The sequence below is a fragment of the Ornithorhynchus anatinus genome, chromosome 4 (assembly GCF_004115215.2).
Source record: "Ornithorhynchus anatinus isolate Pmale09 chromosome 4, mOrnAna1.pri.v4, whole genome shotgun sequence".
Taxonomy (NCBI): Eukaryota; Metazoa; Chordata; class Mammalia; order Monotremata; family Ornithorhynchidae; genus Ornithorhynchus; species Ornithorhynchus anatinus.
The window spans coordinates 32945387-33084548 of NC_041731.1; the positions used below are offsets into that span (position 1 = coordinate 32945387).

Genomic DNA, 139162 nt, shown 5'->3' on the forward strand with positions numbered 1-139162 from the left:
TGTATGCGATTAGTATTTATTGAGCCCTTACTATGTGCAGAGCACTGTACTAAGCGCTTGGAAGGGGAACGTCGGGCACTGGAGCTTGTATGTGATTAGTATTTGAGCCCTTACTAGGTGCAGAGCGCTGTACTAAGCGCTTGGAAGGGGAAGGTCAGGCACTGGAGCTTGTATGCGATTTGCTTGTGTGCCCTCCAGCGCAGTGCCTAGCACAGAGTAAGCACTTAAGAAAGACCACAATTATTATCATTATTGGAGCTGGAAGAGAGCAACCGGTAACGGCCTGGGGTAATAATAATAATGATGACATTTGTTAAGCGCTTACTCTGTACAAAGCACTGTGCTAAGCGCTGGGGAGGATACAAGGTGATGGGGGGGAGGGGGTCCCACGTGGGGCTCCCGGTCTTCAAACCCATTTTACAGATGGGGTAACTGAGGCCCAGAGAAGTGACTGGCCCAAAGTCACCCAGCTGACAGGTGGCCGAGGCGGGATTCGCACCCAGGACCTGTGCCTCCCAAGCCCGGGCTCTCGCCACTGAACCACGCTGCTTCTGAGGGGAGAAGGGTAGGAGACGGTCCCCAAACCGAAGCTCCCACCAAACTAGAACCCGCCCCCCGCCTGCCAGACGATTGGTCGGTTCTGCCCCCCCGTCTTGCCGAGGTCTCCTTCTGATTGGCGGCGCCGTTGCCGAGGCGGGGGGCAACGACCCCCTGACGTCCTGATTGGCCAGCGCCCTCCCCGAGGCCGCTCCTGATTGGGCGGAAATCCCGTCAGTTTGCCGCCTCCACGACAGCGGCTCTCCCATTCGCCGCTTCGGCGAGCCCCCCCTTCTCGCACCCTGATTGGCTGCGCCGCCACCTGCAGCGGCCGCCTATTGGTCGGCGCCGGCCTCCCCGGCGTGATAGGCCGGGGCCGCGCCCCCCCTCGCCGCCGATTGGTTCCTCCACCAAGCCCGGTCTCCGGGTAAGATGGCAGCGGACGGAGAGTGCTCGCTCCCTGCTTCATGGCGGCCCGTCTCCCTGACTCACGTCGAATACCCCGCAGGTAAAAGGCGGGTCCCGCCGGCGGGGGAGGCTCCCCCGCCTTCCTTCCCGCCGGGATCGGCGGTTCCCACCCGGGAAGTCCAGGGGAGGGGGCGCCGGCGTGGGGGGGGGGGAGGGGGAAGGGGAGGCCGGGGCGGCAACTGCCAAATAATGAGCCATTGAGGAGCCGTTCCGGCCCCCCCCCTTCCCGCGCATGCGCACTGGCCGGCCGATGAGCCCCGCTGAAGTGCCTGCCCCGCGCATGCGCACTGGCCGGCCGGGGAGCCCCGCTAAGGCGCCTCCCCCGCGCATGCGCACTGGCCGGGCGAGGCGCTCTGCCCCAGTGCCTGCGCATGCGCGGCCCCCTCCCCGCCCCCCGTGAGGCGCGAAGTGGCGAAGGTGAAGGGGGCATAGGGCAATTATTAATAATAATAATAATGATGGTATTTGTTAAGCGCCTACTAGGTGCCAAGCACTGTCCTAAGCACTGGGGGAGGATACAAGGTCATCAGGTGGTCCCACGTGGGGCTCACAGTCTTCAGCCCCATTTTACAGATGAGGGAACTGAGGCCCAGAGAAGAAGAATAGTGATGATGACATTTGTTAAGCATTTACTAGGTGCAAAACACTGTTCTAAGCGTGGGGGGAGGATACACGGTGATCAGGTTGTCCCTCGTGGGGCTCACGGTCTTCATCCCCATTTTACAGGCGAGGGAACTGAGGCCCAGAGAATAATAATAATAATAATGGCATTTGTTAAGCACTTACTAGGTGCAAAGCACTGTTCTAAGCACTGGGGGAGGATACACGGTGATCAGATTGTCTCTTGTGGGGCTCACGGTCTTCATCCCCATTTTACAGGTGAGGGAACTGAGGCCCAGAGGAGAATAATAATAATAATAATGATGATATTTGTTAAGCACTTACTAGGTGCAAAGCCCTGTTCTAAGCACTGGGGAGGATACTAGGTGATCAGGTTGTCCCACGTGGGGCTCACAGTCTTCATCCCCATTTTCCAGATGAGGGAACTGAGGCACAGAGAAGTGAAGTGACTTGCCCAGAGTCACCCAGCTGACGAGCGGCTGAGCCGGGATTTGAACCCATGACCTCTGACTCCCGAGCCCGGGCTCTTTCCGCTGAGCCACGCTGCTTGCCCAAGATCTCCCAGCTGACAAGTGGCAGAGCGGGATTAGGACCCACGACCTCTGACTCCCAAGCCCGCGCTAGGGGTGGGTTCCACACGAGTGCTTTTTTCCACAAGGAACTGTGTGCGGTGCGTGGAGCTCCTCGGGCTAATAATAATAATAATGTTGGTATTTGTTAAGCGCTTACTATGTGCAGAGCACTGTTCTAAGCGCTGGGGTAAACACAGGGGAATCAGGTTGTCCCACGTGGGGCTCACAGTCTTCATCCCCATTTTACAGATGAGGGAACTGAGGCACAGAGAAGTTAAGTGACTTGCCCACAGTCACACAGCTGACAAGTGGCAGAGCTGGGATTCGAACTCATGAGCCCTGACTCCAAAGCCCGGGCTCTTTCCACTGCGCCACGCTGCTTCTCACGCTGCTAACCCGTGGTGGGCAGGGATCGTCTCTCTGTTGCTGAACTGTACTTTGCAAGCGCCTAGTACGGTGCCCTTGCATGCAACGAGCACTCAATAAATACAACTGCACGAAGGAATAATCGTAATTGTGCAACTTGTAAAACACTTACCGTGGCTTAGTGGAAAGGGCACGGGTTTAGGAGTCAGAGGTCGTGGGTTCTAATCCCGGCTCTGGCATTTTGTCAGCTGGGTGACTTTGGGCAAGTCACTTCACTTCAGTGGGCCTCAGTTACCTCATCTGTAAAATGTGTGTGAGCCCCACGTGGGACAACGTGATCACCCCGTATCTGCCCCAGCACTTAGAATAGTACACATAGTAAGTGCTTAATAAATACCAACACTATTATGTGCTGGGCAGCGTACTCAGCGCTGGGGTGGATATCGTCCCTGTCCTGCCTGGTGCTCACGGTCTCAATCCCCATTTTACAGATGAGGGAACTGAGCCTTAGGGAAGCGACTTGCCCAAGGTCATGCAGCAGGCAAGTCGCGCTTCCCGAAGAGGGATGGGCAGGACTGCCCAGGCGGCTTCTCTTACAGTCTGTTTACCTAAACCCTGGAGTGCCAGATCTCAGGGCGAAGTTCCCCCCGACTTCCTCCTCCCGTCCTTCCACCCGAGTCCCTGAACCTTGCTGGCAAATCTCTTTGGCCTGGGTATAGGCGGCGTCTAGTATTTGTTAAGCGCTTACTATGTTCCAGGCACTGTTCTAAACTCTGGAGTAGACAGAAGGTAGGTCCAAGAGCCTACCTAGGGCTCACAGTCTTCATCCCCATTTTACAGATGAGGGAACTGAGGCATTGAGAAGTGAAGTGACTTGCCCAGAGTTACCCAGCAGACAAGTGGTGGAGCCGGATTAGAACCCATGACCTTCCGACTCCCAGGCCTGTGCTCTGTGGGGGAGCGTGTCTCGAAACCCAGAGACCGGGTAATGTCTTTTGTTGGGTTTGGGCCCTTCCTGGTCTCTGGGATGGGGCATGGAAGTGAGCAAATAAATTTCCTCTTTCTCCCTCTGGGGAAGACGTTAGTGTTACTAGGGGTGGAGAGAGGCAAAACCTGGGGAGCATTTGCAAGACAAACCTGGTGGTGCAGTATTTGGAGTCCTGGGTACAATTAATTATATTTATTGAGCGCTTAATGTGCACAGAGCATCACACTATGCTCCTGGGAGATGATCGGATGGTCTTTTGCCCCGATTGCCTTCTGGTGGTTCTGTTCCGGCTTAGCGGCAACCACCCTCTGACACGGTCAGTGCCCTACCTGAGGTCGTTCACGATTGGAGGGAATGTGTCAACCAACCGTGTTGAACTCTCCCAAGCGCTTAGTACAGCGCCCGACACACAGTAAGCATTCAATAAATAGGATTGAACGTATGGGCCGCTTCTGCAGAGAAACCTGCAGAGGAACAAGGCATTCCTGAGTAGGGGAGAGGGAAGCAGCGTGGCCTAGTGGATAGAACAAGACTTGGGAGTCAGAAGGACTAGGTTCTAATCCCGGCTCTGCCCCTTGTCTGCGGTGTGACCTTGAGCAAGTCACTGCTCTGGGCCTCAGTTACCTCATCTGTAAAATGGGGATGAAGACGGAGCCTCATGTGGGACAGGGACGGTGTCCGACCTTGTTTCTACCTCAGCGCTTAGAGCAGTACCTGGCACATAAGCACGTAACGAATTCCATTAACCCGCCCCGGAAAACAGGATGCTGGATTCGTGGGCATGAGGTCGACTCTGCTGGCAGGTAGAGAATGCTGTTCCCGCCATAGTTGCTTGTAGGAGAGCACTCTGCCAAGATGGTGCCCTCTTAGCCTTTTCTCCTCCCTTGCTGCGCCTCAATCAACCAGTGGTATTTACTGAGCACTTACTATATGCAGAGCACTGTACTAAGCGCTTGAGAGAGTATAACAGAACTAACGGACACGTTCCCAGCCCCTAAGTGTGGCAGAGGGGCACAGAATCACACAACTTGCAGAGGTCTGGTGCCTGGTCATCAATCAATCATATTTATTGAGCGCTTCCAACGTGCGGAGCACTGTACTTAACGCCTTGGGAGTGGGCGACGCAGCAGAGTTGGGAATCATTCCCTAGCTCCCCGCCGGGATCCCTTGCTGCTATGTGGAATGAAGCCAGCCGGGCTTCCCCCTCTCTTCCAATCCGGGCGGCTGCTTCTTAGTTTTGAGCCTGGCTCACCTGGTCCCAGGTGTAGCACGCCCGAACTGGCTCGGCAGACCCAGGTGCAGCCTTCCTTTAGCAGTTCCAGAGCGCTCTCTGCCTGAGGCTGTTGCTTGGTGCTCTGCCATGTTGTTATCTCTTCTCTCAAGAGGCCTCTTTAAACTACAGCCGTGGGTGTGTTTCCTGGGTCTGTACCATTTGACTTCCTGGGCTTTGGGGTTGTGGAAGTAGTCGAGTTCTAAATCATTTGACGGTTTCTCTACCCAGCGTGCACAGTAAGTGCTCAATAAAAAATGATTGTTGGATTTCTCCTGCCGACACTCCCTGGCTCGACACCTCTCAGGGCAGGTGCCAAGAACTCCCTGTGGCTGCCAGCACCGCTGGCTCACCAGGGCTTGTGGTTCCCTTGTCTCAGCAGAGGTGTGAATTGCTGAATTGTACTTTCCAAGCGCTTAGTAAAGTGCTCTGCACACAGTAAGCGCTCAATAAATACAATTGAGAGAATGAATGAATGAGGGGATAACCCTGGGCTGAGTTGTGGGGTAAATGGAGTGGGTAGGATGGGGGTGAAAATGAGCGTAGTGGAACAGACTTTTTCAACCGCTTATTACAGTGCTTGGCACCCACTGGACATTCAATAAGGACTACTATTACTACTCACTGGGGACATTTCTCTCAGGGGCCCACGCATGGGATCCCCTCCCCTTGAGGTCTTGGCTGGGTTGGTTTAGAGGCACAGGATCCCAGAGAGATAGATGCTGGCTCTGGGGGCCTGACGGTAATTCCCGAATAGCCTGCAGGACGCTTCGGGAATCGTCCTTTCGGATGGGCAGAGACTGGGGCTTGGGCCTCAGCACAGTCTCCGAGGAAATGGTGCGGATCGCGGATCGAGTCTGTCTCGCTTCCAGCCTCACGCACAGCAGGGAGTGAGGCTGAGCTTCCATTCAGTTGTATTTATTGAGCTCTTACTGTATGCAGCACACTGTACGAAGCACTTGGGAAAGTACAGTACAACAATAAATAGTGACATTCCCTGCTCGCAACGAGCTCACGCTCTAGAGGACCGAGCTCACCGTCTACATGAGTGCTGGGGCTATGGGAGGGGGAAATGAATGAAGGGAGCAACTCAGGGTGACGCAGAAGGGAGTAGGAGAGGAGGAAAGAGGGGCTTTGTCAGGGAAGACCTCTTGGAGATGTGCCTTCAATAAGCCTTCGAAACGGGGGTGAGTAATTGGCTGATTTGAGGAGGGAGGGCATTCTAGGCCAGAGGCAGGATGTGGGCCAGGGGTAGGAGAGGCACAGTGAGAAAGTTAGCACCAGAGGCGTGAATATGCGGGCTGGGTTGTAGAAGGAGAGGAGCAGAGGTGAGGTAGGAGGGGACAAGGTGATGGAGTGCTTTAAAGCCAGTGGGGAAGAGTTTTTGTTTGATACTAAGGATATACAGTAAGTGCTCTGCTGTGTGGCCTTGAGTGGGTCACTTCTCTGTGCCTCTGTTACCTCATCTTTAAAATGGGGATTAAGGCTGGGAACCTTATGGGGGACAGGGACTGTGTCCATTCTGATCATTTATCTACCTCAGTGCCTGGCACAGAGTAACCACTTAACAAAGAAGCACTCAATAAATACGACTGAATGAATGAGTGAAATACTATAAAGAATGGTTACTCTGTGCCTGACACTGTACTAAGTGCTTGGGTAGATAGAAACTAATCAAGTTGGACACAGTCCCTGTCCCGCATAAGGCTCATAGTCTTAATCCCATTATTTAGGTGAGGTAGCTGAGGCTCAGAGAAGTGAAGTGACTTGCCCAGGGTTCCAAAGCAGACAAGTGGCAGAACCGGGATTAGACCGCAGGTTCCCCGACTCCCAGTCCCGTGCTCTATCCGCTAGACCGTACTGTTTTCTGAGGCAGTCCGATCCCTTTCCTAGACTAGTTCCGTAGAGTCGTCGTTCCGCAATTCCCTTTCCTGGAGCCGAGCGACCCGGGAAGCCTCCCCCCCTCCGGCCTCGGTGGCTCCTGCTTGAGGTGGGTTGCCCTGCCCAGGAAGCCAACCCCCCAGGAAGCCGGCTGGGTGGTTCGGGCCCCTTATCTTGCCAGCCTGGAGTGACGGCTCACACTCTGGACTTGTTTCTCAGGCGACCTCTCCGGCCAGCTCCTCGCCTACCTGAGCCTCAGCCCCGTCTTCGTCATCGTCGGCTTTGTGACGCTCATCATATTCAAGAGGGAGCTTCACACGGTGAGTCCACCGGCCGCCTCCAGGCCCTCCCGCTGGGCTCACCTCCGGCCGTGTCCGCGCTGGGGTTCCCTGCCCGTTGGCGTGATTCAGGGAGGGGGCAGCCCCACTCGGGGCACGGCGTGGGATGCGGGCACCTCGCACCTTTCTTAATCGCCCCAGAGAAAGCCGGAGTGCTTTCTCCCCGGATTGGGGCTGTGTGGCATGGTTTGTCTCGGAGCATCCCTTGATGAGAGACTTAGGCCTCCCTGAAATTGTCAGTTAACTCGCTGCATTCCTGGGGCCGGGCTCCAGAGGAGGCCCACCCAAGGGAGGAAAAGAAGGTGGGGGGTGTCAGGAGGGATAAGGTGACTGCAGTTCCTCTTCTCTTGCAGATTTCTTTCCTGGGAGGACTGGCATTGAACGAGGGAGTCAACTGGCTAATAAAGAACATCATCCGGGATCCCCGGCCCTGTGGAGGTAGGATGACGTTGCCTGGGAGAAGGGCGAGGGTGTGGGGGCTGAGCAGAGGGAGATCTGGGGTGGGCCGACCTTGTTATATGGCCCGAGCAGGGGCGGCTGGGAGATCGGGGAAGCCGCCGTGCTGTGTTCCGGCCGCCTCTTACGCCTGGCCTCTTCTTCCCTCTGCTAGGGGCCCACTTGACGGTGACCACCAAATACGGGATGCCCTCCAGCCATGCCCAGTTCATGTGGTTCTTCTCAGTGTACTCCTTCCTGTTCCTCTATTTAAGGTGACGTGCCTGTCTTGGTGGGGTGTGGCTGCTTCCCCTCCTGAGTTTTCCGGTCGGGTCACCTCTCACCTCCGAGTCGGGGCGCTGATCCCCCTGATCCGGCTCTCCTTGGATTGGCGGTGTCGGTCTCCGTCTCCAGCAGGCCCTCTGGGGGCGGAAGATCGGGATGGATCCGCCTGTTCCCTGCTACCCCCTTGACCTGTCCCCTCTGCCCTCCCTCCCCAGAATGCACCAAACGAACAACGCCAGGTTCCTAGACCTGTTGTGGAGACACGTGCTTTCCCTGTGCCTCGTGACCGTAGCCCTTCTTGTCTCTTACAGTAGGTATGGAGTAGCGCTTTCTTTTCCCCTCTCCCCAGTCCTGTCCCCTCAGCTCGGAGGCCCTTTGCCAGAACTGAACTGGGCCTGTGTTCCTGGGGACCCCTCCCCTCTTGCCACCCTGGCTTCCCACAGCTTGCCAGAACCTCTGGGCCTCCTTCACGTGACCCCAGAAAACCGGAGACCCTCAGCTCAAATTCGGCTTCTGGAGACACAGAGGCCCCCACTGGGGCTGGCGGGACCCCGTCTTGGGATCAGCAGGGAAGGAGGTTTGCGGGGCTTATGCTGAGGGTCCCGCTTCCCCTGCTTGGCGGGACGTGGAGGGGGGGGGCGGGTCCTGCTTGGCCTTGGAGGTCACTCTTTCCTTTCCCCCAGCCCAGAGTTAATGTCTGAGTGCTCCCGGCCGGTGCTCAGCTGGGATCCACCGGCATAGGCTCCCTCTCGCCCTCCTTCCTGAGTGCCAGGCTCAGACAAGCTCCCGTGAGTGCCAAGAACCCAGCTGGAGCCAACGTGGAGCTGCCCCTGCCCCACGTGGGTCAGAGAAACTTTGTCTGCCCAGAGGACCCCTTCCCGATCGGAGGCCGGGGTAGGGGTCAGCACCAGGCTCCCCGGAAGCTGCAGTGAGCCGCCCGGGAAATATGGGTTCCTATTTTCGCCCTAGTCTCTTTCCTTCGCTGTAAAATGGGGTTAGATCTGACAGCCCTGGTCCACTTGGGAGGTCAGGGCATGTCTGGTCCCTTTTTTGAAGTCTTGGGTCTTGATGGGAGCCTGTAAATGTACGTACTTATATACGTGTATGTCCTGCTCCTTTCCTTTTCTCTGCTGAAGGGTGTATCTGCTCTACCACACCTGGAGCCAGGTGCTATACGGAGGAATCGCAGGAAGCGTCATGGCTGTCGCCTGGTTTGCCTTCACCCAAGAGATCCTCACACCACTGTTCCCCAGGATAGCAGCCTGGTAATCCCCTGATTCTCTTCTCTTCTCCACCCGACCCATCATTCGATCAAGCGGTTGTATTTTTTTTTTTACGGTATTTAAGCTCTTACTGTGTTCCAGGCACTGTATTAAGTGCTGGAGTAGGCACGAGCTAATCAGATTGGACACAGTCAATGTCCCACGTGGGGCTCGCAGTCTTCATCCCCATTTTACAGACGAAGTGACTTGCTCGATGTCACCCAGCAGACAAACGGCAGAGTCGGGACTAGAACCTAGTCCTTCCGACTCCATTCTCTAGGCCCTGCTGCCTCTCTTACCAAGCACTCACTGGGTGCAGAGCACTGTACTAAGCACTTGGGAGAGTACAATATAACAGAATTGGTAGACATGGTCCCCGCCCGCTAAGAGCATGTCCTACAGCAGCCGAGGGCTGCTCCCTTCATCCATATGCTGTCCCGTGCAGTGGGGAGGGTAGGACGAGACCTGCTCTCTACCTCTGGGGTCTTTTTGGTCCCCTGAGAGTGGGCGAGTCTCCCAAAGTCCCCATTCTGGGGCAGAGCCAGGACTCTTGTTCTTATTCAGTTTCTCCCCACTCCCTAACCTCCCCCAGTGTCTAGCCTCCACCTATGCCAATAAACACTTACTGCTTGTTCCTGTGCTCTGGACTGCCCTGAAGCCCTTCCTTCCCCAGCCTCCCAAGTTGATCCCCAAACAAAAAGGATCTAGCTGCCCAGGTGTTTACTTTTAGAGCCTAGGTTGGAAGACCTTGTTCCCAACGCCCTCCCGCCCTCCTCGCAGACAACTGCCGGGGGTGGGAGGGCGGGCTTGGACTCAGTTGCCAGTTACTCAAGGTCCCGGCTGTCGTGGGGCAGAACCTTTGGATGAAGCACCATCCTCTGCAGGAAGCTCTGTTCCCGGGAAACAGGGGACGGGGTATCGAGAGAGACTTTAGGCTGACGTCAGCGGGAACCGCATGGTCACGGAAAGCGGTGCTGGGGGTCTTTGGGAATACGTGGGGTGGGGGAGCGAAAACTCATTCCACCTCTCACTGTGTCATATCCCTGTGTGTTCTGATTTTGCGGTCTCTCTAGGCCGATATCAGAGTTCTTCTTAATCCGGGACACCAGCCTCATCCCCAATGTCTTGTGGTTTGAGTACACAGTGACCAGAGCAGAGGCCAGGTGAGTTGCCGGGAGAGAAGGGGGATTAAGGTAGTGTCTTGACTCCCAGGAGAGCTCGCTGAACCCCAGCTGCCGTCCCCACCCCCGAGCCCAGGTGCTGCCCTAACATCCTGGTCACTCTCAAAGATCAAGCGCCTAGTACAGTGCTTTGCATACAGTAAGCGCCCAATAAATACAATTGAATGAATCTCCTCCCCACCGCCCCCTCAGGAAGGATAGTGACCTTTCCTCCAATTTCCAGCTGGGTCTGCTGATCCTCAAGCTCACTGACTCTGGATCCCCTTAGGCACCCTCTCGGTAGCCTCTCAAAGCTCTGGGAAGGGAGCAGTGTGTTCTCTCCGAGAACTGAGGCCCGGAGTGGCCCCGAGGCTAGGTCCCTCACCTGACTTCCTCTCGAGGTTGAGGGGAGCAGGCCCGAGTGAGGGTACAGCCTCCGTTGACGACGAGACACCCGTTAAGGCTGTTCCTCTGGGAGAGTTGTGGTCAGGGTGCTGTGCTTTGTCCGATCCCCTCATACCAGCGTCAGAAGGCCATCTCACTGAAGCACGAGATTGTTGGCAATTTCACTGCCCACCGGATGGTCATCGTGGAGCCTGGTACCCCAGGACGTGGTGCCGGTCAAAGATATCGGAAGGTTTAAGACAATTGGATCAGTTCAGTCAATCAAAAGTAGTTATTGAGCGCTTACTGTGTGTGGAGCACTGTAATAAGCGCTTGGGAAAGTACAATACAACTGAATTTAGGACACAGTCCCTGCCCATAACGAGCTTACAATTCAAAGTGAGAGGGGGAAGTATCAGAGGGGGAGTTGGAGGTGCTAAGATGGACGGTCCCTAACCGTGAGAATGGGGGTGACCAGGAAGGCAGCAGGCCCAGGGATCTTCGGAGTGGCCTGGAGCCCCCCCGGGGAGACGGAACACTAGACTCTGTGGGCCTTTGGTCTCCCCTAAGCTGTGTTGGTGGGAGGTGGCGATTGGCAGAAGCGAAGGCTTCACTCCCTTCCCTCTGAGGGAGAAGAGACCTGTGGGAGGAGGAGGTGACTGGAGGGAGGATGTTGAACGAGGAGGGTTGAGGCAGAACGTTGGAGGAGACGCTTTGACTTCCAGCGAAGGGATTCCGCACTCACAGACGGGAATTACAAAAGCAGATCGGAGAGGAAATCGGCTGTGCCGCGTGGGCTGGCGGCTGGCTCTGGAAGAGTGTCTGGTGCATCGTGGCCTAAATTATAACAACAAGCTAAACCGGTAAAGTCTGAGCTCTGTCAGAAAAGGGGATTTGAGGAGGTTTGAGCAAGCAAATCCCATTAGCCGTGGAAAAGACACAGCTGGCCAGGAGGGGAGGGTTCCAGACCAGCTTGGGTTGGGATTAATTTGGTAGGTGGAGGAAGTGGATTTGGTTTCTGAGAGAAGTGGCCACCCTGGCTGAGGATGGGCCCCGAGGGGCTCAGGGTCAAGGTTCACCCCCTCCTGCCTGGGCCTGGCCTGGCCGGAGCTGCCCCGGGCATGGGGTTGCGAGGGTGGTCCTGAGGGTCACCTTCCTCCACGTTTCATCCTGACTTCCCTGGACCTAATTGTAATAGTAGTAACATTATTAATAATAATTATGGTACTTAAGTGCTTACTATGTGACAAACGCTGTTCTGAGCGCTGGGGCGGATACAAGGTAATCGAGTTGGACGCGGTCCCCGTCCCTCATGGAGTTTACAATCTAGGAGGGAGATGGGTTTAATCCCCATTTTTTTACAGATGAGGAAATTGAGGCACAGAGAAGCGAAGTTACCGGCCCAGGGTCACACGGCAGACTAGCCGTAGAGCCAGGATTAGAACCAAGGCCCTCCGACGCCCAGGCCCGTGCTCTTTCCACTAAGCTTCTGTCGCCGACTGATTTCCCCTCCACTGCCCCACCGCTCCCCCACCCTCACCCGGTCCTTGGCCCTTTCCCGTTGCAGAAACAGACAGCGCAAACTGGGTACGAAGCTGCAGTGAGGCGTGGGCCAGGGCGGGGAAGACCACAAGGATGCAAACAGCACGATTTCACGGAGAAGGACCAGCAGAGACCTGTACAGACCTGGGAACCGAGCAGAGCCTTTTCAGCCGGATGGGCCCGAAGGCCCAGGCGGGGACCCTCACCCGGGAGCCCAGGGGCCCTGGCATTGGCTCCCGCCGCAGCCAAGGCGGCGGGCCGGTACCTCCTGCTGCGTGTGCGACCACGCGGGTCGCCGAGCCGAGCCTCGGTCACCCCCCAGCCCCGCACCTCGGTGGGCCCAGCGGCCCGTTTTAGCTGGGGAAGGGGGGGCGGGGGACAGACAGACTTCTTTGACCTGACAACTTGGGGACGGAGCGGAAGCCAAACAGCGACAGATACGTATTTGTGTGAAATCTAGGCAGCATGAAAATATACACACTATTTATTAATATTAATATTATTATTATTTTTAAAGTGGAACTCTTGCTGGGTGGGCGGCAGAGGGTCAGGTGCTTGGGTGGGAGGTCAGAAGAGGAAGTCAGGAGAGCTGTGAGGGAAATCTCAGGACCATTTGGGAGACGTCTATTGTGTTTCAGCTGCACTTTGTAAGGATTTAAAGAAACTTATAAAATATTCTCTACTTCAAACACTACGGCGCGGCCTGCCCCTCTTCCTCCCTCCCTCCCTGTTCCAGACACGGATCCAGAACTCGGGGGGGCATTCAGGAAGGGGGCTGGGAGAAGAGGAAAAGCTTCGTAACTTTCTGCCCTGACTCCCTCCCTCCCCCTAGCCCTGCTGCATAAACTACCTAGGTCCCCTCCCTCAGGACCCCATTTCTAAATCACACTTGCAAAATGTTATTCCTGTAATGAAGGGGATGGGAAGGCTGAGGCTTCCAGTTCCCCCTCCATCCTCTTGAACCAAACTGGACTGGTTGAGTATGACCCACGTTCAAATCACTGAACTGTTTTGTTTTTGTGTTTTTGTTTTTTTTTTAAACATACGTTTCCTGAGCTGCTGCTGAAGCACAACTTTGTGGTGCTTTTTTTTTTCTTATTTTATTTTTTAATAGAGGCAGTATCCAAAAGCCATTCTGGATGCCAGAAAATCTGGCTCTCTTCAGGAGAGAGAGGTTGCTCCTACTTTTTCCTTTTCCCACCCTCCCACCCCCTTTTATTTTTCTTTTCTGAGTTGAGCCAGGTGTGAGGTGGTTTTGATTTAAAAGAAAAAAAAAACCAACAGAAAAAAAGCAAAAACCAAACTTGTTTACTATTGTTTTAAAATAAAACCTCAAAAACACTGCCGGTGCAGGCTGGGACTGCATATGGTGTCTGTGCCTGGGGCTCCCGGTGGGGAGAGGAGCTGTGATGGGGGGTAGGTGGGGGCATCTGGGGAGGTTGGGAGGTGCTGATACAGGTCATGGGAGAGGAAGATTGTGGAATCGTCTCTGGAAACTTCGAGCAGTACAGGCCCACGCCTCTGGTGGGGTGAGATGAGGATGGAGGGGAGTGTGGGGCTTCTGAAACAGCTTTGCCCGAATGCGCCCCTCGGATGCCTAGCGTGGGTTCCCGGGGCTTGAGCTGCTGAGGGAATCCGGCCGTTCTGCTGGAGCGGAGGCCGAGAAGTGGCGTGGCGATACTCCCGTGGAGAGGGAGAGCTGGTCATTCCTGGTGGAACTTCTTCCTAGCAGCCCCTGGGACCATCCGACTTGGGGACCTGCCAGCGGAGTGGGATGCTGAGGGTCCCACCCCACTTCCTCTCCTGCTTTGTCTGGGCAGCAGGGCACAGTTTTCCCCCAGCCCCAGGCTGGGCCCGGAAGAAACAGGTTGGAGTTGAGAGTCGGGGGCTTGTGGATTACGGGGATTAGAGAAGAGTGAAGGGAAAGGAGGAGAATGGTGATGCAGATTTTTTAAAAAGGCCAACAGCATACCTCGGGCAGATGGGAAATGGGGGTTTTCCCCTGGGGCATCAACTCAGATTCAGACATCAGGAAATCCTGGACTTCTGGCTGTAGCGTGTGGCTGGTCTTCAGATTTCATTTAAATCCACTGCCTTTGGGCCCTGGCCACGGTTGAGGGAACTGTGTGTATCAGGGAAAACCGGTGGTATCTTTCTTCCCTGGGGGGAACGTCTGTTATGCCCTGTGTCTCTCGCAAACAGTACTTAATCGTGGTATTTACTTACTATGTGCCAGGCACTGTAATTGCTGGGGTGGATACAGGCAAATGGGGTTGGACATAGTCTCACACAGTCTTAAAACCCACGGGGACTGAGGCATAGAGAAGTGGAGTGACTTGCCCAAGCTCACACAGCTGGCAAATGGAGTCAGGATTAGAACCCAGGTCCTTCTGACTCTCAGGCCTGTGCTCTATCCACTAGGCCGTTTTGCTTCTCTGGCTTGGTACTTGGTTTGGAAGGATGGCCAACCTGTGCAAGTAGTGAAATTTCTTCCCTGTTCCAGTCGTCATTATCTTCTTAGGAGGCAGGGGGATGGACAGGTCGGCCCCTGGCGACCCTAAGCCGCTCAAGAGTGTGGGAGTGAGCCCAAGAGCGTGGGCTCAGCTTCGCCACCTCTCTGCAGGGTGATCCGTTCGGCCCCGGACCCAGAAGGGCGGACCCAGTAGCATGAGGACAGAGCGTGAACAGTGCAAATAATAACTGGTATTTTTTTAAGGGCTTATTATGTCAAGCACTGTTCTAAGCACTGCGGTAGATCATCAGGTCCCATGTGGGGCTCCCATTGAAATTAGGAGGAAGAACAGTTGAGTCCCCCATTTTACAGATGAGGAAACTAAGGCACAATGAAGTGAAGTGAATTGCCCAAGGTTACGGGGCAGCCAACTGACAGAGGCGGGATTAGAAGCCAGATCCTCTGGCTCCCAGGCCCGTGCTCTATCCACTAGGCCACGCTGCTTCATTGAGCTCCTGGCTTCTGCATCTCTCTTGACCAGATTTAACCAAACCCTTCAGCAGAGGAGAGCTACTCTAGAATCACAGGATTGTTGTCCAATTGTACATTCCAAGTGCTTAGTACAGTGCTGTGCACATAGTAAGTGCTCAGTAAATACTATTGAATGAATGAATGAAAGGGGCTTCCCACCCAGAAGAGATCTTCCCTTCCAATCCTCTGCCTCTGGGCCGGCGAATGCAAACACCATCCAGGAGCCATGTCTGTTTTCTTTATAAACATTCCCAAGAATGCCCTTGAGCGATCTGATCTGGGACACAATCACACTCTCCCTTCTACTGTTTCCACTTTCTTCTTCCCACTACATTCCAGGTCAGTCAATTGTATTTGAGTGCTAACGGTGTGCAGAGCACTCTATTAAGTGCTGGGGACAGTACAATAGAACAATAAACAGTCACAGTCCCCGCCCAAAACAAGCTTACAGTCTAAAGGGGGGGACAGACATTAATATCAATAAATTAGAGATGTCGGTAAAGGCCGTGGGGCTGGGAGCAAGTCAGGATGATACAGAAAGGAGTGGGAGAAAAGGAAATGAGGGCTTAGGCAGGGGAGGCCTCTTGAAGGAGATGTGCCTTCAATAAGGCTTTGAGTGGGGGGAGATAGGAGGAGGGAGGGTGTTCCGGCGAGACAGACGAGACTGAGGGACAGTGAGAAGGTTGGCATTAGAGGAGCAAAGTGTGTGGGCTGGGATGTAGTAGGAGAGTAACGAGTTTGGAGTGGGCAAGGTGACTGAGTGCTTTAAAGCCAACAGTAAGGAATTTGTGTTGGCGGAGGTCTGAGGGCAGGGCTCGCGTCTGCTATCATACTCTCCCATGCAAGTACAGTGCTCTGCACCCACAGAGCAGTTTGTAAATGCAACTGACTGTCAGTCAAAATGTTTCTCCTTCATGCCTGATGACTTCTGGAAAGTCCACAAGGTTTTCTGGAAAGGTCCCGGGTAAGGTCAGAGTGGTTAAGACCTATAAGGACAGGAGAAGTCAACCGGACAGGAACGAGTAAGTAACTCCAGGCCGTCGAGCAGGGGCAGTGCCTGCCTCGACCTGACTTCTTTTAGGTGTAGAAGTCCCGTCCTTATTTTGAGAGGATTGTGTATTCTGCCACAAGACATCAAATATCAGCGAGTGTGGGCAGGACAAATAAGATAGCTGGCTGGCTCTCGGGGCTTTTGGGTAGCCAAGGAGGCTGATAATAATAATTATAATGATAATGGCATTTGTTAAGCGCTTACTCTGTGGCAGCCACTGTACTAAGTGCTGGGGTAGATATAAGCAAATAGATATAAGCAAGCCCTTGTCCCACCTGGGGCTCACAATCTCGCTCCCCGTTGAGGGAACTGCCCAGAGAAGTAAAGTGACTTACCTAAGGTCACACGGCAGACAAGTGGCAAAGGCAGGATTAGAACCCACAGTCTTCTGACTCTCGGGCCCGTGCTCTATCCACTACATCACGCTGCCTGGCTCAGCCCTAGAGATAGGGCAGCGGAGTGGTGGTGGGGGTTATGGTTATGTTTTTTCAGTGAGCTGGGATGGGGGGGAATCTTTACTCCCAATTTCCTTTAAAGGAGGGCAGGATTCCGAGAGGAGGGAGTTTTTAGGTGAGCTCGGGAGGAAAGGGGTTGGGTGGAGGGGGAGCGAGAAATTAACCGGATAGTCCGAGCGGGGGCTGGGACCCAGGCATCCAGCCTTGCTTCCTCTTGGCTTGTAGCAGGACAGTAGTCAATCATTTGTATTTATCGAGCGCTTACTGTTTGCAGAGCACTGTACCAAGCACTAAATACAACACAACTCTTTAACAGGCACATGCCCTTTCCACAACGACAGGGACGGCCTGGAGAAGCAGCACGGCCCAGGGGATAGAGCATGGGCCTAGGAGTCAGAGGACCTGGGTTCTAATCCTAGCTCCGCCACTCATCTGCCGTGTGGCTTTGGGCGAGTCACTTAACATATCTGACGTTTTCTGTGCTTCGGTTACCTTATCTGTAAAATGGGGAGTAAGTGGGCCGTGGACTCTGTCTAACCTGATTAGCTTGTATCTACCCAGCGTTCAGTACGGTGCCTGGAACGTAGTAAGTGCTTAACAGATACCTTTTTTTTAAAAAAAAAAAAAAACAAACACTCTGGGCTGGGGCCTGGGAGTGAGAGGGGAGAAGGTGGTTGAATCTTTCTAGGGCCAATCCAGTCATTCTCCTGCTCCCCAGCTTGTCCTTCGCACTCTGACCCACTGCCACAGTTTTCTCCAGCAGATTTCCCTTTTATTAATTAATATTACTATACAATCATGAACATGAAGAAATCTCACTGACCGAGAGCCCAAGGCATCCAGGCCACAGATCACATTATCAAAAATAACATCTGAACCACCACGCGACATGAATGGTCAAAAATTCATGCAGGTGAGGGAGTTGGCTGATCTCCTCTGTGCTCCTCGGCGGGGTGGGGAGGGGACCGCTCCTCAGAAGAGACCCCAGGGGCCAGCACGTCTCTCGGCAAAGCCTCCGGAGACCCCGGGCGGTGAGACTGCAGCTTAAAGGTCAAGGGGGCTTCTGGTGAGGAGAGAGCGTGGGGGGCCGGGTCTCTTCTCTCTGGCCCGCCACCGGACGTCAGTGCCCCCTAGTCGGATGGCAGTTTTGAGCCCAACTGGACAATAAAGTGAATACTGTTTATCCTTCTAAATAGCGGGGGAGAGGTCCTCCCTGTAAACCAGAGTCCAGAAAAAACTCCGATCTGGTTGGCTGTGGGGCATTTCCCTTCCAGAGAGAGGTGGGCGGAAGGGGTGGTATTTCAGCATCTGGCCCTTGGGAGACTCAGGGACTCTGGTTTTGGCCAGAGCTAGCGGTGGAGGGGGCCCGATGCGGGGCCGGGAAGTTAGCCGGCAGCCCTGGAGCTAGAGGCCTAGTGTTACAGTGTCTCCTTAGGCCCTGACGGCTTCCCGGCTGGGAGGGGAGCCGAAAAGCTCTAACAGATTGGCGGGGAGAGCTGGTTAATAGCAGCTGGTGAAGGCACTTTCCCTGTCGTCTCTGGGCTTCTTCAGGCCCGGTTCTGGCTGCTCTCTAAGAGGATGACGGGGAAGACGGGGAGAGAAGCGGTTGCGTCGTGACCCCGGAATCTCTTTGAGTCCGGGAAAGAGAGTGGTATCCGGGTAGTGGGACTGGTCAACGCCCAGGCCACCCATCCCACCTGGGGCTGCAGAGAGTGGGAAGCCCGCCTAGGGGGAGGAGGGGCTGGGTCTTTCCTTCCACAGGGAGATCCAAGAAAGACCCTTCCTCCCGCCCCACCCTCAGCTGGGCAAAAATCAGACCGTTAGACACACCTGGGGTACAATCAGACCCACAGGGGAATAGAAGCCCAACCGGCTCCGGAGGCTCCGAACCATCCCGGGGCAGGACGGGGAGGCCGTGGGCTTGGAGAAGTAGGGGCGGGAGGCAACGGGCCGGATTGGGCTATTGTGCAAGAAGGGAAGAGAAGCTGGGGGGGATAAGGAGGGCCAGTCCCGGCAGGGAAAACTTAAGGGGACAACACCCCTTCTTGCCTGAGTAAGCTTATTTAGCGGGGCAGTCCCTTGTGACCCCAGGGCCACGTGGGAAGACCCAGCTAGGCGGGGGCGGGGGTGTCGGAGGGAGAGTTTGGGAGTTCCACAGGAAGGCCTGTGTAGAGGGGAGGCTGGGGGCTGGGGTCCCTTCTCCAAGAAAAAGGGCTGGGCCGTTAGGAGGCTGCTGCACTCTCTTTTGTTGGCAGAAAGGGAAGAGACTACCGCCTGCCTTCCCCCAGGGTGCAGCGAGGGGCCACTTGACAGAGGAGCTGGGACTGGGGCCGCCTGGCTGCTCCACCGCTCCCCCTGTGAACCCCCTCAACTTGTCTGGGTGTGGGGGCTGGGGGCTGGCCCCCGGGGCCTCACAGCTTAGACTTGGGGTGGGCCAGCAGCAGGGTCCGCAAGTCCAGCAGGGCCTTTTCCAGGTAGTGGGCCATACGCGCGGCATTGGTCTCCGCGCAGCTGTTGAAGGCCGACACGGCGAAGTTGACGTGATCCGCCATGGGGTTGTAGCAGACGCCGTAACCGTCTGGCACCACCGGTCCGAAGCACATCACGCAGTCCGTCTTGGCCGGGACCTGCGGAGGGGATGGGGCAATCCCGGAGCCAGGTGAGTTGGGGTGGGGAGGGTGGAGGGCCGGCCCGGTGGGCCCCCCACGGGCTCACGCCGGCCCTCCGGGAACCCGAATCCCCCCAAGAGAGCCCCAGCGCCAACGGGGAAGGGGGCGACGGGACGCGCGCGAAATCCGGACAGATAGAGGATGGAGCCGCTCTCTCGTCTCCACTCTGCTCTCGCCGGGAAGCGGGGCGGTAGATGGGGGGGGCGGATCCACCCTGAGGGCCACAGAGCCGCCGGGACTCTGCACTCCCCTGCCGGGGCCCCGAGGGTCACCTGGCTGGTGGACAGGTTGAAATGCATGGCGATGGCGTAAGACGTGTCCATGAAGATCTCGGGCATGCTGGCCAGGTCCTCTATGGCCTGCAGCTTCAGCCCCAGCAGGTGCCGGTCGATGGCCTCCCCTCGGATGGCCTGCCACGCGGGTCCAGGGAAGGAGGAACAGGGGGACAAAGAGGCCAAGTGAGCAAGGACAAGGCAGAGACAAGGGCAGCCTGGGCTGAGCCTCAGGGGGACCTTGGCGGTTCTGACTGGTCTAAGGAATCGGTGTGGGGGCAGGAGGGGGGCTGGGGAGGCCAGAGAACCTGGAGGGGGTTGGGATGGAGGAAGCCCAAGAAGCAGAGGGAAGGAGTGAGGCAACAGGGAACGGGGCCGGGTTTGGGTCGGGGCAGATCGGGGCCTAGGAGAGGAGACAGGGCACCTGGCTGCTTTCAGGCCTTTGGGTGAAAGTTTTTTGTTTTAACTGATATTTGTTCAGTACTTACAATGTGTCAAGCACCGTTCTAAGTACCGGGGTAGATCCAAATCAATCAGTCCCTGCCCTACAAGGGGCTCACAGTCTCAGTTGGAGGGAAAATTGGTATTGAATCCCCATTTTCCAGTTGAGGAAACTGAGGCACAGAGAAGTGAAGTGACTTGTCCAAGGTCACCAAGCAGGCAAGTGGAGGAGCCAGGATTAGGAACTCTGGTCCTCTGACTCCTAGGCCTGTGCTCTTTCCGCTAGGCCACGCTGTGGTCTAAAGGACCATTCTCTCCGGTGTTCAGACTGCAGGGTCTCTGGGAGTCGGGCCCAGGAACTGGGTCTGAAATGGGGATCGGGGCCCCCAGGGACAGCTACCCTGGCCAGCGCCTGCCCGTACACTCACCCTGTCTGCGTAGGATCTGTGGGACTGTACCGCCTTACGCAGCAGCTCCACCTTCTCGTGCTCCTGCGGGAACCATTAGTCAATGAGACGCCCTGCTTGCCGGTCCACCCATCCACCCACCCACCCGCCCCTCCCTGGCCCCATCCCCTGCACTGGCTCCTCTCTTGACGGATGTGTGTGGCTGGCTTGGAGAGCACTTTCTCCCCCTCCCTCCTGGGGCAGGGTGCAGTTGGAATGGGATGGGGCGGGGGCCTTGACGGGGAAGGGAAGTTCTGGATCTCGGTTTTTCCTGGGGACAGGAGGGGCCCTTAGGCCCTTGAGCTCCACGGGCTCCTGGCCCTGCAGGAGGGGGACCGGGCGGTCCCTCGGAGTCTCTCCCAGGGCCCCCTCACCGGCACGCTGGCGTCGTCCATGGCCTTGACGAAGGCAAGGGAGTGGACGGAGGCCGAGCGGATGGTGTCGGTCCGGCCCAGGTGGTACATGCGGAGGGAGGCGCTCTCGTAGGTGGAGCAGGACTGGCCGTAGATCCTGGCCGGGGGGAGAGGGACGGGAGAGCGAGGTCACGGCCCCGCAGTGACAGGCAGCGCTGAGGGTCTCGGCATCCTCCGCTGCAGGGGAGCCCAGGGGACTCGCAAAGCCCCCTACCGTGCCCATCTCCGCAGCTGCCTCCTCCGCCTCTTTCCTGCCCGCCCGCCTTCCTTGCGACACCCCGAGGAGAGGTGCCCAGGGGGAACCTGGCCCCACCTGAAGTATGCCAGCTGCAGGGCCATCTGGATGAAGGCATCGGGGCTCATCTTCTCCGACTTGGGGAAATTCTTCCCAAAGTGATGGAACACAAACACGGATATGTCCAGGTCCTGCACCATGCTGAGCCCGGCAGGAGGAGAGAAAGAAGACAGACGGATGAAGGGGGAGGGCGGAGTGAAGGTCAGGGCCGAGGGCCAGAAAGAGGCTCCCAGCCCGTGCCTGGCAGAGGAAGGTAATCGGGGCTGATTACCGCTTCATTTTTTGGGTCGGGGAGGGTCTTGGGGGGTGGGGGGGAGACCAGCTGGCTCTGAGACTCACATGTTAAGGTTTTGCTTGGCCTTCTCGATGTCGTTCTTGACCTCAGGGGTGATGTTGAATCGCAGTTTCTTGGGCATGGGCAGGGGGATCATGGGCGACCTCACCAGCTCCGGCTTCTTCCTGAACACAGACCCGAAACTCAGCCTCCAAGCCCGCACCCCAGCCCGGGAGGAGTTCCCCCTCAGCAGGACGGGGGCGGGGGGGGTGCTACCAGGGGAGAGGAAGGGGAAGGCAGCTGGGTCCCGTGGGAGAGGCAGCTGGGCACCGGGGAAACTCACGTGAACTCCACGATGTGGTCCAGCAGGGCCACGATGGGCGGGCCCTCCGAAGTGGCGTGTTCATACACCAGACCGCAGGAGCCGTCCTCCGCCACGATAAACTGGAAGGTTAGCAAGGACACCGGGGTGGATCTGTAGAGCGGCTGCAGGACCCCCTTTCTCCCTCCCTAGCCCCCTGTTCTCCCAGGTAAGTTGTGCGGGGGGGTGGTGACCTCATGGAGGAGGTGCTTCCCCCATCTCTGACCTCAGGGCCTGCTCCATCCCTTTCCCTAGCTCCGCCCCCACCTGGCCTCCAGCCAGGGCAGAGAGGAGTTGGCTGAGCACCCCCTCCCAAAGCGGGAAGTGGGGATTAGTGGAGCAGGCTAGACTCCACCTCAGCTCGTCGGCCTCCCCTGGCTGCCCGCGCAGTTAAACTCCCGTGCCCCTTAATGATAGGCTCATCATTTAGTAATTACAACACCACCAACCATAATCACCACTTGTGTCAATCCCGCTGCTTTCATCCCCGAAGCTCAAATCATTTTACGAACCGAACCCGGGATCCGGAAGACACTAGCCCTGGTTTGCCTGGGGCTCGGGCTCCAAACCAGATGGCGGGGGAACCCACATTTGGCGAGGAATTTATGAGGAGGCTGTGCTGGGGAGGTGTGGATTCAAGGCCAGGAGTGTTGCTGGTTGTGGGGAGGAGCAAACTCCAGGACCAGGAGGACCCAGGGCCACCTCCCCGGGTCCCCCTCCCCTTGAGCCTCTGAGTTTCTAGGCTTTGGAGCTCAGGTTGCCTCCCTCCCTTGAGGGGGCCAGGAGGCAGGCCCGGGGTAAGGGAGACCCCGCACAGCGGGTGTGGCGGGGAGGGTGTGGGGCTGGTTGCCGGGACACCTCCAGAAGCGGGTGCCGGCAGGGCCGGGGGCGGCTGGGCATCCTGGCCAGAGGAGGCTGAGCCTGGGAGGGCCGCGGTCTTTACCTGAAGGGTCTTGTCGAACCAACGGTTGCCGCTGTTGAGCCGGCTGCCCCCGCCGTGCAGCATCTGGGCGGCCACCCGGCTCTTGTAGATGTCTTCGGATACCCGGGGCATGGGGGCATCCAGGCACACGGTGAAAATGCTCTTCTGGATGGAGCGCACCGACGCCTTGTTGGTCTTGTCTGTGGCAGGAGAGGGAACCGACCGATCAATCGATCGGGGATATTTAGTGAGCGCTTACTGAGGGCAGAGCACTGGACAAAGCCTTTGGAAGCAGATGGGGAATGGGAGGAAGGAAGGAGGAGGCCGGGAGGGGCCAGTCCGGCAGCCTGGTGAAAGGCGGGCTCCGCGAGGGGCGGGGGCACAGGGTGTTGGCGGCGTGGGGACGACGAAGGGAATCTTTGGCCCTCCTTTCCCTGAGCTGTCCGGCTGGGAAGGGGAGACTGCTCTCCCGGTGCCCGCTCTTGCCACTGGATTTCGGATCCCGGCCTCCCCGCTTTAGTCCCCATCCCGGGTCAGGGTGGCGGGAGGTCACACAGACAGGGGGCCCGGGCCGCCCCCAGCTGTGACCGCTCGGACCTTTGATGAGGTTGTTGTAGGCCTTGGCCCAGCTGTTGCGGTGGTTGGTGGTGAGGATCCCGATGGGCTCCTTGTTGGCCTGCAGGGACGAGTTCCAGATCTTCTCCAGCTGGGTGAAGATCTGGTCGGAGGTGAAGGGCGTCCCGTCGCTGTGGTACACGTCCAGCTCGAAAAACTGAAGCGGGAGGGGGCGAGGCTTTGAGGACGGCTCCGAGGCCGGGATCCCTCCCGCCTCTGCGGTCCCACCTCCACCTGGGCGTCCTCTCCAGAGGATTTCTGGCCCCGGTGTCCATGGAGAGGCGGCCTAGCTGCAGCCCTTCCGGTGGAAGGGGCCGATCCCTGAGTGGGACCTGGCTACGGGGTGTTCTCGGTCAATCAACGGTATTTATTGAGTGCTTACCGTGCGCAGGGCACTGTACTAACTGCTTGGGAAAGTGCAATAGAGCAGAGTTGGGAGGCACGTTCCCTGCCCACAACGAGCAGCGGAGCTGGCTCTCCGGTGGGCCGCGGGGACCCCGGCTCTGAAACGGGCGGCCCTCCCCTCGGGTGAGCCACTGGCTGCTACTCACCTGGTAATTGTGAACCACGGTGATGTGCTCGGGTCGCTTCTTCCCCTTGTTGTAGCTGATGACCGAGTCGTGCTTGGGACCCGGGATGCGGCAGGACGAGAGGATCTGGTAGTACTGATTCATGCACAGGGGCTTCCCACCGAGGTGCTCCACCGGGAGGGTTTCGCTGGGTGGGGGGGAGGGCGGGGAGGGACCGTCAGGTCACTCGGGGTGGCGGGCCAACTGGGCCCCCTGACACGGTGAGGAACTAAGTGACCCCCCTGAAGTTTCCCACCAGTTTCGACGCGACGGCGGAGCTTGGATGACGATCCACAGCCCAAGAACGCCCCTGCCTTCTTGGGGAGCGGGGGCTCGGACCACACAACTCCCCAGATGACGTCACTTGCCCCTCTACAGATGGGAAAACCAGAGGGGTCAGGAAGGAGACAAGGGCCACCCTGAGCTGCCTGGGTTGTTAACCTGCCCTGGATCGCCTAACAAACCCAGCCACCTAACAATCTCCGGGTCCAGACGCTCCAGTAAGATCACAGTGTCGCAAAATGGTTTTTCACTGCCTGTGTTTCTGTGTTTGTGCTACTTTTCCAATTTGAGGTGCCTCCCTCCCCGCCGGCCCGCCCTGAGCCGCCGTGTCCCTTCACTCCTTCTCCCAACTGACTCTAGGTCCTTCATAGAGCAGCCCTGATTCACCCCCATCCAGGCAAGGCACTTATGGATAGCACGAAAATTCATGCCCTTGTTTCTCTATCCACTCTTATAGGTCACAAAGTATGTCCGTCATCTGTGTTCTTTGGGGTTTCTGTCTACCATTAGAATGGAAGCTCCCTCGTGTACCGGCTTGGTAACTGTCCCGGGACTCACTCCAGGGCTGTGCACACAGAGGGGGTGTTTGGTTAGCCCGGGAGGGGAGGGCCTGGGGAACGGGAAGTACCGGGGCCCACAGCTCAGTTTCAGGTTGGCTGGGAGGGAAGCACCCGATGGTTCCCGGGGCGGGGCAGAGCAGATGGGGTTTGGACATTGTTAATGGCATCGTGTGGGGTAATTGGGTTGGGACTTCCCCCCTCCCCCCGACACCTTTCACCTGCCCCCCTCCCCACCCACACCGGGCAGGGCCTGGAGTTAAGTACATGCTGTGTTCTGGGTCCTGCCTGTATGTGCCGGGGCTGTGATTACTGCCCCACTCCACCGTCCTAATCCCAGGAACACCTGGAAGCCGAAGGATGTGGGATCCTGGGGGCTCAGACAGAGGCTGGAGGCTGACTCGGCCCCCACTGGAGGATGGCAGGACCCCCGGGGGCAGGATCCCACATAGAAAGACAACAACTCACTTGTCAATCATAGCCTTGAAGTCCAGGACGCCTTCGATGAGTTTGGCGGCAAACCTGGAGGGATCAATTAGACGTAAAAATCAAAACAAACCGACCTGACGAGCCACCGACGAGGACCTGGCCGGCCCAGGTCTTGGCCTGCCTCGCTGCAGGGGCCCCAGCCAGGTTCACGGTGCTCCGGGGACAGGCAGACCTTTGGCTTCTGGGCCCCCTCTCTGGTGACGCCCGCCTGCAGCCTACAGGGTGGAACCCGCACCGGGGAGGAGGAATGGTTGCTGGGGGGCGCGGACTCCCTTTCCCAGGCTGGCTCGGGCCTGGGCCTGGGATAGACGGCTTTTTAAACGTAGGGGAATGTGAGACTGGTGGAGGCTGAGGGGGACTCTGAAGCTGCTCCCTTACTGAAGCCCGGAAAGCAGCGTGGCCTAGTGGATAGAGCACTGGGCCTGAGAGGGAGAAAGACCTGGCTCTGCCACTTGTCTACGGTGTGACCTTGGCCAAGTCACTTCCGCTCCTCTGTGCCTCAGTTATCTCAGCTGTAAGATGGGGGTTAAGACTGTGAGCCCCTCTAGACCGTGAGCTCGTTGTGGGCAGGGAATGTGTCTGTTTCTTGTTATATACTACTCTCCTAAGTGCTTAGCACAGTACTTTGTACACAAAAAGCACTCAATAAATACGATTGAATGAATGTGGGACAGGGATTGCGACCAGCCTGATTAACTCATATCTACTCCAGTGCTTAGGATAGTAGCTGGCACATAGTAAGCGCTCAACAGATACCATATAAAATGGGGAGGGGAAGGATCGGGGGTCCAGAGCCAGGGGCTGAGAGAAGGGAGTGCCGGGCTGGTGCCCACGGCATCGTGGCTGGATCCTTTGATGTGTCTGCTCCTCTGCACTGGGCTCGGGGCAGGGAAGTGCCCTCAAAGGCTCTTAGGAGTAGGAGGCTGCACGGAGACGCCCGGTGAGACCTGTCCCCGGGGACACGGGGGGACCTCTCAGACGGTTTCCCACTCCCAGTGGGTCCTCATTAGGGAGACTAATGCGGGAGGGGGCGGGAGTGGAAGGAGGCCCCCCAGTTTGGCCTCTCCTTCTCCCGCCCCTGGGTGTCAGCTTCCTATTCTCGAGGCCCAGACTCGCCTGGGTGACGGAAAGTATCCGGTCGGCTCTGGAAGTGGCCCACGGAGTGGCGACGCCCTCCTCTCTCCTGGGCGGTGGGCCGCCGAGTACCCGCTGCCCAATCGAAAAATCAGCCCCCGTGGCTTTAAGGGAAGGGGTGGGGGCGATCGGGAATAGGGGTGAGGGTAGGGGGAGCCTGTTGGCATGCCAGCAGGGTGGTATTTTTATCCAACCGGGGCAGACAACGGTTGAGGCCCAGAGCAGGTGACGAGAGAGAAGTATGGGAAAGGTAATCCTGTGTAAAGGTCATCCCCGGGGCTGGCCCAGCACAGGGATGGGATTTCAAGCAGAAGGAGCCCAAGACTCTGGCCCTCCCCGGGGCAGGGTTACGTTAATCGGGGCCGACTGCCTTCTCTCCCGTTGCCTTCTAAGAATGGCGGTAGCAGCGGAGAGGAGGTCTGGATCTGAGAATATTGGGGGCGAGGTGTGTGGGCGTCAGAGGGCGGGGCGCTCGCCGATGCCCACAGCCGTGGGCTTGGGCCCCGGGGGGGAAGACACTTGAATTGCACCACCGTTCCCGGGACCACAGATCCCAAACCCCGTGTCCCAATCTTCACAATTGGGAAACTTGTTGGGAGAGTTGGGGCCCCTCCCCGCCCAGCTATCCCCCGCAGCTCCTCTCTGTCCCTGCCCCTTTCCCTCCCTTCTCCCTTCTCTCCCCCCATCTCCCGGTTCCCGAACTGGTGGGGGTGTCCCCGTCGCTCACCGGAGCTGACCCTGCAAATCCACAAAGTCCTGCTTGGGCAAAACCAGTCCCGGGCTGGAGTGGATGACCACGGGCTGACGGTACTCGAGGTAGGCGGTCCGCAGCCACCATTCCGAGAGCTGGCGGAGAGGAGGGAGAAGGCCGGGGTGAGGTTCTGGAGGCGGCCGTCCCGGGCCTCCCCGTACCTCGGTGGGTCAGTCCACGGGGGCCAGAGCCCCTCGGGGAGTCAGGCAGGAGAACACGTGGCTACCGCCCTCGGAGAGGGCCGGCGGAGGCAGTCACGGGGAAGGGTGGAGGGGGGCCGGCAACGCCCTCCCGGGAAGGCGGCGAGGCTCAGGGGGCCAGGCAGCCCCTAGGAAATGGGGACAACCGTCTTCTAGTCCCATCTTGAGGAGAAATGCCCCGCGCGGTGGGGCAAGCCTATTCCTCGCTCCGCCCCGCCCCTCAAAACCAGGGGCCCCAAGCCCCTTCCCTGCCTTCCTGAGGCGGGGTAGGGAGGGACCTCGATCCATAGTCATCGAATTGCATCAATGGGGGGAGAAAAGCCCCGTGGCCAATAGGAAGTTGAGCGGGACTAACAGGAGCCGCTCTGCACCTGACTCTCGGGACCCCGGGCAGGGTGATGGGAACCGGTAGCCGCTGCCAAGAACTAGGGCAGGCTCTGCCAGAGTGCGCTTAGTCACCCATCTGCCCCTCCCGATTCAGAGAGGCTTTTGTTCCCCGGGGAGCTGCCCGGCTCGGCGGGGTGGGGACTCCGGGCCCCGCCGCTGGGAGGTGGAGGCGGGAGGAGGACGTGCGGCTCCGACTCTGCATCTGGGGCCCGGGGAGCGGACGGCGGGAGGGAGCGGCCCCCACCCCGGGACCCAGATCACCTAGCAGGGGAACCTCGCCTGGCCCAGCCGCCCGGTGGGGCTGCGCAGGCTGGAGCCCGCCCCCACGCTCGGGAGGACGGGCCCGGCTCGGGATTATAGCCGCGGCACGACTCGAGCGTCGTCGGGGGTGGGACTGGGGTGGGGGGAGGAGGAAGAGGCAGGAGGCTCTTGCCTCCGTCGGATGGAGGAACGGTATCCCGCATCCTGGACGGATCGGGATGAGGTGGGGGGAGGCGGGGCGGGATCTCCCCTTCCCTACCCGCCCCTCGACCCGACGTACCCAGTTTTCGGTCTTCCGGGCCCTCCGCTCCAGGCTCTTCTGCAGCCGGTCTCCGACGCCCCCCGAGCTGCGGAACTCGTCCACCAGCTTTTTGGTGTGGCTCCATTCCTCCTCGCTCACGATGGGCTGCAGCGCTGTCAGGTAGTGGTCCAGGGTCTGCTGCAGCGGGGGCACGGGCAGGCGAGGCAGGGAGTTCTGGTGCATCTGGAACCGGCCGGGAACCTTCCCTAGAGTCACGGGCTTAAGGAAGCCCAGGGGCTTGACCTGTAGGCAGCAAAACATCCCGGTGGGTGCCTGGGCCGCGCGGAGTCGCTGGCTCACTGGCTCGCTCTCCCCCGAACCCTAGAGCACCAGCCTGGTGCCCGTCCTCAGGAGATGCTCACGGACTTCCAAGTGGAAACGGTCGCCAGGTACTTATGTGCCCATCCCCTTGGTGACAAGAGGAAGTCTCATCGAAAGATCTGGCCCGGCCCCGCCTCGGGCTCCTGGCCCCAGCTTGTCTCCGCCTCCTGGGGGCCGGAAGGGCCCAGGTAGGAGGTGAGAGGGGGTGGGGAGGGCGTGGGCTCCGAGTGTGGGACGGGGGGTTGGACAGGCTGCCGCCGATCTTGGCACGGGGGACAGAGGCGACGACACCCGACGACAACCGGGCTCGCCGGCCCAGAGGCGTCCCCTGCCGCGGCGCCGGCGGGCCCTTGGGCTCCGTCACCCCGGGGCGGTCGAGCGGCCGGAGGAGGACCCCAAGGTGCAGCGTGAGTGAGACCGGAAGGCCCGGGAAATCAAAGCTCTCAGGCAGGAGGTGCTGATCGGGACTAGCGGCAAGCGGTCTAGCCCGCAGACCGCCCCGGCACCGGGGAGACCGGAGGCAGGCGGAGAGAGGCCGCTGCGGGCTGACCCCCGCCCTGTGCCCCGGGGAGGCAGAGAGCTCCAAGCTGGAAGAAGACGGAGGGTTCGGGGAAGCTTCAGAGGAGGAGGAGGCAGGTGAGGAGAGAGAGAGAGAGAGAAAGGCCAGTGAGATCCTGCTGCTGCCGATCTGTACTGTACCTTCTCTGCCTCCTGCTGCCTCCTATCCATCCCCGGAGCCAGACGCAGCCTTCAACCCGTCTGCCTCGGTCTCCGTCTCTAAGCTTAACCTGTCCTACCGCACGCGGGAGGAGCTGAGCAAGCAACCTCCCGCCTCCTCCTCTGTCGAGAGAGAGAGAGAGAGAGAGACAACAGTCGCGGATTAGGGACGGGAGCGGAGGAAGCGTGAGGGTGAGGTCAACCCTGCTGGTTCTCGCCATTTCTGAAACTGCTTCGGAGAAGCTCCGGGGGGCCGGAAGGAGAGGTTCTTCTCGCCTTCCCAGAATACTACTTCCCCCGGCGCCACTGAGGTGTTTGGGTCCCGGGCCAGGTGAAAAGATGGCCCAAAGAACAAACAGAAAAAGGCAACTCTGTGTACTTGTGTCTATTTGAGAGGGAAGCGCCTTGGGGGCAGAAACAGTAGTGCTGTGTTGGCACCGTCCGGCAGTCATAAAAACACAAAACGACACCGGGGGCCCGTGGAGAGCGAGAAAGGGACTGGGCGGACGAGCTTTAAGACACCTGTCGGCGGACTTGAGGGAACGATCTGATCTGAGGGAATTTCCCAAACCGGGATTCCCGTTATTGATGGTGCCCCCCGGGTCCTCGGGGTGACCGTCTCCCTGGTGTCTGGAGGGAAACGCAGGCTGGAACGAGGAATAAGAGTGAATGAGAAGCGAAACGAGGTTTGTGAAAACGATTCAGCTTCCATCCTCGGTGCCGCCGTTCTGAATGTAGAGCCGGGTTTTCTGAGGGAAGGGGGGCACGGAGGAGGTGTGCCCACCTGGGGCAGGGGAAGAAGCAGCAGGTCCCCTAAATCGGCCTCTTCAGAGATCTCTTACAATCCTCTAGGTCGCGGCGGGCAGGGAACGTGTCCAGCAACTCCGTTATCCTGCCGCACTTCCCCAAGGGCTTAGTAGAGTGCCCTGCGCAGAAAGGGAAGCAGCGTGGCTCAGTGGAAGGAGCCCGGGCTTGGGAGTCAGAGGTCATGGGTTCGAATGCCGGATCTGCCCCTTGGCAGCTGTGTGACCCTGGGCGAGTCACTTCACTTCTCTGGGCCTCAGTGACCTCATCTGGGAAATGGGGATGAAGACTGTGAGCCTCACGCGGGACAACCCGATGACCCTGTATCTCCGCCGGCGCTGAGGACGGTGCTCGGCACATAGTAAGAGCTTAACGAACACCAACATTATTATTACGATTAAGCGCTCAAAAAATACGATGGACTGATGGGTCTCGGCGGAGCCCCTCCGACTCCCTCCGCGGCAGGAGAGGGCAGGGATTTCTAGAGGCTCTCGACCGGGAGACCCGAGCCCCCCGCAAGACCCTGGGCCCCAAGGTGGGACGCGGACTGCGTCTCACCCGACTGTACGGTACCTACCCCAGCGCTTAGCAAGGTACCTGGCAGGTAGCAAGCCCTTAACAAGCACCACAATTATCGTGATTATAATCGTCCTTCTAATTAGCGCGACGGGGCGGTGCGTGGGGGGTGGGTAGGCCCTGCGGGTTTGTAGGGGAGACCCGACGAGGGGGAAATCCCGCCACGGCACACGCTCTTCGCCTTTCTCTCCAAGGGGAAAGAGAGGTCGGGCCGGGGGCCCTGCTGCCTTGGCAGGATCCCCGGCGGAGGAGATACAACACCGATACGGCGCCGGTAGGGAGAAAAACAAAGAAACCCGGAAAACCTCATTTCCCAAACCGCAAGGCCGGAGCCAAGCTGGCTTCGGCCCCCTTCTCCCCTCGGGCGGGACATGGCAAAAGGGGGAGACTTGGAGGGCGAAGGTCACCGGCCCTAAATTTCCTTAAGAACCTGGGAGGGGGAGAGGCAGCCAGGGGGCTGGTTGTCCTGAGGCTTCTGGGGCATCGGATAAAGCGGGACCGGGGAGGCGACGGTGGTGGCGGTGATTAGGGGGTGGGGAAGGAAGCGATGAGAAGAGGGAAAGCGGCGCGGCTCAGCGGAAAGAGCCCGGGCTTGGGAGTCAGAGGTGATGGGTTCGAATCCCGCCCCTGCCACTTGTCAGCGGGGTGACTGAAGGAAGGAAGCAAGTCCCTTCACTTCTCTGGGCCTCAGTGACCTCGTCTGTCAAATGGGGAAGAAGCCTGGGAGCCTCCCGGGGGACCACCCGATGCCCCTGTATCTCCCCCAGCGCTCAGAACAGGGCTCGGCACGTAGTAAGCGCTTAGCAAATAACATTCTTAAAGCGGCAGCCCCGGCTGGCCCGTGTCCAAGAGGGCCGGCTCTGGAGGGACCCTGGGTGTTGTCCCAGTGCATCCCCCACGCCTTTCCCGTTTTCTCTCTCCAGGAGCCAGCAGTCGAGGCCTGGTCCGGTGATCTGCCCGGCGGCGGGGGTCTCTCTCTCTCTGTCTGCCCCCTGAGCCGAGCCCGCTGCCCGCCCAGGGTCAAGCCGTCCCCGAGGCAGAGGCCTTCCCGTCCCCCCGGGGCCCTGCCCAGCACTCACCATGGTCCTGGCCGCCAAGGCCAACATCTCTGCAGCCGCGGGAAGGGCCGCTCCGCCCCAACGTGCTCCGGGCAAAGTCCAAAGGGGGCAGGGGGGCAGAAGCGGGGGGCAGGGGGCAGAAGCGGGGGGCAGGGGGCCAGCAGGACCGGACGCCTGGTCGCTCCGGACGCTGCCGCCGTCGGCCTGGAGGGGGCGCTCGAGAAGGCCGGCCGCGACGGGGGGGGGGGGCGGGTGGACAGCGACGGCCGCGATTGGCGGCGGGCCAAGGGGGCGGGGCCACGGGACGAAGGGGGCGGAGTCAAGGGATGGCAACGCTCGAGGGGGCGTGGCCACGGCCTGCGGGTTCAACCAATGGCGGGAAGGGGCGTGGCCACGGTCGGCAGGCGTGACCAATAAGAGGAGGGGGCGTGGCCACGGGGTAGTTAACGGAAGGCCGCCCGGGGGGGGGGGCCGGGTCGGTTGTCGATCCTCATTCATTCATCGAAGAGCAGTCATTCATTCAACAGTATTTACTGAGCGCTCACTCTGCGCAGAGCGCTTGGAACGGACGGTGCGGCGACAGATAAGAGAAGCAGCGTGGCTCAGTGGAAAGAGCACGGGCTTTGGAGTCAGAGGTCATGAGTTCGAATCCCAGCTCCGCCACTTGTCAGCTGGGTGACTGTGGGCCAGTCATTTCACTTCTCCGGGCCTCAGTTCCCTCATCTGTCAAATGGGGATGAAGACCGGGAGCCCCACGTGGGACCACCCGATTCCCCTGTGTCTCTCCCAGCGCTTAGAACAGTGCTCGGCACCCAGTAAGCGCTTCACAAATACCAACATTATTATTAGATAGAGACTGTCCCCGCCCAACGACGGGCTCACAGTCTGGAGAAGCAAAGGGGCGCAGTGGCCAGAGCTTGGGAGTCAGAGGTTATGGGTTCGAATCTCAACTGGGTGATTGTGGGCAAGTCACTTCACTTCTCTGGGCTTCCGTTCCCTCATCTGTACGATGGGGATGAAAACCGTGAGCCAGCCGGGTGACTTTGGGCAAGTCGATTCACTTCTCAGGGCCTCAGTTCCCTCATCTGTACAATGGGGATGAAAACGGTGAGCCAGCCGGGTGACTTTGAGCAAGCCTCTTCACTTCTCAGGGCCTCAGGGCTTAAAACAGTGCTTGGCACATAATAAGCGCTTAACAAATACCAAGATGATGATGATTATTCTCTGTGCCTCAGATCCCTCATCTGTATAATGGGAATGAAGACTTGGAGCCCCATGTGAGACAACCCGATGACCCTGTATCCCCCCCAGCGCTTAGAACAGTGCTTTGCACATAGTAAGCGCTTAACAAACCTGGTTACCCCCCAGCGCTTAGGACAGTGCTCTGCACATAGTAAGCGCTTAACAAATACCAACATTATTATTATTAAATGAAAAATAATAATGATGGCCTTTGTTAAGGGCTTACTGGGGGCAAAGCACCGTTCTAAGCCCCGGGGAGGATGCAAGGTCATTAGGTTGACCCACATGGGGCTCACATTCTTAATAACAATAATAATATAATAATAATAATGTTGGTATTTGTTAAGCGCTTACTATGTGCAGAGCACTGTTCTAAGCCCTGGGGGAGATACAGGGTAATCAGGTTGTCCCACATGAGGCTCACAGTCTTCATCCCCATTTTACAGATGAGATAATTGAGGCACAGAGAAGTTAAGTGACTTGCCCACAGTCACAGGGCTGATAAGTCGCAGGGTGGGGATTCGAACCCATGATCTCTGACTCCCAAGCCCGTGCCCTTTCCACTGAGTCACGCTGTCAGTGCGCGACTGGGGAGGATACAAGGTCATCAGGTTGTCCCACGTGGGGCTCACAGTCTTCAGCCCCATTCTACAGATGGGGTAACTGAGGCCCAGACGAGTTAAGTGACTTGCCCAAAGTCACACAGCTGACAAGGGGCAGAGCCAGAATTTGAAACCATGACCTCTGACTCCCAAGCCCGGGTTCTTTCCACTGAGCCACGCTGCTTCTCGGCTCGGAGCCACTCCCAGCTCTGCCACTTGTCAGCTGTGTGACTGTGGGCAAGTCACTTCACTTCTCTGGGCCTCAGTTCCCTCATCTGTAAAATGGGGATTAAGACCGTGAGCCCCACGTGGGACAACCTGATTCCCTTGTGTCTACCCCAGCGCTTAGAACAGTGCTCTGCACATAGTAAGCGCTTAACAAATACCAACATTATTATTATTATTATGGGCTCCTCTTCGTGGCTTGGGAGGGCCCCGGAGCCTGGGTCCTCGCTTGGTCCCCAGCTCCCGTGCCTGGAGTTTAATAATAACAATAATGACGGTATTTGTTAAGCGCTTACTATGTGACAAGCACTGTTCTAAGCGCTGGAGAGGATACAAGGTGAGGAGCCCGGGCTTGGGAGTCAGAGGTCGTGGGTTCTAATCCCGACTCCACCCCTTGTCAGCTGGGTGACCTTGGCTAAATCACTTAACTTCTCTGGGCCTCCGTTCCCTCATCTGTAAAATGGGGATGAAGACTGTGAGCCCCATGTGAGACAACCTGTTTACCTTGTCTCTCCCCCAGCGCTTAAAACAGTGCTTGGCACATAGTAAGTGCTTAACAAATACCAAGATGATGATGATTATTCTCTGTGCCTCAGATCCCTCATCTGTATAATGGGACTGAAGACTTGGAGCCCCATGTGAGACAACCCGATGACCTTGTATTCCCCCCCAGCGCTTAGAACAGTGTTTTGCACATAGTAAGCGCTTAACAAATGGCATTCTTCCCCTTGACTCTATTTATTGCCATTGTTCTCGTCTGTCCGTCTCCCCCGATTAGACTGTAAGTCCATTAAACGGCAGGGACTGTCTCCATCTGTTGCCGACTTGTTCATTCCAAGCGCTTAGTACAGTGCTCTGCACATAGTAAGCGCTCAATAAATACTATTGAATGAATATTTTTGGAGGGGTGGGGGGGCATCATCTCCGCCTTGGTTCACTGTTCCAAAGGGGGAATTCCCAAGCCCCATAGGAACATGGCTGCCTAGGGCCAGAAACAGAGAACCAGCGTGGCTCAGTGACAACAGCCTGGGCTGGGGAGTCAGAGGTCATGGGTTCTACTAACCCCGGCCCCGCCCCTTAATAATAATAATAATAATGTTGGTATTTGTTAAGCGCTTACTATGTGCAGAGCACTGTTCTAAGCGCTGGGGTAGACACAGGGGAATTGGTTGTCCCACGTGTATTTTTTGTTGGTATTTGTTAAGCGCTTACTATGTGCCGAGCACTGTTCTAAGCGCTGGGGTAGACATAGGGGAATCAGGTTGTCCCACGTGGGGCTCCCAGTCTTAATCCCCATTTTCCAGCTGAGGGAACTGAGGCCCAGAGAAGTGAAGTGACTTGCCCACAGTCACACAGCAGACCCTTGCCAGTTGGGTGACTTTGGGCAAGCCGCTTCACTTCTCAGGGCCTCAGTTCCCTCAGCTGGAAAATGGGGATGAAAACTGTGAGCCAGCTGGGTGACTTTGGGCAAGCCGCTTCACTTCTCAGGGCCTCAGTTCCCTCAGCTGGAAAACGGGGTTGAAAACTGTGAGCCAGCTGGGGGACTTTGGGCAAGCTGATTCACTTCTCAGGCCCTCAGTTCCCTCATCTGTAAAATGGGGATGAAGCCTGTGAGCCCCTCATGATGACCTGATGACCTTGTATCCCCCCCAGGTGCTTAGAACAGTGCTTGGCACATAGTAGGCGCTTCACAAATACCACAGTTATTATTCTTGTCTGTCTCCCCCAATTAGACTGTAAGCCCATCAAAGGGCAGGGACTGTCCCTATCTAATAATGTTAATAATGTTGGTATTTGTTAAGCGCTTACTATGTGCCCAGCACTGTTCTAAGCGCTGGGGAAGATATAGGGTGATCAGGTCATCAGCTTGTCCCACGTGAGGCTCACATTTAATCCCCATTTTACAGATGAGGTAACTGAGGCCCAGAGAAGTGAAGTGACTTTGCCCACAGTCACCCAGCTGCCAAGTGGCAGAGCCGGAAGTTGAACCCATGACTTCTGACTCTGAACCCAGGCTCTTTCCACTGAGACATGCTGCTTCTAAGCGCTTAGTACAGTGCTCTGCACATAGTAAGCGTTCAATAAATACTATTGAATGAATGAATATTATTATTAGGCGTGGCTCAGTGAAAGAGCACGGGCTTTGGAGTCAGAGGTCATGGATTCGAATCCCGGCTCGACCACTTGTCAGCTGGGTGACTTTGGGAGCGTCACTTCACTTCTTGGTGCCTCAGTGACCTCATCTGTCAAATGGGACTGAAGACTGTGAGCACCACGTGGGACAACCTGATTCCCCCGTGTCTCCCCCAGTGCTTAGAACAGTGCTGGGCACATAGTAAGCGCTTAACAAATACCAACATGATTATTATTGAGAAGCAGCGTGGCTCAGTGGAAAGAGCCCGGGCTTTAGAGTCAGAGGTCATGAGTTCGAATCCCAGCTAGTCACTTCACTTCTCTGGTCCTCAGTTACCTCATCTGTCAAATGGGGGTGAAGCCTGGGAGCCCCACGTGGGACCACCTGATTCCCCCGTGTCTCCCCCAGCGCTTAGAACAGTGCTGGGCACAGAGTAAGCGCTTAACAGCATGGCTCTGTGGAAAAAGCACGGGCTTTGGAGTCAGAGGTCATGAGTTCGAATCCCAACTCTGCCACTTGTCAGCTGTGTGACTGTGGGCAAGTCACTTGACTTCTCTGGGCCTCAGTTCCCTCATCCGTAAAATGGGGATTAAGACTGTGAGCCCCATGTGGGACCACCTGATTCCCCTGTGTCTCCCCCAGCGCTTAGCACAGTGCTCTGCACCTAGTAAGAGCTTAACAAATACCAACATTATTATTTATTAACTTCTCTGCGCCTCAGTTCCCTCATCTGTAAAATGGGGATTAAGACTGTGAGCCCCACCTGGGACAACCTGATTCCCCTGTGTCTCCCCCAGCGCTTAGCACAGTGCTCTGCACCTAGTAAGCGCTTAACAAATACCAACATTATCACTATTATTATTCTTAACACCCTCATGATCATTATTAGGGCTCTTGCCCTAATCCAAAATGGTCGCTGCCCTTCACCAAGATGGCCGCCCCGCAGCCTGGCGGCCTTTCCCAAGATGGCCGCCGCCCCGCACAAACATGGCGGCCGCCCGGGCCGTTGGGGGCCGTTGGGGCGCGCCCCGCACCAAGATGGAGGGTTTTCGGTGGTAAACGGCGGGCGGGTTGGATTCTTTTTCGCCTCAGAAGCTTCCCGCCGCTCCCGCGGAGGGGGGGAGGACGGACCGACAGGGGCGGGAGAGGGGAGAGGCCTGAACCGGCTGCGGGAGGAAGATGGCCGAGAGCGAGCGGTCGCCAGGTAACAGCGGGGACCGGCCAAGGCCTCGGAGGGGGGAGGGATGAGGGAAGCGGATAAGCTATTCCCCTCTTTATTTTATTCATAAACAGTCCATCCCTTTCATTCGATTATCGTCTCTTTTGGACCGTCTCCCCCCCGAGCAGGGAGGGGCTGTGGCCCAGTTGACCTTTCCAAGCGCTTAGTCCAGTCCTCAGCCACGGAGCGCTCAGTAAATACCCTTGAACGAATGAAGGAGTGGAGGACAGGGATGCTGTTCGGGAAGCGGCGGGGCTCAGTGGAAAGAGGCCCGGCTTGGGAGTCAGAGGTCATGGGTTCAGTTGATTAGACTGTAAGCCCGTCCAAGGGCAGGGACTGTCTCTATCTGTTGCCGACTTGTTCGTTCCAAGCGCTTAGTACAGTGCTCTGCACATAGGAAGCGCTCAATAAATACCATTGAATGAATGAATGGTTCGAAATCCAGGATCTGTCCCTTGTCAGCCGGGGGACTGGGGGCGAGTCGCTTCACTGGGCCTCAGTGACCTCGGCTGGAAAATGGGGATGAAGACTGGGAGCCTCCGATGGGACGAGGTGATTACCCTGTCTACCCCAGCGCTTAGACCATAGTAAGCGCTTAACAGATACCAATATTATTATTATCTGTCAGGTGGAGGGGGGGAGTTGCCCTCCCTGGGGCCTTTCCAGGTGGGCAAAGCCTGCGAGGGCGGCCGTGCCGAGGTGCCCAGGACCGTGTGTGGGTATAATCAATTATAATCTCTCTCCCAATTAGGCCATTATAATAATATTGTTGGTATTTGTTAAGCGCTGACTATGTGCAGAGCCCCGTTCTAAGCGCTGGGGGAGATACAGGGGAATCAGGTTGTCCCACGTGGGGCTCACAGTTTTAATCCCCATTTTACAGATGAGGGAACTGAGGCTCAGAGAAGTTAAGTGACTTGCCCACAGTCACACAGCTGACAAGTGACAGAGCTGGGATTCGAACCCCTGACCTCTGACTTCCACGCCCGGGCTCTTTCCACTGAGCCACGCTGCTTCTCCATTATCCCGCCACTGGACAGGGATGGTCTCTGTTGCCCAAGTGGACCTGCCCAGCGCTGAGTAATTCCTTTGGAACAGTCAACCAAGGCGGAGATGGTGCCCCCCCTCCCCTAATAATAATAAGGATGGCATTTGTGAAGCGCTTACTATGTTCTAAGCGCCGGGGAGGGGATATAAGGTCATCGGGTGGTCCCACGTGGGGCTCACAGCCTTCATTCCCATTATACAGGTGAGGCCACTGAGGCACAGAGACTCGGCGCTTGGCATGTCCCTGTACATTGTAAGCGCGCGATAAATATGATTGAATGAAGGAAGAGATAATAATAATGCGGGTGAAGCACTTCCTATGTGCCAAGCCCTGTTCTAAGCGCTGAGATAGATACGAGGTAGTCCCACGTAGGGCTCACAGTCTTCATTCCCATTATACAGGTGAGGGCACTGAGGCACAGAGACTCGGCGCTTGGCACGTGCCTGTACATTGTAAGCGTGCGATAAATATGATTGAATGAATGAAGAGATAATAATAATGCTGGTGAAGCGCTTCCTATGCGCCAAGCCCTGTTCTAAGCGCTGGAATAGATACGAGGTAGTCCCACGTGGGGCTCACAGTCTTCATCCCCATTTTACAGATGAGGGAACGGAGGCACAGAGAAGTTAAGTGACTTGCCCAAAGTCACACTGCTGACAAGGGGCAGAGCCGGGATTAGAACCCACGACCTCTGACTCCTAAACCCGTGCTTTTTCCACTAAACCGTGCTGTTTAAGGCGCGTCCACCGCGTGGGCATGATGGCCCGTGAGGCCTAAAAGAGGGCCTTTTAGACAGGGCCCCGCCACCGCCTGGCATCGTTTTCTGCCACCCTGCCGGGGCCGGGCCGCCCTCTCCCTTAAGCTACAGATGGGGAGCGTTCCTGGATTGGAGTTGCCCATTGCGTGAAAACGGCAGTTAGGAAAAAGGTGGATCGTGTCAGGGAGACCCGGTTGGGATCTCCCCCCGCCACTCCGCTCAGCAAACTTGCTGGTTCCAGCATGGCTAAAATAATGTGGCACCCCGCAGAGAAGGATGGTAGGTAAAATGGGTCTTAGAGAGAGCATTGATTTTTCCACCTCACCTCCTAATTCCTGTGGGGGATCTGGAGGTAGGGCCATAGCAGCCAGAGCAGGTGGATTATAATAATTATGTTGGCATCTGTTAAGCGCTTACTATGTGCAGAGCACCGTTCTAAGCGCTGGGGGAGATACAGGGTAATCGGGTTGTCCCACGTGAGGCTCACAGTTTTCATCCCCATTTTACAGATGAGGAAACCGAGGCACAGAGAAGTTAAGTGACTTGCCCACAGTCACACAGCTGACAAGGGGCAGAGTTGGAATTCGAACCTATGTCCTCTGACTCCCAAGCCCGGGCTCTTTCCACTAAGCCATGATTATCTCTCTTTGGTGCTGATTTGTACTTTCCAAGTGCTTAGTACAGTGCTCCGCACACAGTAAGCGCTCAGTAAATACGATTGAGTATGAGCAGCTGCCCTTTTTGCTGGCTCTGTCCGTTCCCCAGAAATTTGGGCCGGGAACGCAGCGAAAAGTAACCCCTCGGCTTCTGAGTATGGGGAGCCGATTACGGCTGCAAAGGGAGTGTTTTTCATCATCACCTGCTCCGGTTATTGCCTCTCTACTCTGCTCAGTTCCCTGTGAGTGTGAAGAGGGAGTATGTGGACGTGTGTCTGTCAGTGTGTAGCTGCACCTGTCTGGTTGGGGGAGTGGGGCCGGAGCTGAGGAAATAGTTCAGGTGAAATTCATTCATTCAGTAGTATTTATTGAACGCTTACTATGTGCAGAGCACTGGACTAAGTGCTTGGAATGTACAATTCGGCAATAGATAGACAATCCCTGCCTAATGACGGGCTCACAGTGAAATCTTCAGGTCGGGTACAATTACTAAAAAAAGGGTTTTGAAAATCCCAGTGACAGAGTTTCCTTACGAAAGACACACTCCCTAACCGTGAGGTGAGAAGTACTGGGAGTAATTTGAATGCTCTGTCTGGGGAGGAAATATCTCATGCTTTGCGCACAGAATGAACTCTGGGCCTTAAAGGGCCATTGAGAGTAAGATGGCCTGGTTTTCAGCCGGCCTGTCTCCCGTCTGGTATTTACGCAGCTCCAGAAGCCCTTTTGTCAGATGTTTTTATTTTAAAACGCCCAGCCGCCCTCTTCCGCGCCCCCCGCCCCCGAGTCTTGTCCAGCGGAAGCGGCGTGTGAGTTTCAAGGGGCCCGGAAGGGCAATCAATCGGAGGTATTTATTGAGCACTTACTGTGTGCAGAGCTAAGTACTTGGGGGAGAGTAATAATAATGTTGGTATTTAAGCGCTTACTATGTGCAGAGCACTGTTCTCAGCGCTGGGGGAGATACAGGGTCATCAGGTGGTCCCACGTGAGGCTCACAGTCTTAATCCCCATTTTACAGAGGAGGGAATTGAGGCCCAGAGAAGTGAAGTGACTTGCCCAAGGTCACACAGCTGCCAAGTGACAGAGCCGGGATTCGAACCCATGACCTCTGGCTCCCAAGCCCGGGCTCTTTCCACTGAGCCACGCTGCTTCCCGACACAGCGGAGTTGATAGACAAGTTTCCTGCCCACAGTGAGCTTACGATCTGAAGGGAAACTATGACTTTGGGGTCAAGATGGGGGTAGAGGCCCTCTTCCTCTTCCCCCCGCAAGAGACACACTTTAGGTTATATTGTGGAGTGTAGTATATTTCTGTACTTCTGGATCAACGAAGGGGAGGGCTGGGTTGGCAAGAGCCTTCATTTCATTCATTCAGTCGTATTTATTGGGCGCTTTCTATGTGCAGAGCACTTCAGTGGCGCCGTGCCCAAGAGAGAGGAAATTTTAAAGCTCAGATTCTGTGCCAAAGTCTGTCTCGCATACCTGGTGCTTCGTGTCTGGGGTCACGTTGGTCACACGACCTTGTGGTATTGTCCCTTGCTATCCTCACCAGGACTGCAGCTGAGGCGGGCCCTTTCCTATCGATCGAAGGATTCATTCATTCCGTCGTATTTATTGAGTGCTTCCTGCGTGCAAAGCACCGTACTAGGCGCTTGGGAGAGAACAATATAACCGATTCCCTCCCCACGTCGAGCTCACAGTATAGATGCCTGGGGGTGCCTTGGGAAAGGAAAGGAGTATCTCTTTTTCAATTCAGAGGAACTGATGGGAAGTGCGATGTGTCGGCATAAACTCTCATTTTGGGTTTGGGAGTAGGTTACCAACATTATTATTACCTCCCGTTTTGGGAGAGTGAGGTGGAGAGGTGGGTAGTGACGGAAAAGGAAGGGGTTGGGGGACAATTGTCCGGCTGCTGTGAAGGATGTTTACCGTTTCTTTCTCCTTGGCCAGACTCCTCTGAGGAGGCTCTTCCGGTCACTCAAAACTTCAAGATCCCAAAGAAGGAGATAAACATGGTTCCAGACATGGGGAAGTGGAAACGTTCTCAGGTATGTGACCAGCAGGCCAGGCTGTCTGCGCTTTAAGCGTTCCCTGCTTCCAGGGCTGGGGGGAGCCGGGAGCAGATCTTCTCACCTCTGCCCTCAGAGAGTCTGGGTTTTCCTTCAGAGAGGGGTGTGACCTAAACTGCAGAATTATTGCCACATAGAGATATGGCACGGTCTCCTCCTCGGCCCCTGAAGCTTCTGGGTCTCCGTCATGCCTGTGGAGTTGCAGATATCCACGCTTTAAGGAGGAAGCGAGTGAGTCCGCAGTTCCCATCTCTACGGCAAGCAGCCCTCGGTCACAGACAGATGTTCGCGTCCAACAGCCCCGTTGGATTTGAGCCAAAGGTGACTCTGCTGCCTCAGAACAAGAGCGGAGAGAAGCCCTCATTCTGCTGCACTCACTAGAGGACTGTGCCGTATTGAATTTTCTGATTAGGGATGATTAAGGGTCAGCCACTAAAAACCCAGTTGTAGTCCTTGACTCTCTCCGTGGCTTTTGGCGTTGAAGCAGAGGTGCCCCGAAACCGCAATCTGAGCCCAGGGCTGGAATTGGAACCCTGGCTAATAAGGCTTTCCAGGGGAAACATCCCAAAGCCTTCCTTTAAGGGAGCGTTCCCTAGCTGTCAGGCCTCGGAGCACCTGAAGGTCTCGGAAGAGCTGAGTGATAGACAGTAGGCGAGCTCAGTCCTTTCTCAACGTTTGTTTCATCCGGTTATTTAAGGATCGCTTGTTTGCGGGGGGGGAAAAACCGAATAAGAGAAGGGCGTTTATTGCTCAGAAGGAGAAATCTCCCCGGGTGTTGAAAACGATTCTTGCATCACCTGGCCCGATGTGCTTGAGCCTATGTTTATCGGAGCCTGTTTTCAGCTTACCCAATACTTTACTTCTCGGCACCTACCCAACCTGTCAGCTTTTCACTAGTCGAGGAGCCTGGTTGACGTGCCTCGGTCCTGCTGGCATGATTCAGATTGTCGGGGCTGACTCCGGGGCTGGTTCTTAAAAAACTGCTCGTCTCTTAGATTTGGAAAGACTCTGAAAGTCTGGGAAAGCAGAGGAGGAACTTATTTTTTAAAAAAATGGTACTTGCATGCTTTCTATGTGTCAAACACTCTTTTAAACGCTGGGCTAGATACAGTTAAGTAGGTTGGACACAGTCCCTGTCCTGCATGGGCTTGTAGTCTTAAGTAGGAGAACTGAGGGACAGAGAAGTTGCCCAGGTGACTTGTCCAAGTAATTGCGGAGCCGGGAATAGAACCCAGGTCCTTTGACTCCTAGGCTCTTTCCACTAGACCGTGCTGCTCCTCAGCAGTGGGTGGTTGGCCCTGGCCTTGTCCTTGTGTTTCTTTTCACTCTTAGTTCCCAGTCACCTTCTAGTCATCCCCGTGCTCTTTGCATGCTAAAGAGGATGCCCGGCCCAGGCCGGGAACTTTCCCGGGATCACTCCTGCCAGTCAGGGAGTGAGCTAGGATCCGAACTCGCCTTTCCTCCTGGGTGTAGGCCTCCCGGGTGGGTCTTTCTAGGGAAGGAGGCCGGAGTAGGTTGAAAAAAGCCGGCTGCCCAGATGCGACGCAACTTGCTTATTCTCCTTGGGGACTGTTGGAGCCGGTCAAGGGGGAGGATCCTGGCAGAGGAGCCCTCCGGCCGCCTCCAGGGGATCGAGGTTGTCAGTTCAGTCCCGAAGGGGCGGGAGCCAGGGCAGGGACGCGTGTGCCGAGAGGAGGGTCCTACAGGGTCTCGGGAATGAGAGCTGGGGGTGGTAAGGCGATAAGAAGAGATGCAAAGATTATCTTGAATGCCAGAGGCTCATTTACCCAACTCGGGGCCAGTTTGTGGGTTTGGACGGAGGATCGGGTTGCGGGACACACCCGACAGGCTGTGGGGGCGAGGGAAAAGGGGCCTGTGTTTTGCCAAATTTGCAGAGCCACTGGCTTTTAGTTTTTACCGGAGGGAATAAGCGCCCAGCAGAATAGGAAGGGTGCCCCGATGGTGGTGTCGGCGCAGTGCCCTCTCTCTCCTCCTCACCCACCGCGCTCCCTGGAGCGCTTCCTGCTCCCGCCTCCGGTTCTGCCCTTTGCCCCACTCTTTGCCCAGCCCACCCGCCACCATCCGCACTTGCAGCCGCTCTTCCAGCTCCAGTCTGGGGAAAGTTGAGGAAGAGCAGAAATGGCGGTGGCGGTTTGGGTGGCCATTTGGGTGGCCAGTCTAGGGCTTATGTGGCTCCAGACGCTTTTACTTTTCAGGGTTGTTGTTTCAAATGTCCAGCTTTCCCTCTGCCGTGGCTCCCGCTGCCAGGGAAGCACAATGGCTCCGGAGGGAGAAAGCAGCGAGGGTGGTGGGTGGCGAGGAAGGGGGTCAGGTCCTTCCCCCACGCAATACACATGTCACCTGTTACTTCCCAAGTAGCAATAATAATAATAATTATAACTGTGGTATTTATTAAGCGTTTACCATGTTCCAGGCACCACTCTAAATGCTGGGATAGATACAAGTTAATCGGGTTGGACACGGTCCCTGTCCCACATGGGGCTCCCAGTCTCCATCTCCCTTTTACAGATGAGGGAACTGAGACATAGAGAAGTGAAGTGACTTGCCCAAGCTCACACAGCAGACAAGTGGCAGAGCCAGGATTAGAACCTAGGTCCTTCTGACTCCCAGGTCCAGGCTTAATCCATTAGGCTGTGCTCCTTTTCTAATAAGCCTCACTGCTGTTTCTCTATTTGGGTCTATTCGAGTGCTGTCGGTGGCCAACCTAGAAAGGCTAGGAATAGTGGAGGAGGGGGAGGGTTGGTCTGAGGGGGGGATGGAAGAGTCCCCGGGTATTTTGGGTGAGGGGCAGGGTGAGTGCCGGGGAGGTGTGGGGTGCTGGGGGTCCAGACTCCTCTTCTTGAAGGGGACTGGCACTCTTGCCCCTGTGAAACTGAGGCTCATGCCCATTCGAGGAGTCTCCGATTTCCAGGTGTTTTTTTTTTAAATTGATATTTCTTAGGCGCTTACTGTGTGCCAGGTACTGTATTAAGTGCTGAGGTAGATACAAGATATTCAGGTTGGACACAGCCTGGGCCTCACAGTCTTAATCCCCATTTCCCAGATGAGGTAAGTGAGGCACAAGGAGGTGAAGTGACTTGGCCGAGGTCACGCAGCAGAAAGGGAGTGGAGCCGGGATCAGAAGCTTGGTCCTTCTGACTGTCGGGCTCAGACCCTACGCACCAGGCTCCGCTGCTTTTTGCCACCGAGTTCCAGGGTCATTAGAAACAGGTTTGAGGTCCCGTTTCACTGCCTCGCCTCCTCACTGCTGCTAAGGCCGGGAGCCTCCGGGTGCCGCGGATGCTTCCTGGGTAAAGTCTCTGCTGCCGGAGCTTTTCCCCGGAGCGACTGCTAGCAGCCAGGAAACAGGGAATGTGGTGCTGACTGGAACTGACTCCCTCTTCTTTTTCTGCTTGTTTGCAGGCCTACGCAGATTACATCGGCTTCATCCTCACCTTGAACGAAGGGGTGAAAGGGAAGAAGTTGACCTGTGACTACAAAGTCTCAGAGGTAGGCGAAGTCGCGTAAGCCCCCGCTTGGTCGCGAGCGCCTCCCGACCTGGTCTTTGAGTGCGTTTGGCTTTTTAGTCGCGGGGTAGAGTGGCTTCCGGATGACCCGTGGCTCACCCAGAGAGCTGGTGAACAGTGAGGGGTCCCCGCGGACCTGAGCTGCCCCCCCCCCCCCCGGAGACGGATTCCCCCCCGAGAAGGCCCGCCGTCGCGTCGGGCCCTCGGCGGCCTCTCTGGTCCCGATACCCCAGTTCACCTTCACCTGTAGGTGTCGGGCCTCTCGGGTTTTGGCAGCCGGGTCCGAGTTGAGGTTTGGACTAGCCGGCACCGCCCGACTCTGCGGCCAAGGCATTGGGCAAATCCCGCCCCTCCCCGTGGCCCAGTTTCTCGCCCCCCCGCCCCCCCCCCGCCTGTTCCCACAGACCGAACAATCGCCCCTTGCTGTGGGGAGGGGCGGCCTGGCCTGATTGCCCGGCAAACCTGCTAAACTCTGGCAACGTTGGCGGTCGGGGTGAGTCCGGGCTGGAGCGAGAAGGGCCGTACGGGCTGCTGGGTAGCCCACGTGGGCCCATCCTGCTACCCGCTTCCAGGGAGGGGCTGATGGTGGAGGGAGGAAGCCTTTTCCACCGACCCCGGCTCGGGAGCTGGGACCGCGGGCCCGGCGAGGGTCTGGAGGGGAAGGCCGGAAGAGGGTTTTTGTTCTCGGTGGGCCAGGGTGGCGGTGGGGACAGGGTTAATTAGAGGGGAGCTGTCTAATTATACCCGAGCCGGTCCTCGGTTACCGAAGCTCTTCCTGACTCTGTAATTGTCTCGGGAACTTCTGCGTTAGACGCTCCCGCCTACGAGGTGTTTTCTTACCTCAGTATGTCCCTGAGTCTTGGCGACGGGGGCCTCCTGAGCAGAGGGAGGTGACTTGCACCCTAACAAGTAGTCCCGCCCTCCATTCCTCTTCCAGGTACTTGCTCTTTAGCTTGGGGTCTTGGGAGCCCTAACCCCCTGTGCCCGGGATGGCCACGGGGGCTCCTTCCAGAGGGGCTGTCCTGGCGAAGGACTCCTTCCTGGGGGTGTCCGTTTCTCCCCGCCCCTCAAGATGGGAGGACCAACTGGCTCAGGTGCCTCAGGGTGAGCTGCTCTTTGCGGCATGGCATTGTCTAGGCATGTCACCGGGTAGTGTCCAGGCTTTAGAATCCAGCCCTAATGGGCAGGTGAGGAGTAACCCCCAACCTGTCACTCCAGTTCTCTTCCCAAGAGCTAATAATAATAATGACTGTGGTATTCGTTAAGTGTTTACTGTGTGTCAGGCACTGCACTAAGCGCTGGAGTAGTTACAAGGTAACGAAGTTGGACACAGAGCTCCCCACATCGTCTTACTTTTGGCCCCACGCATTCTCATAAAATGTCCTAATAATAATAACGTTGGCATTTGTTAAGCGCTTACTATGTGCAGAGCACTGTTCTGAGCGCTGGGGGAGATACAGGGTCATCAGGTTGTCCCACGTGGGGCTCACGGTCTTCATCCCCCTTTTACAGATGAGGGAACTGAGGCACAGAGAAGTGAAGTGACAAGCGGACAAGCGGCGGAGCCGGGATTAGAACCCGTGACCTCCGACTCCTAAGCCCGGGCTCTTTCCGCTGAGCCACGCCGCTTCTCGTAACTGAAGAGACGGGTTGGGTGGTGTGAGGCCATCGGGCAGAAGCCGCGCGCGGACTCGAAGGGCCAGGGCCCTCAGTGACACGCTAGCCTTGGGGGGCTGGTCTGCCGACCGCTTCCTCTCTGCTCTCTGTCCCTTCTTCGTCACAGTCCATCGACAAGCTGATGGCGCTTCTGAACACTCTGGACCAGTGGATCGACGAGACCCCTCCGATGGACCAACCTTCCCGGTTTGGCAACAAGGCCTTCAGGACCTGGTATGCCAAGCTAGACCAGGTGAGGGGGCCCCGGGGGTCTCGCTCAGGCCCAGTGGACGGGGTCTGCTCGGCTCTGGGGGCCGGTGGCCGAAGTCGTCCGGGAAGCCACAAGCGACAGAGGACCTGGGTTCTGATCCTGGCTCGGCCACTTGCCGGCTGTGGGACCTTAGTTAAGTCACTTCTCTGGGCCTCAGTTTCCTCATCTGTAAAATGGAGATTCAGTTCCAGGTCTTCTTACTCAGACTGGGAACCCCACGTGGGCTAAGGACTGTGCCCGATCCGATGATCTTGTATCTGTCTCAGTGCTCAGGACCCGGTTCGGCACAGAGTAAAGCGCTTCAGAGAAGCATCACGGCCTCGTGGCAAGAGCACGAGCCTGGGAGTCAGAGGATGTGGGTTCCAATCCCGGCTCCGCCACTTGTCTGCTTTATGGCTTTGGGCAAGTCACTTTAACTTCTCTGTGCCTCGTTTACCTCATCTGTAAAATGGGGATAAAGCCCGGGAGCCCCACGTGGGACCACCTGATTTCCTCGTATCTACTCCAGTGCTTAGAATAGTGCTTAGCACATAGTAAGCCCTAAATGAATACCGTAATTATTATTTTTGCTTAAATTCCTTCGTACCTTTAGTGAACGCTTACTGTGTGCAAAGCACTGTACTAAGCACATACTATTACTGTTATAATTATTACTAATTGTGATAATCATAATAGTGATAATTTAAATAATAAGGATTGCCCCTCCTGCATGGGACACTGAAGGGAAACAAGACGGGGACGGCAGCAGTCAACAACTCTGGATGAGACCAGAACTAGCCAGTCAAGCTTAAGTCTTTGACCCTTCTAGGAAAGTAAGGGATAATGTTTTTCCCTCACTGCTCGATCTGAGCCCCCTTTCCCTCTCCTCCTCCCCCTCAGGACTGTGCTCATTTGTATATATTATTTATTACCCTATTCATTTAGTTAATGAGGTATACATCCCCTTGATTCTAAGCAGCGTGGCTCAGTGGAAAGAGCACGGGCTTGGGAGTCAGAGGTCATGGGTTTGAATCCCGGCTCTGCCACTTGTCAGCTGTGTGACTGTGGGCAAGTCACTTCACGTCTCCGTGCCGCAGTTCCCTCATCTGTCAAATGGCGATGAAGACTGTGAGCCTCACGTGGGACCAGCTGATTCCCCTGTATCTCCCTCAGCGCTTAGAACGGTGCTCTGCACATAGTAAGCGCTTAACAAATACCAACATTATTCTTATTATTTATGGCGATAATGTCTTGTTTTTGTCTCGTTCCGTTTGGCTCTGCCGTCCGATTAGACGGTGAGCCCGTCGTTGGGCAGGAACGGTCTCTCTCTGGTGCCCAAGTGTCCATTCCAAGCGCTCAGTCCAGTGCTCTGCACATAGTAAGCGCCCAATAAATACGACGGAATGAATATTGAATGGACGATGCTACAATTCCCCCTCAAATCCTTCCCTCCTGTCAGTGTCCCGTGGATCCGCGGGAGGAGGGGAATGGAATCCATGGCAGGTCTCTGCTGCCCCCTCCCGGTCAGCACCAGCCTCTGGCTTTTGAATTGGGGTAATAATAATAATAATAATGATAATAATAGTAATGATGGTATTTGTTAAGCGCGTACTCTGTGCCAAGCACTGTTCGAAGCATCGGGATAGATACAAGGTCATCAGGTTGTCCCACGTGGGGCTGACGGTCTTCATCCCCATTTTACAGCTGAGGTAACTGCCTTGCCCCATGCCATCAGTGGGGTTTGGGCCTTCCAGTTAATCAGGGGTATTTATTGAGCGCTTATGGTGTGCAGAGCACTGTACTAAGTGCTTGGAAGTATAGCAGATCTGGTAGACGAGTTCCCTGCCCACAACAACCGTACAGTCCATTTACTCATTCGGTCGTATTTATCGAGTGCTTACTACTACTACTAATAATGTTGGCATTTGTTAAGTGTTTACTATGTGCCAAGCACTGTTCTAAGCACTGGTAATCCATGGATCCATGGATTACCTGGATACAAGGTAATCAGGTTGTCCCCCACAGGGCTCACAGTCTTCATCCCCATATTACAGATGAGGTAACTGAGGCACAGAGAAGCATCTTGCCCAAGGTCACCCAGCTGAGAAGTGGTGGAACCGGGATTAGAACCCGTGACCTCTGACTCCCAAGCCCGGGCTCTTGCCACTAAGCCATGCCGTGGGCAAAGCGCTATACGGAACAGTTGAGTTGGTTGACACTCTCTCTGCCCTCAAGATGCTTAGAATCTAGTGGGAATTCAATCCCCATTTTACAGATGAGGAAACCGAGACACACAGAAGTTAGGTGACTTGCCCAAGATCACACAGCAGGCAAGTGACACCTCCCCATCTGTAATTTATGGTAATGTCCATTTCCTCCCCTAGGTTATGAGCCCTTTGAGGGCAAGACTCATGTCTTCTAACTTGGTTGTACTCTCCCAAGTGCTCAGTGCAGTGATCTGAACAGAGTAAACACCCAGTAAATACAATTATTGGGTTGGTAATTATGGAATTTATTAAGCGCTCCTTAGGTGTGAAGCACTGGGGTGGACACAAAAAAGTTAGATTGGACCAGGTCCACGACCCACATGACGCCCAGCTTCCAGCCGTGGTCTGTCAGGGCAAAGGATGGGGTGAAGATGAAATTCTGGGCAGGGGTAGGGAATTGAGAAGGGCATGTGTCATTCCTCCTTCCCCTGATCTGGGCTCTCCATCTCCCACAACGCTCACTGTGTGTAGAGCACTGTACTGAACACTTGGGAGAGTATAGTACAACGGAGTTGATAGACATGTTCCCTTCCCACAACGAGTTTAACAGCACCTGTGTGAATCATGCGGAAGAAGGACCGTGTAGTGAAATTTCCTAGTTCTTCCGGGTGGCGAAAATCCCTGCAGATGGTGATGAGACTATAAGACCATCATAAAGCTGACTTCATGGGTTGGAAAACGGCAGGCAAGCTTCAGTGTGAGAAGGGCCAAAAAAATTCACTTAAAGAAAACTATTCCAGATCACGTCTCCGTAATGATGGGCTCGGAGATATCAGATCCATCTCGGGAAGGACATTTCGGAGACATTTTTGACTTTTAAATCATTGGTCCGATACGCGACAGAATGCCAGGTACATCACGAAGGGAATAGAAAACCGAGCAGAAGGCAGACGAGTTTCACCACTATATAAAACCACTGTTCTCCTGCACCCAGGGTACTGCGTGTCCGACTGCTCACTTAAAAAACAAATTAATTATGGTATTGTTTACCGTGTCAAATAATGTTCTAAGTGCTGGGGCAGGTACAAGTTCATTCGGTCCAGCACGGTCCCTGACCCTCATGGGGCTCACAGTTTGAGTAGAAGGGAGAACAGGTATTCCCATTTTGCAATTGAGGAAACTGAGGCGAAGTGAAGTGACTTGCCCAAGGTCACCCAGCAGACAAGTGGCAGAGCCAGGGTTAGAACCCAGGTCTTCTGACTCTCAGGCCTGGACTCTTTCCAGTAGGCCACAGTGCTTCTCTGAGGAAGGGCAGAAAATGAAGGGACCAGTTCCCACATAAAGAGGCTCCAGAGAAGGGCAGCTCAGAGATCGGAAAAGCTTCTTGACGAGGGTAAAGCGGAAGAACAGGAGACTGGAAAGACACGGGCTGGGAGCGAGGGATGAGATCGAAGTCTACAGGATCAAGAAGGGGGAGGATGGGGTGAGCGTGGGATCATTCTTCACCGAACCCCACAGAGCCAGAAAGAGGGAACGGATGCCCTTTGAAACTTGTCAAAGGGATAACTGCCAAGCCAGCGAAGAAAAAGGAAACGTTTAAAGGAAGCATTTCCGTACACAACGGTGGAAGGCCAGTGGGCAGATGCACATTGAAAACAGCTGACCCAAGAAGGGTTTGGATGGATGAACAGTCCGGGATGGGTCACCGGAGGGAACGTGAAGGATGTAGAGGGGAGAGTTGGGGGTGTTAACTCTAGGGTTCGGGTGGGTTCTGGTTATTTTTATTCATGTCTGTCTTCCCCTCTAGACTGTAAGCTTGTTATGGGCAGGGAATGTATCTGTTGTTATATCGTACTCTCCCAAGTGCTTAGTACGGTGCTCTGCGCACAGTAAGTGCCCAATAATTTCAATTAAACGAATGAAAGTGGGGGCTCAGGAGGGCATCGGTGTGTCCTGCCGCCACTGGGAGCAGAATAGTGGGTCACTGGTGTCACCCGGGAATGGGGGGCACACAGTGCCATCCGTACCATACCCGGCCCTCCCTACTATTTAGGCCCTGAGTCGGACTGTGTCCGACCTGATTACCTTGCATCTACCCCAGTGCTTGACACGTGGTAAGCACTTACCAAATACTGTGATTCTTTTTCTTATGGCCTTCTGACTGTCAGTGTATTTTTCGCAGGAAGCAGAAAGCTTAGTGGCCGCCGTGGTCCCCAAACATCTGGAGGCAGCCGTGCCCGAAGTGGCCGTTTACCTGAAGGAGTCGGTGGGGAACTCCACCCGCATCGACTACGGCACAGGTAACCGAGCCCCCCTGGACCCGGCCGCGCTCTGTCTGGCCGCACTCTGTGACGGGGCGTCGCGTGCGGGAAGCAGCATGACCTAATGGGGAGGGCACGGCCCTGGGAGTCGGAAGGTCATGGGTTCTGATCCTGACTCCGCCACCGGTCTGCTGTGTGACCTCCGGCAGGTCACTTCGTTTCTCTGGGCCTCAGTTCCCTTATTTGTAAAATGGGACTGAGCCCCATGTGAGACAGGGACTGTGTCCAACCCGCTTGGCTTGTGTTCTCCGCCCCGCAGCCTAATGCAGTGCCTAGCACAGAGTAAGCGCTTAACAAACACCACAGTTAACATCGTGGTCCGGGGCCGCCCGCCCCTGGCAGTCAGTTGCTGCGGGCGCTATCCTGTCAGCCAGGAGGAGCCCCAGGAGTCTAAGGTGCCTGATCTGCAGCTCTGCCCGCTAAGATCAGCGGACCTGTCAGTCCGGACAGCAGAAGGGAAGACGCGGGGTTTGAGGTGGTGAGGCCTGCGGGTTTCCAACCCGGCCAGCCAGGGGGAGGAACCCTTCTAAGGCTGAAGGTCCGAGCTCCACCCGTCCCTGCCGTCAGCATCTGTAGGGAATTCCTTGATGGAGCCGCGAGGATGTCGATCTTTGCTCGAGTCCTCCTTGTCATTTGCACAGCAGACGGGACTCCCGACGGGTTCTTCCCGTGGTCCCGGGACCTCTGAGTGAATGTGTTTTAAAGGTGCTATGAGATCACCATGTGTAGTGGAGCAGGGATTTGACTGAGTTGGATAATCAGTCAATCAATAAATGGTATTTCTTGAGAGCTCATCGCTATCTAATCAACCTTCGGTCCATAACTTTAGAGCAGGGAAGGGGTCTGCTAATTCTGTATTCTCCCAGGTGTTTAGTACAGTGCTCTGCACAAAGCAAGCACCGACAAATGCCATTAATCGATGGATCTTTAAATGCTTCCTTCCCCCTATTTGTAATTTACTTTAGTGTTTGTCTCCTCCACTAGACTGTAAGATCCTCGAGGGCAAGGATCACATCTAATTACTGTACCCCCCAAGCGCTTAGTACGCACATTAAGCGCTCAGTTAATACTTAGCGATATTGGTTGATGAATCACCCAGGAGCACAAGATAGAACTGGAGCAGAGAGAGGGTGGTAGACTGCGCTTTTCTAACTTTGGAGATGAAGTTTTGAGACCTCTTCCCCTTCGCTGTCCCCCAGGTTGGTGGTTGATGGGGATTTTGGGGGTTACAACTCTGTTGTTCTCTCTCAAGTGTTTAATATAGGGCTCTGCACAGGGAGAGTGCTGTTGATCGATAATCCAAATAATCAATTGCTAAGCACCTTCTTGGATATTTAAAAGGCATATGCCCTGCCCTCTAGGAACCTATGTTCTACTGAAACAAACTTCCACACGAGCCAGAAATTACACATGGCCTTTATTTAACATTACCGTGTACTTTTCTTCCTCCCTAGACTTTTAGCCCCATGTGGGACAGAGATTGGGTCCAATCTGATTATTTTGTATGTCCCCCAGCGCTTAGTACACTATCAAGTACTTGACAGAGAGTGAGTGCTTAACTGTGAAACCTCACAATCCAAAGTTATGCACTTCAGTTTTGCGTATTTTGTTTGGAAACTAGTGACAGTGTTTCACTGAGGCTGAGTCCACTTGGGCTGGGCTGCCCCAACCTGACATTTATTCGTTCAGTTGTATTTATTGAATGCTTACTGTGTGCAAAACACTGTACTGAACGCTTGGGAGAGTACCATATAACAATAAACAGACACATTCCCTGCCCACAACAAGCTTACAGCTCAGAAGACCGGCTTGCACCAGAGACTTGTAGGATGGAGGGAGAAAGGAAAGGGTGTAGGGGATTTTGGTGCATTTTGATGGTGATACAATGGGATCTTTTTGAATCAACAGCTTGAACCTGGCATGTGTCGGTCAGCCCCCAGGGCCTGAACTGGCCAAATGGATCCAGGTGGGGAAGTGTTCAGTCTGTTCCTAGACTGGAAGCTCCCTGAGGGGCAGGGACCGCATCTATTCCCACCTGTGTATTCTCTCCCAGTAAGCGTTTAAATGTTATTACCGTTACTCAGTTGTGCTCTCCTAAGTATATAAGCACCCACAGTAGAGCTCAGTAAAAGCTACTGACCAATTGATTACTAGGACTGCAGCACCAGAGGGCTAGAAGGGCTCTCAGAGTTGTGGGTGGGGAAGGGCCCCTCGGGGTACGGTGGTCTAGGAGAAGCAGCGTGGCTTAGTGGATAGAGCACAGGCCTGGGAGTCAGAAGGTCAGGGGTTCTAATCCCCTCTCTGCCACAGTGTGACCATGACAAGTCATTTCACTTCTCTGGGCCTCAGTTCCTGCATCTGTAAAAAAAAATGGGGATTAAGAGTGTGAGCCCTATGTGGGACAGGGACTATGTCCAACCGGACTAACTTGTTTCTACTCCAGCGCTTAGAACAGTGCGTGGCACATAAGCCCTTAATAATTCCCATTTATCATTATTATAGATGTGGTTTGGTTTCCTTCCCCTCCCAGGGGCATCCTGCCTAAGCATCTTTCTCCCCTCCACAAGCTGAACATCAGCTCCCCTAACCTGGGCTTGTATTTCTTCTCCCCCAGGGCACGAAGCTGCCTTTGCTGCCTTCCTCTGCTGCCTCTGCAAGATTGGAGTCCTCCGATCTGAGGACCAAATGGCCATTGTCTTCAAAGTGTTTAACCGGTGAGGAAGAGAGAGGGAGGGAGGCAGGCAGGCAGAGTGGAGGAGTGGGGCCTAGCTGGGGCAGGGTGGAGTTGGCTTCTGTGAGGCCGGTATTAGGGGAAGTGTGGAGTGGGGGAAGGAGCTGATCCAGCCATTTCTCTCCCGCTCATTCTAGTCCGGTAAACTGTTGGATATCCTCAGACCTGTGCCTACCCCTCCCTGCCCTCAGCTTTTGCTGCCTCTGGGGATCGGTTCACCTACAGATAAACCAAAAACCACACCCACGCTGTGGGAAGCAGCGTGGCCTAGTGGAAAGAGCCCGGACCTGGGAGTCGGGAGACCCGAGTCCTAATCTCGGCTCTGCCACTTGTCTGCCGTGTGACCTTGAGCAAGTCACTTCACTTTTCTGCGCCCCAGATTCTTCAGCTGTAAAATGGGAACTCCGTACCGGTTCTCCCTCCTACTAAGACTGTGAGCCCCATGTGGGCCAGCGTCTGTATCTACCCCAGGGCTTGGAGCCGTGCTTTGACACATAGTAAGCGCTTAACTAATACCATTAAAAAGGAAAAAAAATCTTGGAAACTGCAGCGATGGGCTGCCGGTTCTGGGCTCTGGGCTTTTTCCTGGCAGCGGTCTGTATCATTGTTCACAGAGCTCTCTGCTGTCCTCAAACGCCAGGAGGGGAAGAGGGTGGAGTGGGAGGTTGCCGGGGGAGAAGGAAAGGAAGAAAGGGATAGTGTCCCTTCCTGCTGACTTTAAAGATAGCAAGGTGATTTGGAGCCTAAATGCATGAGAAGAGTACCAACCGATGCTTAACTTATGCAGATTTCTGCACATGCCTCATGTATGCAGATGAACTGGGTAATTTGCAGAGGCAAATGGTCCCAAGCTGTTCTGTGATTCCTGCCCTCACAGTTGAGGGGTTGAAAATCCACCCCTGTTTGAATCCCGCTCCTGACCCCGGCTCTGATCTCCTCACCAGGTACCTGGAGATCATGAGGAAGCTCCAGAAAACCTACCGGATGGAGCCAGCTGGAAGCCAAGGAGTGTGGGGTCTGGATGATTTCCAGTTTCTGCCCTTCATCTGGGGCAGTTCTCAGCTGATAGGTAACGGAGGGGTTCCCCCCGACCCCTAACCCTAACGCTCCCACCCTGCGGTGCGTCTCCGGGCACCCTCCCCTTTCCCTTTCCCTTCCTTCCCCCTTTCAAGAGCCCTGAGCCCTGCAGACGGTGACAGCTTGTAAACTGGGGCATTAAACCGGCTATTGACTGAGGCTGTTTGTGGCTGACCTTCTGCTGTGAGCCAGTGTGGTGGAGCTGGGGGGAGGCGGCAGGGAGAGCACTGCGGAGATAATGGGAAGTGAGCTGGGGCCCGGCTTCTTGTTTAGCAGGCTAGTGTGACATCCAGCCCCCAGCCCAGCCCGAGGCCGCCTTGGGCTCCTTGTATAGCGGGCTGATGTGAGATCCAGCCCCTGGAGGCTTTGGATAGAAGGCTAGTGTGAGATCCAGCTTCAAGCCCGTAGCCAGAATGGGCTCCTTGTATAGCAGGCTAGTGTGAGATCCAATCCCCAGCTCCAGAGCCACAGTGTGAGATCCAGCCCCCGAGCCTTAGCCAGAGTGGGCTTCTTGGACAGCAGACTGGTTTGAGATCCAGCTAGCTCCCAGCCCCAGAGCCGGAGTGGGCTAATTGGGCCAGAATGGGCTTCCTCTATATCAGGCCAGTGTGAGATCCGACGCTCCCGGCCCCAGAGGCCAGCCAGACCCCTTGTAGGGTTTTATGTTGAAGAAGAGGCCTTCCAAGAAGTCAGTTGTTTCAAGGTATGTTGAGCAGGCCACCGCGTGGAGGCAAGTGGGCCCCGTGAGGCAGCTAGGAACTGGAAGAAGGCCCTTGCTTCCGTTGGGAGAGGTGTCGGCTGGTGGCCTGGATGGCCTGAGCGGCGGGGAGGCTTGGAGGTCAGCGGTGGAGGCCGTTCAGGATCATTTCAAGCCAAACCAAGCCATCCTGTCAGTGGACAGTGCAGGAGGTGGAGGTGAAGAGATCAGGGGCCGAGTGAGTCACCTGCTAAGTTTCCAAAATAACCTGCAATATTTACAAAAAGGGTGTGTTTGCGGTAGGGATAGCAACTCTAAAATCAGTAAATTCATCCGTCGGTGGCATTTATTGAGACCCCGTTGAATGCGAAGTGCGGTAGTGAGGGCTTGGGAAAGTACAACGGAAGCAAAACACAGGTTTCCTGCCCACAGGTGTAACTTCCAATCTCACGGGGGAGACAGACGTACAAAATCATTTACACACCCGTGAATACTGTGTGACCTTGGGCAGGTCACTTAATGATAATAATTGTGGTATTTAAGCACTTACTATGTGTTAGGCATTGTACTAAGCACAGGGGTAGGTACATGATAACCTCTCTCTGCCTCAGTTACGTCATCTGTAAAACACGGATGCAGACCGTGAGCCCCGTGTGGGACCTGGACTGTGTCCAACCCGGTTAGTTAGTATCTACCCCGGCGTTTAGTACGGTACCTGCCACATAGTAAGCGCTTAATAAATACCATAATAAAAGAAGCAGTTGGAGCAGGAGGTAGGAGAGCAGATACGGAGTGGATATGCCAGGGTGAAGTAGGGGAATGAATAATCAAACGTAGATGGGTGTCCGAGGTGGGAATAAACCCAGAATGGGCAGGGGCAGAGTACCCGGCTACTGCCGGGCAGCGACGGAGGGGCGCGAGGTGTGGGTCGTGGTCGTTGTTCTGTCTCTACTATGTCTCCCTGTATGCTTTTCCCAGAGCACCCAAACCTGGAGCCCCGCCATTTTGTGGATGAGAAGGCCGTGAATGAGAATCACAAGGACTACATGTTCCTGGAGTGTATCCTGTTCATTACCCAGGTGAGGGGGCTGGCGAGGGGAGGGCGGGCCACCGCCAGCGCCTGTCGATGCCCCCGTGGGCGGTGCCCTTGAGAGCAGCTCCTGCCTGGCGTGGCTGGGAGAGGGTCCCCGGTACCGACGCGATGAGCTCCTCGCCCAGTGGCGGGGCGGTGGGGACGAGGAGGTGACCCTGGGTTGATAAACCCAGAGCGGTTTTCCCTGAGGAGTTCGGAGGAGAGGTGGGGGAGGGAGCACCGGCGACCCCTAGAAGTTCTGGGTTCCGGGACCTCTAGGTCCCTCAGTAGGGCTGACCCCCGCCCCCCATCTTGGGGAAATGAACTGACACCTCCAGGGAGACACGATCCTCTTTTTTTATTTTGCCTTTTTTAGTGGTATTTGTTTAGCGCCTATTGTGTGTCAGACATTGTTCTAAGTGCTGACAAGTTAATTTGATTAATTAGAGAAGCAGCCTGGCATAGTGGATAGAGCATGGGCCTCGGGGTCAGAGGGTCATGGGTTCTAATCCCAGCTCTGCCAAACGTCAGCTGTTTGGCCTCTGGCAGTGACTCCACTTCTCTGCCTCAGATACCTCATCTGTAAAATGGGGATTGAGGCTGTATTCACCATGTGGGACAAGGACTGTGTCCAACCCGATTTGTTTGTATCCACCCCAGTGCTTAATACAGTGTCTGACACATAGTAAGCGATGAAGAAATACCGTTATTATTATTGTTAGGTTGGACACAGTCCCTGTCCTATATGAGGCTCACAGTCTAAGTAGGAGGGAGAACAGGTATCCCCACTTTTACAGTTGAGGAAACTGAGGCAAGTGAAGTGACCCAAGGTCATACAGCAGACAAGTAGCAGAGTCGGGATTAGAACCCAGGTCCTTCTGACTCCCAGACCCGGGCTATCTCCACTAGGCCACGCTGCTTCTCCACGCTGCCTCTTCTTCCCCAGCTTCCAGCCTTTTCCCTCGCATACTCATTCATTCATTCATTCATTCAATAGTATTTATTGAGCGCTTACTATGTGCAGAGCACTGTACTAAGCGCTTCGGATGAACAGGTCGGCAACAGATAGAGACAGTCCCTGCCGTTTGACGGGCTTACGGTCTAATCGGGGGAGACGGACAGATGAGAACAATGGCGATAAATAGAGTCGAGGGGAAGAACGTCTCGTAAAAACAATGGCCACTAAATAGAATCGAGGCGATGTACAATTCATTAACAAAATAAATAGGGTAATGGAAATATATACAGTTGAGCGGACGAGTACAGTGCTGTGGGGAGGGGAAGGGAGAGGGGGAGGAGCAGAGGGAAAGGGGGAAAAGAGGGTTTAGCTGCGGAGAGGTGAAGGGGGGGTGGTAGAGGGAGAAGAGGGAGAAGGGAGCTCGGTCTGGGAAGGCCTCTTGGAGAAGGTGAGTTTTAAGTAGGGTTTTGAAGAGGGGAAGAGAATCAGTTTGGCGGAGGTGAGGAGGGAGGGCGTTCCGGGACCTTGGGAGGACGTGGCCCGGGGGTCGATGGCGGGATAGGCGAGACCGAGGGACATTGAGGAGGTGGGCGGCATACGTATCTTAGGGCAGAATCCCCCGGACTGTAGTCGCGACGGCGACTACCCTACTTTCACTTCCTGTTCCCAGCCAGCAATCCTAGGAGACTTCTCCCCGCCACCGGCTTTTGGAAATGGCTTTGTTCCAGTGAAGTATTTCCAGGATCTCTCTTATAGGACTCCAAGATCAAAACTTCCTTCCACCTTAGGGGGTTCTCCAGCCTTATCCCCAACTTAGGGGAGTCCCGTTCAGCGGTAAGCTGCCGTGGTCAAAGTCGACAGGAGGCGGTGAAATAGCAGTGTGGCCTAGTGGGTACAGCACAGGCCTGGGGGCCAGAGGACCTGGGTTCTAATCCCAACCCTGCTACTTTTGTGACCTCGGGCAAGTCACTTTGCTTTCCTTTGCCTCAGTTTCCTCTACTGCAAAATGGGGATTCAGCACCTGATCTGCCTGCTATTTAGACCGTGAGCCCCACGTGGGACAGGGACTGTATTTAGCTTGATTAACTTATATCTACCCCAGCACTTAGAACAGTGCACGGCATATAGTAAGTGCTTAACAAATACCATTAAAAAAACCTCCAAACTGCAAACAGAGTTAGAGTGGATATTGCTTCTGAGGTTCAGCATCCTTCAGCGGGTTAATTCCCCTCACTCCCTCCCGACCAAGGTCGGCTAGTAGACGGTAAGCTCGTTGTGGGAGGGAATGTATCTGTTTATTGTTGTATCGTACTCTCCTCGTTCAGTACAGTGCTCTTCATACAGTAAGCACTCGGTAAATACGATAAAGTGGATGAATGAATGTTTAGCTGGATGTAGAACACTCCTAGAGCTGTAAAATGGTTTTAAGAAAAGAAAGCACATGGTTACCGTGTGGCCCTAGGACCGGTTTCTCTAGCAGCTACTGAGGGCAGAGGGAAGCCAGTTGGGAGCGCAGTCAGTCCGTCAGAAGCTCGGGTGGTCAGTTAGGTACCTTCTCTAAGCTGGATCCGGAACAGCAATCCGGCTCCAGCCGACAGGCCTTCCCTTTCTCGGGGTTTGCCCGTACTCCACTTGGTCAGCATCAGCCCTGAGAATCGGCCGGCCTAGCCCGTCACTCCAAATCCAGCGAGACCGCCTCAGGCCAGCACTTAGCCAAATCCATCTCAGTCGGGCCGGGCTCCGATGCCCGTCTGGTGTCCCCAGATGGGCATCCGATGTTCTTTCTGATGTTTTGAATTTGCGAGGGGGTGGCGAGACAGTAGCCGGGGCGCCGTTAGATTGGGTCTAGTCCCAGGTCACACCAGAGACAGCCTGGCCTTCTCTTTAAGGCGGCCCGTCTGTTTTGACCCCTCGACTGCTGAGAGGGCAGTTCCCCGCAGCTTCCAGGGACAGCTGCCTGCACATGGCGAACCTGCGTCGGTTCATAGGAACATCTGACCAAAATGTCCATCTGTCCCGCACTGGATCTCTGGGGCACCTAGGAACGCTTGGGAGAAGCAGGGTGGCCTAGTGGAAAGAGCGTGGGCCTGGCAGTCAGAGGACCTGGCCTTTATCCCCGGCTCTCTCCCTTTCCCGCTGTGTGACCTTGGGCAAGTCAATTCACTTCACTGGGCCTAGTTACCTCATCTCTAAAAAAGGGGCTAAAGTATATGTTCTCCCTTCTCCTTAGCCTGTGAGCCCCAAGTCGTACAGGGACTGTGCCCAACCTGATTATCTTGACCAGTGCTTAGCACTTAGTAAGTACGTAAGAAATATCACAGTGAGATAGATGCCCCTCTTGGCTTCCGTGGCCATTGTTAAAGATGCGCTTTCAAACATCCCTAACTTTTTCCTCGAAACTTGTTTTGGGCCTGTCACCCATGAATTCACCCAAACCCTGTTTGAACCTTCTGTTATTTTCGTTCCGGCCGACTATTTGAGGTAACAAATTCCCTGGGCTTAACTTCCTGCTTTGGGAAGAAGTGTTCCCTTGTGTTTGTATTAAAGCTACCATTTTCTAGCACCAGTAGGTGCCCTTTCTTCTGATGTTGAGCGATTTTGGTTAGTGTCAATTCCATGTTTCCCCTGCCCACATCCTTCATGATTTTATCGACTTGGTCCTATCCCCCCTCAGCCTGCATTCTTCCAGGCAGATGAGTTCTCCTGTGGAAATTGCAGCATCTCTCTGGCCATCTTAGTTGCCCTTCTCATTCTGATCCAGACCTGGGGGTGGGGGGCATCTGGCCCTCGGATTGGCCAGGCTGCAGATGTGGGGAGATTCCACCCGATCGAAGCCCTGGGAACCTCCATAAAGACCTCTTATTGGACTCATCCTGGAATGTTGCAGTCTTTCTAGAGTCCCGGCTGTTCCCATGACCTGTGACCCCCGTATCCTCACCACGCACCCCTGCACCGCCGGCCCAAGAGAGCCTCATTGCTCCGGTGCCGCGGGGGTGAGGTCACTTGATGGTTTTGCTTGGGCCCCTGAGGAAGCCGAGACTCTAGAGGAATAATAATATTAATGACATTTGTTGTTAATAATAATTATGGTGCCCAGCACTGTTTTAAGCATTAGGGGAGATACAAGGTAATCAGGTGGTCCCTCGTGGTGCTCCCAGTCTCAATCCCCATTGCACAGATGAGGTAACTGAAGCACAGAGAAGTTAAGTGGCTTGCCCAGGGTCACAGAGCAGACAAGTGACAGAACGGGGATTAGAACCCACGACCTCTAGCTCCCAAGCCCATGCTCTTGCCACGGCCATGCCTTCTCAAAGCGCTTACTGTGTTGAGCGCTTCATTATGTACCGGGCACCGTACTAAGCGAGGGGGTGGATACAAAGCTAATCGAATTGGTCACAGTCCCTGTCCCAAGTAGGGCTCACAGTCTCAATCCCCGTTTTAAAAATGAGGTAAACTTATTCAGTCGTATTTATTGAGCACTTACTGGGTGCAGAGCACTGTACTAAGCGCTTGGAAAGTACAATTGGGCGACAGAGACAGTCCCTACCCAACCAGGGGCTCACAGTCCAGAAAGGGGGAGACAGACAACAAAACAAGTCGGGCAGGCATCGAGGCCCAGAGAAGTGCAGCGACTTGCTCAAGGTCTCACGGCTGACAGATGGCGGAGCCCGAATTGCCCCTTCCCAAAGTCAGCAAGTGCGGGCCGGAGCTGTGGCGTTACGGCAGTCGCATCGGCTAAAAGGCCGGCTGTTTCCCGACGCAGAACGACGGCCACCTGGCTCTGTCCCTTCCTCCGGGAGCCTGGCTATAGAGTGCGAGGGGGGTGAGGACGTTGGTAAGGAGCGTGGCCGCTCCCAGGAGAAAAGAGCTGGAAGCCGGTCTCCAGATTTCCCATTCTTGGCTATTCCGGGAGGCCAGAGGCTCCTTGAGTAGCGGCTCTTGGAGCGCTTTGTGACGGCGGGCAGCGCCGCCCGGGGGGGCCCGCCGGGCGAGGCCGGGAAGGAATCGGGCCCAACTGACTTCCCAGGATATCGGCGGCGATTGCCGATCGAAAACACCGCACCGAATCTTTGTGACCCTGTGAAAAAAGAGACTTTTCCCCCGAAATTTTAGGGCCTCGGCTTCACGGGCCGTTGCAGGGCCCTGCCTGTAGTCGCCGCTAGGTGGCACTGTGGGCATTTTGAACCTGAGCATGGAAGGGTCTTTTGGTGGGGAGGGGGGGAGAGGAGATGGTAAAGAACCAAAAAGGGCTTTAAAGTTGCTCGTTTTTCCCTGTTCGCCTCTTTAACGAGGCGCCGGTTTGCCCCTCTTTAAAAAAATCTTCAAAGTGTCGAAAGCGGAGCGGTGTGAGTCTGGGAGTTTTGTCCGCAGGAGGCGGCAGTCGGGGGCCGGCCCGGGGCCCCCTCACCCGGGACGTTTGAGCCGGCGCAGTGGACCGAGGTTGCTGGGGGTTATAGGATGCCTAGGAGTTCCCCTTGCCGGTCTGTAATTTGTTGATGTTTTGAGAGAGAGAGATAGAGAGCGTAAGTACGTACCGCACGTGTGGGTGTCTGTCCCAGATGAGGCTCTTTGGGTGGTGGTGTGTGTTTTACCCGAGGTAATTCACCCCAGCCAGAGGGGAAACTCAAGCTGAGGGGAGAGTCGAGTCCAAGTTGGGACCCGTGAAAGCCCCAGGTCAGGAGGAGTGGGGTGGAAGAAGGAGTGTGTCAGAGACCCGGGAGGAGTTCAGAGCTGACGAGCTGCGGTTTAAGCTCGAGGACCTCAGGAGGTGATGTGGCTCGGCCGTTTAAGGCCCGGCGTACGTTGGAGGAGGTGACGTCCCACCCCGTCTGCCCAAGAGGAGTTTTGGGGTCCCAGTCTCCTCCGGCGGCCTGCTTCTCGGGGGACCCGGAGGAAATGCGGCCCCGGTGCCTTTAAGAGCCCAAGGCAGGCAGGAAAAGAATTTCAGTTTCAATCTGGCTTCTAAATTTGGAGTTTTGGGAAGGGAGGGATCGGATTTCAGCTGGAAGGGAAGGAGCTGACAGGAAGGCGCTGCACAGAGCCTTCCCTCCCTCTTCCCCCCCCTCAGCCTGCCTCCCCCCAACCCCCCCCTTCCCCCCCCAGTTACTGACAGAGGAACCATTTACAAAAGGCCGATTCTCTTGGGAGCGGAGAGGCAGGAACGCAGCGTCTGTGAGTAATTTCCTGCTCAATATGGCTGCTCTGACTCACTCGATTCCCCTGGGGTCACTGCGGGACTGCAGCTTGCTTGCTCGTTCACGCTCTCTCTCTTCTCCCTTTGTGGCTAGAATGAGCTAATTTTTTCTTCTCACCCTCAATTCCTTCTCTATGTCTCTCTCCCTCTCTTTCTCCTTCTCTCTCTCTCTCTCTCCCTCCCTCCCTCTCCCTCTCTCTTTCTCTCTCCTTCCAAACAATGGCAGAATCTCCTCCCGGCCTTCTTGCAGTGACCTAGCAACACTCAAACACACATGTCAGAGCCTCCGGGCCACCAGATTCTGGCCATTTTACACTTGTCTTCCAGCCCCTTCTCCGAACCAACCTTCCCCTTCCAGGCAGGGGGATCGGTTTGTATCAGGGAGAGGGTGTCCCTCCCCCTAAGACTTTCAGGGGGCACAGGGACCATCCAGGAGTCCAAGGAGGACATTGGGAGTGTTTCACAACCAGACAGCTTCCTCTGGTGAGGGAGTCGCTCTCCAGCAGGCCGGACTGGGGAAGCGACCGGCCTCCTCCTCTTCCAGAGCGGTATAGACCCCCACTGTGGCACTCTGCGCATGCGAGGTGGATGAGGATGTGACCCCTGACCCAGCTCTGCTCCAACGCCGCCGGGGCTCTGGCTGACCCGTGGAACCCCTCCACCCCCAGGCACGGCTGGAGGTCAGCTAAGATCCTTCTTGACCAGAGAGAACAGCCGGGGAGGGGAAGAGCCAAAGCCCGGGAACCTGGGGTGGTCCCCACGGGGCCTCGGCCGGAGAGGGCGATAGGGTAAGGCATTTCCACCCACCCACCTACGTCTCTGTTGTCCTGGGACGCGGAGAAGGTTGGGCCTAGCCACTTTCAAAGGGTGAGGTGGGTTGCAGCCATTGAGCTGGAGATCAGAGGCTCGGTGCCCTCTGGCACGGGAGGGACCCCTGAGCTGCTTTTCCACAGAAACTCCTGTATCCCCGAGGGTGACGGAGTTCTGGAGAGAAATGGCCTGTCCAGCCAGGCCCAGGCCAGCTGCGAGGCTGAAGAAGAGGGTGGGGAGGACAGAGCGGAGCGACCACCGGGCGGAGGTCCCGATCCTGGCTCGGCCACTCCGTCGGTCCCCGGAGCCCGAGCCCGTCCGCGTGTGAAAGAGGCTTGAAACCTCGGTCTCCACGTCAGCAGGCAGAGTAAACAAATGACAAGTCAGCCCCAGAGCGTTCGTCAGTCCCCTCCCTTTCAGGGGCCGGGAGCGAAGGCGACGCAGAGAGCCGTAAGCAAAAGCCCTCGCGCGACGCGTCGGCCTTAAACGCGAACTCGGCCCTCTACAGATGAGCGGATCCGGGGGCTTCTCCCTCGGCCCTGGAAACCACGAGTTGACGGATAAAGCCTGAGCGGGCCTGTCCAGTTAAAGGATCCGCTGTCTCTTCCATCCCTCCCCTGCCCAACCCAGCTGTGATCTGGCCTGTCCAGCAGTGCTGAGCTCTGCGCTTTAGCAGCTTGACCTTCTGCTTCTCGGTCTCTAATGCCGGAAGATTGGATGGCTAAACCCCAGGCCTCTGGCGTAAATGCGGGACGCCCCCCCGGTCCCAGCCCAGCCAGCAGGCGATGGGTGGGGGCTTTGGGGACCTGGGGAACCGTGAACAGGTCAGTCGGTAAACCCAACTGTGTCTGCTTCATGGAGGGGGCAGGACCTACTCGGGGAAATAAACCATCTTCACTCTCCTCCTCGGTGCCGAGCTGTGGTTTATAATGTCATGGGAACCTCGCCCAGCGAAGCAGATGCAAACTTTTTGTATTTTCCTCCCCCCACCCCCACCCCCGAGGGTCCGAATCTCTTCAAGGAGAGAGGGTGAGGGATTGGAGTTTGCTGTGGCCACGTCTCTCGTTGTGACTGCTGGGGAAAAGTCCCCCCGGCCCGCCACGACCCTTCTGCCCTTCTCCTACGCCACCTAACCCAGCTAACTCTCCCTGCCCTTGTAGGTGAAGTGTATTACCTGTTGGGTTTCTCACCCACCTCCGTCTCCAAAATGGGCCCCCTCCCCTCCCACCGCTCTCCCCGCCCCGGACTCTGGCCGGGGCAGGTGCCGACACGGCGTTACTGTGGAGGGGCTTGGGGGGGGGGGTCTACCTTTGTATCGGAGAGAGGTGGAGGTGGTGGGGTGCTGTTGTCGTTTATCTGAACGGGAGTGAGTCACAGCCATGGAAAACGTGGCACTGTTGACCCCCAGAGAGTTGGGGGAAGCTGCCCCCAGAGTCGGAATGGGAATTTGACTTCCACCTCTCCGCAGGGCGGATGGACGTTGGGGCCCTTCGGCTGGGCCCGAAGGGGCAAACAGGTGGCTTTTGGTGGGGCCGGGTGGGCGGAGGCGGGGTGGGAGGGGGGTCCTTCGGGCCCGGCAGGGGGACGGGGAGCCGCGTGGTAGGCGTCTGCGCAGGCGTTCCGTGGAGCCAGGGTCCGGGTCACGCAGAATGTTTGTTCGAAACGAGTGTGACTGTGAGTCATGGTGGCGGTGGATAAACTTCCCCGCTGACTTGGCTCCCCCAGCGCTCTTCCTCTCTCCTTTCCAGATGAAGACCGGCCCCTTTGCCGAGCACTCCAACCAGCTGTGGAACATCAGCGCGGTACCCTCCTGGTCCAAAGTGAACCAGGGCCTCATCCGCATGTATAAAGCCGAGGTGAGTCGTGCGAGTCCCAGCCGGCCACCCCGGCTCCTCCTTCCGCCCGCCAGTCCCCTCCCACCCCTGGGGACTCGGGTGCTCGCCTCCTGCCAGCAAGAACTGGGACCTGACCTGCGGTGTCTAGTGGACAGTGAGAGCCCTGGACCGGGCGTCGAGAGAGAGGGACCTTGACATAAGCCGTCGCCTCTCCTTGCCTCGCTCTCTCCCCCCGTAAAATAGGGCTCGTGACGGCTGCCCCTGGCACGGGGAAAGGTCACCGGAGACTAGATGTGGCGGGGCTAAGATCCCCTGCAGAAAAAAGTGTCGTCCAACCCCAGGATGATGGCAGTCGTGGGGGCTTCCTTCTGGCCAGCTTCTCATCGCTCCTCCTGCTGGGAGAACCATTTCCCACTTGGCTTTGTAGAGGGGGTTCAGAGCCTCCCCTGCCCTCTCAGAATTCCCGAGGGCCGGAGAGCCGTACCCGTGTCGAAGGAGCAGGCCGCGGAGGCCGGAACCATCTCCACTGCGCCCTTCGTGCGCGGACCGATCCCGAACCAGACCCAGTACTTCCTGAGGGGGCCTTAGGGAAGCTTCATGGGGGAGGAGGGGGCGGGAGGAAGGGAAGCAAAAAGGTTCGGGAGCTGCGGCCCTGGTCATTCCAGTTGGTGAGGGGCCAGAGAGGGAGTGGGACTGAGTCCCGGGCTCTGATTAGAGAAGGGAGGAAAAGGAGTTACTCCTGAATCCCCCTTTCTGGTAGCTTGCTGGCACGGGGGTCTCGTTCCTGCATTCAGAGCGCACCTACTGGGCATTTCTCTGTTCCCAAGGGCCCCAGGGCTTCATTCCTCAGTGCCGTAGGAGTTAATCCTACTCTTCCATCCCCTTGGAAACCCTGGGGCAGGGGCTGCCCTCCGGTTGGCCCTGTGTGAGGTTGTGAGGTCCTCCCTCTCCACCCCCCCAGGCCTCCTGAAGGAGTTAATAAAGTTGCTGGAACTGACCAGGCCGAGCCTCCTTTTGCTCCCGTCCTTCCCTTCACCCCTCCCCCTCCCCTTCCTCTGAACTTCACATCCTGTGTTTAGGTTCCAGCCCACATACCTCTCTAATCTGTGAGGCGTCATTCGCGGGGACTGTGCTGGCTCCTTCCGGCTGGAGCTCAGCTTTCTGCACTCCCTTTCCCTTCTCTCTAACTGGGATTGCCGAATAACAGGGTCACCTCCCCATCCCCCCCCCCAGCCTCCGGGGTACCCCCGAGGGGTCAATCTGGGGCAATCTTCCCGCCCACCCACGAGGGTCTCTGTGCACATGCCCAACGTGGAAGTTGTTCTCTCCCAACCCTACCACTTCCTTTCCGCTTCCCAACATGTGGGACTTCTGGCTTTTTCACCATTTATCTTCATTAACTTTCTTCTTCTCCCTCCCCACTCGGGGCGCCTTCCCCCCACATTGTCTTCCCAAACTGGGATGTCTATCAGGGTAGCCTAGACGACGGTCCCCAGAGCTGATCGGCCGCCCTGGGGCACGAAGACTATCAATGTATTGGTATTTGTTAAGCGCTTACTATGTGCCAGGCGCCGTACAATAAGCACTGGGGTAGATACAAGGTAATTGGGTTGGACACAGTCTCTGTTCCACATGGGTCTCACCATCTTAATCCCCATTTTACAGGTGAGGGAACTGAGGCCCAGAGAAGTTCAGTGACCTGTCCAAGGTTACACAGCAGACATGTGGCAGAGCAGGGATTAGAACCCAGGTCCTTCTGACTCCCAGGCCCACGCTCTATCCACTGGGCCACACTGGGCCGGGAACGAGACTCTCTCCCCTCGGCCAGGAGTAAGTGGTAACGCAGGAAGAGGATGAGGACCCCGGCTTGGGTCTGGATAAGATTGTGCCCGTGGAGCCCTTGACGTCACCTCTCTCCCCAGTGTTCCTGGGCCTGGCGGGAGGGTCAGTTTGGTGTGGTTACAGTGTCCGACTGCCCCAGATGAAGACTCGTTCAACCCCCAAAGGTCAAGTGAGATGGGGAGTTCCCTTCCTGGGGAGCTGGCCTGGCCTTCTCTGAACTGAGTACAAAGCATCTTTCATGCCCTCTTGGTCCAGATGGGTGAACCGGTTTGGGTGCCAGGGGGCGGGAAGGAAGACGGGGGGCGGAGGAGCAGGGGAGGCTTACGCGCAAGGAGTTTGGTACAAGTAGCAGCCTCTGTAGCTCTCTGGCCACCCGGAGTCTGTTCTGTCCGTCCTCATCTCCGTGGCCTTAATCACCAGAACTCAAAAAGGCTGCTTAGGGTTCCCCGATCCAGCTTCCTGGAGTGGGAGAATTCATTCAATTCATTCAATAGTATTTATTGAGCGCTCACTATGTGCAGAGCACTGTACTAAGTGCTTGGAATGTACAATTCGGCACCAGATAGAGACCATCCCTGCCCAATGACGGGCTCACAGTCTAAACGGGGGAGACAGACGGCAGAGCGAAACAGAACAGAACAAAACGAAATAAGACAACATCATCAAGTTAAATAGAATCATGGAGATATGCACCTCCTTAGCAAAATAAATAGGGTAATAAATAATATATACAAATATGCACAGTGCTGATGGGAGGGGAGGGGGAAGAGCAGAGGGCGGGAGAGAGGGGGAAGGGAAGGGGAGGAGGAGCAGAGGGAAAGGGGGGCTCAGCCTGGGAAGGCCTCCTGGAGGAGGTGAGCTCTCAGGAGGGCTTTGAAGAGGGAAAGAGAGTATCAGTCAGTTGGATTTATTGAGTGCTTACTGTGTGCAGAGCACTGTATTGAGTGCTTGGGAGAGTACAGAGTTGGTAGCCATGTTCCCTGCCCACAGTGAACTTACAGTCTAGAGGAGGCTTCAGGGAAGGTGTCTGTTTCCTGTTATATTGTACTAAGCGCTTAATAAATACCATTAAATGAATGAATACTAATAGAGATAAATTACGCACGTCGACATAACTGCTGTGGGGCTGAGTGGAGGGGTGGCTGGGCCCTGGGCTCAGACCCTGTGTGGTGTATCGGCCCGGTTCCTCCCACTGACAAAACAGAAGCAGCGTGGTTTAGTGAAAAGAGCACGGCCCTGGGAGTCAGATGACGTGGGTTCTAATCCCGGCTCTGCCACTTGCCTGCTGTGTGACCTTGAGGAAATCACTAAGATGCTCGGTGCCTCAGTTTCCCCATCTGCAAAATGGGGATTCAGACTGTGAGCCCCCTATGGGACAGGGACTGTCTGACCCATAAACCTTGTATCTACCCCAGTCCCTAGAACAGTGCCCGACACCCAGTAGAAGGTGGTGGGAAGGAGAATGTCCCCAGTCAAGGATGGAACTGTTCTTACCCTGCGGTAGGTTGTCTGGCTCCAGCAAGACAGAGGCAGATCCTGTCTCCCCAGGGTTGCTCTGTTAGCCGAAGATCCGGCAGCCCCATTGGTTGTTGGGCAGTGAGTGTTCCCGATTCCTCTGTCCCCCTGAGTGTCGGACCTTCCCGCTCCCTGATTCCTTCTCCCCATCACACTCTTCTCCCCCAAGCCCCTCCCGATCTGTTTCCACCTTCTGCCGCCATAAGTGACCTGAAAATTTAGGCAACGGGGAAATGAACACGGCCAAGGGGGCCAAGAGGGCCTCTGGATTTGTTTCTGTCTCGTTGCCTCAGCCTCCTTCCCTCCCCAGAGGCGCGATCCGGGCCGAAGCTGCGGGTGTGGGACCGGGAGACCGACCCCTCTCACCCCCGGTGAGGGGAGACTTGTCTTGACTGTCTCTCTTGACTGAGGGTTGGGAGCAGGGTGACCTTTGACCCCTGCTGGAATTCCAGGGGCCCCTCTGAACTCCCACTGCTTCCTTGATGACATCAACACAGTGGCAGCTAGCTGCCTGTGGCTTCAGCCCTTGTCCCGGCCCTTCTCCTCAGCCAGCCCCCAGCCGCTTGCTCTCCTCGGGGTCCCGCCTCGGCTCTGCCTGCACCTCTGGGCCCGGCCCCCGGGTGCTCTGGGCCCACCCTCCTGAGGCCTCCTCGTCTGATAGTTAGAATAAGTATGGTATTTGTTAAGCGGTTACTATGTGCCAGGCCCCGTACTAAGCGCCGGCATGAATTCCAGCAAAGCGGGTTGGACACGGTCCCTGTCCCACGTGGGCTCGCAGTCTCAGTCCTCATTTTGGGGACTGAGACGCATAGGAGAGAAGTGACTCGCCCAAGGTCATCCAGCGGACGTGGCGGAGCCGGGATTAGAACCCGTGACCGTTTGACTCCTAGGCCCGGGCTCTCTCCGCTACTCCAGGCTGCTTCCCTGCATCTGTCTTTTCTGGGACAACTGGGTCGTCGTGAGGAAAAAGTTCCGCCCTAACCTAAATGTAATGGTGCCGTTGCTTGGGTCCTCCGGGGCCTTCCCCTCCGACCTCCGGGCTGAGTCAGGTCTGCTCTTGTTCTCTCTTTTCTTGAACCCTTACCTTTCCGGGGAGCCGGCCGGCCTGGCGGTGCCACGGCCCCACCGCTAGTCACGGTTTCTAACGGGGAGACTCGATTCGGCTGACTGGGCGAGCCCGGTTGTGCAGCTGGAGGATGGGGAGGAGAGGAAATCTGGTAAGACCAGGTCAGCAGGCTGGTAACTATTTATTCTTATCTCCGAGATTCAACCGGCTTAGCGGGGACGGGCCTGACGTTTTCCTTTGGTCCCCTGCGCTGGAGGGAAGGAAGATTCCGAGTCTGCTTGCCCAAATCTGGCCGAGTGTGGGGAGGGGAAGGGAGAGGATGCTGCTCTGTGGTCTGACTGGTTCTGGGGACCCCTGCCCCCTTCTCAGCCTCCCGCCTGCCCCGTGAAGCCCCCGGGCTGGGGTCTGGGTTGGGTTTGGCTTGCCGATGGTCTGTAACTCCCTTGCTCCGCTCTTTTCTTGTTGCTGGGAACTGGCTCCCGGGGAGGCGGGGAAGTTTCAGCTGGTTCCTATTGTCTCAGTCTGCGGTGCCAAGTCGCCTCCTCCGGTTCAGAGAGCCGGCGAGCCGGACGGTTTGCCGTCGTTCCCTCCGCCTGTGTGAAAACAGCTCCCCGAGCCCCGGCTTCCTCTGGATCCGGGACACATCTGTGGGGTTGTCACCGAGGGCCGCAGGCAGGATTTCAGGGGGTGCAGGAGTTGGGGGGCCACCACAGCACGGCTTCGGGTTTCTCCCATCTCAGCGGGAAGCTTTGGGGGCCCGGGGCGGACGTCTGCCCCTGCCCTCCTCCGGGGTCCCTGGCTTGCCGACTTGCTCGCCGTGGCCCCAAGCGGCCCTGAGTCTAGGGGGAGGGACCACCCTTGGGTTTGCCCCACCCGGGGGGCTCTTTCAGCTCTGGCTACTGAGGAGACGGGATGAACACACTGAAGGAACTGGGTCTCCCCGGGCCTTCCCTCTCCCCGCCACCTCCTTTCCGGTTGCCTGTGTGGGTGGGTTGGAGGGAGATCTCTTGGGCCTACCCTGAATAGCCGTTGGTCGTGACGGACCTCTGGTCACTAAACTCAACAGGAAACTGCTAAGCTGGGCCCATTTTCTAGCTCTAAAGTAGAAAGGTAGCACATCCATGGGTTCGGGGGCTCCTCCAAGCTATAAACCCTTGCCCCGTGTTCCCCCCGTCTCCTCCCTTCCTCGCCCTGGATGTGCCTGTTCCAGTCAGATTGTGTCTACTAACTACGTACTCTCTCAAGCACTGAGTAACAAATACGATTATTCTTAACTATTATTAACTAGATACTGTAACTAGTATTACACCGTGCTCTCGAGTAGGTACTATTGACTGACGGATTATTGTTGGCAGGGAATGCGTCTGTTATATTGTACTCTCCCAAGCGCTTAGTACAGTGCTGCGTACACAGTAAGCGCTCAAATACGATTGAATGAATGAGTGACCCGGGGCTTGGTGTGGAACACACCCTCGCTCACTGAAGGTCTTGGCTGGGCTCGGGATGAGGGTAGCTTGGCCTAGGCTTGACCGACCACTGGATCGTAAACCCCATTTGACCGTAAGCTCCTTGAAGTCAGGGATCGAGTCTACTTACTCTTCGATACTCCCCCAAGCGCTCTGCAGTGCCCTGGGCCCCGGGAGCCCCAGTAAATACAATTAGTCGGTTGATTGTTGGATCCAACGTCGCGATCGTTGTCGTTGCTGATTCCAATGCCTGTCCTGACTTTTCCACCCTCTATGTCTCTCTCTCTCTCTCCCCCCCCCCCCCCCCCAACCCCCGGCTGCTGCAGTGCCTGGAGAAGTTCCCTGTGATCCAGCACTTTAAGTTCGGCAGCCTGCTGCCCATCCAGCCCGTGTCGTCCTAAGAGAGGCCGGGACCGGTGCCGCCATCCGGGAGGCGACCAGCTCATCACCCGCTCTGCTCCGGTGCCACGGTCCCTCCACCCCTTCTGTTTTCTTTCTTTCCACGTGTCGGTCGGTTAGAGGCGGGGGAAAGGAGCCCCAGCACGAGGGCCGTAGGACCCCGGTGGGAGAAGCGTCCGAAGTTCGACCGGTCGTACTGCTCTGGCGGCAGGGTCTCTGAGGCCTCTAACCCCTCCCCTCGACCACCCCGCCTCGCCTCTCCGGGAGGGGCCGCACCCCTGCCCTGTTTCATGTGCTGAGCCCTCTTGGGGCCGTGCGGGTGGGGAGTGACCCGTTCTGCTTTTTCCATCAGTTTCTCCCCGTCTCCAGTTGCCGTCTCGAGTGTCGAGGAGCAGTTTCTCGCACTGAGGTGGGAAAGCCTTTGGTCGTGGCCGGAAGCCAACGCCTCAGGGTGCCCGGGGACCAGGGTTTTCCTAGGGCACAAGAACGAGGAAAATTAGCAGGGAAGGAGAAACCCCGACGAGCCCCGGCCCCCTGTTCCCACGACTGCTGCCGGAGATGAGCCGTTTGCCGTCCCTGTCAGAATCCGTCGCTGGCCTCACTTCTGAGTGCCGCGGGCCTGGCGCGAGCACTAAAGTGGCCCAGGCTCCACTTTTCCATGGGTGGCACCCTGGTCCAGCTCCAGCCTGCTTACAGCTAGTACTCTGATAACCCAGCTCTTCCCTCTCTCTCACTCTCCTCTCTCTCTCTCTCTCTTTTCTGTTTCTCTCAGTTGCCCGGCAGGGGGGAGGGGGAAGGGTGGGTACAGCCTCCCTTTGGTTCTAGAGGGAAGGAGGGGACCACACCATGCCCTTCCCTGAGGTGGCGGGGCTGGGGGGGAGAAGACAGACGTTCTGCTTTGTCAGCTGGCTTTTGCGGGGGGAAAGGGAGTGGTTCTTCAGGGGTTCGGTGCTTGGGTTTCCGATCTGGAACAAGCCAGGTGGGCACAGGGTGGGAGCAGGCTGGGGGCTGGGCCGGGGGACGCCGCCAGCACTCGAATTCCAAGTTTTCTTCCAGTGCTCTCTCTGGAGCTGGGCTTCCCAGTCTTTCCCTCACCAGCGCCCCTTCTCCATTAAACTATTTAAAAGTGTTTTTCTGCTGCCCTTGCGATCAGGTTTATTTCTGGATTTTCTCTGGCTTCCTGCCGCAGCCTCGCGGGTCCTGACCCCTATTGAGGCAGAGGAGCCCTCTGAGGAGCCCGGGATGAAGGACGGACACTCCCCTTCTTAGAGCCCAGCGGGCGTGGGTCGGGAGGGAGAGACAGAGTCTCGTGGAGGTCCGGGGTCCGGGTGGCTGTGGCAGGTTTTAGCTCGGCGGGTGGGCCGGGCAGCTGCCGAGGGTCTGGGATGTGGTTCTTGCATTCAGCCGCCTAGACGGTTCCGGGGGTGAGTCGGGGTCTGATGCAGAAGGGTCGGCAGGAGGAGCAGAAGGTCCGCTCAGGTGCGTGCGGGCTGTCTGCCCGGGCTTTGACCGAGGTGTCTGGTCTGAGAGGCTGCGACTAGGGGGAAGGGGAATCTTTGGCACCGAGTACCCCCTAGCCAGAGGGGTGACGTTGCACCAAAACAGCGAAGCCCTCAGTTCTGCCTCAACTGAGGGCAAAACCAGTCCAGCGGGCCAAGACCCGGGCAGGAAAGAGGAATCCAGCTAGGCCTGGCCAGGTGGGGAACCTCAGACTCCAGCTTGGCCCTTCTGTCCGTGCTGGGAGGCGTTCACCTCGAGACTAGGGTCGGGAGTAGTCTGTGAAGGGTTAAATAATGGTACTTGTTAAGTGCTTACTCTGTGCCATGCACTCTTGTAAGCGCTGGGGTAGATACAGGTTAATCGGGTTCAACACAATCCCTATCCCACATGAGGGTCCCAGTCTTAATCCCCGTTTCACAGATGAGGTAACTGAGGCCCAGAGAGTGAAGCGACTTGCCCAAGGTCACACAGTAGACGTGGCAGAGCCGGAATTAGAACCCAGGTCCTTCTGCCTCCCAGGTCCCTGCTCTACCCACTTAGCCACGCTGCTTCTCAAGTTAGCCCATACTTACTCAAAGGGGAAATTTCCCACCCGGTCACCTGCCAACTAGCCATCATGTGTCCCGGGACCTATTCCCAACCTGTTGACCTCTCTCTTCTCCCCATGCCACACCCCCAGGCATGTGAACAGCAGCACAACGGCAGGGATCCACCCACCCCACTGCCCTGTGTCGGACAGGGACCACAGGATGTCTGGAGGAACTGGGAAGCTGTAGGCCGTTCTGGGCATCTCCAAGAGGCTAGGAATGAAATCCAGAGCGGGAGGGGAGGAGGTTCGGGGGCTTGCCAGACTGCTGTAGCCCAAACCTGGAGGAAAGCAAACCAAGTTTAAGGAGGCCCCATTGTTCTTGAAGCTTTGAGGGGAAAGCTTCGGTGTCCCGAGTCTGTCGGGAGAGGCGGTGGAGTGGGAGATTGGGTGTAGGTGTTCCTCTGGCCAGCGCCTTTGAGTGCCTGCTGAGCTGTGGTATGGTATTTTGGAAATTTCACACCTGTGTATTCTCCCCCAGCACCTAGTAAGCACTCAATAAATACCACTGCTAGATATATTTCTAGTGCAGGCTTCTCCTAGATCCTGGGATAAGTACCGGGCCCCCAACCACTGGTGGTTGGTGGTGAGGGGCAGAGGAGAACCATGAAGGGGACCTGTGGGGTGTGTGAAGGGCCGGTCTCCACTGGTGTGTTAGTCTTTTTAGCCACCTTCACCTCCCCTGCCCCCACCGCTCCCCTGGGTCACCTTTAATATTCTACTTTAGGCAAGATGGTTACTGATTTGGGGGCTCTGCCCTGACTTCCAAAAAGTCTCCAAGAGGACTCCGTAGAGGCCACCTCCGTCGAAGCCACCTCCGTCGAAGCGACCAGTCAAGGTAAGGACAGAGGAGACGAGGCCTGGCTGGGCTCTGGAGTAAGGAAGTGGTTGGGGGAGTGGAAGGGGGCAGAGCAAACAGCAGCGTTGTTGGAGAGGCCAAGGACTAGCTGCAGGACCCTGACTGAACCAGGCCCTGTCCCCGAGGAGCTGAGAGGACAGGATGGATACACATTTGTAAGCAAGAGTGGTTTCTGTTCAAACGAATTAGGTAAAGCATAAGTGATAGAAGCACACACAAGTGAAGAACTCAAAAAACTGGATGGTAAGCTCCTGGAGGGCAGGGATCACGATCATGTCCATCAGTCGTAATTACTACTGTGTACAGTGCATTGTGCTAAGTGTTCCGGAGAAAACAGAATAACATGGACGATCCCTGCCATTAATGAACTTGTAATCTGACATTAAATCATAGATAGGAAGAAATAATGAGTGTAAAGTACATAAATGATATATGGGGTCTCTGAGTAATTCAAGTGACACAGAAGTGCTGAAGGGGCAGTTGGGGGGGGGGTATAAAGTGGGGAGATTGGAAACCAATCATATTTTTTGAGCACTTACTATGTGCAGAGTACTGTATTAAGTTCCTGGCAGAGTATAATATAACAGAGTTGGTGGACACATTCGCTCCCCACAAGGAGCTTCCAGATTAGTTGGAGAGAGAGATATTAAATAAATTACAGATATGTACATATGTGCTCCGGGGCTGAGGATGGGGATAGAATAAAGGGAGCAAATCAGGGCAATGCAGAAGGGAGTGGGAGAAGAGGAAAGGGCTTAGAGAAGGCCTCTTGGAGGAGATGTGGCTTTAATAGGCTTTGACCGTGGAGAGTAACTGTCGGATATGAAGAGGGAGGGCATTCCAGGCCGGAGGTAGACATGGGTGAGAGGTCAGTGGTGAGATAGACGAGAGAGAGATACAGTAAGTAGGTTGACATTAGAGGAGCGAAGTGTGTGGGCTGGGTTATAGTGGGCGAGAAGCAAGGTAAGAGGGGCCGAGGTGATGAGTGCTTTAAAGCCTAAAGTGAGGAGTTTCTGTTTGATACGGAGGTGGATGGGCAACCACTGGAGGTTCTGGAGGAGTGGGGAAACACAGACTGAACGTTTTTATAGAAAAATGATCCGAGCAGCAGAGTGAAGTATGGACTGAACAGGGGAGAGACAGGAGGCCGGGAATTCATCAAGCAGGCTGATACAGTAATCAAGGCAGGATAGGATAAGTGCTTGGATTAAAGTAGCAGTTTGGATAGAAAGAAAAGGGCAGATTTTAGAGATGTTGTGACGGTTGAACTGACAGGATTTAGTGGATTGAATATATGGGTTGAAGGAGAGAGTGGAGTCAAAGATAATACCAAGGTCACGGGCTTGTCTTGGCTTGTGTTGGTGGTTCTGTCTAAAGTGATGGGAAAATTGGGGGAGGACAGGGTTTGGGTGGGAAGGTAAGGAGTAAGGTCTTGGACATGTGAAGTTTGAGGTGATGGTGAGACATCCAAGTAGAAATGTCTTGAAGGCTGGAGGAAATATGAAACTGCAGAGAGGAAGCGAGAGAGATCAGGGCTGGAGATGTAGATTTGAGAACCCTCCACGTAGACGTGGTAGTTGAAACCGTGGGAGTGAATGATTCTCCAAGGGAGTGGGTGTTGGTGGGCAATAGAAGGGGACCCAGAACTGAACCTTGAGGGATCCCCACCTTTAGGGGGTGGGAGGCAGAGGAGGAACCCGCAAAAGAGACTGAGAATGAGCGGCCAGAGAGATAGGAGGAGAACCAGGAGAGGACAGTGTCAGCGAAGCCGAGGTTGAATAGCGTTTCCAAGAGAAGGAGGTGGTCTACAGTGTCAGTCAATCAGGAAATCAATGAGGAAAGGCCTCCTGGAGGAAATGTGATTTCAGAAGGGCTTTGCGATGGGGAGAACAGTGGTCTATCGGATTTGAAAGGAGGGAGCTTGTCAGAAGAGTGGGCTTGAGCAAGAGGTCACTGGCAGGAGAGTAGTGGAAGGTAGTTTGAGAGGAATGAAGAGTGTGAGCTGGAGTGTAATGGAAGAAGAGTGGATAAGTAGTAGAGAGAGTACGATTGAGTGCCGCAGGAGGTTGCGGAGGGGAATGGGCAACCTTGGGAGGTTTATGGGGAGTGGGATGGTATGCGTAGACCCAAGTTTTAGAAAAATGATCTGGGTAGCAGAGTGAAGTATGGACTAGAATAGGGAGACACCGAAAACAGAGAGATCGGCAAGGAGGTTGATGCTAGTGTCAGACTGGGATATGACAAATGCCTGGGACCAACATGGTGGTGAGATGGAGAGGAAGGGGCGGGTCCTGGGAACGGGGAGGAAGAACCAATAGGATTTGTTGACAGATTTCCTTTCCAAGATATTTCTAAATTTGACAGATTGAATATGGAAATTGAAAGGAGGAGTCAAGGAAAATGTCATGGTTCCAGGCTTGAGAGAGATGGGGAGGGTGGTGGAGGAGAGGATTTGTTGGGGAAGGAGAGGAATTTTGAGGTGCTAGCGGGGCATATATGTAAAGATGCCCAGGAGACAAGAAGAAATACAAAATTGCAGAAAAAGAGGTTCGGGGCAAGGGAGGAAGGTGGGAGTTGAAGCTGTGGGAATATATGGTCTGCCCAAGGGAGTGAGTGTAAACTAAGAAAAGGGAGTTCAGAACAGAGCCTTGAGGGACACTCGTAGTTGGAGAATGGGAAGAAGAGGAAGAGACAGTGAAGGATTAGCCAGAGAGGTAAAAGGAGAATCAGGAGAGAACTATGTTAGAAAAATAGAAGTTAGTGGTTTCAGAAGGGAGTGGTCCACAGTCTCAAAGGCAGCCGAGAAGTCTAGGAGGATTAGGACAGAGAAAAATCCATTCAGTTGGGCAAGGAGGAGGTCACTGGTGACCTTGGAGAAATTGGTTCGGGGGGAATGAAGTGGGTGGAAAACAGATTGTAGAGGGTCAAGAAGAGAGTTGTTGGAGAGAGGAAGGGAGGCACAGCCCGTTTGAGGAGTTTGGGAAAGAATGAGAGGAGGAAAATAGGATGAGAGCTGGATGGCTCAGTGGAGCGCAGAGAAGGTTTTTGGGGTTTTTTTTTTAGGATAGGGGAGTCAAGAGTGTGTTTGAAGGCAGAGGGGAAAAAGCCATTGGAGAGTGAGTGGTTGCAGGTGGTGGTCAGGGAGGAAAGGAGCGTAATCACAAGCGTTGATATGAAGTGAGGAGGAATGGGGCTGGAGGTACAGATGCAGTGGTTAGACTTTGAAATGGTGTGGCCTAGTGGAGAGAGCATGGGCCTAGGAGTCACAAGGACCTGGTTTCTAATTCTGGCTCTGCCACATATCTGCTGGGCCTCAGTTACCTCATCTTAACTTCTCTGGGCCTCAGTTACCTCATCTGTAAAATGGGGATTCAGAGTGTGAGCCCCATGTGGGACAAGGATTGGGTCCAGCCTGATTAACTTGTATCTACCCCAGTGTTTAGGATAGTGCTTGGCACATAGTGAGCACTAAACAAGCGCCATCATTATTATTACCCTAATTATTTGAAAGTGGGCTAGAGATCTCCTCTTGAGAGACAGGTGAAAAGGTTGAGAATAAGAATGTGGGTATGGGAGGGACCTGGGAAGACGAGGGGAGATTTTAGGGAGTTTACATTCGATGTTTCAATTTTTCCAACAGAGTAGTTGGCAAAATCATCAGAGGTGAGAGATGGAGGAGGTGGAGACCCTGGGAATTCTAGGAGGGAATTTCAGGTCTGGAGTAGTTGCTGGAAGCAATAGGCATATACGTTTACGAAGGAGAAGAAATGTTGCTGAGCAAATGAGAAAGCAGAGTTGGAAAGAAGGTAAAGATGAATTTGAAGTCGCCAGGTTGACCTGGTGCCTGCTCTAAACCATAAGCTTTTTGTGGGCATGGAACTCCCAAGTGCTTCCCCACACAGTAAGCGCTCAATAAATACTACTGATTGATTGGTTTTCCATAAAAAAACTCAGGGGTGGAGAAAGTGTTCAGTGGAGGTAATCGAGGGCTGGAGGTTGGCAGTACCAGATTGCTGGAGGGATGAGGGTGTGAGGGATTAACCTCTGGGGGGAGGGCAGAGTTGAGGGCATGAATTTTTGTACCAGGAGAAGGGAAGTTGGGTAGAGAGTCCAATTAAGGCAGAAGGGTCTGGAATAAGCAGAAGGGGAGGTGGTCTAAGGAGATCAGAGGCCTCTGAGGGGTAAGGGGACAGTTTCTTGGGGAGCGCAGGTGTGGGAAAGAAGGCAGGTTAGGGGGGTTGTGGTGAGGTCAGAAACCGTGCACTGATTAGTGATGATGAGATCCAGAGTGAGTCTATATTGGAGAGTGGGTGTGGTGGGGTGGAACGGGAGGTGTGTGGAGTCGAGTGAGAAGTTAGTGGCTGGGGAATCGTCAGGAATGTCCACCTGAATATTGAAGATCCAAAGGAACGGTGTAAGGGAAGCAAAGGAGGGAAGGAAGGTGAGAAAGGTGTCAAGATCACTCAGAAAATTGGACAAAAGAACCCAGGGGGTGGTAGATGGCTGCAACTAGTAACTGTGGTGGGTAGTAAAGGTGGATGACTGAGGGCTTCAAAAGAAGAAAAAGGGAAAGATGGAGGAGGTGGGATGAGGGGTTTTCAGGAGCAAGGGGCAAGGTGGGAGAAGGTGAGACGCCCCCCCCCCAATCATTTGGAATAACAATTGTGATATTTGCTAAGTGCTTACTATGTGCCAACACTGTATTAAGTGCTGGTGTAGATACAAGATCATCAGGTTCCACGTGGGGCTCACATCCAAAGTAGGAGGAAGAACAGGTATTGAATCCCTGTTTTACAGATGGGGGAACTGAGGCCCAGAGAAGCTAGGTGACTTACCCAAGGTCACACAGTAGACAAGTAGCAGAGTTGGGATTAGAACTCAGGTCTTCTGACTCCCAGGTCCGTATTCTTTCCATTAGGCCCTGCCGCTTCCTCTCTGGAGGGAGCTGGGTCCTGGTGACAGCGAGGAGGAGCAGGTCTAGGTTAGGAAGAGGCCAAGGATAAAGGGTGGTTTGCCCACGACAGAGGCTCCATTTAAGTATGTTTTAGCAGGAGGCCAGGTTGGAAGGGAAGGGGTGAGATGCTGAGATGGGTGGTTGGGGGCGGCCGCTTGAGAGAGGCGCAGGGATGTGGTGAGCAGAGGGTAGGGTGGGCCTGATCCTACTGAAGTCGCAGAGCCTCAGGGAACCTCCAGCTTCCAGGAGAAGCAGCGTGGCCCAGTGTTTCCACACAGGCCGAGAGTCAGAGGACCTGGGTTCTAATCCCGGTTCCGCCTGCTGTGTGACCTCGGACAAGTCGCTTCCCTTTTCTGCGCCTCGGTTACCTCATCCGTAAAATGGGGATTGCCTCTGAACTCCTTGAGGGACAAGGACCGTGTCCGACGTGATTAGTCAGTATCTACCCCAGCGCTTAGTACGGTTCCTGGTACACAGTGAGAGCTTAACAAATGCGATGAAAAAAAGGCGGGGCTTCTGTCACTCAAATTCTGACCGGTTTCACCTCCTCTCCCGACCTGCCTTTCCAGGAACAGGGGCGAGGTAGTGAAATCAGGAATCAGGGTGAACCCAGTTGACGGGGTTCGCTGGGTGGGTCAGGGGTCCGGGGCATGAGAAGGCCCTGGGTTGGGTCTGGGAAGGAGGCCGGGATTCGGGGGAGGGGCAGTCAGCCTCCACTTCTGCCTCCTTCACTGCTTGACTGCTAACATCATGATTAATTTATTAGGGGTTTATAAATATGCAGATGAAGGCTCCAGATTGCTGGCCCCTGTTCCAGAGAGGCTTTGATGCGTCGCCTGCGTAGAGACCTCCATCCCTAGAGAAGTTAGGATGGCGTCAGGCAGGCAGGAGAGCTCGGGGCTCCCCAGGAGTCTCGGCCCCTGCTCGGCCCCCTGCCCTCCCACCCCGGCCCCCCGGCTCCCGTGCCCGGCGCTACTGTTGGGGCGAATGTTTACGTCTCCTGGAAGAAAGACGGGGAGGGGGACGAGGCAGGAAGGAACCGGCGGTGGGTGGGAGGAAACCGCCGGCGAGGTCGGAGAAATCGGTGCCCCTGGTCCGACTGAATGAGGGTCCGGAAGCGGAGGGTGCTCCCGGCGAGATCCGAGACAGGGGGATCACCTTTCTGGGCTTCCTCCCTCTCAGCTTCCCAGGTGGACTCAACCCCGTATCATCCCATATGCCACGGGCCCCTCCGGAGAGCGCTCCAGTCCTACCTCCCACTAGGCCTCCCCGGGGACAGAGCGGCACCTGGGGAAGAGGAGAGGACTGCTTTCCCCGGGCCTCTCCAGAAGCTGGGAAAGGAATCCTAGAGTCTTGATTCCCATCCAACTCAGCGGTCTTTACTAGTCAGTGCTGGCTTGGGGGCAAGTTTGGGCTAGTGTGAGAGAGGAGAGGATGGACACCAGGACCAAGAGGGGTGACATGCCTGAATAGCCCGGCGACGGAGGCGGGGGCTGATCGTGGCTCTTCTCAGTAGTAGCGGCAGCTGGGTCCCTGCCCCGGAGGCCGTTTCAGACCGCAGAGAGCCAAAGGGCCCTTTGGCTCTCCGGAGTGTCCAACCACCCGGCCGCAGGCTGCGGAGTTGAATTTACAGCTTCCGGCCAGGCCGGGAAGCGCCGTATTTACGTTAGCCGGGGGACCCGATCTCCGCTTGCCGAGGCTCCAGCCTGGAGCTGAGACCAGGGCTACCCCAGTTTCTTCCTCTTGGGACCCTCCCAGTGGCGCTTGGGACGGGCAGTGTGGTCTAGTGGATAGAGCCACGGGCCTGGGAGTCGGAAGGGCCTGGGTTCCGATCCAGGTTCTGCCGCTAGCCTGCTATGTGGCCTTGGGCGATTCATTTAACTTCTCTGTGCCTCATCTGTAAAACGGGGATCGAGACCGTGGGCCCGTGCGGAACAGGGACTCTGTACAACCCGATTTGCTTGTATTCGTCCCAGCGCTTAGTACGTTGCCTTGTATATAGTAAGTGCTTAACAATACAACAGTAATGATAACAGTGATGGGCGTGGGCGCGGGGGCCGGTGCCCGTGGAGACGGGATCACGGGCCAACCACCGACCCCGGGGCCGGCGAACTGGCAACCCCAGGAGATGGCGCCAAGAGGCAGCACCAGAGCCTAATTCGAGGCCTGGGAAATGACCAATTTCTGCCGCCTCCAGATCCAGGGTCTATGACCATCCCCTCTCCGGGCTCTGGGAATTTAGCCCTCATCTGGAGACGGAGCGGTTCCCTCTAACGAGCTGGCAAACGAATGGACTTGGTAACCCAAATGCACATGCTTAAGGAGTAACCCAGACTCACAAGTGTTGCCCACCGAAGGGTCTACCGGGTATCCCGCCGACGCACACGGACACACGCCATAACATTGTAATGTATTTGCCCATTCACGCGTGCACGCACACTCAAGCACACACAATCACAACATACACTGACCCACTGGTGCGCAATGCACAGATACGCGCTGCACAACTACGGGGGCTCACCGTCGCCCACCCGGCGTACTCCCCCCCAGTTTTTCCCCTGGGTCGAGTCTCCCCCCTCCCCTCCTGATTCCCCGAGGGTGGTCGGCAGCTCCCAGGAGGGGGTCTCCTCTCTTGTCTGGTGCCGACTGTTGGCTGCCGGCTGGGGGAGGAGGGAGCAGTCTTTGAGCCAGGCTCTCTGAGGCTCCCAGGCAGCGCAGAGAGACACACATCAAGGGCAGAGAGAGCCAGCCCGGGTCCTCTGTGCTGGGACAGGCCTAACCTAAAGCCGACCTGGGAAGATGGAGCAGCAGGGAGCTGGGGGAAGTAAGTTCTTCCCTTCCTGGCAGCTTGCCTGGAGGAGACCCCTTTTTGTAGACAGAGTAGAATTTCTGATCGGGGTCTCAAACCCCTCCCCTGACCCGAACACGGGCCTCTAAAGCCTTCCAGCTTCCCTGGGGGTGGGGAGAACCAAGAATCTCCGGTTGATAGGCAGCAGGGGGGGCGTGGAGGGCAGAGTGGCTGGAATTAGGGGACCCCTGGCTCCTGAGCCCCTCTTGATCCCGGTCAATGGGGAAGCAGCATCCTCTCTTCACTTCTGATCCCTCAGAAGCCGCCGCTCCTGTTCCTCTTGGCCGGTCCTGTCTCCGGCGCCTGTCGTAGCCATCTCTCCCACGCACCCTGTCTCCGACCTCCCTGCCCTCCTGAGGGCCCTGAAGCTTTCTCTCCCCATGCTGGGAGCGGGCTGTCCCTGATCTGCATCCCCATCACCCTCCTCCTCGAATTCAAAATTCTCTAGTCAGAGTCCAGGACCTCCACCGCCTGCCCCTGCCATCCATAGGTCTATCCTTGTTCCCCTACCTGCTGAAACAAGCTAATCCCCACTCTAGTACTGTTTTTTCCCTCCCCTCTCTCTCCCCCTAATGTTGGCTTCTCCTTCTCCTTTGGCCAAACCCTCACTTCTCCCCTCTTTCAAAATATGGCACAAAGGTCACCTCCTCCAGGAACACCTCCCCCGCCCCCCACACCCACTTTTTTCAAGGGGCAGCATAGTGCCTCCCTACTGGACTGCAAGGTATATGACCTAGCATGCCCACCACCTCACACTCCACAGGAAAGGACTAGACTGTAAACTCGCTGTTGGCAGGGAATGTGTCTGTTATATTGTACTCTCCCAAGTGCTTAGTACAGTGCTCTGCAAACAGTAAACGCTCAGTAAATACTGTTGACTTGACTGACTAGAGGCAGGGGCCCGACCTAGCTCGGGACATGACCCAGTATTGTGCCAGGGGCCCGCGGACACCCATCAGATATTTTTGAGGCCGCCGATGATGGCGTTTGTCGAATTGACTTCTTCAGGATGTCATCTCCTGTGGAGCAGGCCTTGTGGGTTTTGTGTTTGTTGCGTAGAGGTGGGTACCCCGGGAAATGGGAAAGAAGACAACGGTCACCCCCAGTGTCTCCCCCCTGGAGATCCTTGCCGCCCTTTGCCGCCGGGAGGATTTCCAGTATTTCCAGTGGCAGATCCCTCCACGATGTCGACTCTGAGCCCTGGGCCCCGGTCCCTTTCGGACTTCCACCGTGCCACCGTTCATTCCGTCGTTCATTCATTCGTCCTTACTGAGCGCTTACTGTTTGCAGAGCACTCTACCAAGCGCTTGGGAGAGTGCAATACGACCAGCCAAGTCGGACAAGGAGGCCGGTCTCTGGCCTCAGCTAACGTGTCGGGGACGTGTTCGTTTCGCCTGCCGGGAATGTCGAAGGTGGTGGAGAGCCCCGTCTCACTTCCCGGCTCCCCAGACCTCAGTGCCGACCCGGTATCGTACTCCCCCAAGCCCTTCGGCGCAGTGCTCTGCGCACGGTGAGCGCTCGGTAAATACCACCGCTCCATCGTTGGAGCCGGGATGGGAGACCGGGGCCCTTCCTCGGGCCCGGGGAGGAATTCAGATGCCGCCGAGCTGGGTGCGAGGACCGTGGCTGTGGGACAGGCGGGCTCCTCGCAGAGGCTAATTCATCCGCTTCTGCTTCATCTCACAGTCTCCCAACAAAGAGGTCGGAATCGTAATCGGGGCCGGCTCTGCCTTCGGAGAAGGAAACATCTGCTCTCCCTCTCCAGTCGGGTTACTTGCCCCTCTCAGAGGAGAAACAAAATATATGGAGATAGAGATATATCTCCCCCTCCTAACTCTCGCTCACCCTCCCCCGGGCTGTGCTCAGACGTTAAGGGGCGAGCGCTTCGCTCAATTCATCTGCAAACGTTGGGGTGAAGAGCGCGTTTCAGGCCTCCTTCCACCCGCCCGCAGCGGCCGCTGCAATCCCCGCAAGGGACCGCTAGGGGGAGCTCTGGCAATTGGCTTCGCCCTCCCCATCCCTTCTGCTATCTGGGTTAGCTTGGATTTAATAATATATATCTAGCTATATATTTTCCCGGACTTGCAAAAAAAAAAAAAAAAAGAAAAGCAAAGAAAAACCCACCCACTCTCCTCTCCCCGAAGCGAGCGGACGCCTCTTGCAGCGAGAAGTGCGGAAAGTTATTCTCCCGGACCTGGAGAGCGCTCTTTTCCTGGCCTCCCCTGGCAGGTCCCCTCTCCACGCCCCCTGAGCCTGCTTAGGGGTACCTTCCCTGGGTGGGGGGTCTGGGGGGTGGGATCGTTAGCTCGGGACGTCCCGGGAGGCAGACAGAGTCCACCCCGCCGGCTCCGGAGGCCCCCCGCCCCTCCCCAGCTCTCTCAAACTCAAGCCCCTCTCCCATCCTCAAGCCCCTCTCCCATCCCCAGGGTCGGGATTTCATTCATTCGATCGTATTTACTGAGGGCTTACTGGGCGCAGGACACTGTCCTAAGCGCTTGGAAAGTACAAGTCGGCAACAGATGGAGACGATCCCCGCCCAACAACGGGCTCACAGTCTAGAAGGGGGAGACGGGCAGCAAAACCGGTGGACAGGCATCAGTGGCATCAAAAAGGATAAATAGAATTATAGATATATACACATCATGAAGAACGTCCAGAGAGCAGGGAGGAAGGCGAGCGTCTTTTGGGGGGAGAGGGAGAATGGGAAAAGAGGCAGCGGGACGAGCTCGCCGCTTGGGGAAGGGGAGCGCACCGTGCTGGGGGAGAGGGGGGCACGCAAGCAAACGGCTGCAAAATGTTCTTTTTTTTTTTTTAATTCCCTTTCCTTCTCCCCCTCTCTCCTCCCCTCCTCTCCCTCTCGCCCCCCGATCTCCTCCTCACCACCCCGCAAAGCTGGAACTGCCGAGAAGCGAGGGCCACGGCCCCAGCGGCCGCCGCTCCAGATGTGGATTTAGTTCCAACCGGGGAGACTGCAACCTTTGTAAGGGGATTTAAACATTCTCCCATTCTGAGGTCATCCTGTAGGTGGTCAGAGGGAGAGCGAGCGAGCCGTTATTCCCTTCATTCATTTGGCGAGGGAGGAAGAGAGAAATCAGCACACACCACCAAGCGGCTCAGAGCGGTGATAACAAACTAAACTTTAGAAGAGGAAAAACTTCCCAAGTACATCTCCTGATTCCTCACCTGCTTGGAGGGACTAGTCCAGCCTGGCCGCCAAAGGAGAGCAGGTGATGGGGCTGGGGAGGCCAGGTCCTACAGTGGCGGGTTTCTGTTAAAGCGTTACGTGCCCGGGACCGCACTAAGCGCTGGGGGAGAGACAGGAGAATCAGGGGGGACAAAGTCCCCGTCCCACCCGGGGCTCACGCTCCCTAAGGCCCCTCCGTCTCCTCGGGAGCGTTGGGTCTGGAGCCGAGAGAGGACGGAGGCCTCGGCCATGGCTTCTCCAACCCTCAGAACCGCAAATCTGGCCTTCTCCCTTCCAGGAGAGGCGAGAGAGAGACACAGAGGTGGAAGGGGGAACTCTTTTTCCCCTCCGGACGGGAACGGCCGACCCCTCGATCGGGGTCCCTGACCCCGGGCCTGCTTCCTCGGCCATCCCCTTCACCTCTCAGAGAAGCGCGAGGCTTTCCGGGGAGAGCTAGGCTGACCAGAGCTAGGCTGACCCTTCACCCCCCGTCCTCAGGCTCTGTGGGGGCTTTTGGCCAGTTCCTAGCCAGAGTCACGGGCCGGGCCAGCGTCAAGCTGGGAGTCAGTCGAGGGGTCCGACCGCCTCAGAGGTCTGTACCTGTCCTCTCCCACCCCGTTCCATCCCTCTCCCCCAAACGCCCCCGACTCACACGCTCCCCGAAGGGTCAGGTGACTCTAAAAACCAAGACGCTGCCCTGTTATAATCGACTTTTTATTAAGATTATAAATTTAAACAAATAATCTGAACAGTTTACCCGGTGATAATACAATCCAGTATGCACAGAAGTACAGGATACAAACAAGGGGGGGGGGGGCGAGGAGGGCGGGAGGAGAAAGAAAAAGGGACTCTGGGTGACGTTTGGGGAGTTCACATAGTGCTTAGAGAATGGTAGGATGGCCTGCAAAAAAAGGAGAAACCTTTTTACAACAAAAGGTTTTGTTTTTTTTTAATCAAACCGAACCAAACCCCCAAAATATCAGAAGAGCACAGGACACATATTCCTCACAAGATCAAACAATGCTGGTTTTATGAAATCCATCTGAAGGCTGCAACCAGAACAGTTGAACTTTAATAAACACACACACCACGTTGACCAGACTTGGCAAAAACAGTGTCGAACACCGGTTCGGTTTTCCGCGTTTCCCCCTCCCCGACCCTTAGCCTGTGGCGGTCACACATCCAGGTGAAGGTACAAGCTTCTTTTTCTGTCGGTGTCAAAGAAAAGGCAACAGAACGAAATAAAACAAAACAAAAAACACCCCCCCCCCCCCCCCCCAACTGAGTCCGAAGAAAGGACTGCAGTGCTGTGCATGTCGGGTAGTGTAGTTCACCCCGTTTCTCCCTCTCTCCACCCCCATGTGTCCGGCCAAGCGCTGTGGTCTCAAGGCAGGACCACGGTCAGCCCCCCACCCCTCCTCTGCCTAGCCGTGGATTTTTGTAGAGAAGGTGTACGGGGGGCGGTGGGAGGGAAGAAGAGGAGGAGGGAGGAGAGGAAGGGAGGAGAGCGAGGTGTAAAAGCCAGCAGAAAGAGAGAAAAGTTGAAATGTTTTCATTTCGGCCCTCGGGGTGGGAGGACATTGGAGAGCCAGCGAGGGACGGGGCGGGGGGGCTACCACGCTCCCCCCCTCCCCATTAAGGAGATGTTGTCTGTTTGCGAGGCCTTACTTCGCCCGGTCGGTTTGGCCCAGAGACTTCGGCGAGAAGGTGCGAGACCCTGCCCCCCACCCCCTTCATCCACCCGGAGCCCGCTCCCCCTCCACCCCCGGGCCCCCTTCCCCCACCTCCGGAGATGATTTTTTTTTTTTAATTTTTTGAAGGAGCACATTCACGTCAGGCTCCCAGCCTTGCTGCTGCTGATGGGGAATTGATCAGACACTAATCCTTCCAGGGAATCGATAAGCTCCCCCCCCCCCCCTCCCCCGTTGCCCCAGGCGTCAAGGAGGAGCATCCTGGGCCCGGCCTGCCCCCCGGACCCCCCAAACATTTCCTCTCGCCTCACGTGGCTGCCTCCTCCGCCCGCTCTCCCCCATCGCCATCAATACCATTTCTTTTTTTTTTTTTTAAAAAGAGAAAAAGATAAACACAAAGAATATTTAAATAGGCGCTCTTTTTTATCTCTGCAAAAATAAAGTCCAAGATCTTCGCTTTTTATTTTACAATTTATAAAACATTAGGGGCCTCCCCCACCCCGACCTCCCCCACCTGGACACTCCCCCCCCCAGAGTCTTTGTCCCCCCCCCCCGTCCCCCCTCCCCCCCACCCGCCGGAGCCCCTAAGTGTGTGTGTCCACCCCCCAGGTCGCCCCCCCGGGGGTCCCTAGAAAGCCACGATGGCTCGAGTCCAGGCTCCCAGGCTGGCGAGGGCCTGCTTGCCGCACAGCTGGCCGTTGAGGGTCTGGTCCGGGTCGGGCTGCCGGCTGACCAGCCCCGTGAAGCCCGAGCCGAAGATAGAGATCAAGTTTGAGATGTTGGAAGCGTCCGGGGACGAGTCCGGGCCAAAGTCCTCGAAGCGGGCGCGCTTGCACGGGGCGAAGGGGGGCCCGCCCCCGGGGGGATGCCCCAGCTCCCCACCCTCCTCCTCGTCCTCGTCCTCCTCCTCGTCCTCCTGTCCCGGGTAGTACTTGCGCTTGGTGCCCGAGGGGCCTTGGCCGACGCCACCGCAGCAGCAGGGGCAAGGCGCCGAGGCGCAGCAATCTTGGTGCAAATAGCCGTTCTCCACCGTGGTCACCACATGCGTGTCCAGATCCAGCACGGTGGTCCGGCTGCTACAGTGCAAGGTCCCTCCGGAGGCGTCCGAGGAGAGGGGGTAGAGGCCGGCCGGGGCGCAGCAGCCTCCACCGCCCCGGTAGAAGGCCGGGGACGAGCGGGAGGCCACGCAGGAGGAAGGGGAGGAGGAGGAGGAGGAAAGGTCCCGAGTGCAATGGGCAGGGGAGGCCGGCTGCTGCGGGGCTTCACTCCGGTGGGGCGCACCGCCCAGCAGCGCGTTGCACCCGAGCTCCGAGGGCTCTCCGCCGCCGCCGCCGCCTCCTCCTCCTCCTCCCCCGGGTGCACCGACCGTGCAGCTCCGCTGGTGCATCTGCTGCTGCTGCTGCTGCTGCTGCTGGAGGTGGTGGTGATGGTGGTGGTGATGGTGGTGGAGCTGGTGCAGGGCCCCCGGCTCGCGCTCCTCCCCGGGAAGTTGGAGGGGACCGAACTCCGCCATCTCCCCGGGAGAGCTCGGGGCGCAACCAACGCCGGTCGGGTACGGTTGCTGCTGCTGCTGTTGCTGCTGCGGAGGTTGTTGCTGCTGCTGCTGCTGCTGCTGCTGCTGCTGGCGCCGGTAGAGCTCGGCGTAGCGTTCGCTCAGGTAGAGCTGGCGGGCGTTGCGGAGCACGTAGGAGACCAGCAGGTTCTTGTGCAGTTTGATGCCCCCGCGCTGGGTCCGGGAGCTGTGGATCTTGCGCAGGGAGAGGGCGATGAGGCTCTGGGCGTCCAGGGCGCACTCCATGCTGCTCCGCGGGCTCGACACGCACCGCGCAGGGTGGGGACGGCGCGCTCAGCGGGCTCCGGCCGAGGGGGTCGGCGCCACCATCGCGCGTCCCGCACAAGGCTCCGCGCCCCGCCGTGCGCCCAGCGAAGAACGGCGGCCCGCCCCGGCCCCCCCCGCTATTTATAGGGGCCTCCCGGACCCGCCCCCCTCGGGGGCCGCCAATGGACACGCCGGGACCGGCCGGAGTGACAGGCGCCGCCCGCCCCGCCGGCCAATGAGAACAAGGCGGTTCCTTTGTGCTATTCAAATACCGACCGGGGCCCGGGCCGCCGGAGCTCCCGCCTCCCACGTTCTGGGCGAAGGACCGGCCCCCGGAGCCGCCCGGGACCCCCCGGCCCGGCTTGGTCCCGGCCTCCCCTTGCCTTGCCTTAACGCCCCCCCCCCCCCCAGGACCCCCCCCCATCCCGAGAGGCCCCACCCCTAACTCTTGTCTCCGCCTCCCCACCTCCTAGCGGAGCCGCTGCCGCTCACCTGTGCGCGGCGGGGGGCGGGGGGAAAGGGGGCCCGCTCACCTGCGCCAGGTTTCCCTCGTTCGGGAGTGCGCCCCAGGAAAGGCTAGCCAATATGAAGGGGCGGAGGGGGACGGGGCGCTTACTATGTGCGGAGCGCCGGGGAATCTACGATTCGGCAACGGAATGGGCCATTCCCCGCCCAGGGAGCGGCTCGCAGTCCAAAGCGGGGGGACGGGGCAGGGCAAAACACCACGAAACCCAGATTCATTCCGTAGGAGTTTGTTTATTGAGCGCTTACTGTGGGCAGACCACCGTACTAAGCGCTTGGAATGAACAAGTCGGCAATAGATAGAACAGAAACAAGACAACGTTGGGAGCTTCCCTCTAGGCCCCCTCCCCGCCCCGTGCCGGCCGGTGGTCCAGAGGAGCCCCATCGGGGTCTCCCCTCCAGCCGCCCTCCGGGCCCTCCGGAGGTCCTCTCTCCCAGGCCTCAGTGGTCCCCCTTTCTCTCCAAATCCGACCCCGGAGTGGACGCTTGGACTTGCAGGTCACCTCCATCCCCCTCGAGAGGGGCTGCCGAATAAGAAGAATGCTATTTGTTAAGCGCCCGCTGTGCGCCAAGCACTGGCCTGAGCGCTGGAGCACATAGAAGGTGATCAGGTGGTCCCACGGGGGGCTTCACAGTCCTCATCCCCGTTTGACAGACGAGGTCACTGAGGCACAGGAGCAGTGGAGTGGCTCGCCCAAGGTCACGCGGCAGACGGGGGGCGGAGGCGGGATTGGAACCCACGTCCTGCGACTCCCGAGGCCGGGCTCTCGCCACTAGGCCTCGCTGCCTTGAGGTCAGCAAAGGGCGAGAGGCCCCTCCGGGGGCTTCCCAAGTGACCCAAACCCGCTCAGCCCCCCGACCCGTGCCCGCCTGCCCCCCTCCTCTAAGGGGTCCCCGGCCCCATTTCCCAGATGGGCAAGCAGAGGCTCGGCCCGAGGAAGCCGTTGGGGCAGAACTGGGGCTGCCATCCCGGGGGTCCTGGTCTCCTGCCACAGGTCCTGGGGGCACCGTGGGGTGGAGGGGAGGGAAGGGCGGGGGGCGTCTCTCTCTCTCTCTCTCTCTCTGTTCGGCCGGGGTCGCCTCTCCCATTTTCCAGCCGGGAAGACTGAGGTCAGGGAGGTTAAGCGGCTCGGCCGGGGGTCACGCATTGGTGAGCAACTGGCAGAGGAGGGAAGAGAGCCCAGCTCTCCCCCCCCCCCGCCCTTATCTTCAGGTCCCTGGGGGACTTTCCTGTCCCTGCCCAACGCCCACCGCCCCGTTCAGGGACCCCCAGGCTTTTAACCGGAGATGGAATCTCAACAACTCGGGGCGGGATTCTCTCCTCCCTGCAAGTAAGCGACTCCCGCTGGCTTCAGTGATAATACAGTATTTACACTTCTTTTAGCTCCTTATCCTGCCTTCGGTCAGTTTCCTCTGTTTTCACAACTCCCCTTTCCCTGCACTTCCCTCGGCATTCCCTGCACAATTGTTTCTCCATTTCTCTCCCCTTCTCTCTCTCTCTCTCTCTGTTTCCGTCTCCCTCTCTTTCTGTCTCCATCTCTTTTTCTTCCCGTCTCCGTTTGTCCCTCCTCCGTCTCTCCCTCCCTTTCTCTCTCCCTCTTTCTCCCTGCCTGTCTCTCTCTCTCCCTGCCTTTCTCTCTTCCTCTCCCTGCCTGTCTCTCTCTCCCCCTCTCCCTGCCTTTCTCTCTTCCTCTCCCTGCCGTCTCTCTCCTTGTCTCTCTCTTCCTCTCCCTGCCGTTCTCTCTTTCCATGCCTGTCTCTCTCTCTCTCTCTCTCTCCCTGTCTCTCTCTCCCCCTCTCCCTGCCTTTTCCCCCCTCCCTCTCTATCTCCCTTTCCCTGTCTCTCTCCCATTCTCTGCCTTTCTCCTCCTTTCCCTGTCTCTTTCTCCCTCTCTCTTCCTCTCCCCGCCTTTCTCTCTCTCTCCCTTTCCCTGTCTCTCTCTTCCTTCCCCTGCCTTTGTCTCTCTCTCTCTCTGTCTCTCTCTCCCTTTCCCTGTCTCTCTCCCTGTCTCTCTTCCTCTCCCCGCCTTTCTCTCTCTCCCTTTCTCTGTCTCTCTTTTCCTTCCCCTGCCTTTGTCTCTCCCTCTCTCCATGTCTCTCTCTCTCCCTTTCCCTATCTCTCTCTCCCTGTCTCTCTTCCTCTCCCCGCCTTTCTCTCTCTCCCTTTCTCTGTCTCTCTTTTCCTTTCCCTGCCTTTGTCTCTCCCTCTCTCCATGTCTCTCTCTCTCCCTTTCCCTATCTCTCTCTCCCTGTCTCTCTCTTCCTCTCCCTGTCTCTCTTCCTCTCCCCACCTTTCTCTCTCTCTCTTTCCCTGTCTCTCTTTTCCTTTCCCTGCCTTTGTCTTTCCCTCTCTCCCTTTCCCTATCTCTCTCTCCCTGTCTCTTCCTCTCCCCGTCTCTCTTCCTCTCCCCCCCTTTCTCTCTCTCCCTTTCCCTGTCTCTCTTTTCCTTTCCCTGCCTTTGTCTCTCCCTCTCTCCCTGCCTATCTCTCTCCCTTTCCCTGTCTCTCTCTCTCCCTGTCTCTCTCTTCCTCTCCCTGTCTCTCTCCCTGTCTCTCTTCCTCTCCCCGCCTTCCTCTCTCTCCCCCTTTCCCTGTCTCTCTTTTCCTTTTCCTGCCTTTGTCTCTCCCTGTCCCTCTCTCACTCTTCCTCTCCCTCTCTTTCTTTCTCTCCCCCTCTCTGCCCTTTTCTCTCTCCCTGTCTCTCTGTCTCTCTCTCTCCACGTGTCTCTCTCGATCTGTCTCTGTTTCCCTCCCTCTCTATCCGGTCCCCGATCAGGCTTCGTCTCCGCCCCCCGGTGTACCTCCCTCTGAGCCCCGCCCCACTCCTTGCCGGCCACGCCAATCTAGGTGCCACTTTCTCACCCTCCTCGTTGAGCATGGGGGAAGATGTTCGGGCTTCAGTCTCTTGGAAGAAGCAAAAATCCCTTCCCGGTCGGCTCGAGTATCAGGTAGACAGGCAGACCGGCAGTGCCGAATGGAAGTTCTGCACCTTTAATTCAGCGGGGCTGCCATTTGGAGAAAGTGATCTGGAGTTTCAACTCTAGTAATTATTAACAGTAATTGTTATTACTAATAATCATGCTAAAAGTGTAGTAATGATACCTTGTTTATGTGAGCCTTATATTAGAGGAGTTTAAAGAGTTTATAAATCATTAAAGATATTAGTCCACCTTCACAACATCCCTGATATATATAGAGATAAGGGCCAATTATTACCTCCAATTTATTCCTCTCTGATTTACTCCGAGTTGCATAAGCGGGATAGGCTTATTCGGTGTAAACAACACTCTCGTAAGCCCCTAAATCAATCAGTGGTATTTACTGAGCACTCTGTGGAGTACTCTGTGGTACTCGATCAGCTCCCTCCCTCCCACCTGACCTCCTGGATTTCCTCCTATTCCAACTCAACCTGCACATTCCACTCCTCTAACACCGACCTACTCTCTGTACCTTGATCTCCCCTATCCCACACCCTACCCTTCGCCCAAGTTCTCCCTTGGTCCTGGAACTCTCTCTCTCCCTTCAGAGCCAACAGCCTACCACTCTCCCTACTTCCAAACTCCCGCTAAAATCCCATCTCCTCCCAGAAGCCCTCCCAGACCGAGCTCTTGATTTCTCCCATCCGCCCTCCCCTCTGCATCGACTATTAATTTGACTCTCTACCCCTTACGCACTTTAATTCTCACCCCACTCCTATAATGCTTTTGTGAATCCCTTTATATTCTACTGCTTCCCCCTTCTAATAATAATTGTGGTATTTAAGCACTTACTGTGTGCTAGGCGTTGTACTAAGCTCCAGAGTGGATAGAAGTAAATAGGGTTGGACACAGCCTCTGTCCCACATGGGGCTCACAGTCTCAATCCCCATTTTACAGATGAGGCGACGGAGGCAAAGAGAAGTGAAGTTACTTGCCCAAGGTCACGCAGCAGACGTGTGGTCCGTCTCCCCCTGTAGACTGCAAACTCCTTGTGAGCAGACATCACACCTGCCATCCCTGTTGTATTTTTCCAAATGCTTATGCTCTGCCCATAGTAATTGCTCAAATATCACTTGGAAAAGATAAAAGGACAGTACAACAAGGTTACTAAACATGATCCCTACCAACAAGGAGCTTACTTAGAACAGTGCTTGGCACATAGTAAGGGCTTAACAAATACCATCGTTATTAATTATTATTACTGTCTAAAGCCACTTTTTTTTTCCTTGAAGCTAAAGTGAAATTTTCTTAGCAAGGATAAATAACCACCGTTAGACTGTGTTAAAGCAATTCAGAATGTGGAGAGAGGAGCGGTGGAGAGCAGCGTTAAGTCTCTCCAACAGCAGTGTCATTTCCGTGGGACCGGCTTGCTCACGGTTCCTCAGGATCTCAGCGCCATTATTGGGGGACTAACATTTGGCCCTGGTCTACCCCCAGCCTCCACTCCGACCTGGTTTTTCAGGAGAACGTGACATCCCAGTATGCCTTCCCCTCCACCACCCCGCATTGCAGTTACTGGTCCCACTATCGGGCTTCTTGGAAAAGCAATTTTCTCTCCTCCCACAGAAAGTGGGTGCCCTTTCCCAAGTCTCTTCCCTGCAGCGGAAGACTATAAGTTCACTGTGGGCAGGGAACGTGTCCCATCTCTGTCGTAGTGTAGTCTCCCAAGTGCTTCGTACAGTGCTCTGCACACAATCGGCACTTGATAAATACGATTGGTTGATTGATTAACTGGTACAGGTTCCAGGGCAACCAGCCTTTCCGTCCCTTTCCCTGCAGGAGACGGATTGGGTGTTGGAGGGCTGACTGCTGTTGGTCCTCGAGGCTGACAGTGCTGTTTTTTTCGGTTTTTTCTGCTATGTTGTTTAGCACTTACTCTGTGCCAGGCACTGTACTAAGGACTGGGGAAGATACAAGCTAATTGGGTTGGACACAGTTCATGTCCCACATGGGGTTCACAGTCTTAATCCCCATTTTACAGATGAGGTAACTGAGGCAGAGAGAAGTGAAGTGACTTGCCCAAGATCACACAGAAGATATGTGATGGAGGCAGAATTAGAACCCAGGTCCTTCCGACTCCCAGGCCCGTGCTCTGTCCACCGGGCCACGTTGCTTCACGGAGAGTCTGTTGGAGAGCGTTCCTGTCTGTTTGGAGACTGTTCCCGATGATTCAGGCACCTCTTTTTTTTGTCTAAAAACTGAGACTTTTTTAAGTTTAGGAGGAAGAAGTAGCCTAGTATTCTTCCCCTGCCCAAAAAGAACCTTGCTCCGCCCAGGAAGAAAACCACTGAGCCCCTTGGATTCCCTGGAATAATTGCAGCAAGGAGACAATAAGAGATGGAATGGTGCTTTGGATGCCATTTGCTGTCCTCCAGAATTGCAAGGAAGCGGAGAGCACCTTCTCCTGACTACAAGCACGCCGGGGGAGAGAAATGGTGAGGGAGAGAAGTGGGAAGCCAGAGAAGGAGTCCAATCGGAGGAAAGGCTTGGCCAGAGTTGGGCTCTCTTGGTGGTGGTTAATTATTCCTGTATTGTTTTGGGCTTTATTCTCCCCAGTGCCCTAAGCCTCTCCCTGGCAGAGTTAGAGAAGTGCATTAACTCTTTCAGGCCATTAGAATCTCACATCGTGCACTGCAGTGTATCCTCCTGGCCCAGGAGAGTTACATAGTCTCTCTCTCCCCCTTTCTTTGTCTCACCCTCGCACTCTAAGCCCTTCATTTATCAGTACCGGACAGTACCAGGGAGAGGCCTTAGGCATTGCGGAGAATCATTAATCTCATTGCCGTATTTTAAAATTCTTGTTGTTCAATCAAATGTGTCATTGCTGGTTAGTAGGAGGAGTATTTATTGAGCACCCACTTGGTGCAGGGGACTAGGGAAGTGACACGTTTCTTGTCCACAAGGAGCTTACCCTAGAAGGAAGGAGGCAGAAATATTTACTACTACTAGTGGGGGAGTCAAAATATGGACTGTCTCGTCTCGTCTTACGCTGTCGAGGCGTCTTCGACCCATAGCGACGCCATGGACGCATCTGTCCCAGAACGCCCCACCTCCGTCTGCAATCGTCCTGGTAGTGGATCCAGAAAATACGGAAGTGGTTTATCATTGCTTCCTTCCACGCAGTAAACTTGAGTCTTCGCCCTCGATTCTCTGCCGTGCCGCGGCTGCCCATCACAGGTGAGTTTCGATTTGTAGCCGATTGCCTTCCCCTCGCTAGCCACTGCCCAAGCTAGGAATGGATAGGCCTCTGCCCGATTCTTCCCTCCTGTAGTCGAGACTGCTAGAGGACTGGGAACTCTCCAGGTGCGACCCTGAGAGGGGTATATGGAATAAACATGTGGGTAAGCCTACGTATGAGTGCTGAGGGTATGGATAAGGTGCAAGTAAGGTCATAAATGCTAGGGTTGATATGGCCTAAAGTGCTGGAAAATTAATAAGGGAGGGCTTAGACCTCAAAAGGTTAAAAGGTGAGAAACAGTGTGGCCTAGAGGATAGAGCACAGGCCTGGGAGTCAGAGGACCTGGTATCTAATCCTGACTCCACCACGTGTCTGCTGGGTGACCTTCACAGAAGCCGCTTCACTTCTCTGTGCCTCAGTCACCTCATCTGTAAAATGGGGATTAACCCAGCCAGCACACTGCGCTCTTCTAAAATCAACCTTTTCCCTGTACCTCGATCTCATCTATCTCGCTGCTGACCTCTCACCCTCATCCTGCCTCTGTACTGGAATGCCCCCCCCGCTCCCGTCTGACAGACAATTACTCTTTCCGCCTTCAAAGCATTATTGAAGACACATCTCCTCCAAGAGGTCTTCCCTGACTAAGCCCTCCTTTCCTCTTCTCCCACTCCCTTCTGCATCGACCTGACTTGCCCTCTTCGTTCGTCCTCCCAGCCCCCTAGCACTTAGATACATATCTGGATTTTTATTTATTTATAGTAATAATAATAATTATTATGGTATTTTAAGTGCTTACTATGTGCCAGGCACTGTATTAAGCACTGGGGTGGATACGAGCAAATTAAATTCTGTCTCCCCCTCTAGACTAGAAACTCACTGTGGGCAGGGAATGTGTCTTTTATATTGTCCTCTCTCAAGCACTTAATACAGTGCCCTGCACAGAGTAAGCACTCAAGAGATACGATTGACTGACCGACTGACTGACGGGGACTGGGTTCAGCCCGATTATCTTGTTTCTAACCCGGCGTTTAATACGTGCCTGACACACAGTAAGCACTAAACAAATGCCCTAAAAAAAATCAAAAACATTCAAGGTTAGAAAGCAAAAGTGCAAACCACATGAGTTCAGGGAGGACCTGGGACTCACTGCAAAGAGATTCACTTTCAAATGCATCAACTACAAATACATCTCCGAGTAGCCATGAGCCCCTCTGGACATATCCAAGATGCAGGGTTGCTCCCTCTTGCCTTCGTGACTGGAAGCGTTGTAGAGGAGGGGCAGCTCACGGCCGGGAAAGGGAAGAGTCACTCAACCCGGGCTTGGGAGTCAGAGGTCGTGGGTTCTTATCCCACCTCTGCCACTTGTCAGCTGTGTGACTTTGGCCCAGTCACTTCACTTCTCTGTGCCTCGGTTACCTCAGCTGTAAAATGGGGATCAAGACTGTGAGCCCCACGCGGGACAATCTGATTCCCTTGTAACTACCCTAGCGCTTAGAACGGTGCTTGGCACATAGTAAGCGCTTAACAAATGCAGTCATCATCATCAAAGCAACGTCCAGCAGGTCCAGGCTCCCTACTTTGCCAGATGTGTGAGCGGGGGATGTGTACCGACTCTGTTGTATCATACACTTGCAAATGCTGAATGCAGTGCTCTGCACCCAATAAATACCATTGATTGACTGGTTCTTAAATTTAGCTCCCTCCTCCTATAGCTTTACAAATAGTAGAAATAGGGATAGGGAAAAATACACAAGACCTTTTTCCTGCTCTCAGTGATATTTGTTAAGCACTTACTTTGTGCCAGGTGTACTGTACTAAGCTCTTGGATGCATATAAGCAAATAGGGTTGGACACAGTCCCTGTCCCACATGGGACTCACAGTCTTAATCCCCACTTACAGATGAGGTCACTGAGGCTCAGAGAAGTGAAGTTACCTGTCCAAGGTCACACAGCCGACAGGAGGTGCAGCCGGGATTAGAACCCAGGTCCTCCTGATCCTGAGGACCTTACACACTAGTGGGGAAGACAGGCATAAGAATATCTATCTTCCATCAACCTTCGCATGAAACAAAAACTCCTTACTCTTGGCTTCAGAGCTTACCATCACCTTGCCCCCTCCTACCTCACCTCCCTTCTCTCCTTCTACTGCCTATCTCACCGTCGTCCCCTGGCCCACGTCCTACCGCTGACCTGGAATGCCCTTCCTCCTCACGTCCGCCAAACTAACTCCCTTCCCCTCTTCAAAGCCCTCCTGACAGCTCACCTCCTCCGGGAGGCCTTCCCAGACTGAGCCCTCCTTTTCCCTCTGCTTCTCCTCCCCTCCCCCTTTCCCCTTCTCCCTCCCTCCGCTCTTCCCCTTTCCCCTCCCCACAGCACTTGTGCATATTTGTATATATTATTTATTACTCTATTTCATTAATGATGTTTATATATCTATGATTCTATTTATCTTGATGATGTTGACGCCAGACTACTTGTTTTGTTTTGTTCTGTTTTGTTTTGTTTTCTATCTCCCCCGTTTAGAGTGCGAGCCCATTGTTGGGCAGGGATTGTCTCTGTTGCCGAATCGTTCATTCCAAGCGGTTAGTACAGTGCTCTGCACATAGTAAGCGCTCAATAAATACGACTGAACGGATGAATGAATTAATTTACAAGAAGCAAAATCAGAGTAAATAATTGGCTGTACAATTGACGATACATGTACGCCTAAGTTCAGCGGAAGGGCAGAAATGCTTGAGTCGGCCGCAGGGCCGGAATAACTTGGGAGAGAGGAATTAGGAGCTGAGCTGATACTAGTCAAAGGGCGGAACCCCTGGATCTGGAGCGCTCAGACCTGAGAAAGCCGACCCCGTCGCCTCGTGTCGGGGATGAGGGGGCGGTGGTCCCTCTGGGGGCCGGCGAAGGACTGGATGTTTCACCGGGAGATGGGTAGGGTTGGCCGGGAGGCCCTCACAAGCTAGCCAGTGGAACGCCCCGAGGGGGCTCCAGATTCCCAAGGGCAGGAGCAGACTTTCAGCCTTCACAGCCAGGGTCCCCTTCGTCGGCCTAGGAAAACATGGAATATTGGAGCCTCAGGGGGTGAGAAGGGAGGGATTGGGATTGGGAGAGTGTTCAGTGGGAGGGGATGAGGAATCTGCCGTGTGTGTGTGTCTTTTTCTCTCTCTCTCTCTCTCGCTTCCTCTCTTTCTGTCCCTCTCTCTCTGCAAAGAGGCTCTGAATTGCCTCTCCTTTATCCTGTCCCTCCCTGTGTTGTCTTATTGTGTGGTCGTTCACCTCTGAACAAATGACAATTTTGCCCTTGCCTCAGTGATGGTGTTTAGCTGTCCAAAGGGGTCACTGTTGAGTTCTCTTTCCTTTTCTGGGACCCAGCTGCCCTCCTCCACAGCATCCCGGCTCAGGGAGCCCAGCCGTGAGGCGGCTTGTCCGCCAGCACCGTTCCAGGAGGCCGCCCCTCTGGATGGAACCACCTTGAGGTGTGCGCTGTGGCCCGGGTAACCCCACGACAGCCATCCTGCACTTCGGTGTTTCGCTCCGCTGCCTAAGGAGAGTGGAGTCAGAGGAGGGAAGAGAGGAGAGATCGTCTTCCCTCCTGCCTCTCTCTCTGTCGGGCCTCAGGGCCCGGCAGGGTTGACGGAGGCAGCGTTTTCGTCTCTGGCCTCGGAGTCACTGGGCCTTGGTTAGTGGCCCGGTCCCCCACCCCACCTCTGTGAGAGCTACATTCACGTGGCTGGTGATTCATTCAGCAGTATTTAATGAGTGCTTACTATGTGCAGAGCACTGTACTAAGCGCTTGGAATGGACAGTTCGGCAACAGATAGAGACAATCCCTGCCCATAGATGGGCTCACAGTCTAATCGGGGATGCCGACTGGCATCGCCAGGAGGGTGAGGTTGGAGTCAGTCTGTCAGTCAGTTGTAATTATTGAGCGCTTACTGTGTGCAGAGCACTGTTCTAAGCGCTTGGGAGAGTACGCTATAACAATGCACGGACCCGTTCCCCACCCGCCGTGAGCTTACAGTCTAGAGGGGGAGATGAACATTAATATAAATAAATGACAGATATGGACATAAGTGCTGTGGGGCGAGGAGGGGGGATGAATACAGGGAGCAAGTCAGGGTGATGCAAAATGGAGTGGGCGAAGAGGAAAGGAAGACTTAGGGAAGGCCTCTTGAAGGAGATGTGTCCCCCCTCTCCCACCCTCCCCCCCCGCCCTCTGCTCTTCCCCCTTCCCCTCCCCTCAGCACTATGCATGTTTGTATATATTATTTATTACCCTATTTAGTTTGTTAATGAGGTGTATATCTTCATGATTCTATTTATCTTGATGATGTTGTTTTGTTCTGTTTTGCTTTGCTGTCTGTCTCCCCCATTTAGATTGTGAGCCCGTTATTGGGCAGGGATGGTCTCTATCTGTTGCCTAAATGTATATTTCGAGCGCTTAGTACAGTGCTCTCCACATAGTAAGCGCTCAATACATACTATTGAATGAATGGATGTGCCTTCAATGGGAGAGTAGTTGTCTGTTTGCGGTCCACCTGCTTGCTCAACTACCCTCCTCTTTGCCCCCTACACCTGGCTTTAGTGTTCTTTGGATTTCAATCCATCAGTGGTATATATTGAGCGCCTACAGTGTGCAGGACACTGTACTAAGTGCTTGGGAGAGTTCGATATCACTGAGTTGGTAGGCAGGTTCCCTGCCCACAACAAGCTTACATTCTAGAGGGAGTTTCACCTCAAGGCTTCATGCTTTCCAGAGAGCCGAGGCTCCCTAGCCTGGAAATGGTTAAGCCAGGATCTCTCCCCGGGATTCTCTCTGTGGGGTCTCGGTGCTTCCTGGCTCTGTTGGTGGTGTTATAACTCACTTAGTGGAGACCTTTGCTCCCATTACAGTGAGAATCCTTCCTGATCTCACTGGGGTGTTTCCAGTGGCGGTGGGGCAAGCGGTCAACTCACCTGGCGGGAGGCCGGTCGGCCGGATGGACAGACAAGGGGCGGGCCTGTCACCTTTCGCCTCCCTCCTCCTCCTCGTCTCACCCCTCATCCTTCCCTTTATCACTCTCTCCCAGAACACACCCCTCCGGTGGATGCCTTTACAGGGCTTGGGAGTCAGAGGTCATGGGTTCTAATCCCGCCTCTGCGGCTTGCCAGCTGTGTGACTTTGGGCAAGTCACTATACTTCTGTGTGCCTCAGTTACCGCATCTGGAAAATGGGGATTAAAACTGTGAGCCCCACGTGGGACAACCAGATCACCTCGTATCGCTGCCCCCAGTGCTTAGAACAGTGCTTGGCACATAGTAAGTGCTTAACAGATACCACCATTGTTGTTATTATTATTTATACCAGGTCTTTGCAAAGTCACTGGAAATTTGGCCACGCTGCTTAAAAACAGACCCTTCTTTCATTCATTCAATCATATTTATTGAGCCTTTACTGTTTGCAGAACACTGTACTAAGCACTTGGGAGAGTATTATAAAACATTAAACAGACACATTCCCTGCCCACAACGAGCTTACAGTCTAGAGGACTTCACTCCCTGTTCAGGCAGACCTTCTACGCTGCCTGGATTCCCCAAATCATTTCTTTGTTTGCTGTCCTCCACTCAGGTAAGTCCATGCTTTTGAGTCTTACGTCTTAAAAGCAGTGGGGCTTAGTGGATAGAGTGGGGGTCTGGGAGTCAGAAGGACTGGATTCTAATCCTGGCGCCAAAACTCGTCTGCTGTGTGACTTGTTTGCAAGTCACTTCGCTTCTCTGTAAAATCCTCATCTGTAAAAAGGGGATTAAGACTGTGAGCCCCATGTAGGACAGGCCTGAGTCCAACCCGATTTACTTGTACCCGCCCAGCGCTTAGTACGGTGCTTGGCAATAGTAAGCGCCTAACAAATATCAGAATTATCATTATCATTACATACAAAGATCTTTTTTGTGCAAAAATGATTGCCCATTTGCAGTTCTTGGTGCTGTTTGCAATTCTGCCTCCTTGCAAGCATGATCTACTCAAAGTTTCTGCTCAAAAAGAGCCTTCCTTTCCTGGTTGATATGTTGGCAGTTTGTCTGTTTCCCCCATTAGGTTGTCAACTCTCCAAGATCAAGGACTGTGTCTTCTCTCCTATATTCCCAGGTGTCTAGCAGAGTGTTCTGCGCATAGACCCTTGAAGAATGCTGTTGATGTTATTGTTGTTGATGATGATAAATTGAATTTTCTACTTGGATAAGGGCTGGATTTTTAAGGGTCAAAAATCTCTCAGACTCAGACACCATCCAAATGCTTGAATGATCTGATCAAGCAGTTAGATGCCCACTCAGTTCAAGAAAAAAATTCTGGTCGTCCCCCTCTAGTTTTTGCTTTCTGCCCTCTTACCTCTGAGCTGTGAGCACCAGGTGCAGCAAAATCCCTTGCAGCATTCCCTTCCTCAGACCCTTTGTGTTTGTGGGTCCCCGGGGCTTGGGGCTGCTGGGCTTTTTCCTACTCTGAGAAGGCCTCGGGGAGACCCTGATCTCGCAGACCCCTCCGAGGGGCACACGCCTTAGGACGGAGCTTCCTAATCCTGGCACTCGTCTCAGCGTGCGTGCCTGTGCCGAAGCAGTGGCATGTTCTCTGTGGCACATGAGAGGTGAGCAGGGGCTCTGCAGCAAGATCAGGGATGCTGTTTGCAAAGGAACAACTGTGCAAAAAAGAGGTGGGGAGAAAACTTTCCTCCTCCCCCCACTCTCCCTCAAACCCTTACTTCCCGTTTCTCATCCACTCCAACCCTCAGCGCCTTTGTACTCCTTGTGACGATAACAATCCCTGCAAGTTCAGCCGGGACGGGAAGAGACTGATCCTTTTCCACTCCTCTCGCTCCCAGATCAGGCTCTCTCCTCTCTTCTCTCTCCTAGAAAGCTTCTTCTGCGTGTTTCCTCCCCTCTTCTTGGCTTCATCCCCCTGCGCCCCCTTCCTCTCATCCAAACTATCTTGCAATCTGTTCTAGAGACGGGAAGCTTTACGAAGCATCCTGATGCTCTCAGTCCTTTCGGTCTCTCCCAAGTTGTGAATTTTTAGTATTGATTACATACTTCAGATCAGGTTTTTAGTTTTTACAAGATGTCTATTTATATACTTATATCTGTACCTATATCTATCTTCATATCTATCTATATCTATGTATCTATATTTATATTATCTATCTAAATTTATATTATCTATCTACACCTATACCATCTACCTATCTATATATCTACCTTGGGGGGGAGGTTCTTTTGCCTGTGACAGTTTAGCAACCGATAATCACCAGTTCCAAATTCATTCCCTCAGGCCTAATTTTAACCATTTCTGTTTGGATTTCCACCTCCAGGGGAGGTGACTGCCATTGATCTGAAAGGGTGAAAGTTGATGGAAAAAAACCCATCTTTGTGCCCAAAGGGTTGGTGCTTGCCCGTAAGGTGGCCATCCTTCCGATCTTAGGGGGGACGGCCTTGTTTTCAGCTGAGTGCAGTGGCTCGGATGCAGCGTCGGAGTTCGTACAGACTTCGGGGGCGGGGGAGCAGGGCAGTGACTCTGGGGCAAGTTGGGGAGGAGAGGGTTAGTGAGGGCTTAGTGGATAGAGCACAGAACTGGGAGTCAGAAGGATCTGAGTTCTAATCCCGGCTCTGCCACTTGATAATAATATAATTATATGGTATTTGTTAAGCGCTTTACTATGGGCAAGGCACTGTACTAAGCACTGGGGGGGATAAGAACAAATCAGGTTGGACCCAGTCCCTGTCCCACATGGGGCTCACAGTCTCCATCCCCATTTTGCAGATGAGGGGACTGAGGCCCAGAGAAGTGACACGTCCAAGGACACACAACAGATAAGTGGCAGAGCTGGGATTAGAACCCGTGCCCTTCTGACTCCCAGGGCCGTGTTCTAACCACTACGTCATGCCTTGGGCAAGTCGCTCAACTTCTCCGAGCCTCAGTTAACTCATCTGTAAAATGGGGATGAAGACTGTGAGTCCCATGTGGAACAGGGACTGTGTCCAACCTGATCTGCTTGTATCTACCCCAGCTCATAGAACAGTCCTTGACACATAGTAACTGCTTAACAAATGCCACCATTATTATTTTCTCCCCAACCAAGAAAAGTTTAAGATCACCCAAATCAGTTGTTCTTCCACAAGATGGTGTGTGACGTCGTCATGTCACTCTGCGTGCCTGCGGTCACACCTGTGACATCAGGAGACCCTCCTTGTCCGGCCTTCAGAAGGGTCACCAGCGGTCACCCTACCTGTCGGTCAGGGCGTCCTTGGGCTAGGCACTCCCCACCATCCACTCGAGAAGTGAACAGGAAGGAAAAGAGAGGCGAGTTAAAATGCTGGACTGGCCAGCTGGGAGCGTCAGCGGGGACTTAGAAGGGAGCAGGGGGGACTCAGGCCTTTCATTCATTCCTTTATTCAATCGTATTAATTGAGTCCTTGCTGTGTGCAAAGCACTGCACTAAGCACTTGGGAGAGTACCATATAACAATAAAAAGACATGCCCTGCCCCCAATGAGCTTATGGTCTAGAGGTGAAGGCAGGTATTAATATTAATAAATAAATTGCAGATATTTAGTCTCAGCCTGTCTCTGATCCTGGCCTGACACTATGGTTGAACTAGGGTCGAGAAGCGGCATGGCCTAGTGGAAAAAGCACGGGCCTGGGAGTCAGAGGACCTGGGTTATAATCCTGGCTCCGCCACTTGTCTGCTGTGTGACCTTGGGCAAGTCACTTCACTTCTCTGTAGTCACTTCACTTCTCCGTACCTGTCACCTCAGTTATCTGTAAAATGCGGATTAAGATTGTGAGCTCTATTTGGAATGGTATTTATTGAGCACATACTATGTGTAGAGCACAGGGCTAAGTGCTGGGGAGAGTACAGTACAACAGAATTAGCAGAAATGTTCTCTGCCCATAACGAGCTGACAGTCTACAAGACCTCCTGTGGTGCCCAGTCAACCCTATTGACTGTCTAACATTGTTAGGAGGGTGGTGGGTGCTAGACCAGCCTGGGGGTGCGGCTCCCCCATCTCCCCTCTAGAAATGACCAATAAAACCGGAGCTCAACCGTCAGATTTTGAGCAGCTGAACATCCTCTAGACCGTAAGCTTGTTATGGGCAGGGAACACGTCTACCAACTCTACGATACAGTATAATAATATTATCTACAATAGAACAAAATCGTACTCTCCCAAGTGCTTAGAACAGTGCTGTGCACAGAGTAAGTGCTCAATAAATACCACTGATTGATTGATAGCCTACCTCCCTGCTGGGCCTGTCCTTCTTCAGAGACTCAGATTCCCCAGTGGTCAACTGGAGATTGTTATAGCTACCTTCCTTTCCTTGTAGGGATGCTGACAGGATGAAGCTCAGATTTCATAAAGGAAAAGAGAGGTGCTCCCACATATGCAAAGCAATCACTGAACACGGTGAAGGCCTATTGGGTCTCGGCTGGCCAAACGAGTTTTACCTGTGTAAGTTATCGGATTTGTGAGTGTGTGCAAATAGGGGATATTTTACTAATCAGACCATTAATAGGGAACCTACCGTGAGTAGAGCACTGTATTAAGCACTTCGAAGAGTACCACAGAAATAGTATACGTGATCTTTTCCCTCACGGAGTTTACAATCCAGTGCGGGAGACAGACAGGAGATTACAGATAGGAGGAAATAATAAAATTGTATGAGATATACACACAAGTGCTACACTGTTGAGAATTTGTTAGTGCTCAGGTGTCACGGAAGGGATGAAGTGGCAGCTGGGGGATGTAGAATGGGGAGATGAGAAATTAATCAGGGAAGGCTTCCCGGAAGAGATGGGATTTCAGAAGGACTTTGATGACGGGAAAAGCTGTAATCTGTTAGATATGTAGGGGGACGGAGTTCCAGGCAGGAGGAGGATATGAGCAAGAGATTGATGATGGGAGAGATGAGAACAAGGGACAGTGAGTAGATTAGGTTGAGTGGAATGAAGAGTGCAAGCAGGTGTGTAATGGGAAAAGAGAGTGGAGTAGAGGGAGACAGTGATCGAGTGCTTTAAAGCCAATGGTCAGGAGTCTGATATGGAGAGAGACGGGCAGCCACTAGAGATTTTCGAAGAATGGAGAGATGTGTGCGGAATGACATTTTAGGAAAATGATCCAGGCAGCAGAGTGGAATATGGGCTGGAGAGAGGAGAGATTGGAGGCAGGGAGGCCAGTGGGGAAGCTGATGCTGTAGCCAAGCTGGGATAGAACATGTGGCTGGAACAGCCTGGTAGTCATTTGGGTGGGGAGGAAGGAGCGGATATTGGAAATGTTGTGGAGGAAGAATTGACAGAACTTAATAATAATAATGTTGGTGTTTGTTAAGCGCTTACTATGTGCAGAGCACTGTTCTAAGTGCTGGGGTAGATACAGGGTAATCACATTGTGCCACGTGAGGCTCACAATCTTAATCCCCATTTTACAGATGAGGTAACCGAGGCACAGAGAAGTGAAGTGACTTGCCCACAGTCACACTGGTGACAAGTGGCAGAGCCGGGATTCAGACCTATGACCTCTGACTCCCAAGCCCGGGGTCTTTCCACTGAGCCACGCTGCTTCCCGACTGCCTGACCTTGGAAATTTAGGGACTGCCTGACCTTGGAAACTGAAAGAGAGGAAGGAGTCACAGATAATGCCAAGGTAAGAGGTTTGGGGAGGCTGGTGGTGTTTTCAGCTGTGATGGGAAAGTTAGGTAGAGGAGAGGATTTGTTGGGGAAGATGAGGTCGCTTTTGGACATACTGCACTTGATGTGCTGATGAGCTATCTATGTAAAGATGTCCTGGAGCCAAGAGGAAATGAGAGATTGCAGAAGGGAGAGGATGGGGTTAGGAGAGATTTGGGAGTCAACACTTAGAGATGGGTTGAAGCCGCGAGAGCTATCGAACTCCACAAGAGGGTGAACGTAAGCTGACGATAGAGGAAAGCAGCATGACCCAGTGGATAGAGTACGGGCCTGGGGGGCAGAAGGCACTGGGTTCTAATCCCAGACCTGCCCTTTGTCTGCTGTGTGACCTTGGGCAAGTTGCTTCACTTCTCTGGGCCTCACTTACCTCATCTGTAAAATGGGGATGAAGACTGTGAGCCCTACATGAGACAACCTGATTACCTTGTATCTACCCCAGTGTTTAGAACAGCGTTTGGCACATAGTAAGCGCTTAACAAATATCAGCATTATTATTATTATCTGTAAAATGGGGATTGAGACTTTGAGCACCATGTGGGACAGGGACCGCGTCCAACCGAATTTTCTTTTATCTACCTTAGTGCTTAGGAGAGTGTCTGGCACATAGTAAGTGCTTGACCAATTCCATAAAGCAAAAGGAATCCAGAACGGAGCCTTGAGGGTCACCCATAGTTAGGGAGTGGCAGGCAGAGGAGGAGCCAGTGAAAGAGACAGAGAAGGACTGGCCAGAGATGGAAGAAGAGAACCAGGAGAGAACTTTAAAAAAAACAGGGTTAGATAGCGTTTCCAGGAGAAGAAAACTGTCCTCGGTGTCAAAGGGAGCCGAGAATTCAGAGGATTAGGATGGAGAACTTCCCTTTAGATTTGGCAAGAGGTGGCATTTGTGATCTTGGTGAGAGTGGTCTCAGTGGAGGGAAGGGGATGGAAGTTGGATTGTTGCGGCTCAAGGAAGGAGCTGAGGAGAAGAAGAAGGGTCAGTGGGAGTATACAAATCTTTTGAGAAATTTGGACAGGAATGGAAGGAGAAAGCAGGGGTGATAGCTGGTTGATGCAGTGAGATTTAAAGAAGATTTCTTTAGGAGAGGGGATATGTGGTTATGTGTGAAGGTGAAGGGAAAAGAGTCACCAGAGAGTGAGTGGTTGAAGGTGATGGTCAGGGAGGGAAGAAGGTCCAAATGTTTTTAGATGGTGAGAAGGGGGTTGGGGTCAAAAGTGCAGGGGGTGGGTGTAGATTTTCAAAGCAGGCAAGAGATTTCCTCTTGAGAGACAGCCAGGGAGAATGAGATAGAGGATGTGGGGATGAGACAGATACTTCACTCTGCTGCCCGGATTATCTTTCTACAGAAATGTTCTGGGCATGTCACCCTGCTCCTCAAAAATCTCCAGTGGTTGTCTATCAACCGCCATATCAAGCAAAAACTCCTCACTATTAGTTTCAGAGCTCTCCATCACCTTGCCGCTTCCTACCTCACCTCCCTTCACCCATTCTAAAGCCCAGCCCGTACACTCTGCTCCTCTGCCGCTAATCTCCTCACCGTGTCTCATTCTCGCCTGTTCTGTCGTCGACCCCTGGCCCATGCCCTACCACTAACCTGAATGCCCTCCCTCCTCACATCTGCCACACTAACTCTCTTCCCCTCTTTAAAGCCCTAATAATAATAATAATGTTGGTATTTGTTAAGCGCTTACTATGTGCAGAGCACTGTTCTAAGCGCTAGGGTAGACACAGGGGAATCAGGTTGTCCCATGTGGGGCTCACAGTCTCAATCCCCATTTTACAGATGAGGTAACTGAGGCACAGAGAAGTGAAGTGACTTGCCCACAGTCACACAGCTGACAAGTGGAAGAGCTGGGGTTCGAACTCATGACCTCTGACTCCAAAGCCCGTGCTCTTTCCACTGAGCCACACTGCTTCTCTACTTTCTGTCCTTTAAAGCCCTACTTTGAAGCCCAACCCGGACACTCCGCTCTTCTGCCGCTAAGCTTCGGGCTGTGCCTCGTTTTCGCCTGTCCTGCCATCGACCCCTGGCCCACATCCTATCTCTGGCCCGGAATGCCCTCCCTCCTCAAATCCACCAAAGAATCACACTTCCCCCCTTAAAAGCCCTATTGAAGACTCACCTCTTCCAAGAGACCTTCCTAGACTAAGTCCCCCTTTTCCTCAGCTCCCCCTCCCCTCCCCATCGCCCCAGCTCGCTCCCTTTGCTCTACACCCCCGCCCCACAGCACCTGGGCATATATGTACATATCTATTATTCTATTTATTTATATTAATGCCTGTTTACTTGTTTTGATGTGAAGCAGCGTGGATCAGTGGAAAGAGCATGGGCTTTGGAGTCAGAGGTCATGGGTTCGAATCCTGGCTCTGCCACTTGTCAGCTGTGTGACTGTGGGCAAGTCACTTCACTTCTCTGTGCCTCAGTTACCTCATCTGTAAAATGGGGATTAAGACTGTGAGCCCCACGTGGGACAACCTGATTCCCCTGTGTCTCCCCCAGCGCTTAGAACAGTGCTCTGCACATAGTAAGCCCTTAACAAATATCAACATTAATTCTGTTTTTATTGATGCTATTCGTGCCTGTTTACTTGTTTTGATGTCTATCTCCCCCCTTCTAGAATGTAAGCACACTGTGGGCAGAGATTGACTCTATTGCTGAATCATACTTTTCAAGCGTTTAGTACAGTGTTCCGCACACAGTAAGTGCTCAATAAATACAATTGAATGAATGAATGTGGAGGTAGGAAGGAGCTGGAGAGATGAGGGGGAGGTTTTTAGGAAGCTCACGCCTGAGAGCTTCAGTTTTCTCAATGAAGTAGCTGGCAAGCCCTAAAGGGCAAGAGGTGGAGGCGGTGAGGTGTGAGGAGGAAGTTGAAGGTCTGGAATAGCTGGTAGGGGACTGGGCATGGGAGTCAAGGAAAGAAGCAGTATTGCTGAGCAGAAGAGAGGGCAGAGTTACAGCAAGTAATGATGAATCTGAAGTGGCCAGAGTTGGCCTGGTTCTTGGATTTTCGCCAACAACGCTCCATTGCGTAAGTGCAAGAGCGGAGGAAGCATTCGGTGGATGGGATCCAGGACCGTGGGCTGGTGCGAGATTGATGGAGAGACAGTGGTCTGAGGGTGCTGAGTTTGGCAGAGAGGGAGGAGTTGAGAGAGTGACTTTACTTATGTATCGAGAGAGAGGAGGTGGGGTAGGGAGCCCCAGTGGAGGACGATGACCTGGGATAGAGAGTTGGAGAGATTTGAGGCCTTTGTGGGGGCTGGACAGTTTGGCAGGGAAGGCAGGGTAGGAGATTGTGGTCAGAAAATGGGACTTGAGAGTTGGTGAGGTTAGAAATGATACAACGGTTAGCGATCATGAGATCCCGTCTGTGTTCAAGTTGGGGACTGGATGATATGCAGTGGAGTCGGGGGAGTTACAGAGTGAGAGAAAGTGGGAGGTTGGGGGAGTCAGTGGGAACATCGACGTGGATATCGAAACCCCTGAGGACTGGTTTAGGGGAGGAGAAGGAGAGAACGAATGTGTGGGAGATGCTAACATTGCTCATAAAATTGGAAGTGGAGCCGGTTGGTGGTAGATGACTACCATTAGTAACTGAAGCGGGTGGTAGAGGCAGATGACGTGTGCTTCAAAGGAAGAGAAGGTGAGGAACGGAGGGGATGGGGCGGTGTGAAAGAGGTTGGGTGGATGTGGGGAAGACCTACACCTCTCCATTTACCCGTGAGTTGGAGGCAGTGAGGAGAGGTGAGGCCCCGCTGGGAGAGAGCAGCAGAGGTGTCTGGAGTGAGCCAGGTCTTGGTGATAAGAATTAATAATAATTATGGTATTTGTTAAGGACGTACTATGTTCCTTTCACGGAACTAAGTACCTGGATAGAAACAGAGTACTCAGGTCGGACACAGTTCCTGTCCCACTTGGGGCTCAGTTTAAGTAGGAGGGACAACAATTTTACAGGTGAGGAAACTGAGGCACAGAGATGTTAAGTGATTTGCCCAAGGTCACACAGGAGACAAGTGGCAGACCCAGATCTACGCCAGTGCTTAGTACAATGTCTGGCACATAGTAAGCATTTAACAAATACCACAATTTATTAGAGCCCAGATCCTCTGACTCTCAGCCCCATGCTTTTTCCACTAGGCCACGCTGGTCTCGATGGCAAGGGGGAGCAGTGATTGGATTAGGAAGAGGTTGAAGTTGAAGGGGAATTTGCCCATGGCGGAGTGGGTTCCACAGGCCACATTTAGGCAGGGTTGTAGGGTGGGAGAATGGAGAGAGGAGGATGACTTGGGGCTGGGGTCAGGTTGGAATGGCTGGAGTTGAGTGGATCGGGGAAGCTGTGACAGAGGAGAACGAGGTTGTGGCGAGCAGTCATGGTGAAGTTAGGAACATCAGGCTCAGCCTCATTCAGTGGTCCAAAGGTTGTGGAGAGTTGATATCGCAACCCTCCTCTAGACTGTAAACCCGTTGTGGGCAGGGCATGTGTCTATTCACTGTCGTACTGTACTCTCTCAGGTGCTTAGGACAGTGCTCTGCACACAGTAAATGCTCAATAAATACGACTGAATAAACCTCAAACAGTTATCAATGGTTTGTTCACCCGCAAACCCTTCATCTCCCTGCCTCCTGTCCTTGTGGGTGGCACACACACCAAATGGATGAATAAGCTTTCCCTTTCCCTTTCTCCTAGTCCAAATTATTTGTCTTGGGTGAGTGGTGGCTATTTGTGAGGTTAATTTATTCCTAATTTACCCACATACTCACCCAGCAGCCCGACAGCTGGGTAGCTGTGTCCCCCTTCTGCTGCTCAGTACCTGTGTTGTTGGTGTTTTTCTCAGTCAAGCTGCCATTTGAAGCTCTGAATTACTGACAAGCGGCTTTCCAGCTCTAGCTTCTGCACCTGGATTGGCCTGGAGTGAAGGAGGAGAAAGAAGAAGAAGAAGAGGAGGAGGAAGAGGAGAAGGAGAAGAAGAAATAGGAAAGGCAGCTACCCCAAGCTATGAAAGCCAGTGGACCAGGAGAAGTGTGGGTGGGAAGAACTCCTTTCTGTCTTTCGCCTCGATAGCTATCTTGGTGTGGTTGGGCTTAGGGGGGAGAGGGGAGTGATCTTAGGATGGATAAGAAGAATGATTTACCTTGGGCTTCTGGTTACTTTCAACAGCTTAGTCTGGCCTTTTTGGGAGGGTCTTTATTTCCTTGGGGAAATTGATCAATAGCATTGAGCACCTGCTGTTTGCTGAAAACTGTTCTAAATGCTTGGGAAATTGTAACCGAGGCAAAAGACCCATCTCTTGTCTGCTAGGTTACCTTGGGCAAGTCACAACTTCTCCGTGCCTCAGTTACCTAATCTGTAAAATGGGGATTAAGACTGTGAGCCCCATGTGGGACAGTGACTGTGTCCAACCTAATTAACTTATATCCACCCTAGCACTTAGAACAGTGTTTGACACATAGTAAACACTTAACAAATACCATTATTATGATTATTATTAAAATCATCATTGTTATCCCTTACCTCAAAAAGCTTACAGTCTAACGGAGAAGACAAACAAAGTTATTTACAAAGAGGAGGAAAAAGAGAATGGAAAGACGGATAGGTGAATAAGCAAGTGCTTCAATAATAAGAGTGAATAGAGAGAATCATTCACTCAATAATAGCGATTAGAGTAATTCTTGGAGAAATAGGAGCTGAAGCCAGGCAAGTGGATGAGCTTCAGAGAACGTATCGAGTGAAAAGATGAAGGAATTTAGAGCAGAGCCTTTTGGGCCACCCACCCCTAAGAAATATGAGGTGGAAGAAAGCCATCATATGAAACTGAGAAGAAGCAGTCAGAGACCTGGGAGCAGAACCAGGAGAGTTCCATTTTGGCAAAATCTGAGACTGGTATCTCCAGCAATAGGAAGTAGGGGAATGTTGAGGTATTCCTCGCTCTATCACCCTTTCTTTCAGGTTCACCTTCTCTTTCCCCTGCTTCAAGAGTTGAACCAGAAATCTTCAATAAAGGAAGTTGGATAGCTGTTGGGGGCATTTAGGTATTTATTCAGCTGGGGCCTAGACCAAGTGCCACCTTGAGGGCTCTTGTAGTTCTGGGATTCTCGGTTGTTTCCTTCTTTGTGGGGACTGAAGGGAAATTGGATCTGGAGAGGACTCTTCGTTCCCAAAGACTCATCAGCAAGATGAATCCGTAAAGAATCCCTCCTGAGATGGGTCCAAGGAGAGGGAAGAAGTCCAGGCATTAAACAATCCATCCTTGGAATTTACTGCTGCTTACTGTTTGCAGAGCAGTGTACTGAGTACTTGGGAGAGGACAATAGAGTATGTAGACATGATCCCTGCCCTGTATTTCCTGGTGGAAGAAGCTGAAAAGGGAGAGGAATTGGAGGTAATGAGCTCCCTTGGATTCGACTGCCTCCTTTTTTTTTAAAAAATGGTATTTGTTAAGCACTTAACTATGTGCTAGGTACTGTATTAAGTGCTGGGATAGATACAAGCTAATCAGGTTGGGCACAGTCCATGTCCCATGTGGGGCTCAGAGTACTAATCCCCATTTTACAGATGAGGTAACTGAGGCACAGAGAAGTAAAGTGACTAGTTCAAGGTCACACAGCAGATAAGTGGTGGATCCTGTATTAGAACCCAGGTCCTTATGACTCCCGGGCCCGTGCTCTATCCATGAGGCCCTGCTGCATCTCTGTGTGAAACTCCCACCTCTAACTCATTAGCCTCCTGTCTCTCACCACCTCTGCAGTCATGCATTTCCTCTTGCTTCCAGAACAGGTTGTCCCACCAACACCTCAAGTCCAATATACAGAACTTCTCATCTACCCTCCCAAATCTATTCCTCCGCCTAACTTTCCCATCACAGTTGACAATACCCAGCAACCTCCCTGTCTCTGAAGCCTGCAAACTGGACATTATCTTTGACTCCTCCCTCTCTTTCAGTGCCCAGTCTGTCACCAAATCCTGTCTGTTCCCTCTCTTCCCAACATTTCCAAGATCTGCCTCTTCCTCTCTAGCCAAACAGCCTCCAGCCTGATTCAGGCCCTTGTCATATCATTCATTCATTCATTTAATAGTATTTATTGAGCGCTTACTATGTGCAGAGCACTGTACTAAGCGCTTGGAATGTACAAATCGGCAACAGATAGAGACAGTCCCTGCCCTTTGACAGGCTTACAGTCTAATCGGGGGAGACGGGCAGACAAGAACAATGGCAATAAATAGAGTCAAGGGGAAGAACATCTCATTAAAACAATGGCAAATAAATAGAATCAGGGTGATGTACATCTCATTAAACAAAATAAATAGGGTGATGAAGATGTATATGGTTGAGCAGACGAGTACAGTGCTGAGGGGATGGGACGGGAGAGGGGGAGGAGCAGAGGGAAAGGGGGGAGAAGAGGGCTTAGCTGCGGAGAGGTGGGGGGGGGTAGAGGGAGCAGAGGGAAAAGGGGGGAGCTCAGTCTAGGAAGGCTTCTTGGAGGAGGTGAGCTTTAAGTAAGGATTTGAAGAAGGGGAAGAGAATTAGATTGTCGGAGGTGAGGAGGGAGGGCGTTCCAGGACCGCGGGAGGACGTGGCCCAGGGGTAGACGGCGGGATAGGCGAGACCGAGGGACGGTGAGGAGGTGGGCGGCAGAGGAGCGGAGTGTGCGGGGTGGGTAGTAGAAAGAGAGAAGGGAGGTGAGGTAGGAGGGGTAAAGGTGATGGAGAGCCTTGAAGCCTGAAGTGAGAAGTTTTTGTTTTGTGCGGAGGTCGATAGGCAACCACTGGAAGTTTTTAAGAAGGGGAGTGACAGGCCCAGAGCGTTTCTGCAGGAAGATGAGCAGGGCAGTGGGGTGAAGAATAGATTGGAGTGGGGCAAGAGAGGAGGAAGGGAGAGCAGAGAGTAGGCTGACACAGTAGTCTAGCCGGGATATTACGAAAGCCCGTAGCAGTAAGGTAGCCGTTTGGGTGGAGAGGAAAGGGCGGATCTTGGCGATATTATAAAGGTGAGACCGGCAGGTCTTGGTGACGGATCGGATGTGTGGGGTGAACGAGAGAGACGAGTCAAAGATGACACCGAGGTTGCGGGCCCGAGAGACGGGAAGGACGGTCGTACCATCCACGGTGATAAGGAAGTCCGGGAGAGGACCGGGCTTGGGAGAGAAGATGAGGAGGTCAGTCTTGGTCATGTTGAGTTTTAGGTGGCGGGCAGACATCCAGGTGGAGACGTCCCGGAGGCGGGAGGAGATGCGAGCCTGAAGGGAGGGGGAGAGGACAGGGGCGGAGATGTAGATCTGCGTGTCATCTGCGTAGAGATGGTAGTCGAAGTCTTGAGAGCGAATGAGTTCACCAAGGGAGTGAGTGTAAATGGAGAACGGAAGAGGGCCAAGAACTGACCCTTGAGGAACTCCAACAGTTAGAGGATGGGAGGGGGAGGAGGCGCCTGCGAAGGAGACTGAGAATGACCGGCCAGAGAGATAAGAGGAGAACCAGGAGAGGATGGAGTCCGTGAAGCCAAGGTGAGCTAAGGTGTGGAGGAGAAGGGGATGGTCAACAGTGTCAAAGGCAGCTGAAAGGTCAAGGAGGATTAGAATGGAGTAGGAGCCATTGGATTTGTCAAGAAGGAGGTCACGGGTGACCTTAGAGAGAGCAGTCTCGGTAGAGTGGAGGGGACAGAAGCCAGATTGGAGGGGGTCCAGGAGAGAATGGGAGTTAAGGAATTCTAAGCAGCGAGTGTAGACGACTCGTTCTAGGATTTTGGAAAGGAAGGGTAGTAGGGAGATAGGGTGATAACTGGAAGGGGAAGTGGGGTCGAGAGAGGGTTTTTTTAGGATGGGGGAGACATGGGCATGTTTGAAGGCAGAGGGGAAGGAGCCATTGGAGATTGAGTGGTTAAAGATGGAAGTTAAGGAGGGGAGGAGGGCAGGGGCGATGGTTTTTATAAGGTGAGCGGGAATGGGGTCCGAGGCGCAGTTGGAGGGGGTGGCCCTTATGAGGAGGGAGGAGATCTCCTCTGAGGATACTGCAGGGAAGGATGGGAAAGTAGGGGAGAGGGTATCCTAGCTTGACTATTGAATCAACCTCTTCTGCTGACCTCCTTGCCTCCATTCATTTCATTCTGCTGCCTAGATCACTTTTTAAAAAAATGTTCTGCACATGTCTATTCCTCCCTGCCACCGCCACCCCCCCCCCCCCCCGAAAAATCCTTTCCTTTCTGCCCACTCCTTTTAGTATTAGGCAGAAACTCTTGACCATTGGCTTTAAAGCACTAATCCACTCTCGTCTATTTACTACTCTCATCTCCCTCCGTACCTCAGCTCTCACTCTTTGTTCCTTTCAAGCTAACCTATTCATTGTGCCATGTCCTCATCTCTCCGGTCACTGACCTCCTGTTTAGACCCTCCCCATTCTACCTGGAACTTCCTCCCACTCGGTGTCTGTCAGACCACAGCTCTTCCCATCTTCAGAGCCCTTCTGAAATCAGGAGGCTTTCCCTGATTCCTGATCTCCCCAGTTCAAAACTCCCCAACTGTCACTGCAGCACTTCTGAGCCACCTAAACACTAAACAACCTTCAACTTCCAGCAACATTTTTGTACATACCCCATTACTTAAGCCCTAATTCACAAACCTCTCCTCTGTTCCTTTGTCTGCCTACCCCTCAAGCCAGGCACCCTGCCTACAAATTCTATTATATTATCCCAAGGGCTTAGTACAGTCATTTGCACATAGTAAGCACTTAATAGATACTATTAATTGAAGATTGGTTGGCGTTCCAGAAATGAGGTGAAATTAGGCAAAGAATGACTGCTGGGAAAGACTGGCTCAGTTGTGGAATATCATTCCAAGAGGGGAAGTGGGATAGGAGCTCTGTCCCTTGAGACACAGAAAATAGGTCATGTGGTCATCGTAATTGCTTCTGGGCAAAGTCTTGCATGCTTGACTTTGGGAAAAGCACTCTACTAGATGCTGAGGGACATTAAAATAGAAGAATAAAACTGGGCTCCTGTCCTTGAGGATCTTATATTCTGTTGACTCTTCTGGAGAATGGTCTTTGGCTATCTTTTAATGGTATTTAAGTGCTTACTATGTGCCAGGCACTGAACTAAGCACTGGATTAGATACAAGCAAGTCAGGTTGGATACAGTCCCTGTCCCATATGGGCTCATGGTCTTAATCCCCATTTTACAGATGAGGTAACTGGGGTACAGAGAATTAAAGTGACTTGTCCAAGGTCATGCAACAGACAAGTGGCCGAGTCGGGATTAGAACCCAGATCCTTCTGACTCCCAGGCTGGTGCTCTGTCTACTAGGTCTTGTTGCTTCCCAGTTATGGCTGTAACTATAATGTGGCAGGACGAAATGTTTATTGAGCTTTGAGCAAAGATCTGTATTAAGATGTGGTGGCTGGTGTAAAGGGGTTAGAGTATGGAAAAGAGTTATCTCTGCTCTTGGGCAGGCAGTCAGAAGGAGATATGAACTTGTTTAGTGCTTACTATGTGCCAAGCACTGTTCGAAGCAGTGGGGTAGATCCGAGTTAATCGGGTTGGACACAGTCCTTGTCCCACATGGGGTTCACAGTCTAAATAGGAGGGAATAAAATTTAATCTCCCAGTATCTTGCATTGACTCTCTGCTTCAGATCTCTCTCTCTCCTTCGATCTCTTTTACAGTTGCCTGGATCATCTTCTTAAAACATCATTCCCCTCCTCCCTAGCCTCCAGTGGCACTCCGTTTCTCTTCTTGTTAAGCAAAACCATCATACATTTTTTTAAATTGGTATTTGTTAAGTGCTTACTTTGTGCCAGAAACTGAACTAAATGCTGGGGTAGATACAAGCTAATCAGGTTGGACACAGTCCATGTCCCATATGGCACTCACAGTCCTAAGCCCTATTTTACAGTTGAGGTAAATGAGGCACAGAGAAGTTTAAGTGACTTGCCCAAGGTAACCAAGGAGGCAAGTGGCAGAGCTGGGATTATAACCCAGGTCCTCTGACCCCAGACCCAACCTCTTTCCATGAGGCCATGCTACTTCTTGTTAGATTTCAGACTAGACATCAGCTGCCTCCCTCTTAACTAACCATTCTCTTCTCCCATCTCTCAGTCTTCACTCCTCTCCACCTATCCTCCTAAGTGAATCCTGCTTGTGACTCTTCCATCTCCAACTCATTGCTCACATCTTTCCCTCTGCATAAATACTATTGATTGTTTAGTTTTTCATGCATATTTAAGCTCTCACTTTGAGTAGTTTAGATCCACCTGACTCCCCTATCAGATTATAGGCCCCTGGAGGGGAGGAAATGTGTGTTTGGTTTTTTTTAACAGGTGCTAAATAAATGTGCTTGATAGGGATGATGTTGACTGACAGGTCAACCCACAAGATCACAAATGAGAGAAGCATACAAACTTCTCAGAGCGAAACTCAAATGCTTACTGACATTAGTGCCTCTCTGGGTCAGTTCTACGGTTTGTGCTATAGGAATTTTCACCCTCAGAGGCAATAAAGAATACTTGGAGGAATAGTGGAATTTCAGCGTTCCTCCTTCACATCCATCCTCGGTTAGGATTGGATCATCAAATGTCCCTAACTTTTCCCTCTTAAAACACATGGACTAGTCTCCCATGGATCTTCTAGGCACTCATTCCTCTTGCCTCCTCTTACCTCAACTCACTACTCTCCTACTACAACCCAGACCTCACATTTCACTCCTCTAATGCCAACCTACTCACTGTACTTCGATCTCGTCTATCACGCCGCTGACTTCTTGCCTGAGTCATTCAATAGTATTTATTGAGCGCTTACTATGTGCAGAGCACTGTACTAAGCGCTTGGGATGAACAAGTCGGCAACAGATAGAGACAGTCCCTGCCGTTTGACGGGCTTACAGTCTAATCGGGGGAGACGGACAGACAAGAACAATGGCAGTAAACAGCGTCAAGGGGAAGAACATCTCGTAAAAACAATGGCAACTAAATAGAATCAAGGCGATGTACAATTCATTAACAAAATAAATAGGGTAACGAAAATATATACAGTTGAGCGGACGGGTACAGTGCTGTGGGGATGGGAAGGGAGAGGTGGAGGAGCAGAGGGAAAAGGGGAAAATGAGGCTTTAGCTGCGGAGAGGTAAAGGGGGGATGGCAGAGGGAGTAGAGGGGGAAGAGGAGCTCAGTCTGGGAAGGCCTCTTGGAGGAGGTGATTTTTAAGTAAGGTTTTGAAGAGGGAAAGAGAATCAGTTTGGCGGAGGTGAGGAGGGAGGGCGTTCCAGGACCGCGGGAGGACGTGACCCAGGGGTCGACGGCGGGATAGGCGAGACCGAGGGACGGCGAGGAGGTGGGCGGCAGAGGAGCGGAGCGTGCGGGGTGGGCGGTAGAAAGAGAGAAGGGAGGAGAGGTAGGAAGGGGCAAGGTGATGGAGAGCCTTGAAGCCTAGAGTGAGGAGTTTTTGTTTGGAGCGGAGGTCGATAGGCAACCACTGGAGTTGTTTAAGAAGGGGAGTGACAAAGGGGAGTGACATGCCCAGATCGTTTCTGCAGGAAGATGAGCCGGGCAGCGGAGTGAAGAATAGACCGGAGCGGGGCGAGAGAGGAGGAAGGGAGGTCAGAGAGAAGGCTGACACAGTAGTCTAGCCGGGATATGACGAGAGCCCGTAATAGTAAGGTAGCCGTTTGGGTGGAGAGGAAAGGGCGGATCTTGGCGATATTGTAGAGGTGAAACCGGCAGGTCTTGGTAACGGATAGGATGTGTGGGGTGAACGAGAGGGACGAGTCAAGGATGACACCGAGATTGCGGGCCTGCGGGACGGGAAGGATGGTCATGCCATCCACGGTGATGGAGAAGTCTGGGAGCGGACCGGGCTTGGGAGGGAAGATGAGGAGCTCAGTCTTGCTCATGTTGAGTTTTAGGTGGCGGGCAGACATCCAGGTGGAGACGTCCCGGAGGCAGGAGGAGATGCGAGCCCGAAGGGAGGGGGAGAGGACAGGGGCGGAGATGTAGATCTGCGTGTCATCTGCGTAGAGATGGTAGTCAAAGCCGTGAGAGCGAATGAGTTCACCGAGGGAGTGAGTGTAAATGGAGAACAGAAGAGGGCCAAGAACTGACCCTTGAGGAACTCCAACAGTTAAAGGATGGGAGGGGGAGGAGGCTCCAGCGTAGGAGACCGAGAATGATCGGCCAGAGAGGTAAGAGGAGAACCAGGAGAGGACAGAGTCCGTGAAGCCAAGGTGAGATAAGGTATGGAGGAGGAGGGGATGGTCGACAGTGTCAAAGGCAGCAGAGAGGTCAAGGAGGATCAGAATGGAGTAGGAGCCATTGGATTTGGCAAGAAGGAGGTCACGGGTGACCTTAGAGAGAGCAGTCTCGGTAGAGTGGAGGGGACGGAAGCCAGATTGGAGGGGGTCTAGGAGAGAATGGGAGTTAAGGAATTCTAGGCATTGATTGTAGACGACTCGTTCTAAGATTTTGGAAAGGAAGGGTAGTAGGGAGATAGGACGATAACTGGAGGGGGAAGTGGGGTCAAGAGCGGGTTTTTTTAGGATGGGGGAGACGTGGGCGTGTTTGAAGGCAGAGGGGAAGGAGCCCTTGGAGATTGAGTGGTTAAAAATAGAAGTTAAGGAAGGGAGGAGGGCAGGGGCGATGGGAGTCCTGCCTCTGGCCTGGAACTCCTTCCCTCTTCATATATGACATTGCTCTGTCCACCTTCAGAGCCTTATTGAAGGCAAATCTCCTCCAAAAGGCCTTCCCTGACTAAAGCCTTTGCTCCTTTTCTCTCACTGATTTGGTTACTTTATTCACCCTCACCTCAGCCCCATAACACTTGTATACATATCCATAATTTATATTAATGTCTGTCTTCCTCTCTAGACTATAAGGTCATTGTAGGCAGGGAATGAGTCTGTTATTCTGTTCTTTCATTCTAATTCATACAATCATATTTACTGAGCACTTACTGCATGCAAAACACTGTACTAAGCAATGGGGAGAGTACAATATAACAATAAACAGACACATTCCCTGCTCACAAGGAGCTTACAGTATGTAAGAGGAGACAGACATTTATATAAATAAATAAATAACAGATATGTACATAAGTGCTGTGGGGCTGGGAAGCGGGGGGTGATGAATAAAGGGAGTCTTCACCTATAAAAGGCATAGTAGCCTTGACTTGCCTTTCCCTCCCCCCCGATACGGCAACCCAGGAAAGTTGTTCCGATAAAGGAGGAATGCATGAAAAACGCTCTGAGCTTTTTGGAAGGAAAGCCCTTTTTAAGGTTGAGGTACTGCAGCTAATTTATTGTTTAATCATGCTGGAGAGTTACCATGGATTCTTAGAAGTTTCTCTCCCTGAAGCTGCGTGACGTGTAAGTTAACTTGCTTTATTAAAGGCAGATAAGCTTTCTTTCTCTGAGTTCTGATATGCAATGGACAGTTTCCGAACATCCTAATGCCTCCCAGCAAAAAAACCTCAGAGCCGAGAACCTGTCAAATCAAAATCAATGCAATCAAAATCAATCGATTATATTTATTGGGTACCTACTGCAGAGCACTGTACTAAGCGTTCAGGAGAGTACAGTACAGCAGAGCTGGTAGATATGTTCCCTGCCCACACTGAGATCAGCATCTAGTTTCACACTTGTGCAGAGGGTGCTTGATGATTTCATTATAATAATAATACTGATAATTGTGGTATATGCTAAGTACTGGGATAGATGCAAGATAATTAAATTAGAACAGTTACTGTCTCACAAGAGACTTAGAGTCTAAGGAGAGGTAGTCCCCATTTTATAGATGAGGTTGTTGAGGCCCAGAGAAGTTAAGTGACTCACCCAAGGACACATAGCAGACAGGTTGCAGGCTCCTGGAAATTAAATGAGGGTTCCCCAAAATCAATTTAGATCATTCTGGTGAGCGTTCTCCCCCCCACCCCCAATAGAAATGGCTGCAAACACCACCCAACCCAGCTGGCATTTGCTGCCAATAACTTTTTGCTTTCCTGAAGTGATTGTGGTTGTGTCAGATGCCTCCTGCGGGGTTTGTTATAACAAACATGAATGAGTTTCTCAAATAGCAGCCTGATGCGACGACTCTGTTAATTAATCTTTGATAAAATTTGACTCAAGCTGGGAATGTTTTTGGGGGCGGATGGATGAAGGCTGGTTTGGGGTCTCCCCTTTCCCCTCTCCTGTGTTCTCCTCTCCTAATCATTGCAACAGGCTGCCCTTCTTATTGGTAAAATTTGCATTTTAAAAATTATGCAGGAGATGCCTAGAGGCCACTGGGCAGGAGGTCATTTATTTGAAAAAAATCATCTGACTTCATTACACAGGCTCATCTTCATTTCCGTGCATGTGGCTTCTGCTTGCAGGGTGGCTATTTTGTCCCTGAGGAGGCCGGGCCTCGGGAATATCTCGCAGCATTTTGGCAAGTGTGTGTGCCTTGGCTGACCGGAGAGTGTGGCGGAGAGAAAGTGCTACTGTGGCTCATCCTTCCCTTACCCCTTCCTGCCTCACAGAGAAGGCCTGGGGGAGGCTTCTGGGTTAATGACTCCAGAGGCATTCAACTACATCCATGAAAACCAAGCAGTGGAGCCCAGTGTAGGCCCAAACTAGGCTGAGCCAAAGTGGAGTGAGCTTCTTGGAAAACTGTTGGTATTTGTTAAGCGCTTACTATGTGCAGAGCACTGTTCTAAGCACTGGGGTAGACACAGGGGAATCAGGTTGTCCCACGTGGGGCTCACAGTCTTAATCCCCATTTTACAGATGAAGGAACTGAGGCACAGAGAAGTTAAGTGACTTGCCCACAGTCACACAGCTGACAAGTGGCAGAGCTGGGATTCGAACTCATGAGCCCTGACTCCAAAGCCGGTGCTCTTTCCACTGCGCCACGCTGCTTCTCCAAGCATATGCCCCTTCACTATCTGACAGTGGGAGTCAGGATGACCTGGGTTCTAATCCCGGCTCTGCCACTTGTCCGCTGTGTGACCTTGGGCAAGTCGCTTCACTTCTCTATGCCTCAGTTACCTCACCTGTGAAGTGAGGATTATGATTGTAAACTCCATGAGGGACAGGGACTGTGTCCAACTGGATTTGCTTGTATCCACCCTTGCGGTTAGTACAGTGCCTGGCACACAGTAAGCTCTTAACAAGTACCACAATTATTATTATTATTTCAGTCCCTGGCACATAGTAAGCACTTAACAAATAATAATAATAATAATAATAATGTCATGCCTTCATGTCATGCCTTCAGTGCCACAGTAGCACTTCCTCCCTCCAGCACTGGGAGACCCATGAACTCTCCCTTCAGCCAAGCTGCACAAACTTGCCAAGATGCTGTGAGATATTCCTGAGGCCTGGACTCTTTGGGGACAACATAGCCACCCTGCAGCAGAGGCCACAAGCAAGGAAACAGAGATGAGCCTCTGTAATGAAGTCACCTCATTTTTTTTTTTTAATAAATGACCTCCTGCTCAGAGGCCTCTAGGTATCTGCTAGGCATTTAGGCTCTGTCCTTTACTTCTCCTTGGAAAGAGACCTGGATTGGTCAGATAAGGGCCAGGATCTTGGTCGATACAGGGCTCTATTAAGCCTGGGGAATGTTGACATTGGAAGGGGAATTTTGCCTAATGATTAGAGAGGGGGAGTGGGAATTGGGGGCTCCTGGTTTCCATTACCAGTGAGATTGCTGTCTTGCTGTGTGATCTTGGCCAAGTCACTTTCCCTCTCTGAGTCCTTCCTTATAAGCAAGATTCTAATAATATTGGAAGGCAGATAGGAAGCTTAAAGTGGTAGAAGACAGTACAGCTTTGCCTTTGACTCTCTGGAAGACCCAGATCAATTTATTTTACCTTTCTCATACTTCAGTTTCCCCCTCTGTAAAGTGAAACAAATAATCACTGCTTACTTCCACCCCACTGCCTGACAAGCGGGGATGAGATGAGGGAGGATAAAAGAGGGAGTTAGTGCCAGGGACACTGACTCTCCGATCAGTCAGTGGTAGTTATAGAGCACTTACGGGGGGCAGAGCGCTTGGGAGAGTACAGTAGAGTCGACAGACATGATCCCTGCTCATAGTGAGCTTACAACCAAAGTGGGAGCTTACAGTCAGCGGGTTAGAGGCTTAAGGACTCTGGTCAACTGTTCCGTACAGTGTGCAGTGTCAGATAAACACCAGTGGCACCCTAGAAGGTTGAAATGCCCCCGAAATGCCTCTCTGGACTGATGGTCTTCTGCCCTACGGTGAGGAAAAGACCCAAGGGGTATTAGTTGGCGCCACTAACTAACTTGGAGTCTGCCCCACCGAACAATCCAGGCATTATTGTGACTATATTTTCATTTTTCAAAGTCTTCTGTTTCTAACGAATTATAGCAATAGAGACACTTACCGAGTACATCATCATTGTCTACCTCTGAGAGAAAAAAATTCCTGTTCATGTGACTGTATGACAGGCTTTACTGAGACCAGAGAATTCTCTTTTGGAAGGCAGATTCTCTACCGGGATAGCATGGAACCATTTACAGTCCAGGAAGAGGTGATTTGTTAAGTGGTACCCTGAGCTCTGGAAGAGTTCAGAGGTGACCAGTTTGGTCCTGAGGAGTAATTTAGGGGCTGCGGGGTCAGAGACCTTAATTTTATACTGGAGGCAAAAGCTGCGATGTCATGGCCTCCGGAGCACTGAGGCAAGATGCCTGTGGGAAGAAGTCCTATGGGCGGTGCGGGTCCAGGAGATACTGCCTGTGCGGTTTGCGTTAGCAGGCAGTGCTGGGTGCCAGAAGTGGAAACCTTCAGGCTCCCTCCCTCTCCTGAGGTGGAAGCAAATTCCCAGAAGCAGCATTGCTTAATTGAACGACCACAGGCTTGAGAGTCAGAAGATCATGGGTTCTAATCCTGGATTACTCATTTGTCTGCTGTGTGGCCTTAGGCAAGTCACTTCACTTCTCTGTGCCTGAGTGCCATCTGGAAAATGGGGATTGAGACTGTGAGCCCCACGTGGGACAGGGACTGTGTCCAACCTGATTAACTTGTTTCTACCCCAGCGCTTAGAACGGTTTTTGACACATAGTAAGGGCTTAATAAATACCATCATCATTATTATTATCTAGCCTTCTCACCCACTATCCAATCCCACATCTCCTCTTCCTTCCAGGGTCTCTTCACTTGGATAAGCCCCTGGCACCTCAAACTCAACACGACCCAATCTGTACTTTTCATCTTCCCTCCTAAACTCTTCCTTCCTTCCAACATCCCCATCTCCATGGACACCACCGCCATCCTTTCCATGACTGAAGCCCACAACCTTGGCATCATTCTCAATTCCTCACCCCACAGTCATTCTGCACTCACATCCAACTGACTGCTAAAACCTGATCATTTTTCCTCAAAAATATCTTGCAGATCTGTTCCATCCTCTCTCCCCATAATAATAACAATAATAACAATAATTTTTGGTATGCACTTTCTATGTGTTAAGCATTGTTCTAAAGCACTGGGGTAGATACAAGATAATTTGGTCGGGCATAGTCCCTGTCCCACATGGGTCTCACAGTCTAAATAGGAGGGAGAAAAGGTAATGAATCCCCATTTTACAGATGAGGAAACAGATACAGAGAAGTTAAGTGACTTGCTTAAGGTCACAGAGCAGGCAAGTGGTGATTCGGGATTAGAAATCAGTAATAATAATAATTATTATGGTATTCATTAAGCACTTACTGTGTGCCAGGCACTGTACGAAGCGGTGGGATGGATACAAGCAAATCAGGTTGAACATAGTCCCTGGTCCACATGGGGCTCACAATTCCTACTTTACAGATGAGGTAACTGAGGCACAGAGAAATGAAGTGACATGCCAAGTTCACACAGCAGATAAGTGGCAGAGCCAGGTTTAGAAGCCGTGACCTTCTGACTCCCAGGTCCAAGGTCAATTCCACTATACCATGCTGCTTCTCCTCTGTTCCCCTCGTTGCTCTGACTCCCAAGCACGTGCTCTTTCCACTAGGCCATGCTGCTTCTCATATAGTCACTATCCTGGTTCAAGCCACTGTCATATCACGAGTGGAAAATTCTATCGGTCTCCTCACTGGTCTTCTTGCTTCCGGCCTCTCCCTACTTCAGGCCATACTCCGTCGCTCGGACTACATTTCCCCTTTCCTCAAAACCCTCCAATAGTTGCCTGTTTCCTACTACATCAAGCAAAAGATCCTTGCCATTGACTTCAAGGCTCATTACTAGCTCTTTCCATCTTATCGATCAGCTCTCGTCACCTCTTCATTCACCTGTCCACACTCTTCATTCCTCTCAAGCCCTCTCTTGGTTGCCTACTCCTCTTCCATCTTGCTCACCTCAGCCCCTTGCTCACCTTCACACCTAGGTCTGACACTCCCTTCCCAGACAAATTTGCTTGACCTTACCCCCACCTTCAAAGCGTTCCTAAAATCCCACCTTCTCCAACAAGCCTTCTTAGATTTAATCATCTATACCCTGAGTCTTATCAATCCTTCAGTTTCCTCTTACACTTATGTAAATAATCATAAGTAAGAGCGCTTACTGTGTGCTGAATACTGTACTAAGCCCTTGGGAGAGTATAATGCGACAAAGGTGGTAGACACATCCCTGCCCACAGGGAGCTTACAGTTCAGAAGGGGAGACAGACATTAAAATAAATTATGGATATGTACCTAAGGCCTGTGCGTGAGGTGACTGTCAAGTGCTTAAAGGGTACAGAACCAAGTGCATCGGCAATACAGAAGAGAGAGAGAGTAGGGGAAGTGAGGAATTAGTCAGGGAAGGCCTCTTGGAGGAGATAATAATGATAATAATGTTGGTATTTGTTAAGCGCTTACTATGTGCAGAGCACTGTTCTAAGCGCTGGGGGAGATACAGGGTAATCCGGTTGTCCCACGTGAGGCTCACAGTCTTAATCCCCATTTTACAGATGAGGTAACTGAGGCACAGAGAAGTTAAGTGATTTGCGCACAGTCACACAGGGTTTTAAAGGGGTGGGGAGAAAAGTCTTCTGTCACATTTGAAGAGGGAGGGAGTTCCGAGGCAAGGGAGGATATGGGCAAGGAGTCGATGGCGAGAGAGACACGAATGAGATACAGTGAGTAGGTTGGCATTAGAGGAACTAAGGATGTTGACTGGGTTGTAGTTGGAAACCAGGGAGGTATGGTAGAAAGGGGGAAAGCTGATAGCCTGCCTTAAAGCCAATGGTAAGGAACTTCTGTTTGATGTGGTCATGGATGGACAAGCATTGGAGATTCTTGAGGAGTGGGAAGATATGGACTGAATGATTTTGTAGAAAAATGATCCAGGCAGCAGAGTGAAGTAAGTGCTGGAGTGGGGAGAGAGAGGAGGCAGGAAGGTCAGCAAGGAGGCTGATGCAGGAGTCAAGGTGGTGTATACTAAGTAAGTCCTTGTGAGCAGAGGATGTGTCTTCTGCTCTCCAAACAGAACAGTTCTTTGCTCAATAAAAAACACCTACTAAATAGATGCCACCTCTCCCAATCAATTTGAGCCCAGCCCCCTTTCTTTCTCTCTCTAGCTCTCGCCTCATGTGTGCATGTTTCTTTATGTATGAGAGACAACCGGCATGCATATATGGTGTGGTTAAAATTACCTTGAAGAATTATTTCCTTGAATCTTTGGTCTGGAAGAGATCTCAGGCAACATCCTGGAGGCCCCCAACAGGGCAGAGATTTGACGGAATGCAATCAGAGTTGGGATTGACCCTAGATTTAAGACTCCCGGCCCCAGCTCCACCCCAGGGAACGTGGCTTCCCAGCTTTCACCACCATCGTTGCTCCTCTTCTCCCCAACTTCTTCACTCAGTGTGCTCTATTCCTCCCACCTTTGTGGGGAGGCTGCAAGGAGCGCTGAGCTATGGGTCAATGTCTCCAGGCTTAGCAGAAGGGGAGATTCCCAGATTCCAACTCATCTCATGAGAGCACTTTGGCCTTGTGGAAAGATCATGGGCCTGGGAGTTAGAGGACCTGGATTCTAGTCCCAGCACTGCCAATTGCTTGCTGTGTGACCTTAGGCAAGTCACTTATTTTGGCACTTCAGTTTCCTCCGCTATAAACTGAGGATTCATACCTATTCTCCCTTCTACTTAGAATGTGAGCCTCATGTGGGACAGGGACTAGGTCCAACCTGAATAATTTGTATCTACTCCAGCACCTAGAACAGTGGTTGACCCACAGTATGTGCTTAACAAATATGATGATGATGGTGAAGACAATAATAATAATAACCTCCCTCCTCCTCCTCCTCCTCCTCTCACCTGGCCCAGGATTGCTCCTTGTAAGCTTGTTTTGGGACTGACTGGGCAATTTCCTCCTTCATTCTCCTTCCTAGAAGCTAAATTAGAAGTGTCAAAGAGCTCCAGCTCCAAGGAGAAGTGAGGGAGAGTTTCAAGGGGCTGGTTCCAGCAGCCCAGCCCAACTGTAATACATTGTACTCTCCCAAGTGCTTAGTACAGGGCTTGGTGCACAGAAAGGGCTCAATAAATACTATTGATTGATTGACTGATCGATGACCTGAGAAATGATTGTTGCAGAGAAACAGGTATTAACCCCACCCATCATCTTGAGGTTGTGGTTGTGTGTTTGCACCCCTGTGGAGTCCTTGTGCCAAAGCATGGTAGGATGGGTTGGCACTTGAGAGAGTACAATGCACTACAGTTGGTAGACATGATCCCTGCCGTCAAGGAGTTTACAGTCTAGTGGGGGAACCAGGTGCTAAAATAAATTAGTTAGAGGGAAGCAGCAGAATATAAAGATATGGACATAACTGCTGTAGGAGTGGGATGGGATTCAAAGTTCTTACAGCTTATGGATTTAAGTGCATAGGTGAAGCAGAAGGGAGGGGGACCAGGGTGGGGAGATGAGGTTATGCAGGGAAGGCTTCCTGGAGGAAGTGTGGCTTTGGGAGGGCTGTAAAGTTGGAGAGAACTGTGGTCTGCCAGGAGCAGAGTTGGGAAACTTGGTCCTGGGGCTCAGAGTCTATCATCATTCAGTGAGCCATGCAAATCTTTATCAGGCCAGGCCGCTGGACGGAGTTTCCCGGGATTGGTGCCATCCTATGCGATATCATCAGCGGCATTTAGAGCGTGGAACTTGCTGTTGTTCCCCACTCCCTGAAGTGGCCACTGAACCGTCACCCATTTATTCCCCGGACTAGTCTGACCATGGCCATGCACCCTGGAGAGGGAGACAGACCTTAATCTGGCTCAGTGGGGCTGGGCTTTGGGGTGATACTGCGTTACCCCATATTGCAGGTCCAAAGAAGCTGCCGGAACCCATGAGCTCACCTTGCTGTAAGCCCATAATTAATTCTTAATGTCTGTCTCCCTCTCTAATATAATAATAATAATGGTACATGTTAGGCTCTTACTATGTGCAAGCACTGGGGTAGATACAAGCTAATCAGGTTGGACACAGTCCCTATCCCACACTGGGTTCACACTCTTAATCCCCATTTTTTTACTGAGGCCCAGAAAAGTGAAATGACTTGCTCAAGATCACACAGTAGACATGTGGCAGAGCCAGGATTAGAACCCAGATCCTTCTGACTCCCAGACCTGTGTTCTACCCACTAAAACGCACTGCTTCTCTAGACTGTAAGCTCCTGTGTAGGGAATAGGTCTGTTTATTGTTTGTATTGCACTCTCCCCATCACTTAGTACTTCCTCTGCACACAGTAAGTGCTTAATAAATACGATTGACTGACCGATTGCTGTGCCTGGTCAATGGTCCCATCACAAGAACAGAGGTTGAAGGAGGGAGGGAGGAGAGCACCCTTCCTAACTCTTGGAGCACTGGGAGGGTGGTGGTCGTGATTTGGATCAAGGGATATACCTCTGCAAACGGTGAGAGGAATACGAGGACCCTTCCCTCCCATCAGTGACCTCCTGCTACTCTGATTGCCGTGGATCTTCTCAAATTTCTCTTCACCTTGCATTGTTTTTGTTGGACTTTTAGATAGAAATCTCTATGTCATTCCTCCTTCCCCTGCTGCCCCTTTAGATTGTGGGTCATCGGAGGGCCGGGACTCAATCGGAATGAATTGTCCTTTTATCTCTCCACAGTGCTCTGCACAGTGTGAGTGTTTAATGCCAAAGCAACAGGAGTCGAGGCCCTCGTTCTCTAACGGGTGGGAGGACTGGTTCCCTCTCCAGCACGGCGGAATCCCGGAGGCCGAGCAGAGCAGTGTGCGGAAGGTTGCCCTGCCTGGTAATGTGATTTCTCCTTATGGAGGTTGTCAGGAGCGAGAGCTAATAATTAAACACACTCACATCAGTCCATGGTTCAGCGAGAGCAGTGAGCGGAGCGAGAGGGAGAGGAAGGGAGGGAGGCAGTAGGGGAGAGAGAGGCAGGGAAAGTTTCCAGCCGTGTTGAAAGCCGGTCTGCGGTCTGCACGAGAGACGCCTCGGTGTTCTGAGTTTGTTCCCCATCAACGATTTCCCCGTGAAGTCCTCCGAGCCAGAGCTAAATGCATCGGGGCGGACTTAACCTGCAACTGAAAGAACAAGGGGCGTTCCTTGAGCTCCCGACTCAGTGTAGCCTGGAAACGGGTTCAAGCATCCTGGCTCGGAGGGGCTGTGGAAAGCAGTCGGGCTTCTTTTCTAAAGAGTGACACTGGCCTCAGAACTGTATCGGTTAGGTGGGAAAAACTTGTTTTTGTCAGCAAACTGAGCCCATGTGACTCAAAAGTCACCTAGGGAGTAGCTTTGTGTGGTATCAAGGGGCTTTTCTTATAATTAGTTAATGTTTGCAAAGCGCTCTGAAGACGGAAAGCTTGTTGCAGGTGCTGAGCATTGGCATTATTTTTAGTCACTTTCCTCAATTTAAAAGCAACCGCTCCAAATCCTTTGGTGTTTGATGCCCCCATTTTTACCTACCCGGCGTTGGGGATGGATGGTAGGGGGCAGCTCCGTTGGCTCTTGGAGCCCCTCAACTCTGAGGGGAGCTAGAGCTGGGGTGTCTTAACAAAGTGAAATCATATCACAAAATAATAGCAATAGTTGTGATATTTAAGCACTCACTATGTACCAAGCCATGTACTAAGCATTGGGGTAGATATGATATAATCAGATAATAATAGTCATAATCACAATAATTATGGTACTTAAGACCTTACTGTGTGCCAAGCACTGTTCTAAGCACTGGGGTAGATATGGTACAGATTATAATAGTCATAATCATAATAATTATGGTATTTAAGACCTTACTGTGTGCCAAGCACTGTTCTAAGTACTGGGGTAGATATGACACAATCAGATAATAACAATCATAATCATAATAATTATGATACCTGTTAAGCCCTTACTATTTGTGAAGCGTTGTTCTAAGCGCTGGGGTAGGTATGAGCTAAGCAGGTGGGACACAGTCCTTGTCCCCCATGGGGCTCACATTCTTAATCCCCATTTTACAGATGAGGCCCAGAGAAGGGAAGTGATTTGCCCAAAGTCACACAGGAGACATGTGGCCGACCCGCATTAGAACCCAGGTCCTTTTGACTCTCAGACCCGTGCTCTACCCACTAAACCACACTGCTTCTCAGATACAGCCCCTGTCCCTCATGGGGCTCACAGTCTGAAAGGGAGAGGAAACAGGTATTGAATCCTCATTTTACAGATGAAGCCCAGAGAAGTTAGGTGACTTGCCCGACGTTACACGTCGGCCAAGAACCCGGATCTCCTGATTTATATTAATGTCTGTCTCCCCCTCTAGACAGGAAGCTCATTGTAGGCAGGGAATGTGTCTACCAGCTCTGCTATATCACTGTATTCTATTGTACCAAGCGCTATACGCAGTAAGTGCTCAGTAAATGCAATTGATTGATTGACTTGTTTGAGAGGTGCCGCCAACCTCTCCGACTCTTGCTCCAGTTCCCCTGAGGGCAGTAGTCCAAGGTCAGCCCTGTGCCAGTTCAATCTCGGCTTTCAATAAGTTTGGCAAGGGCCTGGATGCCAAGCAGGGGCAGGTTGGAGGCTGTGGTTGAGTTTGAGGGATTTCAACTGTACTCTCCCAAAGGCTTAGTACCATGCTCTGCACAGAGTAAGCGTTCAATAAATACTACTGACTGACCGATTCAGTTTTAGTTCCTCCCAGAGCTCCTTGTAGGCAGTGAATGTGACTTCCGACTCTTGCGTTGTACCTTTCCAACTGTTTAGAACAGTGCTCTGTACCGAGTATGTGCTCAATAAATTAGATTGATTGATCCCAGAGAGAGAAGGAGAAGCTGGTCCTGTAATAATAATAATTATGATATTTGTTAAGCACTCACTATGTGCCAAGCACTGTTCTAAGTGCTGGGTAGATACAAGGTAATCAGTTTGTCCCACTTGGGGCTCACAGTCTTCATCCCCATTTGACAGATGAGGTAACCGAGGCACAGAGAAGTTAAGTGGCTTGCCCAGGGTCATGCAAGTGACAGAGCCGGGATTAGAACCCATGTCCTCTGACTCCCAAGACTGCGCTCTTTCCACTAAGCCACACTGGCAGTCCCAATAATAATAATAAGTATAATGGTATTATTTAAGCGCTTACTATGGGTCAGGTGGATACAAGCAAATTGGGTGGGACACAGTCTCTGTCCCACATGGGGCTCACTGACCCAATCTCTCAGGTAACTGAGGCCCAGAGAAGTGAAGTAATTTGCCCAAGGCCACACACCAGACAAGTGGTGGAGCCGGGATTACAACCCGTGACCTTCTGATTCCCAGGCCCTTGCTCTATCCACTACGCTGAGCTATGTGACAGGTGAAGCGATGGACGGCCAGGCCCCTTCTCCACTCTGCCACACTCCCTGACGACTGTGTCTAAGGAGACGAGTTTGTTTCTGAGCTCGGATCCTGAGTCCCACCTGAGCCCCCTCCTCTTCTGCTCCCTGGGCTCTTCCCCCTATTCCAACACAGAGAGTGACTGTGGACCCTGTCATTTTGCTCCTTGGAAAGAGCTACCAAGATTTTTCAAAGTGGTTCTTTATTTTTGCCTCCCCTTTACACCTTCCGCATCCCTTCTGATTCCCAATTGAGTCTGTAGATGTTCTAGGATCTGTGGAAAATGGAGCAGAGAGAAAAGCTTAATCTTAGTCCTCCTGCTCCTCCTCCCTCCCTCTTTTCCCCTTGTCCTCCTTCCTCCACTGCCCTCCTCCTTCCTCTTCCTTCTTATTTCCTTGTCCTCCTCCTTCTCCTCCTCCACCTTGCTCTTCCTCAGTCTCCTCCACCACCACTTCCCTCCTCTGCCGCTGTTCTCCCTTTCCTTCCTCCCTTTTCCCTTCTACCTCCTCCTCCACCTCCCTTTCTCCTTCTCCTACCTCCTCCCTCCTCTTCCCTTCTCCTACCTCCTCCTCCTCCCCTGACTCCTCCTCCTCCCTTCTCCTATCTCTTCCACCTCTCTCCTCCCTCTTTTTCCCTTCTCCTACCTCTTCCTCCTCCCCCGCCCTCTTCCTCCTGCACCTCCCTCCTCCCCTGACTCCTCCTTCTCCTCCCTCCTCCACCACTCTCCTCCCTTCCCTTCCTCCCTTTTCCTTCTCCTCCTCCCTCCTCCTCCTCCTCCCTCTCTCCTGTCTCCTCCCTCCCCCTCCTCCCTCTTTTCCCCTTATCCAAACTCCTCCTCCTCCCCCGACTCCTCCTCCTCCTTCCTTCTCCTACCTCTTCCACCTCTCTCCTCCCCCTTTTCCCTTTCTCCTACTTCTTCCTCCTGCACCCCCTCCTCCCCTGACTCCTCCTTCTCCTCTACCTCTCTCCTCCCTCCCCTTCCTCCCTTTTTCCTTCTCTTCCCTCCTCCTCCTCCACCACCCTCCTCCCCGTCTCCTCCTTCTCCTCCCTCCTTTTCCTCCCTCTTTTTCCCTTGTCCTACCTCGTCCTCCTCCCCTGTCTCCTCCTCCTCCCTTCTCCTACCTCTTCCACCTCCCTCTTTTTTCCTCCCCATCCCTCTTCCTCCTCCACCCTCCTCCTCCCCTGACTCCTCCAACTCCCTCCTCTTCCTCCCTCTTCTCCCCTTCTCCTCCCTCTCCATCCCGAGCGCGCAGCTGCTGTCAGGGGGAGCGGCTCCTTCTGCCCCCGGGGCGGAGGAGGAGGAGAAGGAAGGAAGGAAGGAGGAGGAGGAGCTGCAGGTCCCGGGAAAGCCTACAATTCCCAGCAGGGAGTTCCCGGGCGGGCGCCGCGCTCCCACCGGGCCGGCCGGGCGGGCAGATCCCGGGAGCCTCCCGGGACCAGCCCGGGAACTTCCCGGGATCCTCCCAGGACCAACGGGGCGGTGCCAAGGCCTCGGCCTCCGGGGATCGGGAAGGGGGTCCGGGGCCTTAAAGGAACAGGCTGGCTCTCCGGAGGGCGCGGGGGCAACCTCTCCAGGAAGGGATCCTTTAAGGGGTGTGGCCGCGGGGGATGCTGCCATCCCACCCCCAGGACCCACCCCCTGGACCCACCCCCCCCGGAGAAGCATCTGCACCCCCCGGGCCAGTAGCCGGGCTGGTCCGAGCATCCCCCCCGGGCTCTTGGACCACGGGTTAAAGAGCCGTCTCTGTACCTAGGTAGCCGAAGAGAGGAGCCAGGAGGTTAACATCCTTATGCTCAGCGGGATTCAGGGCTTCCCAGATGGAGGGACGGAATTTGGGAGGAGCTGCCGTTTTGGAGAGTTGGGGGGGGGGTGCTAATCCTGGAAAACTTCGAGGAGGAGGTGAGCCATCATCGGGGGGAGGGAGGAGATGAAGTGAGCAGGAACGGGGCCCAGCCAGAAACTGGAAGTCAACTGCAGAGGACAGACCCGCCGGTCACAATCAATCCATCGGTCCTATTTATTGAGTGCTTACTGTGTGCGGAACACTGAACTAAGCTCTTGGGAGAGCACCCTATAACGATATAACACACTGCCATCAAGAAGGGAGGGACTCTTTTGGACTAAAAGCCAAGCTTGGAGAGAGGAGGCAAACTGATCTATTTGCTCATCTATCAATCGGCCACTGGTATTTATTGAGTGTGTACCGTGTGCTGAGCGCTGTACCAAGTGCTTGGGAAACGACAACAGAGTTGATTAGCATGTTCTCTGCCCACGAGGAGCTTACAGTCTAGAAGGGGGAAACGGTTATTAAAATAAATTTTGGACACGTTTACAAGTGCTGTGGGGCTGAAGGTAGGGTGAATATCAAGTGCTTAAAGGGTACGGATCCCAGTGTGTAGGTATCCCAGAAAGGAGAGGGAGTAGAGGAAATAAAGCTTAGTTGGGAAAGACCTCTCGGAGATGTGATTTTAATAAGGTTTGGAGGTAGGAAAAGTGGTCCGTCATATAGGGAGGGAGAAGCGGTTTCGGGCTAGAAGGAGGACATGGGCATGGAGTCTGTGGTGAGATAGACAAGGTTGAGGTACGGCGAGTGGGTTGGCATTAGGAGCAAAGTGAGAGGGCTGAATTGTAGTAGGAAACACTGAGATAAAGCAGGAGGGGGTGAGCTATCTACTTATACCTACCTATCGATCAATCAATTGATCAATGGTATCGATTGCTGCTTACTGAAGCAGCATGGCGTAGTGGAGAAAGCACGGGCCTGGGAGTCAGAAGGTCATGGATTCTAATTCCGGCTCTGCCACTTGTCTGCTGTGTGATCTTGAGCAAGTCACTTCACTTTTCTGTGCCTCAGTTACCTCATCTGGATTGAGAATGTGAGCCCCACATGGGACAGACACTGAGGCCAATCCGATTTGCTTGCATCCACCCCAGTGTTCATTACAGTGCCCGGCACATAGTAAGTGCTTAACAAATACCATAATCATCATTCCCAATTATTATGTTCTAAGAGATTGGGAGAGTACAGTGCATTAGAATTGGTAGACATGTTCCGTGCCTACAAGGAGCTTAACAGGATGGGGAGATAGACCTTGCAATAAATTATGGATATGTACATAAGCTTTAGGTCTGAGGGTGATGTTTAAAGGGTACAAATTGAAGTCCAAGAGTGATGCAGAAAGAAGAGGGATCAGGGGAAGTTTCAGGCCAGAGGGAGGACCTGGGAAAGGGGTTAACGGTGAGATTGAAGTACAGTGAGTAGGTTGGTTTTAGGGGAGTGAAGTGTGCGGGCTGAACTGTGGTAGTAAATCAGTGAGGTAAGTTGGAAGGGAGCAAGCTGATTGAGTGCTTTAGAGCCAATTGTAAGGTGTTTCTGTTTGATGCGGAAGTAGATGGGCAACCACTGGAAGTTCTCGAGGAGTGGGGAGACATGGACTAAACGGTATGTTAGAAAAGTGGTCAGGGGAGCAGAGTGAAGTCTGGCCTGGAGTAAGGAAGAGACAGGTGGCAGGGAGGTCAGAGAGAAGTCTGATGCAATGGTTGTCAGGATATAAGTGCTTGGATCAGTGTGGAAGCAATTTGGCCACATTCAAAGCACTTCTGAAATGCCACCTCCTCTGACAAGCCTTCCCCAGTTGGTTCCCAGCACTGTAAGTGGTATTAACCCACCAGTCATCTTTAGGACTTATGTTCTTTAATATCTCTTCTCCCTTTCCCCTCGCCTGTGAGCCCTTTGTAGGACAAGGACTGTATCCTATCTGATTATCTTGTATCCACCCCAGTGCTTAGCAAAGGGCTTGGTTCATAGTAAGTCCTTAATTTATATACCATCATTTTTACCTGTTCCCAGCATTTAGGGACATATGTTTATTCAGTTATACATTCAATTATTTATTTTGATTATTGTATTGCAAATATTTTTGTCTGTATCCCCCAGTAGGGTGTAAGTTCCTTATGGCGGGGATCATGTCACTTCTTTATTTTATATTTCAAAATGCTTAATACAGTGCATTACACATAGTGAACATTCTCCAAGGGTTATTTCTTCTACTCCGGGAGTGCAGGACGTACATGTGGAACTATTGTGCCTGCTGGATGTTCCTTGCGGAAGTGAAGTATAGGCTACTTCTGTTTGATTTGGGCTTGTTTCCATCCTGGCCGTGATCCAACTGTTGGGACAAGCCTTCCTCACTCTGCCCCGGTCAGAAATGCCCCCACACAAGCTGTAGACTGCAAGCTCATTTTGGGCAGGGAATGTGTCTGTTATAATGTTACATTGTACTCTCCCAAGAGCGTAGTACAGTGCTCTGCACACAGTAAGCACTCCACAAATATGATTGACCGACTGGCTGATTGTAGGGGTTGTTTTTCTGTGCCCTGATTCACAGCAACACTTAGGACTCAAGGATTCCACAGGCTGGGCTCAGGCCCGGTGAAGCAGGAATGCCGGGGGATTGTTGACTCGTGGCTCAATTTGAGAGGAGGAGGAAAGAATTCTTGCAAAACTCTGGGCATCTCTTCCCATGTCTGAGAGGAGACCCAGGAAAAAGGGAACTACAAGAGGTCAGGAAAGCTAGAGGGTTGGAACAAGGATAATTTTTACGGAGGTTATTTTGGGTGATGCTGAGGTTCTCGTTGGGGGAGGTAGGAGGGATGTCTTGTATCTGAGATCTGGGGTAAACCAGGTGTAACTCAATCAAGCATTCCTATTCAGTGCTGCACCAGGCTAAGAATCTGTTTGTTCATAATAATAATGGTAGTATTTATTAAGCCCTTACAGTGTGTCAAGAATGATATTAAGCACTGGGGTAGATACCAGATAATCAGGTCTCACATGCTGCTCACAGTCTAAGCAGGAGGGAGAACAGGTATTGAATCCCTGTTTTTCAGATGAGGGGAATGAGGCACAGAGAAGTTGTGACTTGCTCAAAGGTCACACAGCAGTTAAATGGTTCATTTCTGTGGATCCCTGTAAATTTGAGTTGGATTTATCTATTGCTGGGCAGTCAGGACTCTGCTGTGTTTGGTTGGGGTGTGACTTTTCTGGTGGCATCATAGGAAAGTCCAGGCCCATAGGGCAGGATTTAACTAGGATTCTGGGATGACCGACAAAGGGATCTGAAAGGGCGCTGTATTTATGGTCACACTTATACCTCTGCGAGGGGCAGAATTACCCAGATCCATTTCACTGGAGTAGGGATGGTCTTGACTTGTAAATCATGTAAAAGTCTCATCTGCTCCCTTCTGCATGGGTTGTGTGGGAAATAGCCAAGGGCATGATGATTGACAAGGGGGAGCAGGGAGCCGCTAGGGAAGGGCTGCGATTTCCCTTGTGGGTTAGCTTCCCCCCAGCTTGCTGCCTCCTGATGTTTCTGCCTCAGGGGAGTGTAGGAGACTCCAAGCCAGATGAAGTCCTTCCTGCTGGTGCGCATTGGTGCCCTCTGGATGGGGGTGAGGACCCCCACAGTGGTCTGAGCTGGCTACCTGGCTCTGCTCACCGCAGCTCTCTGACAAGATCTGAACGTTTCCAGGGAGGTTTGAAAAGAGCAGCTTTCTGGCCTGTGAACTCTTTGAAGCCTACCCCTGTGAGCAGCTCATTTTCCCCGCCTCCCCCAGCCAACCCATATCTCCTCCATTAAAATGCCAGCCCTCCTCTTCTCCCCCGTCCATCCCATATCCCTGCTAACATCCTTGCCTCTTCTCCTCTTCATAGAAACCCAAATCCCTCCTCCTAAAATCCCTACCTCCTCTCCACCCCACCCAACTAGCCTCTATTCCTGCTAATATCTCTTTGTCCTTTCCTCCCCTAGCCAGTCCAAATCCTCCCTCTTAAAATCCCTCTCTTAAAATCTCTCCTCCCTTAAAATTTTTGCCCTCCTCTTCCCCCCAGCCAGCCCATTTCCCCCCCTTAAAAGTTTTTGTCCCACTCTCCTCCCTCCAACCAGCCCATTTACCCCCACCCCCTTAAAATCCTTGCCATCTCTCCTCTTGATTAGCCCATATTCCTTCTCTGGCATTGAACTTACAGCCTGAGCTACTGGGCCTTTATCTGCTGAACAAGTAGGCAGGATTCTGTTCTCCCTCCAGATGTGACAGGATCAGAAGACAAGGGAATCCACCCTCTTGCCAGGTACTGCTCTGCAGGATCCTCTACCAGCTCTTGGCTTCAAGCTACTTAGAAGCTAATTGAAGAGGGTGCAGTGACAGTTTGTTAGGGTGTAGGGAGCAAGAACTATCCCTAGACTCTATCTTTCTGCCCTGGCTTGCTCAGAAAGTCATCTCTTGACTTCC

The 139162-nt window shown here is 53.9% G+C and overlaps 4 protein-coding genes across 8 annotated transcripts; 2 read left to right on the plus strand and 2 right to left on the minus strand.

Annotated features, from left to right (window-relative positions):
- Positions 1-948: 948 nt before the first annotated feature.
- Positions 949-13442, plus strand: DOLPP1 (dolichyldiphosphatase 1). 3 transcript variants are annotated; one of them, XM_029064191.2, is made up of 9 exons: positions 949-1045; positions 6923-7023; positions 7395-7479; positions 7652-7751; positions 7977-8075; positions 8898-9026; positions 10097-10186; positions 11293-11430; positions 12135-13442. In XM_029064191.2, the coding sequence occupies exons 1-9, from the start codon at positions 970-972 to the stop codon at positions 12169-12171; spliced, it is 855 nt and encodes a 284-aa protein (XP_028920024.1). In that variant the 5' UTR covers positions 949-969; the 3' UTR covers positions 12172-13442. The 3 variants fall into 3 exon arrangements, 2 of the variants coding, with proteins under 2 accessions (XP_028920024.1, XP_001505626.2); XM_001505576.5 differs by lacking the exon at positions 11293-11430; XR_003759054.2 differs by lacking the exons at positions 10097-10186; positions 11293-11430; positions 12135-13442 and adding an exon at positions 8205-8549 and having other exon boundaries at positions 8898-8989.
- A 3901-nt stretch (positions 13443-17343) lies between these two features.
- CRAT (carnitine O-acetyltransferase) lies at positions 17344-31846 on the minus strand. 3 transcript variants are annotated; one of them, XM_029063124.2, is made up of 15 exons: positions 31735-31817; positions 29258-29398; positions 28217-28480; positions 27065-27183; positions 25183-25236; positions 23858-24023; positions 23289-23463; positions 22713-22891; positions 21752-21852; positions 21474-21593; positions 21153-21275; positions 20801-20936; positions 20409-20471; positions 19540-19677; positions 17344-19225 (listed from the first exon to the last, which is right to left on the minus strand). In XM_029063124.2, the coding sequence occupies exons 2-15, from the start codon at positions 29285-29287 to the stop codon at positions 19010-19012; spliced, it is 1884 nt and encodes a 627-aa protein (XP_028918957.1). In that variant the 5' UTR covers positions 29288-29398; positions 31735-31817; the 3' UTR covers positions 17344-19009. The 3 variants fall into 3 exon arrangements, with proteins under 3 accessions (XP_028918957.1, XP_028918958.1, XP_028918959.1); XM_029063125.2 differs by lacking the exon at positions 31735-31817 and adding an exon at positions 30060-30177; XM_029063126.2 differs by lacking the exon at positions 29258-29398 and having other exon boundaries at positions 31735-31846.
- A 5071-nt stretch (positions 31847-36917) lies between these two features.
- On the plus strand, positions 36918-73415 carry PTPA (protein phosphatase 2 phosphatase activator). The gene is made up of 10 exons (XM_007662333.4): positions 36918-37120; positions 41543-41640; positions 45085-45171; positions 46972-47097; positions 51484-51601; positions 54237-54336; positions 55298-55422; positions 57106-57206; positions 65910-66017; positions 72212-73415. Exons 1-10 carry the CDS (start codon positions 37096-37098, stop codon positions 72284-72286), a joined length of 963 nt encoding a protein of 320 aa, XP_007660523.1. The 5' UTR covers positions 36918-37095; the 3' UTR covers positions 72287-73415.
- A 15066-nt stretch (positions 73416-88481) lies between these two features.
- On the minus strand, positions 88482-89834 carry IER5L (immediate early response 5 like). The gene has a single exon (XM_029063266.2). It carries the CDS (start codon positions 89702-89704, stop codon positions 88535-88537), a length of 1170 nt encoding a protein of 389 aa, XP_028919099.1. The 5' UTR covers positions 89705-89834; the 3' UTR covers positions 88482-88534.
- Positions 89835-139162: the final 49328 nt, after the last annotated feature.

Excerpts from the sequence above, each read along its gene's own strand:
- CRAT (XM_029063124.2), bottom strand. The coding sequence starts at position 29,287 with ATGGATAGGAGGCAGCAGGAGGCAGAGAAG. Across the intron at positions 25,237-27,064 it reads GATTTGCAGGGTCAGCTCCG|GTTTGCCGCCAAACTCATCG; the intron begins GTGAGCGACGGG and ends TGATCCCTCCAG. Across the intron at positions 20,472-20,800 it reads TGGACGACGCCAGCGTGCCG|GAGCACGAGAAGGTGGAGCT; the intron begins GTGAGGGGGCCC and ends TGGTTCCCGCAG.
- IER5L (XM_029063266.2), bottom strand. The coding sequence starts at position 89,704 with ATGGAGTGCGCCCTGGACGCCCAGAGCCTCATCGCCCTCTCCCTGCGC.
- DOLPP1 (XM_029064191.2), top strand. The coding sequence starts at position 970 with ATGGCAGCGGACGGAGAGTGCTCGCTCCCTGCTTCATGGCGGCCCGTC. Across the intron at positions 7,024-7,394 it reads TCAAGAGGGAGCTTCACACG|ATTTCTTTCCTGGGAGGACT; the intron begins GTGAGTCCACCG and ends CTTCTCTTGCAG. Across the intron at positions 10,187-11,292 it reads GTGACCAGAGCAGAGGCCAG|CGAAGGGATTCCGCACTCAC; the intron begins GTGAGTTGCCGG and ends TTTGACTTCCAG.
- PTPA (XM_007662333.4), top strand. The coding sequence starts at position 37,096 with ATGGCCGAGAGCGAGCGGTCGCCAG. Across the intron at positions 55,423-57,105 it reads GGGCAGTTCTCAGCTGATAG|AGCACCCAAACCTGGAGCCC; the intron begins GTAACGGAGGGG and ends TGCTTTTCCCAG. Across the intron at positions 57,207-65,909 it reads GTATCCTGTTCATTACCCAG|ATGAAGACCGGCCCCTTTGC; the intron begins GTGAGGGGGCTG and ends TCTCCTTTCCAG.